The 144,179-nt window shown below is 38.1% G+C and overlaps 2 protein-coding genes across 3 annotated transcripts in view; one reads left to right on the forward strand and one right to left on the reverse strand.

Moving 5' to 3' along the window:
* Col5a2 (collagen type V alpha 2 chain) overlaps positions 1–1,957 on the forward strand; it is a 130,264-nt gene extending 128,307 nt beyond the window's left edge. For both annotated transcript variants that reach the window (XM_076550448.1, XM_076550449.1), the window contains exon 53: positions 117–1,957. In XM_076550448.1, coding sequence (XP_076406563.1) covers positions 117–263 — 147 coding nt within the window. In that variant the 3' untranslated portion in view covers positions 264–1,957. The remainder of the gene's footprint in view (positions 1–116) is intronic.
* Positions 1,958–27,700: 25,743 nt separating this feature from the next.
* On the reverse strand, positions 27,701–121,132 carry Col3a1 (collagen type III alpha 1 chain). The gene is made up of 56 exons (XM_006974839.3): positions 121,072–121,132; positions 79,459–79,608; positions 78,942–79,093; positions 77,565–77,668; positions 70,021–70,111; positions 63,754–65,564; positions 54,699–54,898; positions 54,391–54,441; positions 53,851–53,964; positions 52,549–52,629; positions 50,655–50,708; positions 50,076–50,129; positions 49,359–49,412; positions 48,187–48,240; positions 47,974–48,027; positions 47,530–47,583; positions 47,105–47,149; positions 46,921–46,974; positions 46,468–46,512; positions 45,785–45,838; positions 45,242–45,340; positions 44,706–44,750; positions 44,499–44,597; positions 44,258–44,311; positions 44,041–44,148; positions 43,345–43,398; positions 42,690–42,788; positions 42,312–42,365; positions 42,062–42,160; positions 41,707–41,760; positions 41,543–41,596; positions 41,173–41,226; positions 40,634–40,687; positions 40,113–40,157; positions 39,478–39,576; positions 39,284–39,391; positions 38,941–38,994; positions 38,294–38,347; positions 38,158–38,211; positions 37,449–37,502; positions 36,819–36,926; positions 36,494–36,547; positions 36,165–36,218; positions 35,810–35,971; positions 35,592–35,699; positions 34,596–34,703; positions 33,565–33,618; positions 33,373–33,480; positions 32,799–32,852; positions 32,222–32,329; positions 31,894–31,947; positions 31,689–31,796; positions 30,582–30,873; positions 29,439–29,626; positions 28,866–29,108; positions 27,701–28,131 (listed from the first exon to the last, which is right to left on the reverse strand). The coding sequence occupies exons 6-56, from the start codon at positions 63,836–63,838 to the stop codon at positions 27,985–27,987; spliced, it is 4,398 nt and encodes a 1,465-aa protein (XP_006974901.1). The 5' UTR covers positions 63,839–65,564; positions 70,021–70,111; positions 77,565–77,668; positions 78,942–79,093; positions 79,459–79,608; positions 121,072–121,132; the 3' UTR covers positions 27,701–27,984.
* Between the last annotated feature and the right edge of the window lie 23,047 nt (positions 121,133–144,179).

The following is a 144,179-nucleotide window of genomic DNA, read 5'->3' on the forward strand; positions in this document are numbered from 1 at the left end:
AGCTGTATAGACCACTGCTTTTATAATACAAAAAAGCTGCTTTGGGAGGGTGCTGCTGTGCGGAATTCTTAGAAAAAGTGTGTATACCATTCACCCATTTCCCTATTGAATTCCAGAAGCGAAATGGAAATGTAGGCAAGACTATCTTTGAATACAGAACACAGAATGTGGCCCGCTTGCCCATCATAGATCTTGCTCCTGTGGATATTGGCAGCACAGACCAGGAATTTGGCATTGAAATTGGGCCAGTTTGTTTCATGTAACAGAAGCCCAGAAGCATCGACAATGAGCACTGCCATCGATGACCACCACAGCGGCAATGCGCACTGCTACCAATGACCACCACCGTTCACAAGAACTTTGCCTGTTTGAGGTTGATCCTGAGACTCTTGAAGCAATGGCTGGTCCTGTATCAGCTTTTGTACATACAGTCTGAAGTGCCTGGCCTCCTGATCCTTCAGAATATTTATTTTACTTACAATCCTCAAGTTTAATTGACTTAAAATATTTTTCAATACGGCAGTTTAGATTTCAGATGACCAATGACAATGACCACCTTTACCAAATAGTAAACTGATTAAAAAAATAAATACGTTTTCATCAATCCATTTCACTGTAATGAGTAAATAAGTTGCTTAGTATTTATGAGGAAACTCTTCTTCCTAGCAGGTAGCTTACAGAGCGGGGTGAGTCAAACCTCAGCACATGTTGATTTTGCTTGGCTGCAGTCTGGAAAGTAGAGAGCAGTGCCCTTCTGTGTCCTCTTAGTCCCAGATCATCCATGAAAAATGAATGCAAAATATTTTACTTTGTGGCTGAACCTCTCATGCATGTCTTGATATTGTACTACAATTACAGAAATTCTTTAATGAGACTATATCATCTTTCCATGTTCTTCAATGAAATCTTTAACCAACACATAGAACTGCATAGAATTCATTGAATTTCAGGAGGAAAAAAAACCATAAAATTGCTTCAACTTTCCAATTTATTTTGTAAAGTCTGATTCATTTAGATTTTTTTTCTCATTCAGTTTTTTTCATTTTTCTTTATTAAGAAATTTTCTACTCATTCCACATACCATCCACAGATCCCCCCTCCTTTCTCCTCCCACCCTCAGCCTTCTTTCCCAAGCCACCCCACATCCCCACTTCCCCCAAATTGAGGTCTCCCATGTTGTAATCTTTCAATAAGATAGAAGTTATATTTGTGTTTTTTTATGTAAGAAGATATTGAATGCAGCAACAATAACAAAAAACTCAAATACCCACATAACTTTCTAAACACACTCAGTAACCAAAGTTGAGATTCCCTACAGGTACAATCTCATTTTTCTGAAGCCTGTCATAAAGGAAAGATCTAGAAACCCAGAGTTGTGATGATCACTCAAATCAAATGTGAGGATTAGAATTAGAACATTCGTAATAAAATATGACCCAACATTTCTTAGCATGAGCTACCTCATCTCTAGAAGCTGGGATAGACTTCCTGTTCTTGTTTATACTTTAGATATTGAAAGGTGCTGCGCTTCTGTTGTTAATCCGAGACTGGAGATAGGCAGGGCTGAAATAGTATTATTTTTTCTTTTAATGATGGTGCTAAAATTATTTCTATAAAATCCTTTAAAAATAAAGATTATTTCATCAATGCCATTTGTGAACACAGAACTGTTAAACATCCCATTTCTGAGAGACAGAACATCATTCCAGGGCCTGTGAACTGTTCTTCTCATCCTGTATTTGGAATACTTTGTATTGCTTGCATATGTCTTAGTCCAGGACACACAGGTCCCTTTGTGCCTCAAGATTATTTTTTTCTTAATTGTGATTTTTTTCTCCATTGTTATTTCTTACTTAAAAATAAATAGTTCGGGCCTTCCCAAAGGACAAGCCACGCACACAACTTTTGTCATGTATCTCTGCAAAGCAAGGAATTAAATGCACGCTTCTGTCAGTCATTCTGTTTGTTGAATTCCTTTGAACATATTAGATCCTTCTGGTTTCCAATAGTGAAAACTAAGGTCTTTTGGTAGTTGTTGTTTATCATTTAATAGAAGATGCAATGAGCACCTTCCATTATGTCTGCACTGGCTTACAAATAAAAATCTATCTGTGAACTGCCCTCAAAGGCATGAAGACATCAATGAAGACAGTCTATGCCTTAGAAAACTCCAGTTAGTGATTGACAAAGAGTAAAGGAAATGAAAATTCCATGGTTGAATAAACTGATAATAAAACTGCCTCAATGTGTATCAAGTATGAATTTAGCCTGAGCATTATCAGTGTTTTATTTCCAGTGTCTGTTTCACAACTTCATTTTTCTAATTTGATTATTATCTGAGCTCTGTATCTTTAATTTGGCTATATAACTAAGGATACGAGTAAGTTTTCTGGGGTTTTTATTCCAACCTGTATAAGTTGTACAGGTTCATATAAGTAATCCAGAAACTCATGCTGATTTCCATTAAATAGAAATACTTGCCGGGCGGTGGTGGCGCACGCCTTTAATCCCAGCACTCGGGAGGCAGAGCCAGGTGGATCTCTGTGAGTTCGAGGCCAGCCTGGACTACCAAGTGAGTCCCAGGAAAGGCGCAAAGCTACACAGAGAAACCCTGTCTCGAAAAACCAAAAAAAGAAAAAAGAAAGAAATACTAATAGTTTCCACCCACAGAAATACCAGTTCTTACCTGAATGTCAGGGATGCTACAAGGGCAGTTCATCCACACTACAACAAAGCTTCAAATCTCACTCTGTGTTCTAGGTACACAGGTCTCTTCAGAGCAAGTAGATTTCTTTACCTTTATGACCTAGAGGTGTCTCAGATGATAGATGACCAAAAGCAAAATAATCTACATTGTGTGTGTGGGGGGGGGATAGTGGCATTTCTTTATTGATAATTTATTAAAAATACAATTAAAAAGTTAATCAAATTAACTTAAATGAAGAAAATGAAGCAAAGATAGCAAATGAGTGATGTGAGAAAAAAAATCCTAAACTCACCACACAATTTGATAAATCCCAGCTACGTTTACCATAATTTGTTCCCAATTTAAAAAAGATTCAATTTTATAAATTATAAACATCATACTTTCCCAAAAATGGTATTATGGATTTAGGGTCTGTTTCAGTTAGGGTTTTTATTACTGTAATATAATACCATGACCAAAAGCAACTTGGGGAGGAAGGGATTTATCTCACTTACACTTGCTCATTATAGTTCATCTTTAAAGGAAGTCAGAGCAAGAACTCAAGCTGGGCAGGAACCTGGAGGCTGGAGCTGATGCAGAGGTCATGGAGGAGGGCTTCTTATTGCCTTGCCCCTCATGGCTTGCTCAGCCTGCTTTCATATACTAGCTAGGATATTTTCACCCCCCCCCCCAGAGGTAGTACCACTCACCAAAGGCGGAGCCCTCCCACATCAATCATTAATAAGAAAGTGTCCTATGGACTTGTGTACAGTCCTATCCCATGGGCACTGTCTCAATTGAGATTCTTTCTTCCCAAGTGATTCTAGCTTATGTCAAGTTGAGAAAACACTACCTAGCCCAGGTTCAGTAAGAAAATACAAAAGAAAAAAAATCCGGACAAAGCAATGATTGAAACTATCACACTTATGAAATGCTATCCTACCAAGGGAACCCATTTTACTTTGAAATTATAAAGATTTCAGAAGATATTGTGAAAAACCATTAAAAGATGATTTTGGAGAGAAAAAAAAAAAAAAAAAAAAACTAACAGTGGCAATGCATGCCCTGAGCCACAGACAATCTGTAGAACATGGAGCATGGCAGTCAGCTGACTTTCTTTTTAAAATCAAAACAACTACTCCATTCCAAAGGAACTTTTCCTCTGTGTAGCATGAATTGTTAGAAGGTCTTATTTGTAAAAACAAACCTGGAGCCAGGTATTGGGATGAACGCCAAAAGATCAGAGAAATAGAACACAAGCCACAGCTAACCTCACCTCGCCAATTCCTCAGCTGATCCTGTTTCTTCAAACTGGAAGCCTCTGAGTTTCATCCAAATGAATCTCAGCTGAACTGCTGCTAAAAGCCTAAAAGCTTAACCAGCTCTAGTTCCTGGTCCTCACGCCTTATATACCTTTCTGCTTTCTGCCATCACTTCCTGGGATTAAAGGCATGTGTCACCATGCCTAGCTGTTTCCAGTGTGGCTTTAAATTCACAGAGATCCAGACGGATCTCTGCCTCTGGAATGCTAGGATTAAAGGCGTGTGTGCTACCATTTTCTGGCCTCTATATCTAGTGGCTGTTCTCTTCTCTGACCCCAGATAAGTTTATTAGGGTGTACAATATATTGAAGAACACAATATCACCACACCTCCGTCTTTGCCAGTGAGTTATTTTCCCAGCTGCTTCAGTGTATCTGTTCCCTAGGGGACAATATTATCTTAATGTTCATACTCAATATCCTCATCTGATTTTATCCATACCTATGCATTTATTTATCATCTGAGTGTCAACAGCTTAAAATGTAGTCCCAACCATTCTCTTTGGAGCTTGAGACATTGCCAGTTGACATCCCTCATGTTTCAGAGGCCTGTCCATTATCTTTTCCTAGCAAACTTCCCCTCCCCCTTACCACATCCAGGTTAAATGTTTGCATCTTATAAATTTTAACATTCTACTTTTCATTTATGAAAAACTATGATGTTTTATTTCATTTTTATGAGTATAGTTATTGGTACTATTTTCTACAGATTTGTTACAAAGGCAAGGAAACATATTTACAGAGAAACATAAATTTTCTTAGCATTTTTCCAGATTACTGCGTATTTGTTGAATGAATGATAAAAATGTAATACTATATAATTGCAAAGTGCACTCAGGGTATGTTCATACTTGATTCATGTACTATTTTATGCATATATCATCATTACTGTTTATATTAGTCCTAGCATACAGAATGCACAATGGAAGAAATTAATTTTGTTCATGGCAATAGTGTCATACAATTAACTTTTAGAAATTAATGGAGCAAAACAGGAAGATTAGAGTGAGCTACATGAAATAAAACTAATAAAAGTAACAACTTATTCTCCCATTGGGAAATTAATACTTGAAAAATGTAATTTTTTTAAGTTAATAGCTAAATTCAGTCATCATGGACTTTTTCAAATATGAAATATGACAAAGTCAGGCTCAAGCTCTTTGTGTGAAAAATATGAAAGAAAATAATGAATTAAGGCGAGAAACTGTCTCTACAATTTTTTTGAACATTCTATTGTTTGTGGATTTCACATCCTGCATCCTGATCCCCCTCATCTCCTGTCCCCTCACCTCTGCCCTCTGCCCTTGCGACCTACCCCTCAAACAAAACAAAATTTAAAAGTATAGCCACAAAAACAAACAAGAAGAAGAAAAAATCTCTCTGTAGAGGCTGTGGCATGATATAGTGAGTCACACAGTATACATCTTAGTCCATACATCTTGACTGTCAAGTGTTCATCACACTGGATCATTGAATTGTATGGATACGGTAGCAGAAGCCAGAGGCTTAATGGGCCATAATGGGCCTCACTGGGACTATTCTTGGATATCCTGTTGTTGGAGGATGTGTGGAGACCCTGGAGCTTTGGACCTGCAGATCTGGCTCCTTCACATACATCAGCAGTTCATAGATGAGATGAATGTTGGTGTGGGCTAACCCACTGCCCTGGTTCTGGGCTTGGGTGGTAGCTGGGCTAGTCAGCCCGCCAGCTTTCCCTTATCATCACCACCAGGGCGAGGTCTCCAGCACTGCCTCTGCTAGCTCACCCAATGCAGCAGGCAGCAAGGAGCAGCCGAGCCCATTCTCCTGCCCTCGGGTCAGCTTGCCCACACTCGCACTGCCAGGACCAGCGCTACTGTTTTGCCCAGCAAGGTACGGAACCCGCTCTCCCTATTTCTACAGTTGGTGAGGGATAGGGCCAGCTCTTCCATTCTCATGTCCCTGAGGCCGGCTCTCCCACCTGCCTCAGCTGGCAAGGGGTGGAGGGAGGGCATAGTTCCCTCACCCATGACACCACATGGCAAACGAGGGAGGGGGCCGGTGCCACTCTCCTCTTCTCACATTCACAGGACTTGCTCACCTGTGACCCTACCAACAGTGGCAGCTTTTGTGTGCGCCCCTCGTGAGGTGTGCAGTGACCACTCTCTGCTCTGCTGCAGCTGGTGTGGGGCAGGGCCAACTTCCCCGCCTGCCACGGGTGGCAGGGGGTGGCAAGGGACAAAAGGGGGCGGTCAGCAGTGCCCAGATGATCGACACAGTTTCCCCAAGGCCCCCTGGCCTTGCAGGAGCAGATTTAACCATGAGCCTGTCTGGCACCAGAGGTGCCAGGCAGTCAACCACCGTTATGATGAGTGAGTACAGGGTAGAGAAACGGGAGGGGGGGGGCAGAATGATTCATGTGCTGGGGAGAGAGGCAGATCTGAATTCGTGAGGGTGGTAAGGAACATGCTTGAAGTAGATGGCTTGCTTGCCACCTAGGGTCATGATGATGCCTGGACCTGGGCTGTTGCCAAGGGCCAAGTCTTTATCTGTGGTCCTGATGCAGCTGTGGCTGTTGATGTTTGTGGCTCCTGTTAGCACTGACGGCCCAGAGTCTGAGCCACCATCTGTGAGCAAGTCAGTGTCTGAGGGATGTGCCGCCACAGGATCCATGCCAACCTAAGAGGTCTGCATTGCCACCTGGCACCGTGGGGCCATGCTGATTCAGGGGGCCTGTGCTGCCACCCAGGACCATGGTGTCGTCCAGGTCCACGTCTGGGGGAACATGTCTGGTTCCACGGCCCTGATGTGGCCAGGCTCTGAAATGACATCTGTGGCTCCTGTTACCACTGAGGGCTCTGCAAAGGCCACAGTCTAGGCTGACACATGAGGCTATATTGGTCTTTGAGTGTTGAGACCACACGGACCTGAGCTGCCACCTGGGGCCATGGTGTCTTCCAGACCCAAACTGTGTCTGAAGGCCGTGTTTGGGTCCGTGGCACTGCCATAACCAGGGTCTTAGTTGTCCGAGGTCCCTGTTGCCATTAAAGGCCATGTGGATGACTCACGTCTAGGCCATCACCTTGGGCCAGGTGAGTGAGTGTTCGAGGGCTCTGCTGCCACTGCTGGGTCCATGCCTGCATGAGTGACCTGTGCTGCCAGCAGAGGCCAAGGTGACATCCAGCCCGGGCTGCTGCCAAGGACCATGTCTGGGTCCATAGTTCAACCACAGCTGGGATCTGTGTGGATTTCCGTAGTCTGTGTTGTCACCAAGGGCCATCCGGATATCAGAGGTCTGGGCTGCCACCTACGGCCATCTTAGTGCCCAAGGGCTGAGCCTCTGCTGGGCCATACAGATCTAGGTGGTCTGTGCTGCCATCTGGGGCCTTGATGTTGCCACCTGGGGCTGGGGCTGGGTCCTCAGCCCTGCTGCAGCCTGTCTGTGGTGAGGTCTGTGGCTCCTGCTGCCATCAAAAGCAGGGGATAGGGCTCCACAGAGTCGGTCCTGCCTCTCACCAACTGTGGCACTTGGGAAAGCAGGCCCAGATGACGCGGTAATGAAAAGTTACTTGTCATGGGAAAAAGGAGAGTGGGAATTAATCTATGTAGCTGGCTAGACTTTAACATATTATCAAAACTAGCTTGAGTTTATCATTTGTCATTCATCATTTGATAGCACATTTCTTTTTTAAATATTGTAATAAAACAGTTTCAAAATGGACAGAATATTACAATTTTTAAAATCTCTAAGTTTATTGACATAAGAATTATTGAGTAGTTTAATACTTTTGACATGGGAATGAAAAGAAATCTACACCAAGTAAAGACTGAGGGAATACATTCCATAAGACATCTTTATGTGCATCATGAGACACTTAGTACATATCCTTAAAGTACGTTCAAACTGGAAAAAAACTGCAATAAATATGACACAAAAGACTGAATAAAGTTTATTTGAAAAGACAAAGTAGATATTTAAGATGCGTGAAGTACTTTGTAGGTGATTTACTGAGCTGCTGAACCTGTGGGAGACAGATGACCTCATAGGAAATAAAAACAATGGAAATAACACTAAATTCTATCAGTTTTCACAATTTGTGTCTCACAGTGTCAATGTACTTGATACCAGATGAAGTAAAATTCTCATAAATACTTTATCTCTTTGGTTCATTAGATTGCATGCGGTATAAAATTATCTTTTTGCCGGGTGGTGGTGGCGCACGCCTTTAATCCCAGCACTCGGGAGGCAGAGCCAGGCAGATTTCTGTGAGTTCGAGGCCAGCCTGGGCTACCAAGTGAGTCCCAGGAAAGGCACAAAGCTACACAGAGAAACCCTGTCTCGAAAAACCAAAAAAAAAAAAAATTATCTTATCAAGTGATTTTATTTAGAGTTCACATAAGTATGAGAAGATTCATGATCAAAGTCAAGGAATGAAATAAATTGGGGTGACCTCTGAGAATATTCATTTTATTTGATTTCAAGTAATTTGATTCATGATTTGAAAGATAGCATATAAATACATACATAAAATACAGTGTAACTTAAAAGTCACATGGCAAAAACAGGAGCCACGATGACAGACTGATATACACATTGTAGTCCAAGAAACAGTTGGAACCACGTGTTTTCCTCTGAATTTTCTGCCACATATTGGTACTTTTGCTTTGGAGTATAAAATAGGCTGCCATCTGATGCTACAGAAAGTGACTCTAAGCTTTCTATACCATTTCTATCATTTACTCAACAAAACTATAAAACCTATCACTATATTGAATAAACATGTGGCACAGGTTACGTGCAGGGGAATTATGGCCAACAGATTGGGGTTTGAAGAGGAGCTCAGGCAAGAACAACTCGGAAGCTGCTTTTTCTTAGCGAAAAACTACTCACAAAGACAGTGGTGAGTAATGAAGAGAGTAGGCCAGCACAGCAGCAACACGGACAGACGCAAAGTTCTTCCAAGTCTGCTTTGTTTGGGGGACCCCTACTAGGTTGGTGTTCAGTAGATGGAATGCAAAGGGTTGATGGGAAAGACAGAGAAGTGGAAAATGTGGCATAAATGGATGTGTATGTAAAGCTGAAGACATTGAAAATTATTCTGAAAGTGTTTTAGGGAACTGGTTCTGAGTTGAGAGAGCAACCACACCCTCTAGAGGCCTTCCAGCATGAGTGAGAAGGATGCCTGTGGTTGGCCTTTGTGAATCTGCCAAGCACGATGAAAATTTTACATGCACAGCAATCTCCACCGACCCAAGTTGAACAACCAAAACATATCAATGGAACTTTCACTGCAGAAGACACTGACTGTCTTAGGAAAGTAAAATGTATGCAGAGATTTACATGGGAGAGAAGTCACTTTGGTAAAAATTCTTGGGAAGAACTTTTAATGAGACTAAAGCAGGAAATGAAAAGTCAATACCATTTTAGCTGGCAAAAGAGCAGCATCTGGGAGATGTTTAAGAAACAGAATCAAAGAATCTACTGAAAGTGAGGCGGTGAGGAAGCAGGTTATTTATGATTATTCTTTAGTTTCTCATTTAGGTAGCTGGTGGAATTGTGACAGCTTTGATTGAGAAAGACAATGGGAGAGAGAGCTGATGAGGCTGTGGGGTGCTGTCCTCAGGCCAGCTGGAGCTGTATCAGGACTGTTTAGAGAGTCACAGCCAGACACTATGCAGAGAGTGAGAGACCTCAGAACACTTAGCCCCAAATGGGATGGCTCCATCAAATTCCTCCCTTCAGGGCTCAGGGAACTCTGAGGAAGAAGAAGCCAAAATAGTGGAAGAGCCAGAGAAGATGGAGAACACCAAGAAAACAAGATCCTCTAAATCAACATGTGTAGATGAATGGTCTTGTTAAATAAGGAACACAGAGCCAATGCAGAGATGAAAGCCCAAGAGGTCAGAGCTAAAAACCTTACCCTTCACTGCTGCTGTTGTCCTCTTCAGCTAGAGAGCTACATCCTGTGTGTTTGTCCTTTTTATTGCCTTTCTATTCTGCCTTCTCATTGGTTGTAAACCCAACCACATGACCTCCTCATCACTGCCCATCTATACAGACCTCCAGGTCTTCTATGGTTGGTATTGAGATTAAAGGCGTGTGTCTCCATGCTGGCTGTATCCTTGAACACACAGAGATCTGCCTAGCTCTGCCTCCCAAGTGCTGGGACTAAAGGCGTGCACCACCACTGCCCAGCTTCTACTATGGCTTGCTATTAGACCTGACCCCCAGGCAACTTTATTTATAAACATACAAATAAAATCACATTTCAGTACAAATAAAATACCACCACAAACATGAGCAAAGCTCATGTGAACTCACAGAGTCTGCAGCAGCATGCACAGGGCCTGCACCAGTCTGCACCAGGTCCTCTGCTTGTGTGTTAGGTCTGCCAGTTTAGTGGGGGTTTTTTGTTTGTTTGTTTTTTTTTTTAGATTCCTGATTCTTGTGCACTCTCTTGGCCTCTTTTCCTTTGGTTGGTTTTGTCCAGTTCTGAAGTGTTAGTTTTTGTTTTCTTTGAAGTCTGTCTGTTTAATGAGAGATAGGAAGGGAGTAGATCCAGATGGGAGTGGGGGTGGGTGGGTAGAAGGAGTGGGGGGAGAGGAAATTGTAATCAGGGTATATTTTGTGAAAAAATAATCTTTTTGTTTTGTTTAAGCTTTTTCTTTCTTCCTTTTTTCCATCCCAACTTCAGTTTCCCCTCCCTCCTCTCCTCTCTGACCCTCTCTTCTACCTCCCCTCTGCCTCCCCATCCACTTCTCCATTTTTATTTTTTTAAAAAAGGTGGGCTTCCCATGAATATCAACAAAATATACCATATCAAGTTGCAGTAATATTAAGCACCTCCCCTCATATTAAGGCTGAACAGACAACTCAGTATGAAGAGCAGGGTTCCAAAAACCAGGAAAAGAGTCAGAGGCAGCCCCTGCTCCCACTCTTAGGAATCCAACAAGAAGACCAAGCTACATAAGTGTAACATATATGCAGAGGGCCTGGGTCAGTCCCACACAGGCTCCCTGGTTGTTGGTTCAGTCTCTATGGGCCCCTGTGAGCCCAGGTTAGTTGATTCTGTGTTTCGTTTCTTTTCTCTTCTTTTCTCTTCTTTTCTTTTCTTTTCTTTTCTTTTCTTTTCTTTTCTTTTCTTTTCTTTTCTTTTCTTTTCTTTTCTTTTCTTTTCTTTTCTCTTTTCTTTCTTTCTTTCTTTCTTTCTTTCTTTCTTTCTTTCTTTCTTTCTTTCTTTTTTTTTGTGTGTGTGTATGTAGTGTCCTTGACAACTCTGACTCCTACAATCCTTCTTCCTCCTCTCTCACAAGATCCCCAGAGCTCTGCTTAATGTTTGGCTGTGGATCTCTCTGTCTGATTCCATCAGTTGATGGATGAAGCCTCTCTGATGTCATTTGGGCTAGGCACCAATCCTGGCACATCCCATAGGCAGGATAGGCCAAAGGTTATGTGGCTAGGTTGGTGTCCCAATTCCCTGCACTTGAAGTCTTGCCTGGTCACAGGAGAAGGCCAGTTCAGGCTATGTATCCACTATTGTTAGGAGTCTTAGCTGGGGTCATCCTTATAGATTCCTGAGAGTTTCCCTTGGACTAGGTGGATATTAGCTATAAAGTAAAGGGTAACCATGCTATAATTCACAGAGCCAGAGAGGCTAGGTAACAAGGAGGGCTCAAAGGGGGACCCTTGGGGAAATATAATAAATTTCGTAGGCAAACTGGTGGCAGGTAAGGAAGGAAGGTACTGAGAGAGATGACTAGAAACACAGAGCATTCATTTCCTGGTGAGGTAAAAAGAATATTTTGTTTTGTTTTGTTGTTTTGTTTTTGAGACAGGGTTTTCTCTGTATAGCCCTGGCTGTTCTGGATCTCATTCTGTAGACCAGTCTGGCCTCGAACTGAAAAGATCCACCTACCTCTGCCTCCCAAGTACTAGGATTAAAGACATGCACCACAACTTCCTGGTGAAAGAATCTATCTTTAATAAAATATGTTTTAAAAATCTATTTTAAGAAAAATAGGTTTAAAAAAAAGAAGATAGACAAGACTCATCAAGTAACTGTTGGTGCACTGAATCACACACAAAGGCTTTAAGAGTTGAACAGTTGGCCAAGAACAGGTCTCTGGGAAAGATGCTCTTAGGGGATTTGGAGTAGAGGGAAAAAATGAGAAGGAAAAGGGAGGGACAGGGAGGAAGAAAGTTTTTTAAAGGAAAGAGAAACTTTAAAGGAAGAAAATTTTCCTCTACCTCTGACTCTGTGATGACACATTATTTTTTTTTCCTCTCATTTCCAAAATTTCTTGATTTAATTCATGAAAATCAGTGTAAGGGAATATGGTGGAAGTTGAAAATTCTGGTTGAAAATTATGAGGTAGAAACATTGTGAGACTCTCAATGAGCCACAGAGATAAAATTGTGCTTATTTTGCAAAATTCTATATGATTTTTATTTATAATTTTCTGCCATAATAAAAAACCTTAGGTAATCTAATTTACAATTTTTAAAAAGTGAAAAATGTACCTAATTTTTATCAGTGAATGTGATTTGTCATAAGCTAAGGGATAACATATTGGAACTACATACATAGAAACATGTTGGGTTAAATACCATCTATATTTGTAAGTAATTGGACAGCAGATGTGTGAAATACAAAATGGAGACTGAAATGGAGGAAGTGGAGGGAGGCAGGACTGTGGTGGTAATGTGAATAGTTTTCCCAGCAGCCAAGGCTATTATGAGGTACATCTCAAAATAAAAGGCAGCTGGAGACACAGAATGACTACAACTGTTCGTTTAATGAGAAAAATGAAACATGAATTGAAAACATCTTTATTTAGAATTGGAGCTGTAAGGCTCACGAGCATACTGAGATTCAAAGCATTGTGAGTCCTCATACAGGTTTCCTTGTGTGATGCTGAGCGCTGCAGGCTCTGATGGACAGCAGTGGCCTTCCTGCCCTCGGAGTGTGCTTCTGCGGGCTCCAGTGAGGGAAAATTCAAGGGGAGTTTTGAAAACCAGATTTGTTCTTTTTTTAAAAAAAATCATTACAGCAGTGGTTTCTGCCTTCTGTTTAATTTCCTATTGTATCCTATATATTTGTATCCCTATAGCCCTTGTCATCTCTCAAAAGCAAATCTTCTTGTTCTCAAACTCTGGAACCCAAGCTTGAATGGCCCTTTGTCCACACCCTCCTTCCAGTAAGTACCTTTGCCCATCGTGGGATGTTCTGTTCTCTGAGGTCATTGTTTGGGAGTCAGATGACTTCATCGGCCATCTGTTCAAGGAGAGTTTCCACATCTATTCAGCCACCCCTGACCTAGAATTCTCCAACCAGTCACACATTTTGTCATGCTCAGCCACCCTTCCAAACGAGTCCCTTTGGTGTGAGCTTCCACGTAGGAGGCTGTGAGCAAGGCTGGAGTTGAACGACTTTGTACTTAGTGTTTTCTGAAAGGAGATCTCTCTCACAGGACTCTTGAAGGCTTCCTTCCGCTGCCCCATTCCCCCCTTTGCCTTATTTTACAGCACATTTCTCTACACTCTGTAACTCTTCTCTGAAGAGGTGCTGTACCCATTGCTATGTTTGTCTCATCTTTTTCTATAAATTGTAGAGCCGTGTTTCTTTTTTCACCATAAGTATTGCTGTTTTTGATGTGATTTGTTACCTTTGAAACAAATTTTGAATCTTCATTATGAGATATTAAGCAACGAGGCCAGGTCACATGACCTTCTAGAGCAGTGGTTCTCAACCTTCCCAATGTTTCGAGCCCTTTATGCAGTTCCTCATGTTATGGTGACCCCTGACAATAAAATTATTCTATTGCTACTTCATAACTCTGATTGTGTTACTGTTGCAAATTGTAATGTAAATATCTGACGTGCAGGATATCTGATGTGCTGCAAGGCTGTGAGGGTCATGATCCATAGGTTGAGAATCACTATAAATGATTATGTTTATACCCACAGATTATTGCTGATGTCAATTTTTGTCTGTTTGCAGTGGGAAGAAGTAACTTAAAAGACTTAGAACTATTTAAGTAGTTAACAATAAGTAATTGCTGAAAATCATCCATAAAGAGGACATCTCTATCAGGCCTTACTCTGCCTGAAAATATCACAGAAAAGGAGAATGTGAAAGCCAGAGAATGGGGAGGGATGCTGTAAAACACTGTTTTCTCTACATGACTGGTTGCTTCAACAGAAATGTGTGTGTGTGTGTGTGTGTGTGTGTGTGTGTGTGTGTGTGTGTGTGTGTGTTTTAATTATTCATTAAGACATACTGTTTATAAAGTCTGGAACTCATTGCTTAATGTAAACTCAATACCATTTTACTAGTTTTATCATGTGGACATGTAAAAATAAATTGAAATAGAAAATTTGTTCTTTACTCTTTACATTTTTTCATAAGAATAAGAAATCGTTCTATAAAAATATTTTTAAAATTTGTGTTTAAATTGATTGCTATGAATAAAATCTCAAAAACTTAGTTTTTTGTAAAGCTTTTTAGCTTTTTTTTTTCTTTGCAAGGGACCAGGGTCCAGATGGTACCATTAATAAAGTACCAGGCTTCTGTCCTCATGAATAGTTTAATCCATTATAAGATTAATGCATTACTGTGTTAGTGATTATGTTGAAAGTGTACTTGTTCAACGATACTTACGTTGTAAACTTCCAACTCATGATGCTGCTAGCCAGGAGGTAGTCACCAGCTATGTACCTTCTTCCTAGAGTGAAGACCATTAGCCAAAACAAACCTGCTGTCTCTATGACCTAGCCACTTCGTTATGAACGACAGGATAGCGACGAGGACCATCTTTCATGGCCCGTAAGGGGATAATGGCTCCTCTAGTGTCCTTTCGTTTGTACTTTTTTCTGGCAACATTTCTCCACAGGTAAAAAACGCTTACCCTGAGCCTGTAGAAGTAGCTCAGTGGCAGAGCAGCTGCTTTCATCTGTGGACCAGGCTCTGGGTTCCAGCTTCAGCAACATAAAACAAAACAAAATGAAATAAACTTCATGTGGCCCTATGTTGTAGAATAGGTAAGAAAATGCCTCATTTTGTTATTCTAAGCTCTCTGCTCTATACAACAGTTCTAGCTTTATCTCTTACTGTTCTTGTAAAAACTATATCCATCTTGAAATGAGAATGTTTAAATTGCCAATGACGCCTAACAGCACTGGACCTGGTTCTTTAGTTCTTTATCTAATTGAAAATACAGTATTATATAAAATTGTCCTTATTTACTACTCACTGTATGAATGTTGAAAGTAAACACGATTGTCTCTTCCTTGCTCCTTTCTAGTACTCCAGGTTTCTCTAATACAACTTATGCTGAGTCTTCTGGCATGAATATTTATGTCACCACGCTTTTGCCAAATGCTATGGTCTCACATTCTCACTGGGTCTTGCTCAGTGCTTTGCTCTGACCCCTATGTTTATTAATGACTCAGGGGTGAGTCTGGAGTTTTCAGTGTCTTATGAACATAGGCTGAAAGTCCTGGTTCTATTTCTACTTTTGTTCTCTTTCTCAGTCAGCAATGGCTTTTATCTGGCACTTACAGTCTCGATTTACATACAAGTTTTTATCTTTTTAAAGAACATCCTGACACTACAACCACACAGGCCAATTCTTTTTCTAATTGACTCTTGATATCCCTTATGTGTAGCAAAGCTAAATTTATATCTAATTGTTTTGTTAATTAGATTATTTACATTTTGGGCCCATTTTTGTCTATCTGTCCTAGATAATACATTTCTACATAGAAACAGTTGTATGCGATTTTCTTCTATAATGATCCGTGTAGCATAGGATTGAATATGCTGGAGGACTTTATAGTAGACAACTTGGTATTTCACTTACGTCCCCCCTCCTCTGTTTTCAGAGAGCTACAGAGAGTTCACAGATGTGCCATTACTGATGAGTCTCCTCAGTTGCTAAGGCTGTCTTGTTGAAGATCCCCAAGATCTTCTTGGTTCTGGTCCACAGAATAGTGATTTAATTCAGGGATAAAATAATCTGTCTTCTAAATTGGAGACCTTGTAAGATTTCTGAAGCCAGTGTTTACTGCATGAGGGTCAACCTCTCTCTGCCCATCTTGCCTTTTACATATTCTTGCAAACACATCTTGAAATGACTCCTCAACAAATGCCAAGTAAATAATTTGTGACCTTAGAGCCAGTTTACAAAGAACTCATCCTAAAACAGAGTTTGAATATTATTTTATCACACTTATTAAATGATAGAATTTCTCACTTCTAAGAGTTTAGCAAGTATAGCACTCATTTCACATAATCACTAAGCTGATATTATACAACACGATAATTACTACTTCTAAATTTTATAGATCACAAAATACAGCCTGACTCTTGCTACTTACTGAGCACCATGTCAAATATAGACCTGCAACAAAGTAATTCAGTGCACCTCAGTGAAAGCATTCAGGAGTTTTAAAGAGAAACGTTTTTGGAGAAGGGTTATGGAGACGAGAAGTGAAAAGACATCATCAGAGAAGAATTTGTTTTAACAATGCTGACCATGGATGACAGCATATGATAATGGCCATGATTAATGGCCATGGATGACAAGCCTTTTTGTTTTATGGCATTGGCTCAACAAATTATTCACAATATTTCTGTAAACATTTGGTATGGCAGAACATGTAGATGGCAGAGAACTTTTGTGTGTGGATGTTCATATAGAATGCTCTAATATTTTACTAGGATTTCCTAGTGAGTTTTACCTCGCTAGAGAATAATATTTGTATGGAAAATATTTTTCAAAGTTTCTGACTCACTTATAAAAATAGGAACATTCCTCTAAGATAGAACCCAGACAAATATAATTTTAGTATAAACCAGACAAAATTAATGCCCCTTGACATGGTTTTTAGTTTCAGAATATTACTTCAAATGGCTTTGTATTTTCTCAATTATTATTAAATCTAGAATAATACTTCCTTCATGGATAAAAATTGTTTCATGCTTAACTAAATCGGCAGCATACAGAATTGCATACCAAGTATTGTCACAATCACCTTAAAATATACCTGTAATATGTGAGGGTAATGTTCACCAATATTGTCTTGGATAATACCTTTTCTATAAATAGTTTACTAATGTACTTTAATGATTATTGTTGTATGGCTTTTCCTGTTTATCATGGAATTCTCTCTTCTAGTCATGACATGGCTGCTGAATTCTGGAATACTCAGCAACTATAATCATCTGAAGGAGAACTACTTTAGAACTGGTCCATTAACTCTCAATGATAGGTGAAGAGTCTCACAAGGCCACTCATGATTTATAAAATGTCTAGTTCATGATTACAAGGAGAGAAGGCTCATGAGTCCAAAGTCATCCTCAAGGATATATAGATAATTAATGGCCACTGCAGGGAGATTTTCTTTTCTTCTGTGGCACAGCCACCCAGAAGTCCATTTTGGACCTGGAAGTAACTCTTCATTCACACTCCTGTAAGCAGCCCTAATTAAACTCATTACTTCACCAAGCTAGACTTAGGGGATTTCTTTGGTGTATTGCTACTCATCCCATCTGGAATGAATAAACATTTCTTTATCTCTCCAGGAAAAGTTCATACAACATCAAAATGTTATAAGCAAATGTCTATTTATCCCAGATAAGGCACAGTGATAAAGACATTATTCTGGCCAAGTATAGCTTGGTGAATGTTTTAGTTGTTTTTCTTATTTTTTTTCACTGTGCCATAGTGTGGTAGTTTGAATGGGTGTGACCCCCCCCATAGGCTTATATTTAAATATTTAGTCACTAGTTAGTGAAATAGTTTGGGAAGGATTAAGAGACGTGGCCTTGTTGGAGGAGGTATATCACTGGGATTTCTAAAGCCCATACTAGACCAAGTCTCTCTGTTTGCCTGATGCCGGCAGATCAGGATATAAAGCTCTCAGCTACTGCTCCAATGCCAGACCTGTCTGCTTATTACCATAGTGATCATGGACTAACCCTCTAAAAGTGTAAGCAAGCCCATAGCATAATAGTCAGCTTGGTCATGATGTCTCTTCACTGTAACAGACCTATAACTAAGACACTTGTAAGAGTTATTTAATTTCAGTAGCTTGACCAGTTATGAAGCACCACATTAACTGCCATAAAGAAGTTTCCCTTCACAACAAAGCCTGCCAAGACTAGTAATCTATCAGTGTAATCATAAATATTCATAAAGCAATTTAATAAGCAAGACACATTATATTCATTTAAGAAAACAATAGCAATTGCTTGCATTTTGGGGCCTATCACCTTCCTAGCCACAGGCTTTTGTCCTAACTTATCATATCAAATATAGTTTCATTCTTGTAGAGCAATCTTTAAATCCAATTGAAAAACATTTGGTTATGTTCATAATAGTCATGCCACTCTTGCATCATCCTGACATCTTGGTTATTTTGATAGTTTTGATGGTTAAACTTGATTTTCAGCTTGGTAGGTGCTGTGGATATTGTTTTGTATAAATAAAACACTGATTGGCCAGTGGCCAGGCAGGAAGTACAGGCGGGACAAGCAGAGAAGAGAATTCTGGGAAGCAGAAGGCTGAGGAAGGGAGTCACTGCCAGCTGCCTCCATGACAAGCAGCAAGTGAAGATGCCGGTAAGCCACGAGCCATGTGGCAAGGTATAGATTTATGGAAAGGAATTAATTTATTATAAGAACAGTTAGCAAGAAGCCTGCCACAGCCATACAGTTTGTAAGCAATATAAGTCTCTGTGTTTACTTGGTTGGGTCTGAGTGGCTGTGGGACTGGCGGGTGAGAGATTTGTCCTGACTGTGGGCAAGGCAGGAAAACTCTAGTTACAGGTAGGACTTAGAATCACCAAGAAAATAAGCCTGTAACACCAATTGCTAAACAATGTTATTTAACAACAACAACAATCCAGAGCCAGATATTGGGGTGAAAGCTGAAAGATCAGAGAAGCAGAGCAAGCCACAGCCAACCTCACTTCACCAACTCCTCAGCTGATCCTATTTCCACAAATCTTCAGACTGAAAGCCCCTGAGTCCTCACCCCTGAGGGCCTCAGCTGAACTGCTTTGGCCACTAGCTTACCTCTACAAAATCCTGTCTAAAGAAAGCAAGTTCCTGTTTGCTCATGCCTTATATACCTTTCTGTGTCCTGTCATATTACTTCCTGGGATTAAAGGCGTGTGTGCTTCCCAAGCAAAAGCATGAGATCTCAAGTGCTGGGATTAAAGGCATGTGCTACCATGCCTGACACTGGTGGCCTTGAACTCACAGAGATCCAGATGGGTCTCTGCCTCCTGAGTGATAGAATTAAAGGCATTTGCCACCACTGCCTGACCCCTATGTCTAATTTAGTGGCTGGCTCTGTCCTCTGATCCCCAGATAAGTTTTCTCAGGGTACACAATATATCACCACACAAAACCCTGGTTAGGTCTGTTAGGGACTCATTGATTGTGTTAATTGAGTGGGAAAACACACCTTACATCTGGGTATTACCATTCTAAAGGTACAGGGACAAGAAGTTGATAGACTGAATAATGGAGAAAAAGGTAGCTAAGCATGAGCACTCAATTCACAGCTTCTTGACAACAGAAAGCATATTACCATCAGCCCCATTCCTGATGTCACCTCTTCCCTGCCGTGATAAAACCCAACTTCAAATTCTGAGCGAAAATAAACATTTTTTCCTTAAGCTGCTTTCATCAGAATACTTTGTCACAGAAATAAAACAAGTAACTCACACAACAGTGTAGTGTGCACTGTCAATTTTCCATTAGCAGCGGGTACCATGCCTTCTAGAACTACAAAAACCAACCAAGAAGGAAGGAGCTTCCAACCTAGTCTTAGCTCAATTTCTCCATGCCCTGGAACCATGTGTGTGGTATCTCTGCCAACAAGGACTTAGAATCTATTATCAGTATGAACCTAACACAGGTGACATGAGGTTTCAGGTAAGCGGACATGTCCTTGAAGTATGGGGCTTCAAATAATAATCTGTAACTGCATGGCTTTCATGCATTTCTTTTTGCATCCACGTGGTAAGACAGTGTTAAAATTATTTAGTTGATGATTTTTATTGTCCTTCCAGATGCCTTTCCAAATCTGTCATGTGGTGGTATTGTGTTCCCCAAAATATTGTGTACCTTAATAAACTTATCTGGGGTCAGAGAACAGAAAAGCCACTAGTTAGGCAGTGATAGCACACACCTTTAATCCTAGCATTCCAGAGGCAGAAATCCATCTGGGATCTCTGAGAGTTCAAGGCCACATTGGAAACAGCCAGGCATGATGACTCACGCCTTTAATCCCAGGAAGCAAGCCTTTAATCCTAGGGAGTGATGGTAGAAAGCAGAAAGGTATATAAGGCTTGAGGACCAGAAACTAGAGGCATTTGGCTGGTTAAGCATTTGGCTGGTTAAGCATGTGGCTGATTAAGCATTCAGGCTTTTGAGCAGTAGTTCAGCTGAGATCCATTCTGGGTGAGGACACAGAAGCTTCCAGTCTGAGGAAACAGGACCAGCTGAGGAATTGGCCAGGTGAGATAGCTGTGGCTTGTTCTGTCTCTCTGATCTACCAGCATTGACCCCAATAACTGGCCTGGGGTTTGATTTTATTAATAAGTACTTTTAAGATTCCTGCTACTCTGTCAGATAGCCAATATTAGCTGTATGTGAGTAAACCTGTTTGTAGGGGGTGAACATGATTCCTGAAGTCCCTCCCACTAGTGTATATCCCAAGTATGTCCCAAATGGCCTTGTGATTAAATAGCTAGGAAGACACTTAAAAAGTAAGCAAGGGCCAAAAGAGCAAGAATGATCTCATTAGTTGTGTCATTTCTTTCCTCAAACAAACCATGATGGAAGTAAGATGGATGTGAGGACACTATTCCATCTGTCTTTTCAAAATACATGATCATTCCCCGTAAGCCATTGTGTCTCCTTATTCAAGAGCACTGCTTTTGGGCTGCCATCATTGGTTTTTTTTGAAGTCTTATGTGGCTTGGCCTGGCTTGGACTATATATACTCTTGCCTGCCATGGCTGCTACTAGAGCTAACTTCCTGCCCCATGCCCCTCCATTGGCCATACTTGGCTGTTGGAAAGGTGCTGGGGTGTCCTTTTCTTTATCTCTAACCTGAGCATCGTTCCTTGCGAACGAGAAATGGACAGCACATCCTCTGTGAAGATAAGTGCCCATGCCAAGATCAAGCTGAAATTTTGTACTTGTCCTGCTCTGTCTTTGACATCCTTCTCCACTGCTAAAAAGCAATTGCTGTAGCTTTAAATCTTTCCAGAAGCGTGGTGACACAGAACTTAACTTTCTGTCAGTTTTTCTACTAGGAACTCCGGCCTACACAAATCTTGAAGAGTTTGCTTCTTGGTAACATGGGCAGCCTGCATTGCACAGTTTTCCTCTTTTCATGTTCTTCTGCATGTTTTATTATTTTAACCCAATTTACATGATGGGCTAAATCATTTAAAGCACAGAGCATCTTCTACCTCATAAAGATCACGTCTTATTATGGAGCCCAACAAAGACTTTAAAGACACATACCAGCCCAGAGGTCCTTGCTGAATCAACCTTTTGTAGTTCTCTAATGGACAGTATTATTTGGCTCACTGGGCTGTAAAAAGCATGGCATCCTGCATGCCCTGTTCCCTCAGTAATGTTTGCCTTCCTCTATTGTTGTCCAGTTCCTCATATTCACGAGATCTCAAATGACAAAAATGAGTTTCTCTGTTGACTTATACGAGTCAGTCCATCAGAGACTAATTTCCCTAATGTCTTGGGTTATGCAGCCCTTATTTCAAGTAAGAATGAATAAGTATATCACTCAGTTTCTCCACTTCTAAAGAGTGGGCAGACCAATCCCATCCCCCTCCATGACCCACAGCCCCAGGACTTCTATTATTCCCTGTTTAAAAGTCTTTCAATTCGAGCACTTTGAAGGCTAACTCTCGTGTGGTTATCAGTTTCCTTTTCTGGGGCACAATTTAGGACTCTATCTGCATGTTCAACTCTGATTTCCACTTCCTCTGTATTGAAGTTCTGACCTTAGTAGAAGCTTATAGAGTGTCTACTTTCTTTCCTCCCACCATCTGATTATTGCCCTGGGTTTCAAGCTTTTGGATCTGAGGAAGCACATATCTCATGGGTATTCTCTTTCCTACCAGCTGTGAGGAACAACAAGCCAACCTTTCCATTGCATTTTCCTTTCCTTTTATTTTTTTTTCTGCCACATCAGATGTGAGAACAGAGGAGAGCACCCACAGGTATTTTTCCCATTGCAATTTCTCCCTCACTTGGCAAGTTCTTTCTGGACAGACTGCAGAGCCCCAGTTTTCTGTTTTATTATCCACAGCAAAGGCCATTCAGCAGCCTTCACAGTTTGCTAACAGTCATATTCATATGTGTTTTTCAGGGAGTCCACTCACTAGTCCATCAGTCATTTTGGGTGTATTCCTGTATTTGTGTGGCAGATTTCATCCACACATGCCACCCCATACCACATAGAGGAAAGCAGCTGCCCTTAGAGTTCCCCTAAAGACACTACTTCCAGAAGGCTCATCCTTGGTTCCAAGTGTTGTCACCTATCATATGGAGCACACAACTGCCACTACATCAACAAAGCACTCAATCTCACACCCCACATTTAAAGATAGCTGTATTGTCATTGTCTCCATGAACGTTTTACCCTCAGGTAGATCAACCTTAGTTGCACACCGTATCATCCATGTAACTGCTCTTCCCCAACATGTCTTTGGGTATGTTGGTACCAGGTTGGACACTAATCACAATAGAACAAATGTCTATTCATCTCAGATGGGGTATTTACAATAGACCAAAGAAAGAATGCATCCAAGTCTAGCTTGGCGAACCAATGGGTGTGTTAGAATTACAGTGACATGGCTGAGGGTTACTTACAGGTGCATGTGTGGCTCAAAGGCAACTGCACCACCACAGGGCTCACCACAGCAGGTACAAAAACTCACAGAAGCTACGTGGCTAGAGCCCCGTGCCCAGCTTGCTGGTTGCTCCACTGAAGTCAATTGTTTGCTTGTTGTTGTTTGGCTTTTGGGAGGGGGCCTATAAGTTTTACAACTTTTGATATGCCATAGCTCCAAAATGTGATCAGCAAACTTTGTCATCTATGTTACTACACTTTCCCACATTACTTCCATTCCTTTGCTCTTTCCTTGACTGCTTTCTGTTCATTTTGGTAGTTTGTAAACATTGAAATGCAGATAGGTCTTGGCTTCTGTATTTTCTCTCTTTTTTTTCTATACTCAATAGATTTATAATCTCAATTACTTCCTTGGATCAATGAAGTATCTAAAACATAATATATCCTGTTAGGAATGTTGAACCCCTTGGTATTTTGTACTTTGACAATTTCTGGCAACTCTTATTTTAATTAATTTGTTGTATTTTTGAGACTGGGTATGACTATGTAACACATGTGTCTCCAGCTCCACAGCATCTTCCTGCCTGAGCCTGCTGAGCACTGGGATGAATGATGTGTGCCATCATGCAACTCTTTAGTTAATCATGTCATATGCCTTGGTTTGTGCTTTACTTTCCTCTTTGTCTTAGACCACATACAAATTTGTTAGAAATTCCTGTTGGCCATGTACCCAAAATGCATTCAAAATGCAATTACTTACATCCCATCTACCATGACCACATTGGTAGAGGCTACCATCATCCATGGCTAAGATTATTGTAACAGACTACTAAATCTTGAACTCTTTTCCTCATGCAATATTATCTCACAAAATCAGCCTCAGCAGAGTACTCTGTGCTAACTATATCATAACATCTGTTAATATGGTGTTCCTCATCTCCCATTGCTCCCTGAGAGCAATGGCCAAAACCTTCACATGGCTCAATAAAAATAGATATTCTATAATACCATCAAAGCATGAATATTGGTTGCCAAATTGAGAGAATCTATAATAGCCTAGGAGATAAGCCACTTGGTATGCCTCAAGGGATTATCTAGATTATGATGCCCTATGAGAACACCTGTGAACTATTATCTAGATAATATAAATTGAGAAGAGAAAACCCATCCTGAAATGAGCAGCACTATTTCATGGGCTGGGTTTCTGGAACTGAATAAAAAGTGAAAAGCTAGCTGAGCCCAAGTATTCAAAATTCTCTGCTTCTTGACATGGACACATATGACTAGATGCCTCTTGGGCCTGCCTTCATAACATCTTTACCCTGATGGGAGGATCCCCAAAAACTTTGACCTCCAAACCTTTCCTTAAGATGCCTTTGTATGGTACTTTGTTGCAGAAAAAAGACAGATATCTTATACAGAAAGTGACACCCATTAGAAGAGGAATGGTCCATCAGGAGCTGTAAATTTATGCCAGCATTTCTGTCTTCTAATATTTTGGAATGACATTTTTTGCCTGCGAGGAAGTTTCTGAAGTCTCAAATTTGTTCAGTTTCAGCATATCTGAGATCTAAGTGTACTTAAATAGCCATGTTAATAAATATTCCTACAACTTCCTACTATGTTCATGTATTGATCATTTTTTTTCCTAAAATGTACTATCCATTGTCATGTTTCTCAGAACTGACACACGTATTTTCCAAATTTTAGGCCGTATAAATTAATGAAGTCTGCTCATTATTTTTGTTTGTCAGCCTCCTCCTGAGACTGACATTTTAATTTTTACTCCATGAAACATTCTGAGATCTGATTCTAGTTATAAGTCTAGATAAACCACGCTGTAGTGGGAATAGGATATGAGGAGAACTGACCTTGTAGTTATTTAGTCTTTTAAGAACATCAGAAATATTACCATGTTTTGAAAATAGATTGTCCCAGATCTTCCAGTTGGGCCTACATTGTCAGAAAGGTGCTTTTATGTGAAAGAATAAAAGAGGCAACATCAGAGTCTGGCGATGTGAGAAATACTCAAGCAAGCACTGTGGCTTTAAAAATGAAAGTAGCACATGGACAAAGGAAACTCAGTGATCTCCAGAAGCCTGGAAAAGGACAATAATACTTTGCCCCAGAGTCTCTCAGGAGGAACATAGACTTGGTTGACACCTCATGTTAGCTCAGTCAATCCAGTTTACTATTTGATCTCCAGACATGTAAAAGCCCAAATGTTGTATATGTGCTTCAGCAGTAATTTGGAACTAACACAGGTATTTTAGACAGACAATTGCAGGCATGTGCTCTGATTGATCAAATTCAGATCACCCTACTCAGTGAGATGGGTCTCTGGAAAGGTGGGTCTCTGGGAAAGAAAATGTCTTTGGGTTTTCCAAGATAAAATAAGTTACATCCAATTGTAAGTTCCTTGCAGGATGCTTAGATGTTTAGATGCTTAGTTTAGATTTAGATGCTTAAAAACTGTTATTCTATGCATTAAACTGAATATTAAATATTAGTAGCACACAATGCATTAAAGCTCCATGATATATTGAGCTATAGATGCAGGAGGTAGAATGTTATACTTTATGTTTTTCTCTTGACTAAAAATAAAATTCTAATAAATCTTAATTAATATTCTTAGTTTGCACTCATTTTTTCCTTATGTCTAAAATTATTATGCATATATAATTTATATGTAAATCATATGTACAGAATGCATTATAACATCATACATGTACAAACTAAACATATCCTAATGACAAAACAAGAGGCAGTTAACACAGATTGTTTCTAGGTTAATATTTGATTGGAAAGATTTTATTAGACATTTCTTATAAGGGTATATTGACTGTCTAAAATAATGGATTTTCTTATTATTCATCTGCTAGGCAAATACTACACTGGATTGTACTCCTAGCTCTACACATCGCCTTGCTGATGGCTCAGTTGGTCCCTCTGTGTGTTGTTCTTACTGTTTTAGTTACCACAATTAACAACAGAATCAATCAGGACATTTGGCTTTATAATTGAATGTTTTACCACTCTATATATTACTAAGGAAAACATTTCAAATTGAAAATGGAAACGAACAAAATATATTAAATGCATGTGTGGAAGTCTCATGAAGAAATCTATTATTACTTGAACATGATAGCCATGCTTAAAATTCTAGCCTCCCAGGAGTCTAGGACAGAAGCATCACATTTCAGAATTCTTTTTTTTCCCTTTTATTTTATTTTATTTTATTTTACAATACCATTCAGTTCTACATATCAGCCACGGATTCCCTTGTTCTCCCCCCTCCTGCCCCCCTCCCCTTCCCCCCACCCCACCCCCCATTCCTACCTCCTCCAGGGCAAAGCCTCCCCCGAGGACTGAGATCAACCTGGTAGACTCAGTCCAGGCAGGTCCAGTACCCTCCTCCCAGACTGAGCCAAGCGTCCCTGCATAAGCCCCAGGTTTCAGACAGCCAGCTCATGCATTGAGCACAGGACCTGGTCCCACTGCCTGGATCAGAATTCTTAACCTACACACTGACATTAAGAGACTTAGCAAGGAAGGCAACTTAGCAAGACCTGTCTCAAAAAAAAAAATAGTGGTTTATTTGAGGACTTGGACAACAAAAAGTTAAGTTACTCCAAGTATTGCAGTTGCCAGGAGATACTTTGAACTTACTCCTGCTATCTATTATTTTATATCTATTGATAAAATGCCCCAATATTACCCTACTCACAGCCCCTGGTAATCAATTTTCTATTTCTCTTCAACATCTTCACATTCACATGCAGGTGAAGGGACCTAGTGTTGGCATTGGGCTAGAGCTGATCACTTCCTGTTAACTTGCTAGCATCCTTTTTTTGTAATTCCCACATGGAGGAAATCCCAGTGTTCTCTGGAACTCTTTCTGGGGATTGGTCCCTTCAAATCTAGTGTTCTCAGTTTTAAATAACATTAAAGTTTCTAATAAATATGATCTAAACTGTACAGAATTCACTAGGACACTTATCTTTATTCTGCACATATATGTCATATTTTAAAATCATTGTATTACTGAAATACAGTTAGAAATTTTCTAGAAAATTACTGAAGTTCTTGCATGTAAACATGCCATTGTGAAATCTGTGAGAAGTGACAAAAACAGGAATGTCTCATTATGATATTTTATTATGAGTGACTGTAAGAGAGAAAAAAATCAACAACCACATACAAGCTTACAAAAGAAAATGTTTAAAATATTCTCTGTATTATTGTGACAAAAACAACCCCAAACTTGTTTTTTGTTGTTGATTTTTACAGGATAAAGGGAGAAAGGCTCCTTAAGTATGCCAATTAATCTTCCTAGTAGATGACAGGGACAGATATTATGCATTTATGGCTTGAATGATGTTCACTAATTTTGATCTAGAGTTCTGAAAGTGAAAATACATTAGCACCATAACATGCATCTTTAAAGCCCTCCCAAATATTTGAAAGTTCACCAGCAATAACAGAAGAAAAGCACCTTTAAAAGCATTGGTATCTATGATGAAGACACTTGTGAACTGAAAGCACTCCTTCAAACTCCTACACTGCAGTCTACTTTTCTATTTTACCAACATTCTACACGTAACCGATAAAATTCATAAGTTTTGTCAAGTTATACATAATGGTGTAGTCTTCTAGAACTCAGAATTTATCTGTCTGACCACTTGAGGTAGTTAGAATAGGGAGGTCATTTCTAATTTCACCTTTGCCTGTTTAGAAAAGAAAGATATTCTTTTGCTGGTGAGTGTGACCGTTGTTCTGCAGGTGGGCTAGAGTCCAAAGAATGTAACACAGTGTTATCATAAAAGTGTTGACATTTATTTATTATAGCACCATTGAGACATTTTGAAGTTGGAATTGGTAGAAAAAAATAAAACAAAAGCATTTGAACTGTACTGGGTGGATGGAAGGGCAAAAAAGATTGTATTCTTTTTTTGTCAAATTATACTTTTTTTCCAAAAATTTGGAAATAAATAACTGGAATTTAGTAGGTCACTTGCACTGATTGACAAGATTATAACAAAAAAAAAAACACATGGATGCGGATTTTGTTTTGCTGGGGTTTCAGATAGAGTTTGGCTTATAAAAAGCAAACAGGGCCAATGTCCACACCAAATTCTTGATCGGGACCACCGATGTCATAGGGTGCGATATCTATGATGGGTAGTCTCAGGGCCTTGCGTGTTCGATATTCAAAGACTGTTTTGCTCCATTCCCCGGTGTGTTTCTATTCAAGAGAGAAAAATTTTGTAAGAAAAGAGCCATGACATTATATTTACATAGCTAGTCTACTTAACTGATCATGTTGGAAAACTGTCTTCTGCTCTGAGGTGCACATGGAACCTTCTAGACATATGGGAACTTCTGTATTTGAAGCTTTAAATCTCTTGGTTGATAAATAAAAGTATTAGTCAAAGCCTGGTAAGACTCAATAGTTAAGCCAGAAGGGGGATTACCATAGCCTAACCCATTCTCAAGCCTGGTTCTGATTGTTGCTTCCATATTATAGTTGCTTTAGTAAGAAGTGGGTGAGTCACTCACAATGGGAGTGGCTAGTGTTAGAAGTGAGTTCTCCTTTTAATAAATTATGAGAAAAAAAGAATAGATTTTAAGACAGACTTTACAACTTTATATTTTTAAAAGCATAGTAATGTCTGATAGACCTTATATAAAAAATATTATGTATAATATACAGTAAATATCCCAGTTATTAGAGTTTTATGAGTTTAAATTTCAATCATTTTCATTTCAACTTTTTCCATCTAGAAGTTAGGGTATATTCAATTTTTGCAATGTCTAACATTTTCTAGAACAAATAGGCAGATGTTAAGTAATTCATGCCACTAGACAGCTTCTGTCTCCCTTATTGTTTCTGTTTCCTCTTGACAGAATAGTTTGGATGATTAAGCAACAAATTCTGACAATATTTGCCATCCTGCTTTCAAAGACATTGTTACTTACAGCACAGCCATCCTCCAGAACTGTGTAAGTGAATTTGCTGTTTCCTTCAGCCTTGAATTCCCCTTCGTTGGAGCCCATCAGCTTTAGAGACTTCTTGACATTGCCACTGGCCTGATCCATGTAGGCAATACTGTTCTTGCAGTGGTATGTAATGTTCTGGGAGGCCCTGCTGGAGAGGAGCCTGAGGTATGCCAGCTGTACATCAAGAACATCTTCAGGAAGATCAGGATTGCCATAGCTGAACTGTAACAAGACAAAAGAATATATCAAAGGTCATGACTGCAGCCCCAAGGCAAAGAATTCATGCAATATTAGCACATATATTGCACTGTAAGTTCTTCATATATGTTATATAATTATATTTTAGTGTATGTAGAAGTAAATGCCTTAGCAAATAAAGAAAGGGTTTATACTCAACTGATCTGGTACAATTTAGTCTTTTATAGGAGTAATAGTTTTCTAAACAAACAAGTGTTTGTGGTGTTCTACTTAGTAACCATAAAGAAGTAAAAGGAAAAATAAAATGTCAGGTACTTAGACATACCCTGATTTAAAAGGTATATCTTTTCTTACCTGAAATCCACCATTCATAGATTCTCCAAACCAAACATGTTTCTTTTCAGCAGCAGAGTCTGTCCACCAGTTCTTCCGTGGAACAGTCATAGGGCTGGCATTTATACATGTTTCCCCAGTTTCCATGTTACAGAACACTTTGATAGCATCCATCTTGCAACCTTGGTTAGGATCAACCCAATATTCTCCTGAAAAGTCACCAAAACAGATAATGGGAATTGGTTATAAAATTCAGAAGTGGAGCCTAGGCCAGAAGATTTGCTTGTTTATTTGGTTGAGAGTATTGAGTGCTAATGCATTTGTAATTTATATATATATATATATATATATATATATATATATATATATCACAACTGGTTGATATTTCTGAAGTGATAAGATAGTAAGAACTATGTAAGCACTAAAATTAAAAATAGTATTGTCATTGACTGATATATAGATTGGTGTGTTGTACTTGTCTAAATCTCACTTTTGTTTTAAAGATACCATTCTAGTCCAGATTTACAGCACCATAGTTTAACTTAACTGATACTTACTTCCTATGTTAAGTAATGCCCAAAGGTTACTCTGAGCAAAAGCAGTGATCTATGTCAAGATATTTAAAAGATACTTCAAAAATTGAAAATAATAGACCAATTTTATATTGATTATAATAAATATATTTAGTAATAAAAATAAAATTAGACATCCAATAGTAGATAGAAGACAGAAATAGTTTAAGGAAAAAAATTGAAATTTAATCATTATTTCATTAAAATGAATTATAATAAATATATAATAACACAATCAAAATAATAAAATTATGCATATCTAACTATGGGAAGATAATGATACATGTCATTTGATCATTTAAATAATTTTTGTTTTGATATTTAGAAATATTTGTACTAAATTTTTTGTGAAACTGTCCTTAAAATTTCTTATATTTGAAATATTTTTCAGTTATTTATGTTATACTTCAAATAGACCTTCAAATGTTGTTTTTCCCCTTTACTATCAAGTGTTTTAAACTTAATTAACAATGTTTAAATAGTATAATGGCTTTAAAATATTTTCTATCAGAAAAATTTTCTTGGCCAAATTCTAATAGAGGCAGATTTCTCTGTAAGCCTACAGCCACAAGTGATAAAGACTCAAACATACCACTCTTGAGTTCTGGGTGGCAGAATTTCAGGTCTCTGCAATTCCGAGCAGGGTTTTTACGAGAACCATCAGGACTAATGAGACTCTCTATTTGTCCATTTACAGATTTGAGTGAAGACATAATCTCCTCGGTGTTGATCTTGAAATCCATTGGTTCATCACCATAATATGGTGAAAATCCACCAGACTTTTCACCTCCACCTCCAAGGGCAGCAGCGCCTCCACCACAGCAAGGACCAGGTGCACCAGGAGGTCCAGGGGGGCCTGGCTGCCCAGGGTGGCCTGGCGAGCCCTAGGTGAGTAAAAATACGCACATTGAAGTGTTTTTCTTGGATCTCCATTGAAGGACTATGCCATTTGTCTAGGAAAATGGATTGTAAGCAATCCACATATGTTCCCATAATTACTTTAATTTAAAAAACTGTAGATGATTTTGTAGTCTCTTATAGCAAATGTAATTCATTACCAACAAATACATTATTTTATTATGTAAGAATAAACAGGATTGAGCACAAACTTCATCATTTCTCCTATATGAAGATGTAAGCAAACAGCCCAGAAGGCACAATTCAAATACTGCCATGAGAAAGAATAAAACAGGGACTTTATCTTCTGGATCAAATTCCCCATTACCATTGTATCTTTGTGCATTCAACTTAATTGGTTTTTCATTTGTCACATGTATATTTGTCAAAACAATGATTTGTTACTACATTTGCCCCAAAGCTGTGGAGTATGAAGGCACTAGCCGTGACTTTATCAGTAGCAAGACAGGAATTGTAAAAGTTGTTTAATAGTAAAATGTCTACAAAAATAAAATTATTTCTGTGAGTTCTTTGGTGTGAGATCATCATGGCATAGTTTATTTGGTTAGTTGAATAGATGTCATTATATCAACATATCACTCATCCAACTATAATTTTTTTCTCTAAGTTGCTGTGGCATAAAAAGTCTTAATGTAATCAAGACTGTGTTGAATTAACCCTCGTTTTTTACAGTGAGTGATTACACTGTACTCAACTGACTACCTAAGTTTAAAAGCAAGGTTGTGTTTGAGAAACAATGGACTACAACAAGTTAAATCATGTGTATGTGAGCAGCGTTTACCTCAGATCCTCTTTCACCTCTGTTGCCTCGAGGTCCTGGCGGTCCAATGGGACCAGGATGCCCACTCGTCCCATCTTTTCCAGGAGGCCCATGTGGTCCAACTGGTCCCTTAAGAAATGAACACGGTGTTATGATGCTAGAATATATTCCTGCAGTGTAAGCATTGCGAAATGTGCACCTTCTGATATACTTCTATGACACTTACTCTGGGACCTGCAGGTCCAGGACTACCAACTGCACCCTGGTGACCGGCAGCACCCTGGAAAGCAAGGAAAGATAAAATCCAGTGAAGATCTCCCACGGCTTAGGGAAGGGACTGTTAAAGATCAGTCTAGAATGCAATGGTCATGATGAACTAAACTTCTCCCTTTCACTTCATTTTTTTTCCATGCCAAACCATTATTTTCAATAAGCTCTTGAGTTTGCATCTCATCTCTTGTAGTTTATAAGTTCAGAGGTGGTAAGTGTTCTCGTCTGAGTGTCTCTCACCAATCATGCAGTGAAGGAGTGCTTGTGAAAGCGGATGCACTTACAGGAGAACCTGGGGGACCTGGATTGCCGGGGAATCCTCGGTGTCCTTTGATGCCATTGGAACCACGCTCACCGGTTTCACCCTTGTCACCTCGTGGACCTTGGGGACCCTATAGAAATATATTTCAAATTAGGGTCATTAGTACACAGACATATTGAGAATAAAATTGAATTCATAATAAGCCTATTATAATTTACAGAATTCTATTAGCTTTATAATAATAAATCTGTTATATTATATAGCATCCTGCTAGATTGTTGTAATAAATGTATCATATTCTATAGAATCCCATTAGCGAGAAATCCCCACCCAGAGATACTTCACAAATAACAAAGGTTATTTCAGTTTCAAGTTTGGATTGGTAATTGCAGTCCTCATCACTGATGTCTGTATGATTAGCTGCATGGAACTTGGAGTTTAGAAGCTGAACTGCTTTCTGTATCATCAAATTTAAGTTTGTATTTTCTCCACAGTTGTGTGTCTGTCATCCTAACCATTTTCTAGACACTTCAAAAAGCATCAGCATGTTTCTTACACTCTAACATGAGTTTAAGAACACAACAGCACTCAATACTTACAGGAGCACCCCGAGCTCCAGCAGGTCCTGGAGCACCAGAAGGACCAGCAGGCCCCTAGGAGGCAAACACACAGGTGAGCGCCTGCATGGGGACTGAGCACAGTCACTCACTCAACTCCATCTAAAAAGTTGAGTGTAGGAAGGACAGGATGATCTGAGAGGACTAAGTGAGGGGAAACATGATTAAGATATATTGTATAAAAAGTTAACTAAAAAATGTAATTTAATTAAAAAATTAAATACAATGAACAGTTCTGAAATTTCACAAAAAAGAAAATAGTTCTCCTGGCTTCATTGTGGTTTGGTAATAGTACACATACTACTATTGGAAGCTAAGATTGCTCTGTCCTTCAAAATCTGTCCCTTCCTCCATCTTTACAAAGGAGTCTAAACAAAAGAAGCAGGAAAAGAGTTCTGTTAATTCTGACTGCATTCCTGCAGCAAAGAGACAGACACCCCGATTCATACTGACAGAAATCCACACAGACAGATCAGGATGTGCACGGTGACATCCTATCAGACCCCATTCTCCTTCTGAGGGCACAGATGTAGAGAAAGAGTGCGTCAGAACTCACAGTTTCGCCTCTGTCTCCGCTTTTCCCAGATGGACCCACGGGACCAGGTGGGCCTGGATGACCAGGAGCGCCCGGGGCACCAGGAGAACCGTTTTCACCCCGATCACCCTGGAACACATTCACAGATCTCACGTAACTATGACGGCCATCGGATTTAATTATGTTTGTCTGCCATACATGGGCTTGTTATACCTTGCCACCGGGAGATCCATCTCTTCCTGGCTGACCGTCTGATCCAGGGTTTCCCTGGTTAAAGGGGGAAGAGGAGACAGACGACTTGAAATTATCCAAATACTATGCAAGCCTTTTATTCTTTTTAAAGATGATGTCTAATTAGTATCCACAGTATTAGATACCACTATGACATTTTTGAACAAAGAATATTTTAGTAAATTTTCCTTCCTTCCCTCTTATGTCCTATCCTCTTGCTGCCCCTGTCTCCCAGTGGGAGCAAAAGGTTGTTTTTTCGTGACAAGAAATTCCATATATTACAACGTGGTTTAGCTCTTTGAAGAATTATAATTCTTTGGCAGACATGTAGGATGTCTATTTTCTTAAAATTTCACAAAATAATGTGAGGAGAATAATAATGGAAAAAACAACCTTAAAATGGTATTTATGGTACAGCTAACAAATAAGTTTGAGAAATGCAGATCTATAATTATGATGGAAATCTAAAGCTAAAATTTACTTAACATTCCCACATTAAATACAGCTCTCAAAAATCACATAGCACCCTGTTAAAATGTATTTTGTTAATGTAAATATTAACTGAAAAATTAAGTGTAATTATCAATGAATAAAGAACATTTTATACAAAATTATATGTTGTAATTTTCTTTATTAACCCATTTCCTAAATCAGTTAAGCAGCTGCATTTTCCTCATTAATAAATTTTTGGGGAAATATTGGTCATAGGCTTTTATGCTATCCTAACTTACAACAGGATGATTATCAGAGAGGCTACATGGACCCACATCTATATTTTCACAGACATTAGGGGTTCTTTAACTAATACTTGAATTTCAGACTGCAGAGATGGTTCAGTGGCTAGAGGGACTTGCGACTAAATCTGATGACTGGAGTTCAGTCCAGGGGAGCTACATGTGCACACACACACACACACAAACACAACCAAGTAAATATAATTGAAAAAGGAAGTAGATCAAACAATTTTGAATTTTAGCTAACTGGTTGAACACATTCTCTGAATTGCTACTTACATCCCTCCCAGGTTCACCAGCTGTACCAGGTTGACCAGGAAGACCTTGGGGTCCAGGAGGACCTCGTTCCCCATTATGGCCACTGGTTCCCGGTTTTCCACTTTCACCCTGTGTAAAAATAAATAAGACATTTCACTTTAAGACACCAACTAGTAGGGTGTTACAAGATTTATTTATTTTGGAGGGGGGAAATGTGTTTTATTCAATTTCTATTGATGTTCAGCTTTCTTGAAACCATGTCCTTCATAGGGGAAAAATTGGGAGAGCAAGCTTTTTGGGTTTTTCTAACTGCACAGTGATTTAGAATGGCAAAAAGCTCTTTTAAAAAATTTGATTGTGAGGAACAAAAACTTATGAGTAGAGCAATAGAAATAATAATGACACCATCATCTTGGTGACCATGGAAATCAGGATTTATTAGAATCTTGCTAGATATGCTAATTCCTATCAAATTTCCTGCTATTATTTTTCTGACATATTTTGAAAATTATGCATGAAGTGTCACATTATGAAATCTGATACAAATGGAACTGTGTTAGCTTATTTGCTGAATGCACATTTCAGATACCAAGCACTGTAATGTTATGGTAATGTCAATGAAAGAAAACCAAGAGTGCAAAATGACTTGAAGGGATGAGTAATTGACATCAATTAAAGCCTCATGTATTTATGAGCTGAAACAGTTTCTCCCTTCATAGTTATAGTGAATAAATTAAAGAATGCTCACAAGTTTCCTAACAGTGGTGTTTGAAAATGCAAGATTGTTTTTCTGTGATCTTGGCTTGTCTGTGTGTATATATTCAAGGCTTGTTTATGACTTGCTTTGCCTATATATTTCAGAATGATTTAATAAAAGTTTTCTTTTTGCAAGTCTAGAAGTGTCAAGAAGGTCTGCTCTTTCATATTCACCAGAAACCATCTTATATCTGATACAATGAGCAAATCTCTGCCTCCAGGAAGGGAAACAAGAATCCGGTGCAGGGTCACTACACTTACCTTGATACCTTGAGGCCCAGGGCTGCCCCTGGGACCTGGCATGCCTGGTGGTCCAGCAAGACCTCGAGCTCCAGTAAGTCCTGCAATTCCAAGTGGGCCTGGGGATCCCTGTTGCAATAAATAAGGAAGACTAAGCTCAGTTCTACACAGTTATATTTCCCTTATCAAATCTGTTATCAAAATATATGGTCAATCAACAGAACAACAGAGACACTCACAGGAGGTCCCTGAGCACCAGGTGGTCCCTTCTCTCCAGGTTGGCCAGCATCACCTTTTGGTCCAGCTACTCCAGGGTTGCCAGGAGCACCACTGTTACCAGCAGGACCTGGAGGACCGTCCTTGCCAGGAGCACCGCTAGGCCCTGGAGGGCCCGGGTTACCCTGCGAATAATTGAAATTTAAATATGCACATTAATAGTTTTTGCTTTGTTTTATTTTTGTCCTTGCCTTTTACTTATTTTCAATTTCATGTGGGATTTGGCAGATGCATATCAAAATACCACTTCCTCATTCTAGATATACGAAGTCTTTCTCCAAGATATATTGAAAAAAGGCTGGAAAGTACTTTACTCACATTGTTACCAGGAGGACCAGGAAGACCACGCCCACCAGGAAAGCCAGCAGCACCCTGTGAAATGGAAACACTTTCATTAGTGCAACACTGAAACATGAATCTGTGCACACACAAATGTGAAGATAAGGAATGGGCCAGGACCTGAATTCCATCTTAAGGTTATTTATGGTTTGCCCCCTCTGCTTCAAATTCACACACTGCTGTCATTGACTGACTTTCACTTTCTCTCCGAGGCTCTAGTGTCATTAGGTGGTCTTTAAGTAGATTGGACTCAATAAATCTTTTCAGTAATGATTCATAGAGTGATAGTTAAGAGGATCAGTACTCACAGGACCACCAGGACTGCCACGTTCACCCTTGACACCCTGAGGACCAGGAGGACCCTAAACACAAAAGGGAAGAAGGGCATATTAAGCAGAGCCCTGAAATAAAAATATGACAAAAGCATTAAGCATTAGGTGACTAGCAATGTTCCCCTGAAGAGATTAAAATAGCTCACATCTGATCATAGCTAGACTACTGAATCCAAAATCCAAATTAAGGACTATATTCCTATAGAGATTATATTCTCCCATAACACAAAAATCTTACATGGAATGTTAAATTATTAATAAACCAAAATGTTTTATGGGATTGTTTATCAATAAGACTTACAGCGGGTCCAGAACCTCCAGCGGGCCCTGCAGGTCCAGGAGCGCCTCCTTCACCCTTCTCTCCAGGGGCACCTCTTTCTCCTTTAGCACCCGGTTCGCCATTCTGTCCCTGCACAGAGCAACAGCCACAGCCTGTGAGCCGACTTCCTTCACAATGCACTTCTTTAGAACATGGAAACATGTTTAAAACTGGGAAGATGTTGCCATCAAATAGGAATAGGAGGCTCTCTGAAGACATGCCAAAGCAAAATCAGTCAAAATATTGTGAGAGAAAAAGAGGAAGAGGAGGAGGAAACAAGAATAAGAAGAAGGAAGAGGTAGAGGAAGAAGAGGAAGAAGAAGACATGATTTGCCATTAGGGAGAAAGTTTTTCCAAGGGCTGTAAATTTGAAAGTGAGCATCATGATGCTGCATTGCCTCCTTGTCAAAGCATTAAGGAGGATTGGTGTTTAATCTGCCTAAAACTTAAACATTGAAAATTAATTAAACATCAACTTAAAAACTGGTAAAGTAACTTCAAAGGGTAAAGAGGCTGAAGAAAGACCAGAACCAGAGTAACTTGTATATGCTAGTGTTCAGCACAATGGTAAAATGGGTATTGTGACATTCATGCTTAGACATCCATACTTACAGGAGCACCAGGGAAGCCCGCAGGTCCTGGAGGCCCATGTTCACCTCTCTCACCCTGAAGGGAAAGATAGTGTTAGTTCACAGTGAAGATCTTCCCCACACAGATCATGCAGTGTCTTCTGTATCATCTCGTCTTCCTTTCATGGGAAATGTGCTAATGCAGCAAACACAGTTTAACCTAAAAGCCTTTTTTACTTCTCATCAAAATTAGAAAGGAACACCGGAACTCTTGATTTCTTCTGTCTCCGGACTGTGGTGCAACTTGAAAGGAATATGTCTTCAAAGTGTTCAAATATGAATACATTTAATTATATAACTTCTAAATATAAAGTATTTAAAATATGGCAAAAGGTTAAGACATCAATTAATATATTGATTAAACAAAAGCATGGGCTGTAGCTTTGAGTTTCAACCCTTTTTAAAGGCAAAGGATCTTTTTATTTGGAAGACGCTTCTTCAAAGTTTAAGAAATGATCATTTAGAAATATATAGTATTTTTCAATTTATGTACTTTCCCCAGAGTTATTCAGGAAATTAAGTATCTTAAAATATCCTCATGCGGATTTTAAAATTTTTAAATATTTTCTTGCATCGCCTGTATTTTAAAGATAGAGCCAAGCATGAGGTAGAGTACCAGGGGCAAAGCTACTAAAACAAGACAATGACCTGTGTGGGGTTAAGAGTATGTTGAAAATGCCTTTAACACTTACCGGGCCACCTCGAGGTCCAGCTATACCCGGAAGTCCAGGGGCACCACCTTCACCCTGAGAAAAGGTCAAATGATGCTGTCATTGTTCTGTATCTACTAAAGCAAAGGTTGACTTTTGTTTCCGAAAGTGTCATTACCTTATCTCCAGGCTGACCAGCTGGGCCAGGGGGGCCAATAGGACCAGTAGGACCCTGCAGAAAGATAGGTTTTAGCTTGAGAGAAATGAACATCATTTCTTGTATTAATCAGAGTATAGAGACACTCATCTACTAAAGTGGAAAGGTTTTTGTTCTCTCCTAGCTCAAATGATACCTTCATTGCTATGTGTGAATATGAGAGAGCCTAGTAAATTCAATATTCTGTGAGTATGATCATAGAAGGTAATTTAATTCAGTGAGTTCACTGATTCATTCTTTTTTTAACCTTTATTAGAGAAGATAAATAAAAAGTGATGTAAGATTGTATAATATCTTTTAAAAACTATTTCTTAACAATATTAATTGCTTTGGATTTTGTTGACTCATTATGATAGTCATTCCTGGCTTTTGATTTTTATATTATTAAGGATTCTCTTCATCCTTATGGCACTGTAGAACTATCAGGGAGTGATAGATACAAACTAAGAATTTAAAAAGTCAAGTGATTAGTGTCTTTTTAATGTCCAGAATGTGGTAACATGGTTTCATTTAATGAGAGTAGTTTTTTGAAACAGTGGAAGCTGAAGTAGGGTATACCACACATTGCATATTATCAAGACTCATTTCTCAGAAATATGAATACTCACCCTTGGCCCATCCTTTCCTGGAGCTCCATCAGCTCCTGCACCCCCTGGTTCACCCTGCCAAACAAAAGCCAGTGTCATCCACCCAGTGAAAGTCGAACAAGAAGGGAAGCCCTCAGGATTTGCTGGCATTAAAGTTGGTAGTTGGATTAATAATTGCTGTAGGACTCTATGTCAAATTTCACTTAAAATAAAATAGCAATAATTTTGAAATTAGTTTCTAGCAATGTAGCTTTCCTTTAATCTACAAAGTCTGGTTTTTGTTTTTTTGTTTTTTGGGGGATTTTTTGGTGTTTTTTTTTTTTTTTTTTTTTTTTTTTTAGAATCAAGATAAAACAATCAGTACCTTTTCACCCTTTGGACCAGGACTCCCAGGACCTCCTCTCTCTCCAGGCATCCCTTGTAGACCAGGAGAACCAGAAGTACCAGGGGGACCAGGGGGACCAGCAGGGCCCTGCAATGAAAAGATCAATGGCAGATGACAAGAAAGCAACAGAAGTTTATCTTCTAAAGTCCAGGGCAATCAGAAACTACATTTACCTTTCCTCCCTCGGGGCCAGGGGGTCCAGCTCCTCCTCTAAGACCAGGGGCCCCTGCATTTCCAGGGGGTCCACGTTCTCCAGGGGCACCGGAGTCACCCTATCAATGAAAATGTAACATCCACATCAGAAACACATTATTAGAAAAGAAAACCACTGTAAATTATGTAATTTTGATTGTCTACTAAGTTTTTTAACTTATACTTATTAATAGTTTTGAAATTCTTATGAGTATAAAACCTTGATTAGTTGTCTGAGAACAGGGATCTTTAGCAAGTGTAAAACAATGAAATGTGTATGTGTTCTGGTTAAGTTAAAAGTGTCTTTGAAATAATTACTGTTATTATTCATAGAGGTAAAGTTTACATTTCTTCCAGCAGGACAATCTCTGTAGGAAACCCACATATTAGCAGCATTTCTTCTTGAGTGGCTGAGGCTGTGGTGCTTACTAATGTTAGAGAAACAGAGTGTGCCAATGGAGGAAGAAGTGCAACGCATTGGAAATGCATGCAGTGCGCTTTCGTGGATTTACCTTCAAAGCAAAGAACCTTTTGGTTCAATGTACTAAAAGAAAACAAAAGTGTTCCCCTAATCAGTTGCTCCATAACATAGTTAAAAAGTTAACATAGAAATTACCTTGCCACCAGGAGCTCCAGGTGCACCAGCTTCACCCTTTGGACCCTAGAAGATCAGCATTATGTATGGTAAGCATTTGCCAGTATCCTTTGCACAAGTAATAAGCAACATCGATATCTGCTGTGTCTGTATGTTGTACAGTTGTTTAAATTTCAAAGCTATGCACTTTAATTAGCTCTGTTGTTTTATAGAAAAGTTTAAACTGTATGAATGACATTATAAGTAACTAATCTTTGTTTTGTTGTTGCTTCTGAGACAGGGTCTCATGTAACTCAAACTCACTGTGTAGCCAAGGACAACCTTGAACTTCTGATAATCCTATATACCTCACCAAAGGAAATGGACAGACAGGTAGGTGTATACTCTGCTAGCGATCTAACGGAGGGTTTCACACATGCAAGCAAGCCATTCTTTCAATTGATCTACACCATTAAAACTCAGGGTATACGAAGTTAATAATAGATCAATGCTTTTGATTTTTTATGTAGTTGCTAACTTTTAAAAAATAAAGTGCAACTTACTGGTTCACCTGGCTTTCCATTTTCTCCTGGAGGACCACTGGTACCAGGTATTCCCTGCAAATGAACAGTAACATCGTGTGATCACTTCAAACATGGCTTTGTGAAAGCTTCTCACAAGTAATCATATTTTTGAAGGTAGTACATGACACGATTTTCATATTTTTAAGGTATAGAATGTTTGCCCTATTTAAACTAATGGCAGATAGAGCATGATTGTGCCTTACAAACCTGTGCTCATACCTGTATTTTTGTTTCTGTATATACAGATGGATTGATGAATAAGGGAAGATGAATTTAGCTACATTGACTTTTTATTGTGATAGAAAGCATATAGAATTGTAGAAGCTCAGTTCATGTTTAATAGCTTTACATGTACATTCTAGAATAGTCAAAGAAGAAACTACTATTAACATTTTGTTTCCGGTGAACATGTAGCATGGTAACAAAAATTTTGAAGTATGTGGCACAAAAATAGGTACGAAATGAAATTGTGGAATTGTCTGTGAAAAGCCAATAACATTCAAAGAATAAGCTCTTACTTGTAATCCTTGTGGACCAGGGGGTCCGGACTCTCCCTTGTCACCAGATGGTCCCTATATTGAGAAACACAATGATATACTCCATTGTAAAACCGTCCTTTCCTGGTTAGTATACAGTTCACATCTCCACAGGTGCTTACTTTAAGGGTTAAGAATATGAAGATTAGAGAAAACTTGGGCTATAGAAGATACTCAAGCCAAGGTAGTACAACAGACAGTTAATGTCAGCATTTAACTCAAAAACAAAATAAGGAAGCATAGTTACTGTTTGGTGAAATATTATAAAACAGTGCAGTGATAGCATAATTTCTGAAGGCTTGCCCTGCTCTATTTCCACTCTACCTCTATCCTCAGTTATATAAGTACTTACAGTAGGGCCTGGGGGACCCTGAGGTCCAGTTTCACCATTCTTTCCAGCAGGACCCTACAACAATGACAGTTAGGGAAGCAGAATTAATACATGAAGCCAGTTCTGAGACTGGAGATGACTAAATTGCTTAGCTAACCAGAAAAAGACAAAAGAAAGCCACATACTGGAAGGCCGGGTCCTCCAGGGCCACCCCGTTCTCCATTCTTGCCAGGAGCACCCTAAAGAAAAGGGCAAGTGTTTACATAAAAAAACCTAATCAAAGTCTAAACCCCATTTTTTGATCCTCCTACACATGCAAAGTTACATACACACACACACACACACACACACACACACACACACACACACACACACACACACAGGGTAAATTATACGTTTGTCTCTGACATGCTACTACTCAACGTCACATATTCTTCCAAGTTTGAGGAAGACACTAAGTCTTGGGCATCTTTGCATTTTCATATAGAATGAAAGGCCATCTGTCAAGTATTTATTGGAGAAAGTAATGGTAGCACTTACATCATTTCCTTTAGGACCAGGGAAACCCATAACACCAGGCTGACCCCGGGGGCCAGATGGGCCAGGCGGACCAGAGCGGCCAACTTCTCCTTGACTTCCCTAGTAAGAAAAACAATTGCCTTAGTCAGAGTTTGATGAACACATAATCTAAGTATAAATACACATACACATATTCAAATCTAGCCAAAGGATGCATTCCCCCTTTTTTTTTTACTGGGCTAATTAAAAGGCACATCATAATTGTACATACGGGAGGTCCTGGTTTCCCATCATTGCCTGGTCCTCCTGGGCTGCCGGGCACACCCTAAATGAAAAATATAAAAGTCAGGTGACTTAAAATTAAAAAATACAACATATTCAACTTGAACAATTTTGAGATTTTCATGCTTAGATGTAGCCTTGTAAATGTACTCCCTATTTTCTGTTAAAAAAATTCATCTTAGTCAAATATTGAATTTTCCTTTTTTTCTTCATCTGTCTTAACCCATGTTTTCTTAAAGGAATTTGGTTTGTTTAGTTTGAGCCTTCTGAAAGGTATTGTCTGGTTGGAGTTGGTTTTGATCTGTCATCATTTGCTTTGTCTCTCTTCTTACCACATTACGTCATTCAAACAATTATGTCTCCTTACCCTCAGTCCTGGGCCTCCTGGGGCTCCATCTCGTCCAGGCTCTCCAGGCGTTCCTCGGGGCCCTGCAGGACCTGGGCCACCACGCTCCCCAGCAGGACCCTAAGTTGTAAGATAACAAATCTTAGATATTTTTTATTGATTTAGACGATGACACACTTAATCAGTGACTAGTGGAGTTATTTGACTTCTCAAGGAGAGTTGTTCCTATTGCTGAGTTCTGCTCTTTAAGATCATGTGGTTTATCCTGGAATGTCATGTTGGGGAAAAAAACGTTGAGGGAGCTGTGAGGAATATCCCATGATTGTAACAAACATTATTAATTGGACTTAGATATATGTGTATGGTGTATGTATGTTTAAAGTTAAGCATCATTAATGGTTAGAAGTTACTTTAGAGATTTCACTGCACTTCCACGGGCTTTCTCTGGTTCTTACGGTGACATTGGAATTAGTGATTCTCACTCAGGACAGTTGAAGTAACTTCACTCATCACAAAGCCCAGCAAGTAATGAGACAGGGACTAGAGTCACGAGGAGATGATTTGTGCTTTGTTATTCTGATACATCCTCTCCTGGTATTTATCTTTCCATTAATGGGATAATGTGTAGAAGAAATAGCTATTTATACTAATGGCATTTAAGAACTGAAGTGTTTACCTTTTCTCCTGGGATGCCATTTGGCCCTGCAGGTCCTCGGAAGCCAGGAGCACCCTGGAAACAATGACAGTTAAATATTTCAGTCTAAAAGATTAGAACTTGTTCAAAATTCATGGGTAGCAAAACAGATTTTCTTATGTTACAAAGTTCTTTAAGCAGGAGCTAGGTATTGATTTAGTGGTAGAGCATTGCCCACCAAGTACAGGTCATGGGGTCACTTCCCAGAACTGAAAAAATAAAACTAAAGAAGACAAAACCAAAACTCTGAGACCATGAAAAAGACCAACATACAGAACAACTAATCAACCAAATGCACAGACGAAACAGAAATAAGCAAACTGAAACTCTCCAGGGCTTTAAGTTTAAATTGAGTACTCAAAGAAAAACAATTTACAGAAGGGTGTGTGTGTACACCTTTAATCCCCACACTTGTGATGCAGAGTTGGGAGAAATTCTAAATTTGAGGTCAGTCTGTAGCGAAACACTGTGTAAAAGCAATTCACTATTACAGGATTTGTTATCTTTTAAACCGTTGTGATGGTTTGTACCTCTAATCCAAGTACTAGGGGAAGTTGAAGCAGGAGGATTGCCATGAGTTTGAGACTAGCTTGGGCTACAGAGTAAGGTCCAAGCTAACCTAATCTATAAATAAGAGCCTGTCTCAACAAGGTGGAGCAGGTAATTATGGAAGCCTACCCTTTCTCCAGCAGCTCCTGGAAGTCCATTTGCACCAGGTTCCCCAGGGGATCCATCTTTGCCGTCTTCACCCTTAGGTCCTGGGATTCCTGGGGAACCAGCTTCTCCCTAAAAACGTAAAGAATTGCGGTGAAATTTAGTAGAGAAACCTTCACCTATTATTTTCTCATTGCACAGTAGTTTTCTAAGTAGCCCAGGATGTTGATGCAGTACTGACCCGTTCACCACGGGCTCCCGGCTCTCCCTTGGCACCGTTCTTGCCGGGTTCACCCTAAAATGGAAGAAAATCTCGATGTAAAAACAAAGAGGTTTTGACTAACAAAATCATAACCAGCCAGATGTTACACAGCTAGAGGCAGAGCCATATAAACTCAGCTGAGACGGAGCAAAAGGACTATCAATATTTTGTTGTGAGAGCTAAGTATGAACTTCAGGCATTGAAGGAGAGGCGAACTTACTGAAGGACCTCGCTGGCCGGGTATACCATTAGTCCCAGCTGGTCCAGGGGGACCCCTAGCTCCCATTAGTCCAGGAGCTCCAGGAATGCCAGCAGGACCCTAAGAACAACACAAACACCAACATTAGCCACGAACGGACCTTCTTTTCTACCTTCAGACTTAAAGACATAAATCTGTGTGGGATGAGTGGAGGGTGGCGCAGCTTACCATTTCACCTTTGCCGCCAGGACTGCCATTGTTTCCAGGAGGGCCCTAGTCACACAAGGGAACAGAGCAGATTAGCAGGAATGCCAATAGCTTGCATGTATTTGGAGCTCTTTGTTTAGGGAATTTATTTATGTACTGTCGAGAATCTGTCATTTCTCTAACAGTAGCACAACATATGAAAGTAGGAAAACTAATTATGAATTGTCAGAGATAATGTGTACTTGGTTTAAATTATTAAATAATACACGAATAAGAGAAGTTTTCTGCTTTGTTTATTTTCTGGTTGGTGGTTAGTGCAGGCAACTTGCCTAGCATCGGATAATTAACCTATCCATTCTCTACTTTGTACTATGTTAATGTAAAATTCATGAATTCCAGAATGCGCAAACTCCCATTTCCAATACTGATTGAATTATGATAGAGCAAGAAACTACACTTTTTCAAGGAATCTATTTTGATTGCTAGCAATGTTGAAGCATGCTTCGAAGAAGTAAGCCTAGCAGCTTGGCTCCTCTCAGGCCTTATCTGCTACTTACAGGAGGGCCTTGAGCACCAGCATGTCCTTGTGGTCCAGGTTCCCCTCTTTGTCCTGGAGATCCATTTGAGCCAGGGGACCCTGCGGGTCCAACTTCACCCTAAAGAGTCAAATCCCAACATGTCAGTTTTCCTTTCCACGTCTAATAACTTAGTTTACCCTTCAGTTCTGCATTTCCCTAAAGCTATAGTACTGTGGTTAAATATAATAAAATAAAGGATCATCAATCATAAAGACAAGACAAATGTAGCTTTGGGCTTGCCCATGATCTAGTTGTTTCCCAGAAAGGACCTGGGAAAAGGCAGAAGTCATCAGAATAAATATCAGAATGGTAGAATATTAATGATTATATTTGTGTATATGTATGTATATACATATGAATCAAGATTATATATACATATATTAGAATTAAGAATAGGGCATTAAAGTTCTCTATAGATGAAAATATAGATTTGATTATCTTACAAGTCAACTTTGAGAAGTAATCCAAAGCATTTTTGTCTATAAGATATTTATACATTCTTCTAAAGAACTACATGCTTACCTTAGCACCAGGGGATCCAGGGAATCCTGCAGTTCCGGGAGGACCAGGGGGACCCTATAAACAATGTACAATCTGCATGTAATAAAATTGGCTAGACTGAACACCTAGAATAACAATCAAATGAAGCCTCCTAGGAAATGATACGTGAATAATCTAAAATACAAAAGACACCATATGAATGAAAGAGCGTTTGCCATCCACATGAGTATTCTATAGAGGAACATTGTGTAAGATAAGAAGAGGGTTAAATCTGAGGTGAGAACATCTGTATTCCTTTCCACTTTTCCATATATCCTGTGACTGTGCAGGATACTTACTCCTGAGCTTTTATATCTTATTTACCACATAGAGGTAGTATCACCATCTATTTTGCATGTCTCTTCATTGGTATATCCAATATTGGATATTAAACACAAGTGCATGTTAAATACATGTCAGCAAGTGACTGGGAATAATGGTCATGGCTAGAATGGAGGCATAGTTTATTGGATCAGTATCAATTTGAATGATATCTTGATGGATACTATGGAGTACTAGATCTACAAATTGTTTCCATTTTTAAGGTTTAAAACAGTCATCAAGAGGCAATATGGGTTTGTTATGTAATAATATGATAATGAATATATAATCCATAAGCTCTAAGTACTTTGGAACAATGCAGGTTTAGATGCAAAGTTACTCACTGGCTGGCCATCACTGCCCCGAGCACCATCATTGCCTCGAGCACCCTAAAAAGAGAAGTTTGTCTCAATTACTTTCTTATTCATGAAAGGTTAATAACCAGTAATGCCTGACTACAATTCAAGATCAGATGAACTAACTGAATTGTCCTCAAATATTTTTAAATCCACTTACTCTCACCTATTTTTAGAGTCAGTGTCAGGCTGTTGAGACACCACACTGGTGGCATCGAGCAGGCCTGAAGTCTGGGTTTTCAGAACTGAGTCCAGACACGTGGCTTTAGTGAATGTATGAAACTGACATCCCATGTCAGCTGACATAACCAGTAGAGAGATCGAATGCAAGACATTCCTTTAAATTTCATTGCATCCAAATCTTGAGTGAGCTGATCTTAAAGACAGTTTTACACAACGACAGCCCCCACTTTCATCTGGGTACACTGTGGCAATACTCACTGCAGCTCCAGGAAGGCCTGGCCGTCCTCGCTCACCAGGAGCACCTCTGGGACCCTGCAGGCAAAATGGAGAGTATGATCTTACTGTGGACCTGACGTGTGTGAGAACAGATGGAAAAGAGAAAGGCAATGGAGCCGGATGGCTAAACTAATACTGAAAATCATGTGAAAGGAAACATAGTTACCATGGGGCCAGGAGCTCCGTTGTCTCCAGGAAGACCATTTTCACCCTAGAAGGTAAGACAAAATGTTACTATTTTGTATAACAAACACTTTGATAATACAAATACTGTATCATAGGAAATACTAAGGAAAATATATTCTTAGTAATATTAAATTGCTGTAAGCATTTAATTTTAATTACCAGAAATTTAAATTTCTGAACTTTAAGTATACAACAACTATACAGATTCATTAGTCGCACTGGGATGCACAAACATTTCTATGCAGATTCTTTGTTATTGGCTGTCATTGGAGCTTTAAGGGGTACCCTAAACAATCAATAATATGAAAAGAGCAGTTGATGAACAAAGCTAGGTCCCATAAATTGAATCTAACATAGCTTGAGACTAAATGAGTTTACCCACGAACACAGTGTGCTGCAACTCACCTTCAATCCAGGGGCACCCGTTTCACCCTTTTCTCCGTTCCGTCCATCAAAGCCCTAGAAATGTTTAAAAACAGAAAAATTATTAAAATTTGCTCACAATTCAGAATGAAAGTTTTACACTGAATTTTCATTACTGGCTTTTATTAAATATGACTATCTGCAATGATAATTTAAATAATATAAAGTATTTTATGCATTAAATATTGGCATAGTTTTTATAGAAGAAAAAAATTTCAATTTAGTTTGATTAGAAAGTTGCCTTCAGTGTAGAAGAGTAAAACTTAGTTTGATGGATCTTGTTCTTATTAGATTAATACATTTTTGACTTGGTTGATTTTATCTAACGTTTAGTTAAAAATAAAGATACTTTGTCCTTTTATAAATTATATCTACTAAGCCCATGAATATAATGTTAGGGTTAGGATTATGCTTAGGGTCACTTACTCTGTGTCCTTTCATACCAGGGAATCCAGGCATGCCACTTGGGCCTTTGATACCCTAAAAGTAACGAATGGGGAAAATGCTAATTAACATTCAAATAGAATCAAAATCCAGTGGTAAAATACATTTTACTTCAACATTTATTTCAATTTGATTATGCATTTTTGAACTGAAAATACTTATGACTAAAGAGTTGATCAAATGGAGAAGACTTACTGGAGGTCCAGGCAGTCCACGTTCTCCAGGTCGTCCAGGTCTGCCTGACTCTCCCTAGGCAGAGAAATAAAAAATGCATAAAGGCTTACGTGGGAGCAAATGTGGTGCAACTCAGGAGCAATCTGGTTGGGCTAAACATATAGCTGCGAGCTCAGACTGCTCCTGCTTATGTATTCATTTGAGACACAATCTCCATAGGCAGCCCTGGCTGATGCTGTGCTCCTGATCCTCCTGAGCCCACCTCTAGAGTGCTGGAATTACAGGTGAGAGCCAACTGCTCTGAGTGACATTGGTTTTCTCAACAGAAGGACTGTGGGAGGCTCTTCCTACCTTGACATAAACCTATGAAGTACTAGTACAGATGTCTCTCATCCTTGAAATATTAAAATTTTTCCCAAGTCAATGAAAAGAATTTACCATTGGAAATTAATTGAGGAAAAGGGAGAATATTTAATATTTATAGATTTATGTTCATAAAGTGATGATATTAATATAGTGATTATATGTTACAGAATGTAAGGGGGAAATCTTGTTACTTCTGGAATGAAAATGAAGCATATCTGAGAGTTCTATCACCTTAGAATTTATAATGTCTAACTTTGCAAATACAGCACAGAGATTAGTGTGTGGATACAATGCTAACACCCTGAAAAGTGAAAACAACTATCTTGTCTCACGGTGATTGAGAGACATGAGCGTTACAAGATTTCTAATGGAGATCTCAGCAAGAGAACATGACTCTCCATGAAATGACCCTGGAAGCAATAAGAAGTCCTGATCAGTGCTAGCCATCACCCTTAAGAAGGGGAATTTAGAAGGTAGGAAATTCAGTATAAAATGCTATGAGAATCCTAACAACCACCAATATAACAGAAGATGTTTGTTAGGGTACAATTTATGTATTTCAAGACATAGTTTCTCTGTGTAACAGCCCTGGCTGTTCTGAAACCCATTATAGACCTGGCTGGCCTGGAACTCACAGAGATCCGCCTGCCTCTGCCTCCTGAGTTCTGGGATTAAAGGTGTGCTACTACCACCCAGTTTCAAAATTCTTTTGAATAAAGGTTTTTAAGGTTTACTAAGATTTTTCTATAGTGGCATGAGGTACAGATGGATTATCTATCATTCAAGTTGAGTTTTGCTGTATTCCTATCCAACCTATGAACACTTACATCCTTTCCAGCAGGACCAGAAGGACCAATAGCACCAGGAGGTCCTGGAGGGCCCTGAAATGAGAAAATTGAAACAGATAAGTTCAGAATTTTCTGTTACATTTTGTCTTTGTATGTTAAGTGCCTTCTGGAAGGAAATCTATCTCTGAGACATCCTTCTGTCCTTCTCACCATGAAAATTACACCAAATTAATAATATACCTTCATTATATTTTATTTTTACTGTTGATTAAAATTTAGTGAAATTTTTAAATATCATATATCTATATCATATTAAAATGTCTATGACAATTTTACGTTTTAAAACACTGACAATACAAAAATATAATACGTTCTCAATATTTTGAAATATTGTATTAAGATAACATTCATTTTAATTTCTGCATATTTGTATGCTATATGATTCTGGAGGACTCTAATCTTTATCTCCACTATATGTAGATGCATATAAACCTATAAGCACAGTGATAGAATAGACACATGCAGATGATTTTTGTTAACTCTGGGAAGTGGACGATTTTGATGGCTAACCAGTTAGGAAACTCTAAAATCTTTGGATTTACCTCAAACACCACAAAAATGCTAAGTTATTATGTATAAGTTCAAGCATATATGCAATCTACACTTTAGATGAAGCCATGAATGACTTAGGGATTGATAGATTTCATGTGGGAAGTGAATTGTCAATGTGTTCAGTAATCCTTAAGGGTTACTTACAGCAGGACCAGCTTGACCAGGTTCACCGGGGGGACCTTGGTATCCTGGAGAACCCTAAAGTAGAATAATATTGTAAATATATTTTGTACCTTATATAATATTTCCATTATTACATAATAATTACATTATTATATTATGTAATATGTTTATGTAAATACAGTAACAACAGCTTCATATGAGTAATTTATATCTTGAGGATAGTGAGAAGTCATGATTAGTGAATGTAGTCAGGAATCTCATTACAGTTTATAAAGATTTAAAGCATCTTTTCCGGATCAGATAAAGTTAACATATTCCATTGGATTTGTTTCATTGAAGTTGGCACTGAATGATTCTTAACTCAAAGGAATATTGTGTACAAAAGAAACGTATTTTAACTTTATCAAGGTTTTAATTGATAATAGTTGTTAGGAAGTAAAGTAAATATAAAGTTGTAACATTTAAAAATAATGCTTATTGTTGTAACTGCTTTATTTAGCTGGAATTGTGCATGCTAAAATGGATGAATTATATCCATATCTATATTAACTTGATTCATATATTCATGAAGATGGAAACACCATTAGAAATTATACTTACAGGGGAGCCAGGATGTCCAGAAGAACCAGGGGGACCTGGAGGGCCTGGGGGACCCTAGAATGTAAATTTGAATAATAAGCACAAAGTACATAAACATGAAGTGCATTACACAGAGTGACATCTTTTCAGACATGATGCCAACATGTTTTAAAACATATACAACTAAATCCTGTTATCTGGTAACAAGTCTGGGCATGCTTATTTCTATGAAATTTCCAATAAAGATTTTTGCATGAAAACCTTACTCCAGATGAAATTAGATAGTCAAGCTAGATTATTAATCAGTATTAAAAATATTATCCTCGGGGCTGGAGAGATGGCTCAGTGGTTAAGAGCATTGGCTGCTCTTCCAGAGGACCTGAGTTCAATTCCTAGCACCCACATGGTGGCTCACAACCATCTGTAATAGGATCTGATGCCCTCTTCTGGCCTCAGGCATATATGCAGAGCACTCATAAATAAATTATAAATAAGTAAAATTTTAAAAAAATATTAACCTCAACCCTTAAGAAAGTGAATTCAGAGGGAAGAAAGTCAGTAGAAAATGTCCTGATAAGCTTTATAATGTTTCATGGATACCACTCTGGATTGTAAACAATTTCTTGTTTTTTGTTCTAAGCATTGTGTGGAAAATATCTTGACACTATAGATCTTGTGATGCAATTTTCTTAAGTAAACATGTCAGTCAGCTCCAAACCTCATGACTGTATTGATATGTCACAGTCATTTTGATGTGAAGACTTAAGTGTAAACATTATGTATGGGCCATTCACAGCTTAAAGCAAATTGATATAATCATTCAGAAATGCAGACTAAACTAGAAAACCAGTAGTATAGTATTTCTAAATTCTGACAACAGATTTTTAAGTTAATTTTAGATTATCTCTCTGGAATGTCAATAAATGGTAGTTTTATTCAGTTTTGTGTATCTTATTAAAGAAGGATTTATAACATGAGTGTAGTAACAACCAATGTTTACAAAAATTATTGATTTTCCATGTGACTTTCAAAGATTAAAAAATATCAAAAACTTAGAAAATTATAAACATCTATTTTTCCAATTTCATCTACACCACTTACAATACTCTTTAGCAGATCTTTTGGATGTACTGATAAAACTTTTTAAACTTTAGAAGCCACAAATGTATTGGCATATTGTATTTATTTACACTGATACTTCTGTTACTTGCAGTAAATTATGAACTTCAATATTATTCCTCTTCCTGAGAGGTATTCCAAAGCAAGAGTCATCAACATTTATCATATTATTATACATCCAAGTCCAGCTTTGAATGATTTTTGCTGTTTTCTGTTATTAAAACTCCAGGCCATTTACATTCGGAAAGTTCTTCACAGTCAAGGTGAATAGGCATTGTTTAAGATAGATGAACATAAAAGATCAATGATTTCTAAAAATGTTCATGCTTGATTTAAAACTTGAAGAAAATATGGAATGTGATATTGAACACTCATGACTTAAACTCTCATTTAGAATGAAAAATTTAACTGAAAAATTCAGTGAACTAAAACATGAAAAGAAGATACTGAGCAACTTGAATGGGAAAGTGAAAAGTAGAAACAAGCCTTAGCAAAAGTACATTCAATTAGACAGTCTATGAGGAGAGTATGTACCAAAGTATGATGGTGGGAGAGCCCCTATGCAGGCTGGCATCAGGAAGTAACAATATTGGTATGGCATAAAATGCCACAAGAAGGAAACAAGCTAATATAGAAAGTCATGACAAGATTGCTGTTTTCTTTTCCAGCTTTGGTAGTCAATGAGCCCTTTTGTACAATTCCATTAAAATGTTGTATTTCTAGAAGAATATCACTCAAGAGTTAAGAAACAAAGATTGGGTGATACTTAAAAATGCTCGGAAACATTTGTACGTACAGCTGGCCCAGGATAGCCACCAATTCCTCCTCCTCCTACTCCAGACTTGACATCATATGAGTCATACTGGGGAGAATAATTCTGTAGCAAAACAGACCAAATACACAGATCAGATCATATTCATACAAAGGTCACAGTTCTTTTCCAAAGCACTTAGAATGAGTGCAACATGTACTGTTCCCTGGTAGATTTCTGATTACCAGATGTGTTTATCCTGCTTATTGTCTTTTTATGACTTGCAATATTCTCCTCACTATAGAAATATTTGCTTGTGTAATGTATAAAGATTGAACTCACTGTATTTAATGAAAACTTCCCCCTTCAATTTGACCTCCAATGCTACACAATAGTTGTAGCATTACACACAGAGTAATTGAACATTTGAGGACAAAGGAACGTTGAAATTTTATATTCCAAGTCTCTAATCTCCAACTAAACATGGGATAGTAAAATTAATTTTCCAAGAGGCCAGTAAAATTTAATTTTATAGATATAATCAACTAAATATCTATACATATACATGGTTTCTGATTTCATATAATAAAAGCTGAACCCCTCCCAAATAAGCATTGAGCCATTGTAAACAAGGAAAAGTATCAGAAAGTCTCAGAGCTTGTTTTGAGTTCTAGGTCTAGATAGGTTCTCTTTGATTTCCAGGATGCTCATTGCTGATGAATTGTTTTAGAAAAACACTTTCATAAATCACAAGTGTTTGTCTGGGTAGTTTTCTAAGCTTGCTTAAATCCATACAAATGAACTTTGTAGTGTTTATATTTTTGATTATTTGTTTTATGTGTAGACTGATTGGTAGCCCTGACTTAGAAGGAGAAAAGTGTGCGTTGAAAGCTGAATTCTGTTCAGCAGCCATGGAAGCACAGGCAACTCTATTTATCTGAAGTTGAGAAGCCATTTTTGGAGCTATTAACTGCCTAGTGCCCAGGCCTCCAAGGGCATTGTCATTGGTATTAGGAGAGGAATTAGGGAATGATCTGTAATTACAGCACTTTCCAAATTTTGTATGTTAACTATTTTAGGAGCTGATAGTTAATTTATCAAACACAGTGAGCATATCATATACTTGCTAAGAAGTTGGGACATTTTAGAAAGATATAGCAGCAATCATATTAGCATGGTGACAGTGGGATACTTTTAAAGCTCTTAGCATATAAAAGCACTAAACAAGGGTCTGTTAGATATATAAAACCAGAGGACAAAAGTTGCTGTTGTGAGATGTAATGCAGACCAAATAAAGACAAATTAAGCCCCTTATGTCCAGGAGGTTTTAATTCTTTAACTTCTTACCTGACCACCAGTTGGACATGATTCACAGATTCCAGGAGAGCCAGGAGGTCCAGGGAGACCTGGTTGTCCTGGAAGGCCAGGGTCACCATTTCTCCCAGGAATGCCAGGAGGACCCTAAACAAAATAAGGCAAAAATAAATAAAAATAGTAAAATATGGGTGATTTATAATCATTATTAGGAATTTACATCCATGTTATATGAATTAATTATCAATACAATGATGTTTGTCCTTGGGGATAAGTGTATTTCAAACTAAGTCTTACAAAAAATTGAAGTTTAATATTTTCCTTTGTATCTTGACCTACATTTTGTGTTTCAAATTGACAAAGGGATGAAGACTTGCAAAGTTTGGGAAAACTAAATCTTTACACGCACAGCTATAGATTTTAAATTTCACTTTGGCATAGCTTTCAACTATGTAGGACATAAGAAAATTCAGAATGATGTAAGTTTAGTGAATATGAAAATAATATGACAAGGAAAACCAGCCTTTCCTAGAAATGTCATTAGCATTAACTCCGTGGCAAGATGTTACTCACCGGATCTCCCTTGGGGCCTTGAGGTCCATGACCATCAGGAAGGGAAGGAGCCTATGGAAGTATAAACAATATGGAGATTAGTATATGTAAACTATGGCACTATTCTTAACTATTTCTTAATTCTGATCACACCCAATCCCCTGCTTTTGATTAGAAGTGACATCATTCACTTGTAAAGGTGGCATGCCTGCTTAGCAGACATGGCTTGCAATTCCTCCCAGGCCTCTTAGTTGTAGATGCTATCCATGTGTTTAAATATAAATCTTTAGGATGTAGTCTTTGAGAGCGTATATATCCCATAGACTCACGGATGTGGAAGGCTGTGGGCATATTGCACAACATTCTCCAAATGGAATCTCTGGGTTGGGGCAGTCAGGTGGATCATCGTCACATATTATGTCATCGCAGAGGACAGATCCGGAATCACAGACACATATTTGGCATGGTTCTGGCTTCCAAACATCCCTAGACTCATAGGACTGACCAAGGTGGTTGCATCCCAATTCATCTGCAGGAAGATAAATGAGAATATATAGCATTTTCTTGTTTTGACAAAATGTAGTTGAGGAGGGGTCAGGTTATGTAGTCATGACTATTTATAGAGTAGAGTCAAAATGAAGAAAGTTTGAAACAAATAATTTCTTCCTTTCATTAAAAACAATATTTGCCCTATATAATTTCTATGTACCAAGGTACTACTTACTAAAATAAAATCTCACACCACAATTTTCCATAAAATCAATTGTTTTAACTTCATTTGTATTAAAAACTCAGCATCAGTAGATATAACACAAACATTCAAACACTTGTGTATTAATCATGCAACTGAAAATAAGCATTTTTACCCAATTGCTAGCCTTTGCTTTAATGGCAGATGGGGGCATGCAACTAAAAGGATGATTTTTGTTACTAACTCTGGAACCTTCTGGATTCTATTAACCTAGCTGAGAAATTTAGGGGAAAACTGAGCTAATCTTGGCAGCATAAAACCTTCCAGATTGTCCCGAGAAAACTAAAGAAGCTGATTGTGTGTTGAATGTCACTGCTAGCTCTGTTGAGCATTAGTGGGTCAACATTATATGACATAATGTAATATATATCATACCTGGTCACAAAGAGTTTTCCAGATGTCTAAAATAAAGTGAAACATTAAAGAAAATATTGGGAATGGATAAGTAGAAATAATAGGGAAAATATGAATCATGGCCATGTGTATTTGTGGCTTACTATGGCAAAAAAAAATAGCTTCAACCAAAATTTTAGAGTTGGCTCTTAATTATATGTAAGAAATTGAAATTTCAGCAGCCATTCACAGTGAATCAACTTTGAACATGCCAAATCAAACCTGGTCTCAATTCTTGAAGTGTTAACTATGTAGTATGGTCAAATCCAGTTTGAAAATTACTATGATAGTTTGCCAATAATGAATGAATAAATAAAAGTTTTTAAACATCTGCAATTTTAAATATAAACAATGTCTTGTTGAGTTCCTTCATATTTTTCAGACAGTGAAACTTTTATCTTCTTATATCCCTGACTATAAATTTCTGTTTCCCTATCTTCACATTTAGATACATTGAATCATCTCAAACTTTACCATTAAGAGAAATTTCAGAATATCCAGTCCCTACAGACTACAGAGCTCCTTCCACTTCTCATCTACATATGTGTGCCAACACAACTTTAATCATCTTATGAAATAGCTTGAGCTTCTTGTATGAGTCAAGTTAAGACCCATTCTTGTCTTAATAATTTACCAATGTAACAGCTAATAAAAGACAAAATGACAGTTCCACTGAAATTTTCAATAGAGAACAAAGGTTATATGGTCAAAAAAATCTGTTTTACTTAGCAAAATGGTCTCAGATCCTCCTGTGTCTACAGCAGATGTGTAAGGACAGGAGAGATGCTGAAATTTGGTATTCAGAAAAAGCTGAATACCAAACTGCTCACCCTAGTGTAAATGATTCAGGGTTGTGAGGATGGTGCTGTTTTCTTAATATGAATCATTTTACAACTTCTCTCAATTAGACTGACAAGAAATTCTTATTTGGTTAGCTCCAACTTAGGATAGTCTCACTGAACATGTGGATGTCAAACTTCCTGACCTCGACCCTTTGAAAACACTGGTAGATTGTGCTAATTATCAGCAACTTACCTTGAATCAGAAATAGCTTTCCACATTTAATACAGCATTCAGGTTATTAAAAGGAGCTATTTGGATACCCAGTTAAACATAAATTAATATAGCAGTTAAAGCTATATTTAAGAACCTCATATTTTAAAAGACTTCACATGTTCTTAAATGCCTTGGAGCTAACATAAAGCTTTTCTTCCCTTCATGCATTCTCCCATGTGTATACCCCATTGAGGGTATTCTCACATCAGAAGAAATATAATGTTTATTATTTGTTCTGAACACTGCCAAGTAGACAAGCATGACTTGACTCATTAAAATTGTAAATTAGCATGTTAAAACTAGGGTTACATAACAGAAAACTTATTTGACTTCTTATTTCCAAATTTGATTACAAATATTAGTTTTTTAAGTACAGAGACTTCAATATAATGGTCAATGTTTTAGTACATATTTTTTAATATTTTCCTTTATTTTAATTAATATATAAAGTAATAAAATTCTACACTTTATGGGGTTCCATGTAACAGATTGACACATCTATACATATAGTATCTTTAATCCAGATTAAACATATTTATTTCTTCAAAACTTTGTAATTTATGGTAAAAGCTTTCAAAATACTTATACCTAACTTTAAAAATGTATCATTACATTTTTATTGCTAATAGTTGCCCTACTGTGCAATAACATAACAGAACTTCTTGGTGTTAGTTCCCATTGGCACCCCTTCTGCACAGCCTGTGGTTCTCCTCCTGGTCCCCACCTCTAGAAACCACCACTTTGTTCTTAATGTGATACCAACTTTTGGGATGATGTCTTTCTTTTAATCTTATCATAACGTTTAAAGTGATATAGCACATGTTCTTTTGCTTTAGAAAGTTATGTTGTTCTGCATAAAAGAAGAAATTTGGAATGCCTGAAAAATAAGAAATAATGGATCTAATTTGTTGCCATAATTTATTTTACATCCATTTGAAACAAAGTTGAATTTCTTGAAAAATCAGACCCTGAAAAGTTATAAGTAGATCTTGTAGCAGAAAACAGTACTTTCCACTCTATTTCTCTTAGTCATCTTTGCTCTAAAAAGGAGCATTGCACAGTTTCTTCTGACTTCTTATTTCATGCATTATCACCTACTGTTAGCAATATAATCTAAGAAAGCAGAACACCTTCAATACGCATCTCATGACCCTGACTTTAGTATCAAACCTCGGAAGTCATTGTAAAGCAGAGGGCATTTCCTAGAATGCTTTAGCCTTTGCAGCATTTAAATTTATTTATTTAATATTTATATATTATTTATATTTATAATATAATCTGCCAAATCATGAAAATATTTAAAATATTTAACTTATTCTATAGCAACATTAGTTTTATACTTTGAGAATGTAGATTTTCATGTAGTCTTCCATTTCACTACATGGATAAGTAGTTTCTTCCAAAGTGTAATGGTAGTTGACGGTGTTTGGCACAACTGTTGCGAGACCAAACCTGTGCTCTTGACACTGTTCTTGAGCAGTTGACATCTTTTCGCTTTCTTTTGAATCATGGTCTCCATCTGAAACCCAGGCCAGTCTTGAAATCACAGTCCTTGGTCTGCATTTCCAGACTGCTGGGAGTGCAGGTACAAGTGTGTGTCACTGCAGTTGACTTCTGGGAATGCAGGTTAAGGTATGCGTCACTGTAGCCAACTGCTGGGTATGCAGGTGCAGGTGTACATCACTGCAGCTGACTACTGGGAATACAGGTGAAGGTATACGTCACTGCAGCCAACTGCTTGGAATGCATGTGCAGGTATGCATCACCGCACCTGACTGCTGGGAATGCAGGTGCAGGTGTGCATCATTGTATCTGACTGCTGGAAATTCAAGTGTATATCACTATATTGATTTTATGGCTTCCTTCCTGCTTGTGAAGGACCTATCAGCTGAATCAACCTTCATTGCAAGTGAAGAACCTGAGACAAACTAAGTTATCCCCCAGATTAAGTAGTTTAAGAAAAGCAGATTTGAATCTAGGATGCTTTTCTGAAGGCTGATACTCTTAACTGCTTCATTACATTTCCTTTCAGCCTTCAAGGATAGGATGAGATAAAGGCGACCAATTCCTGTCCCATAAGGTTTGCAAATTCTGTGCCCTCAGGAGTATGAAGGCAGACTTTTTAAGGAATAACGGTGGTCTGCAAAATGTCTTTTCTCTCTAATCTTAAAATGGAAAGATACATCTGGAGTTGAGTCCTAATGTTTATTTCTCTTGACCTTATGAAAAAGGTTTGTATTTCCAGGGCCACCCTGATGGCATCCAGACCACCAGCAAGATGAACGGGTGATTCGAAAGCCAGGCATGAAGACAGGCACACATAAGGTTCTGCTTCAGGTGCATAGGTGTGTTTATGGTGACTAACGCACTAATATTCAGAAAATATAGTTACTACATGAATCGAATTCATTAACTTCTAACTTGATCACAAGTCTCCTTTGAGTGATACTAGGAATTTATAAGTTCTATGCACCACCATAGAATGTTTCTGTGAGAAATGTAGTCTGTCTGCCTCTACAATAACAAACAGATGAAAAATGTCTGACAAATGTGTTACTGGAAAAGTCATCTCTCAATGCTAAGTTTCAAAGCTAATTTAACTGTTAATAGTTTTTGGATTAGTTGTGTTCTAACCTCACTTCTTTGGGATGGTTTTAGTATTCCTCCCATTTGAACTTTCCCTTTTGTTCATTGAGATTACATTTTAAATGGCAGTGCTTGACTTCAACCATGGAAAAAGCAAGGCTTTGATTAGATAATCTGAAAGGAATCCACTAGGGCTGTGTTTTTGTTAGGCACAGACAGAACTGCTCGTGGTTAATGTAACTCTCAAAACTGCAGCTAACAAATGAGGGCTGTACAGAGAGCTAACTCAGAGTTTCCACTGCCTTCCTGACAGGCAAAGTTTCCTCTTTAAAAAATACTGGGTTAAAAAAAATACAATGTGACTTCTTTTCTAAGCTGTAAAATAATAACACCAAGCTTTCCCCCTAAGAAACAGAATGAAACATTTTATAAGAATCAATTCACCCACATTCCCAGAAAGTTACAGTGGACCTTACAAGTGTCCCCCAGGTCCAGCAAAGGCAAGCTTATCTTTCATCTTCCCGGCTCTCACTCTCAAGCAGTCCATTTTAATGGCTTCAAGGTGGAGTTATCACTTATGTCACAAAGTAAAAGAACTGCATAGGCACCCTGCACCACAGAGTACCATCCTCCGTGGACACTACAGAGCTTCGGTAGGTGGCAGTCTTTTCTGAGTTACCACCCCAGGCCTGGCCTGGGCCTCTAGCTGTGAAACAGGCCTTTCCGAAGAGCTGGCTTTCTTTTAATATCTATTACAGTGCTGGATAAATCCTTTTAAAATGAAACCTATGGGCAAGACACCAACACAAGAGTCTGCATTCATTATTGGACCTTTGCTCTCCTTTCTCCCAGCGTGGTTTCAGAAAATTGGCTGGATTCTGCAATGCTCAGGCAGTCCATGCTAGATCTAACAGGGATATGGGTCGGGTCACTTACAGGCCTTTCACTCCTCAGGCTGAGCACTGTGGAGGTACCAAGGAAATGCAAGGGGTCACAAATAGAAACAACAAAAGTGTGTATCAATAGTACTTTATTTACTGGCAATATACATTTTCACAGAAGGGATGATAATTTCTAGTTAAGTCATTAGCTTCTGAGCCTTTTGCTTAATAAACCAGATTAATCTGTTAAAAGCTGAGTACTAAATAGAAAAAAAAGGACTACCTTTAAAAAAAACTTTTATAAATATATTTTCTAGAACAGTATAGAATTTGGAATCTCTCTTTTATTGACAAATATTTACAAAAATAAGAAAATACAGATACTCAAGTTTATGGTTTTTGTTTTCAAATCACATAACATTTCTTCAAATTTCTGTTCTAGTATTAACCCTGTCCTTTCCTGTTTCTAACCTATACTAACACACTGTCAGTTACATGATGGACATTGAGATATGTACATAATTTACAATGTTCTAACAATGTATTTTCACTTGTTAAAACTATGGTTATTTCTAATGATTTTATGAAACATTTTATTCCATTGGTTCAGTATGTTTAATAATTGGGACAACAAAAACCAGAGAAAATTTAAATGCTAATATTAGTTATAACTTGCCTTTTAAATATAAAGGGAAACATACTTCATTCTCCAAGTCCATTTATAGTTTTGAAATCCCAAATCAGTTAATGGCTCCCAGTTAATTTTTGTGAAATTATCAGCATAGCAAAATGTTGAAGGTTAAACATTAGATGACATTTAATTACAATAGTTTATGTCCCTGCTCTAACAAAGCAATATTATTAACATCTATCTATGGACTTATAGTCAACAAAATGCTAGTGTTCATCTAGGATGATATCAGTCCATGAGTATGAAAAATATATTTAAAAAGTCATACTATGAATTTGGATACACCTATACTTTTTCTCTGGCCATACTGGAGATTGAAACTAGGACCACATACGTGCTGGATGAGCTCTCAATCCCTGACCTGCCCTCCCAGCCTTCTTTAAATTTGTTATTTGGAGACACTTTCACTGTGGTTCCCAGGCTGACCTTGAACTCAGTCTGTAGCCTAGGCAGACTTTGGGTCTGTATTCCCTCTACCCTAAACCTCCCAAGTGGCTGGGATTACAGGTCTGTGCCACCATACCTAGCAGGAAAATGTCTATAACTTCAACACTAATTTTTAAAATGTCTTACAATATCATTACCAGTTTGTTTGTGAGTATGTCTGGCAACATTTCATCATCAACATTTCTTAAACTTATGAAAGCAGTCTTTAATTTTTAGAATTCATACACACATATATGCACATATATATGTATATAGAGAGAATGAAATTTACACACTTGTACACACACACACACACACACACACACACACACACACACACACACACACACACCTAACTCTAAAATGCCAATCCTGTGGTGCAGCAGTCATGTTGGCACTGGTTATGTAAATGGTGTTCCTGTCTGTCAGCCACTAGGTGGCATGTTTTAGCACTTAAAAATCTGGCATACTTAGAAACCACAGGAAATATAAAACAGACCACACTTTTCCATAGCTGGAATAAAATGCATGAATAAAGTAAGACTTGCACAGATTTGTAAAGAGACCAAAACTCCTTTTGGAGACATGTGTTATACTCCTGAAAACTCCCATGAGTGGATTACAAGTTAGTGTCCTGCAGCTCTGTACTACTTCTGGGGTTTCTAGAGAACATAGGAGATACCCCATTAGGGTTCTGTGAATGTTCCTAGTGTGCTGAATAGCCCTCATCTACTGTAACCTCCCCAAAGTTAACCATCCAGCAGGATTTCCACTAAAAACCTGTAAGGAATGTGTAATACATGCTCTTAAATCCCTTTCATTGTTCTTTGAGTTTTAATGATCACAGCATAAGGGTAGAAGCGAGTGAGCTTACTAAGATGTTAAGATGGTGATGTTGGATTGGGAAGAAACATACCCATTGTGCCTGTACTATTTCTCATGTTCTTATAACTGCTAGGCAACTACAAATACTGTGTCGATATTTTGAATTTAAGTCCCAGAGGTGCATAGTCTTTTTAAAAAAATAGAATTCTGCAGTTCATCTCCCAGAAATCCAAAGATCTTTTTTGGGATGCTGGGAAGTTAACGTTCCTTTGAACTCTGTCTTTTGGTTTTCTAGGGAAGGCATGGGGATTGTTGCATCTTCCAGGAGAGCAGGATGGGGAGACAAAGCGAAGACCGAAAGGTAAAGGAGAATTGAGCATCCAAAGGGAAGAAAACAAGAGGTGGGAAGGGGAGAGAGTGAAAACAGATGGAGGCAGAAGGGGGCGCCCTAGGCGCAGGAGGGTGTGGTAGGAGAGGAGAAGGATCAGGAAGTTGGGAGGGGAGCTGGACAAGCCTAGGGTGGGGGTGGGGTGATGAGTGAAGAAGGAATACTGGGAGGGGAGTTCCTTAGGAGCCAAAAGGGGTGGGGAGATAAGGAAGGAGAAGGCAGGGGCTGAGGAGCGGGTTAAGGAAGGAGAAAACTAAGGAACAAGAAATCTGGGTGTTCCTCTTCTGCTGTAGCCATGGACTGAATACACATAAATGTCACTGGGTACCCCCTGCCCTGTGCACCTACTCTTGAATATGTAATGTGTGAAGATAGCAAACATATTGATATTTCAAACAGTGGAAAAGCTAATACTCAGGAAATATTTGCCGAAACTAAAGGTTTAAATACAAACACATTTGATAATGTGTGGAAAAAAAAAAAAAACTAACATAGTTAAGATTCACATCACTTTGAGGAAAGTGTGCACTCCAACTTTTTATGATGCTGAGGAACACATGCATTTGTAAACATATTTAAGTAAATAATGAGGCAATTAGTTTTAATGTGTGGCACAAGAGAGTAAAGATCATTATATTTGCTTACCTTAATATATTAAGTAAGTTTTTTTGAACAAAGCTAGTATCTTTATCTTTTTTTAGAAAAGCGAAAATACTCCTTTTAAAACACTTTCTCTCCAGTAGTGGAAATTCAGCTAAGCAGAACATGTAGAACATAAAACAACCTTGGGCAAAACTCTGAGGAAGTATGGATTAATCGACTACGCACGTTCTTAGAATGCAATAAAAACAGAAACAATGACATGTTTTCAGCGGGCTGGGCTCCTTTCAGGAATGTCCATAGATAGTCCAGTGTTACCATTTACAGAAATATATAAAGGGATTCTGTTGATCTTCTAGTATCTTCTTCTGCATTATTTTATTGGGAAAACAAGGCTAACTATCCCATCCTTACAAAGAGAACAGCGTACAAAGGAGAACATGAAATTATTACAGGAGACCAATAAATTCCAGATGGCTTGGGAGCATTCCAAGATGTTCACAATACAGGAGGGGATGTTTTAAAGCCATTTTATAAAAAAGTGAACATGAAAACCGATTAATTTAAGAACATTTTTTATCTTAAACAACTAGAGAATTTTCAAATACACACATGCACCATCCTTTTATAAACAGATATAGAAAGCAAAATTACGGTTAAAGAAGCACTCCACAGTCTAGGCCAGGCAGGAAATTCTTAGGAGGCTAATTTTTCCTCTATGTGACTCTTTGTAAGAAGTTAAGATAAAATTAACCCAGAAAGCCTGTTGAAATCTGTACCTACTTACCTACATTGGTCTGCTGTGCCCAAATAAAAGTGGGATGAAACAGAGCGAGAAGAAGCCAGGTCCCACTTTGCACAAAGCTCATCATGTCTAAATATCAGACATGAGACTCTTTGTGCAAGAGGAAGAAAGAAAAAGCAGCTCAAAGTAGCACCATCAGTTGCTCCCTGCCCTTCAGCACCGGGCCCGTCATAAAACTCAGCCGCTGAGATTCCTCTGCTTTGGCCTTAAATAGGAAAAAGGTTGGCTTCCCTCACTTTCCAGCCCCTTTCTGAAATATGAGAGCAGCTCCCATCCCCTCCGCAGTAAAAGCAATGATTAATATTTCTTTTTCCCTTATAGAGGACACAACCCACGGAGTTAGAAAACAGCACATCTGGAGTTTGTGTACATCAGCCTATGTATATGTTTATAACATGTATTAGTCTTAAATACATATTTGCTTGACAGGAACACACAGGAATGTGCTTTTCGATCATCTATAACAATTGTTTGTGCATTTTTTTTTTTTTTTGAATCTCCCTCTGAAACAGTAAAAACGGCTTGAATTTGAAAAAGTGTTTGATTCCCATTGTTGGGCATGGTGATTTTGTGAACTTTATCTTCCTAGAAGACTTTGACGTTGGGGTTTTGCCAGAATCCACCCTAACTCAATCTAAACAGGGAACTGTAAGAGACTTACTGAAGAAAACCTCTGTCTGCTCTTACGCTCACTCACCCACTCTGTACTCTGGATGTTAGACTTCACGCAATTGCCACAAAACTGTTTTTGAGCCATGTTTGAGCAGATCTTAGGAGATTCTTATCTGTGACTGTTTCCCTTTCTCACAAATTCCTTTAGCAAACTTGTTTCCCTGTAAGATTTCCAGTTTACATGTCCTGTTGGGAAGCCAGAACAGACTTTACTAAAGAAGAATTGAAACTTTTTCTGTCTTGTCTTTGTAAGAAACCACAAGAGAAAAAGTTCAGTGCATGGGATAGAAGAAATTTCAATTTCATCCCACTAATATAAAGATTACTATGAATCCATCTAGATTCAGTCTTTCTGTGTTTCTGTTCCAAGTCCTCAGCAGCAGGGCTTTTCTATGTCTACCTGAGGATTAAACACCACTATACCTCTGCAGGAAAAATGTATTTGTTAACCTTGTTATGATGTGGTTAATGACCAATTAATATCTTGATACCTAACCTTCAGTCAGTTATTCCTTCATTTATCTTTAAAATCTATAGTGGTCATTTCAAGGTCAGCCTCCAAATCCAAGTCACATCCGTTTATTTCTTTAGTCTTAACTTCACGGAAGTGAGCCCTTTCTGTGCATGCACCCTTGAAATTCTTCTCCTCTTACACCATTTCATAAAAGTCATTTTTGTTCAAGACGTTTTCCTCCTTAGGGAAACCGTCTCACTTAACACTCTATCATTTTATTTTTCCTAATATATCATACTAATTTTTAGATTGTGTTTTATACTCATCCATGTTATAAGCATGGACAATGCTATGCCTGCTTTTTTATATCCCTGCTCAGAGGGAGGCCAGACTAAGATGTCCAAGGGGAAAAGTGATGTCATTTGGTGACAGGAAACTAGAAATAGGACAAGACTCGCCTCTGGTGCATCTTCTGGTTTCATATTGGAGAATGGCTGCTGGAAGAGTCAGAGAAAGTAACTGTTGAGAACCGCTGTGCTGCTGGGTGATCGGGAAGAACTGGGGGAAAACAGTCACGTGGGTCTTTCTGTCATTCAGTCTCCATCCTTTTCTTAAGTGTATTCTTCTGTTCAAACCAACTCAGAAACACGAGTTTTTCTCATGGAATCTTCGGCATGTCAATAAAACAGCAGTACAAACACACACAAGAACATTTCTCATTATTTAAAATGGTGACTAAACATTGAGATGTATTGAAATATTTCAGCAGAATTATTTTTCTGTGTGAAAAATTAGTAATGGTACTTTTAAAATCTTGTATGCCCCATTTTCATGCATGTTATGCATAATGTCTATAACATTTGTTTGTCTTAAAATTTCTAAAGTGGCCTTATATGCATAAGAAAGTTCCTGATCGGCACACTCACTACAGAGATATGGCTGGTATTTTGCTGATGGAGGGACTGTTCTATTTTAAGTTCTTAGGAGAGACCTGGAGAATGCCTCCTGGTTGTCTGGTTTATCATTCTTTTTTACTTTTAGTGTGTGTAGAAGTCCTGTAGGACGAGTCTTTGTTCTTCGTCCTAGATCTTCTGTCTCCTCAGTTCGAGGAGGAGACAGTATTTCTTGGTGGAGTGTCCAGATGGGTGTGGGTGTGAACTGTTGTTACAGTGGGTGAAACGCATGCCCTGGGAAACTGTATCATGCAAGCCCAGCACTGTGGTCACCTATACAAATTTTTTTCTATACCTTTGTAATTTAACTGATATTAACAGGACACATTAAAAAGGCCAGTTTGCTCTCCTCACTGCCTCTGGAAACGTGACAACAACACAAATTCCTGTACTAGCTAGAGCAGTGCTTAACCGGCTCTGGACAAGAATGGCTGGAAAGATGAGGCAGAGCAAGGGTGTGGCTGATTATCTACCAAGAATTCAGATCTTCCAAAGTCAGTGGAAAGCTGAGCTGGGGGAGATGCACAGACCCAGCTGTGATGAGCTCTGCAAGCCAGAGAACATTAGCAGTGCTCTCCACAAGGGACTGAAACAAGGAAATCGATTGTCTCTTCCTCAAACACCAAGTCTCCTCTCCCTTCTGCCCTGCCTCTCTTCCTCCACCCCATTTTTTCTCTTTCCCTCTGCCCATCACTCTGTTTTCTCCTTCCTTCCCCCTACTTTGTCTAAAGTTTTATTTGTGACATTTTTAAAGGAGGAAAATACTTTACTCAGACATTTGTTTTTGTAAGGCAAACTGCCATACGATATTTGCATCGTATACATACTATATTTACATAACTTCTATCCAGCATTCTCTCCTCAAATGCCTCCTGTGTCCCACCATTTCCTTTCAACTTCATGGCCCTGTCTCCTTTAATTATTTATTTTTATAGTCAGTATATTTTGAATCACTGTAAGGTTCTTGAAAATGTATCTGTGATGTTCTTCACAAAATATACTGACTCTTCAGCAGAATGGCAGGAATGAAAGGGTAATTTTCGACACAGCTGTGAAGTTTATTGTAAGCCTTTGTTATTCCTAAGGAGATGGACCTGTCTACTCAGTGTTCATGGGTGGTACTATCTTTGGAGAATTTAAAAAGAATTTGAATAATAATACATGCATACTAAGTCTAGACTTATTCTTTAAAAAGGCCATATTATAACTGGAAGACTTGCATATACCTCATCATAAAATTTCTAAGATTAAACAATGGTTTGAGGAGATGTCGAATCATTAATTGTGGACATGACCATCAAAAGTTTGGTGGCTATGATCTACCCTGGGGTACAGTGTATTGTCCTTCTGTTTTGTATCTTTACAACTATATTAGTAGTCACTTCTTCATGACTTCCACTTTTGCACAAGCCTTGTATTTTCTTGACTTTTGTCCAAATACCTTGGAAATACTAAGTAACTCCAGGGTGATCTATTGTTTAAATACTTACTATGATACCTGAGGTTCTGAATATCTTGCTTTGTGTTTTATGATGAAATTTATCCCATGTTTGAAAAGAAAGTTCAAATTGGTTGTGTGACTCAAGTTACTCCCTGGAATTGGAATTAACTACCACACTTTCCAGTTTTCACAATGTTTTCCACTTGAATTAGTCACTGATTGTGGCAACTATATTTTTATGCAATGTAGGAGTTGTGTGAATACATATTTGGCACATAATTTTGTGTTTTCTCTTTCAGGACATTAAAACAGATGGAGAGAAAGGAATAAAGTCAGAGTTGGTGGCCAGATTTGTTTAAGAGATCACTACTTGGATTTCTAATTTTATCTTATCACTAATGTTTGAGTAAATGTTAGAAATGTATTTAAGTAAATTTCATTTTAGTTTTATTTCTGTGAGTGTGTGAAAGTATGCGTGTGTGTGTGTGTGTGTATGTATGTGTGAGAGTGTGTGTGTGTGTGTGTGTGTGTGTGTGTGTGTGTGTGTGTGTGTATGTTGCAGTTTACATACACAGGTAAAAGGAGAACTTGTAGGACTAGTTTCTCTCCTAAATCTCATATGTGTTCTAGGGCTAGAACTCAGGTCATCAGGCTTGGCAGAAAGTACCTTTATTCACCAAGCCAACTCACCAACTCTTAAGTAAATTTTAAGTGAATTGAACACATAATAATTTACACTTAACTTTAGAAAACAGTCTTGGGAGATGTGAAAGAATGTATGTATCTTTATATGTGTGTAGGTTTTGTTGTTCTGATTTGTTTTTAATTTTGAACACATGGTTATTGTGTTTTGAATAAAGACATCACTCACTGGCCATCATAGTTACTCATAGGCAAGTAAAAACAGCACCCATAAGGTTAATGTTGTATACTACACTGGCATTTAGATTTCCAATAAATCAATTTTATATGACTCCTAAGAGAAATTTTCCCACCATGGGTATATTTTTGAAGAAGACTGAAGAATGGGTAAGGTTCTGATGTAAATTCTTACTTTTCTATGATTTTGAGAGCTTTGTGCATGAATACTGTATCTACTTTCACCTCCCCCGGCTCCTTTGTCTGTTGTAAGACTGACAAAGGCTGAGAAACAACATTGTGTAAGATTTCAGGGGCTCCCTGCTCGGGTTTCGGTAACTCAGTCATTCTAAGGAGGGAAGCTCCGCTCTGAAAATCCCACTAGACTCTCTATCAAATGCAATTTGTCATCTGAGTCATACTTAGGAATTTTCAACAGTATCCAACACATCTGCAATAGTTCTTCAAATGCAGCCAATTATGTCTGGAGATAAACAGAAAGCCAAATCACCATCTTCTGAAAGAAGTGTGAGGCAGGCCACAAACTAACTGAATTTCAGTATTTGAAATGGGAAATGGGTTTAGTAATGTATCAATTACATATGTGTGTAGTTGTGCAAATGTGCACTATCTACAGAGTACTGTGTATGTGTACACACCTACACACATATGCGAGTGGTTGTTAAATTAAGCTTAAAGAGTGTACATTTAGATATTCTATTCATATATGAATTGATGTCAACATTAGATTCTTGGGGATAGAGACAGATCAAGTTGGAAATTTTGTTCTCGGGATCCCAGTGTGACCACCTAGAGTCTCATTTTCATGTGGCAACACCCATCCTGGTAGTTTTGCTTCAAATTTATACTTGTATTTTTTAATGTATATATTTATTCTGTATATATATTTGAGATTTTATGTTCCATTCCCCTTGAAAAGTCATGATCGTGAGAAGGTAGAGTCTAGTATATATATAGATCATGATAAATGTAGGAAATGAATTGAGGTAGTAGGGTGTTAAATACAAGTGTTGGTACATAAGTATTTCTTAAACATTTATAAGATCAAGATAATGAACAGTCTCTACCATCACCTCTCCTTTTTGAAAGATATTGTATATATTTCTTGAAGTGACTGAGTCAAATATTCAGTGGAAAAAAAAAAACTCATGTGAAAGTCCCAAATAAAATGTGTGCCATTTTGTATTTTACTTTTGAGATAATACATTTTCATCATTTCTCCTTCCCTTTCCTCCTTCTAAAACCTCCCATATCATATCATATACCACCTCATTCAAATTCATGGTTTCTTTTTTAATTAATTTTTGCTACATTCCCCCTTATCTGTCTCTCTGTCTCTCCTCTGTCTCTGTCTCTCTGTCTCTCTGTCTCTCTCTCTCTGTGTATGTGTGTGTGTGTGAGTGTGTGTGTGTGTGTGTGTGTGTGTGTGTGTGTGTGTGTGTGTGTGTATTCCTGATATAATCTGCTCAGTCTGCATGCTACTTTAACGTCTTTTTTTCGGGATGACCATCTGGTGTTGGATAACCAATCGGTGGCTCTTCCCTGGAAAAGACCGTTTCTCCCACTCTCAGCAGTCCTTAATTGTCTGTAGCTCTTTGTGTGGGTTGTGGCCTCGTGATCTTTCCCCCAACCACTTTGGCATGTCTGTTGGTATCATTCTTGTTCAGTTTAGGTAGTCATATTAGTGAGACTTCATGGGTGTAGCCTCTGACATTCTTAGGAGACACAATTTCACAGGAAACTCCCTGTTCCTCTGGCTCTTACAGAATCTCCAGCCTTTCTGCAATGTTTTCTGAGGCATACGTAGGGCTGTGTTTTATATCTGTATCCAATGGGTTGAGGCTCCACACCTGTGCATTTTGATTGGTTGTGATTTTCTGTCGTGTTCTCCTTCTACTGCAGAAAGAAGTATCCTTGGTGAAGGGTGAGAAGTACACTTATCTGTGGGTATAAGGACAAACGTGTAGAGTGCAGTTAGTGACTATTATTAGTTAAAATAGCATTTGTAGATTCTCCTCCAAGATGCATGACTTCACTAATCCTGGGTAGCTGGTTATGTTTCCAGTACCTGGAATGATTTTCCTCTTGCTGATGGGTCTTAAGTCCAATTAGAGAGCTGTTGATTACTACCAAAATATGCCTGCCACCCCTTTAGTACACTTAGGGTCATCATGCCACACTGGTCTTTGTTATGGTTAATCAACATGATAGCTGGGTAGGACTGTGGATAGTTTCCCTCCTTTGGAAGTTTACATGGCATCTTCTGGAATTGAGCAAACTCAGGCACTCATGTCAGCTCTAGCTCAGGGGCCTTCAGGCCATTTGTCGGAAATTCATAGTATCTTCATTGAAGGGGATTTACCTTCCACATCCTGAGGGAAAACCACCAGGCAATAGAAATAGCCAGTGTGTTTTGGGATCCTATTGAACAACGCTGACCAATAACTCAGAAGAGGGCTTCTCATATCTGGTGTTGGGGTTTTGTAGTGGTAGAAATGGTTACTGGAGGTAATCCGTGGCTCCTGGAGGGAGCATAGTCAGCACAGAGGAGAAATTCATTTAAACTGTGTACACATATTTTTATACAGACTTACCTGTACTGTAGTTTATTTTAAGCACATAGTTAATAATGTGGTTGCTCGTGACTTTTTCTTACGTCCATACTATTGTTTTACCATCATCCTTTTTTATTTGCCTCCCTCCCTTTCTTTAATTAGTAGTGTGCCATTTCCCCCAAATCAGAAAAGAGAGTGACATGTTCTCTCTCACATGAGACTCCTAGATCCCAATCTTCACATGTGATTATATAATTTGGAATACCTGCAGAACACAGGGGCCACTCACTGGAGTGGATGGTGAGGAACAATAGCGAGCAGAATAGCAGTGTGCACATGATCTGATCACGGAAATGGGAGTCTTAATAGTTCAATGTGATAATCTTGGAAGATTATACTGAATAGCTGGATATTATTTTATTCTCTCATCTCCAGCTAGCCTCTCCATTTCTTACTACATCCACAATAAGATGTTAAATGCTCTTACACACCGCCTAGTATACCATCTTTATGGATTCAGCACTGTCTTCAATAAGTCTAATGGCCACCTTTCAACCATACCTCATCCACCCCGAGTGGTTCCTGTGCCTTTGCTATTGCCACTCTGTCAACTCATCTTCAAAACCTGATTTTCCTGGTTGAAATCATTCTCCTCCTTTTTAGTCACCTTTACCATAGCTCCTACTTGTTCTTAATTTACAGATTTTCTTTTTTAAAAAATCTCCTTTCTAAGGCCTAAAGCTACTGTAGTTCAAGGTTAGCCCTTAACAACCTTTGCTATATGTTCTATGGCCTTTTACATAGATGATAAACACATACTAACTGGTGGGCCAAAGACTGCAGTCATTAATCCAGAACAATTTTGCAATTAATGCATTGTTTTTGTGCTCTTTCTTTAGAGTTCTTAAATTTTTTCAGTAAGTTAATTATTTTCAGAACTCTGAAAAAGTGTGCTCACTCTTTCCAGCATAGGAGGTCTTTGGATTTATAATGGATTTTTAAAAAAACTTCCAGATGTTATCAATTTATTTCCAAAACAGAAAAAAATATATAAGGCTTGTTCTCAAACAAATTGAAAGCTGTCAAACTTGTGTTCACAAATATCACAAATAAAGGACCACTTAAAAGACATGGTTTAAAAAATGAAAATAACACAGGTAATTTACCCACATATCACAAAGTTATGTTAACTTCAAAGTTAATTACATATTAAACACAAAATGTGTCTATTTTAAAATCTATTTTGAGAGAACAGTTAAATGAGGGATACAAAAGAATACTGTGAGAATACAGTGATCCAATGATAAGTTTTACATCTTTTGTTCAAATTATTTTCATTTTACTTGACCAAATTTCCTTGAGATTGAACATTTTAAAAAGGGAAAACAAAATGAAACAAAAAAAAGAACCCTCAAACTATCAAATCACAGTACTGAAATACCTTATCATCACACAAATGTGGACACCTTACATATAATGTATTGCAAATGTTTAAAGCTTTCTTTTGTGAATTGATTTCTTGGTTTAAAACCATAGAGAACTGTGGAAATGTCAGTCTGTTTAGCTGAGTATGCCAAGGATATAAGCAAGGCAGGTCATAGTGTTCTAGTGAGGGCCCCAGTGTGTAGATGTTCCAGGCTGTATTTTTGGTTGTTAGGGGGATGGTTAGCATCTAAGGGACTTGCATGTTGACCTACATTCAGCATCAGGGTTGTGTCACCCTGTTGACTGCCAAGAGTCCAGTTGATACAATACCAATCAAAATGCTAATTTGAGTGTGGTTGTTAAAGGTAGGTCAACAATAAAAAGTTAGCAGTTTGATTAAATATGTGCTCAAGTTGAGATGGATGGAGTTTGATTCCCCTAATGGGTCCTGTTTCTCAGCCTAAAGTGATGATGCACAATATCCTCTTAGGTGAAATGTGGAAGGAGAAACAAAAGATTGCTTGTTAGTTATTTATTATGATGAATAACTAGGAAGAAATTCATAACTGACATAAGATTATTTTAGAACATCAACTGGGCTATTATAATTCCCCTCAAAATAAGATAAAACCCCGATGGATTCTTCAACGAACCATTTAGATTTAGAGGGAGAAATAAGAGAGGATACATCTGGAGAGATTTCACTGAAATTAACACTAAGTCAAAGAAGGTAATTTTATATCTTCACTTTTTCTGCTATAGCAAACACCAGAGCAAAGAACAGCCAGACGGTCAATTGGGACAGTATGACACACCACTGGAAAAAATGACGAGCTAGTACACAATTACAAGAAAAGTAGATCATTGTTGAGGCCACGTTAGCATACTCTGCCCAAATTATATCTGATTCTCTAGACACTTATTTTGGAAGATTCCCCAAAACAAAAGCAGGGAAATCGCATAAATGGTTTTCCAGGCCAACCTTGCTGATTTAGTGTGCTGTAAGTCCCTCGCAGTGTTTCTCCAAGGAGAGGATCCAGGAAAATTCCTAGGGGTTGTGGATTTTGGATTCTCACCAAATCATCAATGGCTGCAGTCACCCCAGCTTAACAACATTCTTCCTAGCTGTTGTTAAGAAAATAGGGTGGCATGCTTGTGAAACAGAGGAACAGCGGCAATAATGAGGGCTCTTCAACCCCCAGGTGCCAGGCACACCCCCCACTGCGCTGGGTTCTTTTGTTATTGTCCCCAGCAGAACACTGGTGTGGTTAACTTTTCTTCTCTTTGGCTAAAAAGAATAGCGATAGCAGTTCTTCTCCCCCACCCCACCCCCCTTTTTTAACCAACAACTTAGGCCTTAGGAGGAAGAGTTTGAGGCAAAGGAATCTTAATATTTTAAACACAGACCACTGCCAAGATATGGGCCAAACACAGACCACTGCCAAGATACGGGCCACCCACATTCCGACGTCTCCTTCTTTGCTTACTTGTGTTCATTTAGTATGACCTTTGACTTGATTTCTCACAGTCATCGCGCTGTGTTGTTTGCAAGGGTGAAAGCAGCATGGGAAGAGGGTTTGTGGCAACTGTGTTCTCTGTTGTCAAATATAGCTGAAGGGGAAAAGAGGGTGGGGCTAAGGGCTGGTGAGATGTTCAGATCCTAGATAATATTCATTCATGCCTTTTATTTAATTCACAGGTTTCCGGGTTAATTTATACAACACATTTCAATTAGAGGTCTCCCAACCCTCAATATTATATAGAAGTCATAAGAAAATTGTGGCTATAATAATAGCATCCGCTTGTAAAGTCTTACACCATTTTTCTTCATTATTTAAACACAAAATAAATCACTGCCAAGTGAAGGAAATACAAGGAAACCCAAAACATTTGCCAGAGGCAAGTTTATTAACATTTTCCCAAAGCCTATCTTATTTGAACTGCTTATTTTGGAACACTATTCAAGAGAAATTGTTTTCTCAAAAACTTATAAGAAAACACTTGGCTTGTAAATGTTAATTTGAATAGATAAAAGCAAAGAGATTAAGTGAGGAAGAGAGTCTTCCACAGTTAAAATAGTCTCAGAAATTGTTTTACACTTTGACGTTCCAGTAGTTACCTGTCACATGGTTTTAGCCACCTCCTGATGCAGTTACTGGCATACAGGGCGCTCGGGGTAGGTCTATTTGTTTGTTTTTGTGTGTGAGTGTGTATGCATGTGATACCTGTATATGACTGTCAGCATACCCATGCCACAGCATACACGCAGAGGTTAGAGGACAACCCTTAGGGGTCAGTTTTCTCATTCCACCATTGGATCTAGGAATCAAATCCAGGTACCTGATTTGTTCAGCAAGCACCTTTTCCACTGAACCATCTTGGCGGTCTAAGAATTCTTGTTCAATAAAGTACAAAATAGTTTACACGTTTTGACTTTATTATTATGAAGCAAGTGTTTGCCATAGAAAATTAGGTAAAACCAGGAATTGTAGAGCACATGCCCTGTCTCAAAGAACAAAAACAAAACAATAACAACAAGATAAGATTGAAGATTATTTCTATAATTTAATATTAATTTTGATATTTTAATTACATGTAAGTGTGTATGTGTGCGCATGGTTATGTATATATAAGTATAAGCGGCCTCTGAAATCTGCTTCCAGAATGCATGCTTTCAATTCACATATATTATTTTGAATGTAGCCACCATAAATATTTTTCAACATGGCAGTAGCTCTCTCTTTAAATGACCTCTCAGTGAAATAATTTTGAACATGTTTACAATTATTTTTAGCTCAGTTTTATTCTCTGGTATGTATTTATTTGTGACATTATTCTGTGTTTTTCTTGTAGGCTTAATTTTTTTAATACAAAAACTTTTTTTTTTGCTATTTCCAGTGAATAAATGGGATAAACAAGTTGTGAAACTGCTAGAGAAAAGTGTGTACAGTGACTCCAGACTCCCTTCATGTCTTAAATGATTTAAAGAGAAATCCCGTAGGATAGGTCCAAGGGTGTCCTCATATGGCTATTCTACCAAGGATGCATTGTTTCTGGTGCAACTGTGAAAATAAAAGTAAGTAACAAAAAACAAAATGCAACAGTCCACAGGACTCAAAACCTTTTGTGGGACAAGATGTGCATGAATACACATTAGACAACAAGTATCGGCGACCTGAATAGAATCTCATTCTCTCAATTCACGTTTCTCAATCCCCCTTAATTGTCTCAGAATCTGCTAGTACAATTCAAGTTTTATTACACTGAGTGTTCAGCTTATGCTAGCCAAGTAAAATCAGAAAGTGAAAAATTAGGCCTTCCCTGCCCTGAGGGTTTGTCCATGCTGTAAACTGTACAAAACAATCCCATCCTGACAGTGCAGAAATGAGCATATTTTCCAGAAAACATACATATGTGGCAGGGAGCTGCCCTAAAATGACGTACTTGTGCAAGGATTTCCAAAAGGACCATGGGGCTTTTCTTTTTATCACGATTTCCTAAACTTTTCAGCATTTCTCAGTGTGGCCATCTTTCTTATCACTTTCTATCTTTTCAAATCTTTCCAAGTAAGCTTAGTCAATATTCAGCTCCTTTAGAAAAAAAAATGTAACTGTTTTATTTGCATGCAAACATTTACTCAGTGTCCCAAAGCAATTGCAACACTTGAAAGAAGTGAAATTGGAGTTTTTGACAGTTAAATAAATCAAGGCGGCTTATCAAATTCCTAATTTCCTTTTTAATTTATTTTTTTACATTACATAATTTAAATATATACCATATGCTCTGACTCCATAAATCTGGGATTTCAAGGACATTTTCACTCTCTTATATTGTCTCCAAATTAATTTCCAATGCTTTATGTAAGTGCCTCTTAGGTAAATATTGGTATCTAACTTATAGTTCAAACAGTTTTTAATCAGTTATTTAATTATGCTATTCAATATGTACTATGTGCTAAAAGTTAGTAATGCTATGTTGTACATGTGTAAAGCTTAAGAGAGTAAATCTACTGTTATATGTATGTTTTTAACCACAAAAAATAGGTTGTATATATCCAGACCATATTCTTTACTGTTACTCCTTTTACTCTGCTGAGATCATTTTATTTCCTATTAGATAAATTTGATTATTTGATAGGTTTAATTTTAAATAGGATATTTCAGAATGAAGCAATAAACATACCAATTCTCATGGTAAGTTACACCTCCCTCCTTTTGAATGGTTCAGTAGAATAAGCTTAGAGAGAAGCACAACTCTTTTCTTTTTACTCTACTTTAATCTTTCTGTGCTAATAAATTTTTATCAAGAGATGGATGTTATCAAAGCAGCATTGGACCCCACTGTCTCCCTCATCAGACACAGCAGCTCAGTCTCATGCTATCCAACAAGAGCCTGTCTTTAGGGTTTTGTTTTTGCTTTAGCAGAATACTTGGGAACAAGAAATTTGTAAAGGAAATGAGGTTTATTTTTTCCTCACTCTTTGGAAGCTCTTTGTCTCTATTCAGCTCCTGGTGGAGGCCAGGTGTTGTTCAACACATAGCCAGAAAGCAGATGAGTAAGTGGACACCTGCGGAATGGAGGAACAGGCTATACAGCAATCACTAACCCAATCCTGAACTCATTTGTGTAGGTGGGTCCCTCATAGTACATGATGAATCTTAATATCCCCTGAATATCTCAAAATCCCAGTGTTGAAACTTAAGCTCCAATATAATTTTTAGTCAGGATAAAGACCTAAACTGTTCCAAGGAACCCAAATGTTACCTGCATATTACTTTTTACTTAAGTAATTTGGAAAAGTTTTAAAAATAATGTAGCTCTCATTTGTGTAGAGGAGAGTAAATGAATAAAATTACAGAGCATAAATAATAATTACCCCCATGTAGTTAGGTAATTTCACATTTGGGGGAATAAATAGAGCCTCTTAGCTCAGCTCCTGAAAGTTCAGAGTTCTAGATGACAAATTCTGGCAGCCTCTGTACTATCCTTTTAAGGTGAAAGAAGACTTTCTATTGAGATATTATGATATAGAAGGAAGTTTATTAATATTCCTGTAGAACACTGAATAAGAAACGTCACTGGGTGGTGGTAGCCCACGCCTTTAATTCCAGTACTCATGAGGCAGAGGCAGGCAGATCTCTGTGAGTTAAAGGCCAGCCTGTTCTACACAGCAAGTACCAGGACAGGCTCCAAAGCTACATAGAGAAACCCTGTCTCAAAACACCAAATCCAAAAAAAGAAGGAAAGAAAGAAAAGAAGCAACACAGAGATCTGTATCAGAATTACCAATAAACCAATAACATAGTAAAGTTGTGTATACAATGAAGTATTTGCAAGAAAAATTGATTACACAAGGAGAACTATGGCGACACATTAGTTGATGTGTAAAGAAAACTGAGTAGCGTTTAGCTTACCTAACAGGGACCTGCAGGCACTGACTGACTTCTGCCTTTGTTCATATCTTCAACATGATTGCTCAGAGCTTCTTGCATGTTATGCATCATTCCAGGAACAGGTGCTAGTAATTAAACAGACATGCACCCCATAACAAATCCACAGAATGATTCGGAGGGCTAGCAAATAGTTTCAAATGAGAGCAATAAACACTATGGTTTAAAGGAGGTATGGACACATGTAAAGGGACAGTTCCGTCTATAAGGGTCAAAATGAGTCTTCCAGGGGAAGTGTCTCAGATGATGTTTTTTCTCTATATTCTATCAGAGTCACACAAAGTGATTCATGTGGTTATAAATACAACACTACCCTTGTCACCCCTTTAACAATCTTGTTAACTTCTCTTGTCCTCTATGCTTATTTGAAACATTCGAACGTAGTATCATTTGTAAGTTCTTCAACCACTCATAGCCACCTATGGATATGCAGTTGTCCAACAATAGATTCTGAGAATTAGAGATTGCGTGATGCATCTCCCCATTCTTTTTCGGATTAAAACAAAACAAAACAACAACAACAACAAAAAACAGCATTGCATTCAGGTTAGGCATCCTGCAGCCTTCCATGGGACAAGGTAGAAAAGCTGAGAAATAGAAGCACAGGGAAAGGTACTGTATTTTACCTTCAATTCATAATCTAACACCTTATATATTTTCTGAATTGGACCAAAGTTACAAAATCCCTTGTGTCTTAACAGGCTTCATGCTAAGGTTCCATTAATAATATTTAAGTAAAGATAAAATACCAAAGAGGAAAGCAATTTTTCAATGCGTTTGAAAAAGAGTTCCCTCTAAATATTCTGTGGTAGTGATTTATGGCAGATACAATCAAGGCCCTTACGGGATGGGTGAAATCTTGAATAGTATGGAACCTAGAATGTTAGTATTTTTTCTATATGTATATGTCTGTATTTAGCTTGTGTGATTAACGACCACTACAAATAAATTAGGAAATTTTTAAAAAATGGAATAAAAACTGTGAATGTGGTCTCAGAATATAGCTTCTGTGTTTGCCTTTGAAAATGTTGTCTTTGTCCTTTGCATCATGCCTAACTTTATCACAAGCATTGTGAGGTTGTCATTTGGTAACAGCACTCACTGTTGCTCCATGTCTTAAACTTTAATGTTTCCTTTTGACTTTTGTGAAGTTAGGTGCTACCAGGCATCTTCTTCAAGAGACTGGTTTCTAAGTAACCTAAGATTTGGTCCTTTGGAAGGATTCTTTATCACCAGTTTCTTCACATCTTCAATGGGAGATGAAGTTTCCCAGTAATTTTTGCATCCTTTAGTCCAAACCCATTATTCCATTTGTTAAAATCAACTCTTTTTTTGATGTACCTGGCTCAGTGTCATTTATTTTAGAAAATCTCTTGTTGAAGTTTTCTGGCTGGCGCAAGGCTTTCTTCCATATCATTGATATCAACTTAAACATATTTCCTACTCACTTCTTCTGACCACATAATTAAATATTATGAGAAATCCACATGACTCTGTTTAAGAGGGTAACAAAGATTTATTAAAGTAATAAAGGGGGAAGATACACTCAAGAATACAGAAAGAAGCAAGTACACAGCCACCATCCATTTTCCCTGGGAGCAAATGGATCCAGCCGTCTGAATCCACCCCAAGAAGTCGTGTGGTCCCCCCTCTCTCTCTCCTTTTAAACAATCACATACACCCTCAGAGGCCACGCCCTGAGGCTTAAACCTCAAAGCTAATTGGTGAACTGAATTCCTGATGCATTTAATGCCTTTTCCGTTTGAACTAAGCATTAATCAGTCAGGAACTACGGCTGTAATGTTTGCAGTTAGAGATGTAGCTACAAAAGTAGGGTGAATTTGGTTTTCCTTCTTACCTTCATGAGTAGAAGATTCCTTCTTAGTATAGGTTTTATCAAACTCAAATAGTTTTCTCTCTTCATTAGAATTACCGTAGAGGGAGCGTTTTCAGCTTCTCTTTGTTGTATTCATATTGACAGCATCAATATTCTTGGGCTGTGGTGACACTGGCAAATAAAGGAAACGTCACTGTTGAGCACATGCATGGAGATTTGACAACAGAAGAGGACTGCTAAGTGACTGCACCGGAGAATATCAGCTACCGCTTGAAAATGATAGATGAAGGGAAGGCTCACCATCCTGCTAGGACAGCAGAATGGGGTGCTGTTTCACCACGCTTTCTGGAGTAAAGCCCAATTTGAAACTTGCATTGTCTTTGTTTTGAATTTCCCATTTTGTAATTTTAAATGTTAAACAAGAGTCATTAAGATAATAGAAAACACAACTGCAGATGAAAGGGATAATACTGAATGAGAGTCATTTATATAAAACAAAGAAGATATTTACTTCCCATTTTTCTCCTCCCTCCCTTCCTCTATTTCTTACTCATTCTCCCCTTTTACATAATCTCTGATATTTTAATTTCCAAGCCACACTGGTCTCAGCATGCAGTTTACTAACCCTGGCTTTGCATTTCCTCTTGGAGGACTCACAAGCAGCTACACTTGCACAGGACCACTTGTCATTCCAAGTCTGCCCGCTCCACCCCTGAGACTGTCACTGCACCCCAGCTTTTGCCTTTGAGTTCCCAGCCTTGGCTCTAATATTTCATTTTACATTTATTCTTTGTACCATATCTTTAGAAACCATTCTGAAATTCAAATTTGATCCTTTCACGCCAACCTGTAAGCTTCTATGGCATTTGACCATTCTAAGGATAAAAACCTTCCTGACATGAAAGATTAACTCATTCTTTTTCAATTCAGTTTCCCATCTTACCTTCCATCATTCCTCTCTTTACTCTTACCATCCTGAAGAAACTATAATTCTCCAACTCACCAACTTCTTTCTAATCTCAGAATTCTTGCTAGACACATTCTTTTCCCAAAGCACTTTCTTTTTAAATTTGAAGATAAATTATTTTCTCATACAATATATCCTGATTATAGTTTCTTCTCCCTCTACTACTCCCAGTTTCTCCCCACCTCCCCTCCCCTCCGGATCCACTCCCTTTCTGTCTCATATTAGAAAAGAACATACTTCTAAGAGATAACAACCAAATGTGACAAAATAAAATACAGTAAGATGAAGCAAAAGCTTTCATATCAAAGTTGGACACAGCAACCCAACAGAAGAAAAAGAGTCCCAAGAGCAGGCAAGAGTCATAGCACACTTTTTAAGGCCAACTATTACTCATCCTTTATCAGCAGATGCTTTTGCACATTCAGCTAAAATGCAAAGAAAATAGAGTTAGACAAAGAAAGAAGCCATTTTTATTTAAGAATTATCTTTTCACTGTTTTTTCACATAGTACAAAGTTACCATTTGTATTCATGTTTGTATGTGGTGTGTGAGTGTGTCTATGTGTGTGTGTGTATGTGTGTGTGGGTATGTGTGTGTGTGTGTGTGTGTGTGTGTGTGTGTGTGTATGCCCCCCACACACATGTGCTTACTCATGTGGCTAGGCCATAGGTTGAGGCCAGGATACCTTCCTCAGTGGCTTCTCCACCTTAGTTTGACACAGGGTCTCTCACTACTTGGAGCCTGTCATTCCAGCTAATTAATGAGCTTCTGGTATCTATTCATCTACATCTCCCTACCCCAGAGCTGGGGTGAGAGGCACATGCTGCTGTGCTTGGCATTTGTGTAGGTGCTGGGGATGAATCCATATCCTCATGTTTGTGCAGCAAGCACTTTATCCCTGAAATATCCCCCAACCCCATTCATAGCCAATTTTCCAACAATGCATCAGAACCTCAATATGATCAACCACTTCCCATTTTGAATATTTTGCATAATTTTGAATTTCCAAAGTACATAATAAATGACAAAAGCTACATCACAAATAGTTGCTGTTTTGTATTGTTCAGAAGTTAAAAGACCAAAATTCGTGCATGACTAGTATGGATGGAATCTTTTTATAAAATATTTTGATACATAAATTGATTTGCAGGTACAGAAGCCATTGATAAAGAGGGGCAGCCCTACAAAGAGTTCATCAAATGTAAATGGGATGGTAAGATTGAATAATTGTGAGGATTACGGGTTTAGGTTTTGTTCTTTTTGTAAGAGGAGACAAGCCTAGATTGCCCTTGGTTCCTACATTATATTATCTTTGCATTGGTGGTTGCAAATAAGAAGATATCTAAAACACAGCTGAAAACATTTGAATAGTTATGCTTACGTTACTCTCTCATAGTAAAACAAATACTCTCTAGTTCACAGCAGATACCACCAAAATATCTGTCAAGTAACAGATGTCTCTGTTCCTTCTACAGTCAGATAAGACAGCCCTTGTGAAAACATGCAGATTATTGGTTCAGTGAACTTAGCATCTTTGCAGGCGAGGGGGGCACTCGCTGTGTGTGCAAGCCATTCTAGCTCAGACAATCCATCCCACTAGCCACTTGCTCTATCTTAACTGAATATTCTAAAGTTTTGTAAACTACTCAAAACTTTGAGAGCATTGATACTCGAAATCTTCCAGGGTTTCCAAACAACTCCAGAACTAATTCTTCTTAGCTTCCCTCTTATTTCCTGTAACTTTAAACTATTTCTTATCTACTGTTAGCATTCAAGGATTGTGGACTGGACATAGACCAGGAACAGGGCAGTGTCAAGCAGTTACAGTCTGATAGGTTTTTGTGTTTATAGCCGCGTAGGTCTTTCTTTGTCCATCCTTTTCAAAATTGCAACCATCTTTGTGAAATGATGTTGGAATTAAGTTGAAGGGAAGGGTGGAACTTGTTTGAGCTTGAGAAGCTGCTGCCAAGACCATGTGCATCATTTTTCTTTGTCAAATTATTATTGCCATCTCTCAGAACTCTGCAGAGGATTTGGAAATCATCTCTTTTCCGAGCCTGCCACGTGTTACAATCCTCCCCAGACCATGAGCTAATGCACCAGGATACTAGACCATCTGGTATCATTAGAAAACTGACTTGATCTTCGTGCTTAAGATAAATGTGCTGATGTGGAGCTTCCATATATTACTAAATACTAGAAGTGTCTTTCTCATGCCACGTTGCCAAAATTAAAGAGATACCTCAAAAACAAAGCAAGCCAGCCACAGCTACAACCAAAACAGACTCTAAAATGAAGAAAAAAGAGTTTATTTAGGAGCATACTATTCTTTACTTTTTTTTTTGACTTTCAATTTTTTTACTTGTCTGAATAAGAGTATCTCCAGTCACATTAGTGTATTGCCTCCCATTGCTCTGCTTATGTAAGAAGTCTCTGACTGTGACAACTTTTTCCCAATGGAACACAGGAATAAATGTGAGAGGAAAGATTACAACATGAACACTAACCCAAGAAAATGAGGGTCAGACTTTATCGCTACTATTATTACTAATATTTAGTGAACTTCTAATGTCTGATATGGGTTGCTTATCACTTTGCTATTGTATCTGCATTTACTACAGTAATTCAATAGTTTTCTGACTGTTTGCAAAAAGTTTCTAGAAGTTTGAAGTAAACAGTTTCTAAAAGTATGAAATAATTAAGATATGTTACATATAAGTATGAGATGAAAATACAGAAAATGTAAAGTTAACATATGATGTAACTTGGAAGAGAAATTGAGATTCGGAGATGGAGAAAGTTTGAGCACGTTTGTGGAGTAGGGGCTGCGGGTTTGGCAGTGCAGAGGCAGGACAAGGAAAAGGGGGAGAGATGTCAAAATGGGAAGTTTGGTAGTTACTGCTTATTTTATATCCATCATTCATTATAAACAAATGTTTACTCATTCTTTGGTAATAAATAATCTTGTGTCATGAATATACTTTCCATAAAAGTTCCTAAGAAGGATTATAAAGTAATTGTCAGTTAAATTTGCTTTTTTTTTTCTTCTTATAGTTAGTCACACTCTAACTAGGAAGAACATGTGCACATTTTGCTTTCTTAATTTTCTCTGCAGCAGGAAAGCTGTCCCCACCATGGGAGATCTGGCTCCCTCACTCAGGAGAGATGGCCCCACTCCTCACCGTGGGCATGGGTGAGCTGACCGCAGTGCCATGGGCCTAGGAGAGCTGGCTCTGCCCCTGCCCGAGAGGAATGGTCCCAGAGGCCCAGACAAACCAGCTCGGCTACCACCCAGATCCACATTCGGGGCCTTGGATTGACCCACCCTAAGATCCACCTCATCTATGACTTGCTGGAGTGCATGAAGGGATTGGTCCTGCAGAATGATAATCACAGGATTCCCCATGACTTGGGGAAACAGCAGGGTATCCTAGAGGAATTTTGGTGGGGCTCCAGTGATGATGGTGTGCCAGAGACCTTGAACCAGACTAGTGAGACTCTGACTTGTTGTAATGCACATTTTGTGGGTGGGACTGACTGGACAAAAAGGTAAACTGTGTGACACCCAGTGCTGCTAGGAGGAATGAGGAGTGTGGAGGGCCCAAAACAGCCTGACCACACAGCTGCCACAACAGGCTTACTGGCAGATACCACCTGGTCCCCAGAAAAAGCCATAAGCTGACCCCACCCAGGGAGGGCCAGCATTTAAGGGAAAATACCTGATATTCTAAACATTTCCAGCACACATCTCTACTCCTAGACAAACGTCAGCTAATTGGGGTCCTGAACCCTGGAAATCCCCTCACCTCAACCTCTGCTGTGATAAAAACCTCACCTTGCCCAGGCTCGGGGCTCTCTGCTCTCACTGCTGCATCGGACAGACAGAGACCAAGCTCTGAGCTTAAAATAAAGGCTCTTTGCTTTTACCTATGGGATTGGGTCTCTGTAGTGGTCTTTTGGGGGTCCCTGTGATCTGAGCATAACAAGGAGGGGCTGGAGAGACAGAGAAGTGAGGTGGTTATCTGTTTGTTTTGTTTTGTTTTTAATTGATTTCAGGGGGATGCTGCAGGGGTGAGGGGAGGACATGGAGAGACTGGGACGTGAGCAGATTGGGGTGTATGGTGTGAAATTTCCAAAAAATTAATGAGGAATTATGTTATAAAAAAGATCACAAGGCCCCTCCATCCTCAAGATTATATGGGTGAAGACTGTCTACAGAACTGCTTGCATGTCTTGCAGAGAACTACAAACTCGTGTGCTGTGGTGGTATTGTGTTCCCCAAAATATTGTGTACCTTAATAAACTTATCTGGGGTCAAAGAACAGAACAGCCACTAGATACAGGGGCTAGAAAATGGTGGCACACATGCCTTTAATCCTAGCATTCCAGAGGTAGAGATCCCTCTGGATCTCTGTGAGTTCAAGGCCACATTGGAAACAGCTAGGTATGGTGACACATGCCTTTAATCTCAGGGAGTGATGGCAGAAAGCAGAAAGGTATATAAGGCGTGAAGACCAGGAACTAGAACCATTTTGGCTGGTTAAGCTTTTAGGCTTTTGAGCAGCAGTTCAGCTGAGACCCATTCAGATGAGGACACAGAGGCTTCCAGTCTGAGGAAACAGGATCAGCTGAGGAACTGGCGAGGTGAGGAAGCTGTGGCTTATTCTGCTTCTCTGATCTTCTGGCATTCACCCCAACACCTGGCTCCAGGTTTGAATTTATTAGTAAGACCATTTAAGATTCCTGCTTTTATTAAATTATTATTTAGGTGACTTCCCCTTAAGCAGCTGCTGTCTTAATCAGCAACTGCAGCTCCACAGTCACCAGCTGCGGTTCAGTCACAAAGGTCGACACCTGAGGGAATTCTTTCAAAGCTATTAAGGAAATTTTATCTAGATCTCTATCCCTCTAAAAAACTCGGAATTCAAAGGTTGAAGTTGAATTCTGCTCTCACTCAGAGATGCTGAATAGCAAATAGCTAACTTTTTCCCTTTGTTTGTATCATCCAAAAAACTCAGGTGTCCTTCTGCTCAGCCCCCACTTAGGAACCCCAGCTACACCTGGTTTCTCCCCACCATTTCCTGTCAGCTACTTGGTGACTCAGCTTCCTGCTTGCAGGTTAATTTTATTGAATCAAATGACTGCAACTCATCTTTGCATTGTTAACAAAGGCAGTGGGAAAAAATGCAAAACATTGCACCTTTAACAAATGTTCAGCCATGCTAGAATGGGCTGTTTGGTGACGTTGGTGATGTAGCTACCTTTGAGTCTTCCCTGTTCCTGTAAGTAACCAACCCCTCACCTATACTCCTGCAAGTTAAACCCAAGAACACAGTGGTTATCCAAGTTGAACACTGGCAGAATAATTTCTTTTATCTGTCTTTGGTGTCCTATCTATAAAGATCTCACAATACAGCTGAGTACTTGCTATAAAATTTAAATGTTTTGTGATGTTCTTGATTATAAATAGCCATTCTTACAATATGAGTGAAACTTCTTTTTTTAAAAAAATTAATTTCCTTAAGAAGTTAAATATACAATACTATTCATTATGTCTATACCTAGTGATTTAATTCAATTATAATGAAGGTATGCATCGTATTTATTCATTACAACCATAATAGTTTTTATAAAAAAAAAAAAAAAGCAAAACAAAAACTCCAGAATGCCAAGACAGTGGCTAACAGACAAATTTGGGAATTTGGTATGTATAGAATACTGCTCTAATAAAAGCAAGGAGCTATGGAATCACTATACAATTGAGGCATACCAGTATGATTATGTTGGGAGAAAGAAACTAGACTTCTTATTTAGTATATATAAGCTTCAGTAGTCTGCTACCTCATCTGTAAGGTTACAAAGCAAATAATTGGTTTTCTGAGCTAAGTGGGTAAAGAGAAAAACGGAGAATTGTGAAAGTGCCCAAAGACTGCACAGTTTGAGACAGTATATTGCTGTACAGATCAGACTGTCCTCAGACTTGAAATTCTCTTGCTTCAGCTTTTAAAGCACTCTAATAACACTACACTTCCCAGAGAAGTGCAGCCCTCACCCCTCATTTAAGAAACTTCTTTCTACAGAGATAGAGATGGTTACAGAGACACTGTAAAATGTAGAGAATAAGTTGAATGTTGAAGCCCAACTGATATATCTGCAACAGAACCTCACACTTAAGGCACAGAGAAAACCATGGAACAGAGGGAAAAATTTGTAAGATTATAAGAGGCAGGGGTTGAGGATGCCTGTTGATAGACATGACATACCACTAAACTCTTGACAATGTGGTTGCCTGAGCAAGAACAGCAAAATGATAACACCATTTGGCATCCCAATGAAGACAGGAGAAATCCCACAAGGCCCTACCTCTGGAGTGCTGCTGAGAGGGAGAATCAGTCTCCTCTGTGGACAAATTCACACATGAAATATTAAATCACAAACGGCCTGTCCTAGATGCAAGCACACATCCAAGCTCAATGAATGCAGTGAGTTGTGTGTGTGTGTGTGGTGTGTGGTGTGTAAAAGGAAAAGATAATAAAGACATTCTTATCTAAGGATTCAGAGATTAACTCAACCTGGACACATCTTTGGTTACATTTAGTTCTTCACTGTGCATCAAGGAATACCTGAGTTTCCTGGATTTAGCACTTATCACCACAAAGTGATGCAGTCAGTTTGCTAGGGATGCATAATCACAGCAACCTTGTTCAGGCTACAGTGAATCATGATTTCTGCAGCCCCGAGTTTGGGAAAGAAAAGCCAATTTGTCTTCAATGTTTCACACTTTGGTTTGTGTGTTGCCATAGCTGAACCTTGTAATGCTTTGGGATACTAAAAAAAAAAATTGAATAGCAGAATACGCACATAAAATAAATCGGTTTTCTTGTTATTTCTTCTATGAAAATAATATAATTGCTATGAATCCTAGCCTAACATAGTGGTCTCGCTAAGTATTGCTGAGCTTCTTTTAATATTGCTTCTTTTTGTGCTCCAGAGTGTCACTTTGCAGCCACCCTCTAACTGTTAATTTTTACAACTATTGTTCATGTCAGTGGGGAGATATCCTAGGATTTTAAACTAGTCATATCACATTTACTCACTCATTGTAGAACTAAATGTAAATGTGTTATTATTCCTTAAATAAGCAATTATATACACATTATGTGAAAGCATTTAATTTTTATTTATTTTATTTTAATTTGTTTTTGTTTTTCTTATTTTTCTTGATATACCCCTAGTGACACTTCATTGGAGAAAACTGTTTTTCCCTTTGGTATCAATTATAAATAACTTCTTGGTTAGTGGTGGGACCCTGTGTTTAATTTTCCTCTCTCAATGCTGGTAGCTTGTCTGGCTCAAACCTGTGACGGTCTGTGTGTGTTGGCACAGTTTCTAAATAATATAATTGCAATCTGCCTCTAAAGTCTAATCGTCTTGGTAACTTAGAAAAGGGATTTTTTTAGGAAAAAATGAATATAATTTAATTGTTTAGATTCTAAAAATTCTATTTCATACGCTAGACCAATGGCGACACAAAGCTTATGGGAGTAATCAAACTATGTCTGATTTGACTTAAGGCCTACTCCATGACATAGAACTCATACTCAACACTACTTAGGTGACCAAGAACCAAAGATTAGATAGTATTTGGAGCACAGCAAAAAGATCCTTGTACCCACAGATATGCAGGAAACCTGGAATGCTAAGCACACAGGATTGTCCTCTTAACAGAATGGACATAAAACTTGTTCTTTCATCAGGAAAGAACCAGCCTCATTATCTGCATTATCTGTTGGGCCAGGTCATATCAAGTGTCTACAGCCAGGATTGGAGATACCTAAGAGTCTAAATGACCCTTACATTATCTGTATAGCCAGAAGCTCACCTGAACTCCCACAGCCAAGACCGGAAATGGCTAATAGCCTAAATGACTTCTACACTATCTCTATGATACTTTCTTAGGCCCTTAAGCTAATACAGGTAGCATATGTCTAGAATCCATCTTTTTGACATGTACCTTGAGTTGAGTTTTGATGTCATTATGCCTCCATGTGTTCTGTGGATTGTATTATACTGGGGAACTTTTTTTCCAAATTATACTGGGTTTTGTTATGCTGACAATAAACTGCCTGGAATCAGACTCTCTAGAAGTTTTGAGCCAGGTTGACAAAGTCAATCTAAATGGAGTTTTCATTCTCACCTCTTCACAAGCCATTCCCTGGTCTGACACCTGTGGAGAACTCCCTTAAAATAGTCCAGAGATCTAGGGTAAAACCAAATACTGCTCATTAAAAAAAATTTTTAAATTTTAAAAGGCAGTGATAAAATAAAGTTCTAATGATATTCTGCTGTACTTATAGATCAGTGCCTTATTCAGCCATCATAAAAGTAGCTTCCTCTAGCAGCAGATGGGAACAAATATAGAGACCCACAGCCAAACATTACACAAAGAGAGAGAGACCTTGGCATACACAGCTCTAAACGGAATGTCTCCATCAAATCCCTCCCCTTAGAGCTCAGGGAAACTGTGGAAAAGGAGGCAAAAAGAGTGTAAGAGCCAGAGGGGATGGAGGACACCATGAAAACAAGGCCTTTTAAATCAACTGAGCAAATGTCTTATGAACTCACAGAGACTGGAGCAGCAAGCTCGGGGCCTGAACACAAGCCTGTACCAGGTTCTCTGCGTATATGTTACAGCTTTCAGTTTAGTGTTTTTATGGGAGTTCTTATTCTGGAGTGTGTGAATGAGAGTCTCTGGTTCTTGTCCCTTCGCTTGGGCTCTTTTCCTTCTGTTGGTTTGCCTTGTCCAACTTTGATGTGATGGTTTTTGTTTGATCTTATTTTATTTTGTTATGTTTTGTTGTTATCTCTTAGAAGCCTGTTCCTTTTTAATAAGAGACAAAAAAGGAATGGATGCTGATGAGATGGGAAGTGGGGAGGAATTTGGACGAGCAGAGGGCAGGTAAACTGTAATCAGGATATATTATACAAGCAAAGAGTCTATTTTCAATAAAAGAGGAAAATTATATTTTAATGTAAATAATATTTTTGTTCTACAATTAGATTTTATTTTTCATTTTGTATTGTGCTGGTTTATAAATAAGTAAGAGCAAATTTCATGGACCACATATACGATAATCAATTAATTATATCTGGACTTTGTTTCTGACTAAAATATCAGATCACTGACAGATTTCTAAATGCAATATAATGATCAAACTTTGTCACCTTTGTTATTATTTAACTTGCAGTAATAGATAATGATAGCATTACATGTTTTAATTATTTTCAGTAGTGATGTGAATTTATCAAAAATGACTTTGTTGACTAATAAATTTGTAAATGAGCCAGGATCGAGCATAATTTATCAATAGTTTGTGAGCTTGATTGGCAATATTTACATGCCTATCTCTATGTTATACTGGCCTCTGTTCAATTTCTGGGCCAGACCCCACAAATGTTACAGATTTGAGTGTGTTGGTATGGATAAGAGCCTCGCCCTCCAGGGGATGTCCAAGAGGGATTGCAGACCAACAAGAAGTGATAAATTACCCTGGAAATAACGAGGGGTGAGGGGGAGACTGATCTGTAAGCTGGAGGTAGATCCTTGAGTTTGAAAAAAAGCAATTTTGTTAAAAAACAACACCAACAAACTTAAAACTTTTTAAGAACATGTTATTTTTGTTAACAACAACAAAAATACAAAGGAAATTTAGAATCTCAAAAAAATTGTTCCAGCTCTATTGGAACATAATGCATCAAATTAAAGCACAATGTTATTCAGAGCAGCTAATGGAGTAAGAAGACAGAACTACTTTTGAGATTTAAATGTAGAAAAAAAAAACACACACAAGCACATTCCTCTCCCACTCTGGGCTCCTTAAGAATAATGAAGACAAAATATCACATACGTGTATCTGAGAATTTTCCTTACCACTCAACTACTGATGGACACAAATTGTGTACTTAGCTTAGTTTATGTGAATTGTACTGCAAACAAACAAACAAAGGAATGCTGGCATCTTTTCAGTATATTTAACAAACTGATTATATTTTTTGAATATATAGCCAAAAGTAAAATTAATAGATTATGTGGTGGTTCTATTTTTAATAACAACTAACCATAAGGACTACATGAATTTATGTTCTCATCAATATTATATCAGTGTCCCCTGACTCCATATTTCTAATAATACTTATTATCTTTTTATTTGCAAAATCCATTCAACATATTATAACTAATTGTGACTTTGCTTTGTATTTTACTAATGATGTTGATCCATGTGCTGTCTCCAATTTATGGACACTATCCAACTGTTTCCTTAAAGTGATAATATGGCCTCAGAAAAAGGAGTAAGAGTTTTTAGTTGTTAAAATATTCCAAGGAACTATATATTTAAAATCTTCCTTCAAGGATGCTCAGTTCCATGAGGGTATAAAAATCTCTGTAGTGAAATGACAGATGACAGATAAGTAAACTCCAATTCCTGGAACTTATGAATGTGTTGGTTTCATAGTAAAGAGAATTAATGAGGCAGATATAATCAGGGTTACTAATCAGCTGACTTCAAAATCAGATTTTCCTTATTGTATGATTGGTAATAAAATAACTGCAAGGGTCCATAAATGCAGGGGAATTGATATTTGAGTGGCATGATGTAAGAAAGGCTCAACCTGACTTTGCTAACTTATAGACAAATGGAGGTATCAGCCAAGATATCTGGACAGGATCTAAAAGCTGGATACAACCAAGTCACAGCTTATTCTAGAGGGTCCTGAATAGTCACAGTCTGCTGACATCCATAGTTGACCCATTGGGGACTTTTGATCTTCAGAATCATAAAATAATAAATGTATTTGTTAGAGGAATGATTGAAATGGATACACTCTCTATTGCAATCAATACAAGCATTGTCTCTGTTTGCTGGAAGCTTACAAATCAATGCAAATACCTCTTTGGACTTGAATAGATCATGAATGAATATGTGGAGATGCAGTTTTACTCAACTCTCATGAGACTCTTCATACAATATTTGACCAGATTAAGCTGCTTACCTCAAGTTGAAGTTCATGAGTTAAGTAAAAAAGTAAGCAAAATGACAAATATTTGACATTATTTAAAATCTTTTAATTACCTAAGGAGTAAGGAGATTTATAACTATTGTCATTGCTTCATAATTTTGATAGAAAGAAGTGTTGTGTTTTTATAAAAATAAAATGTCCTGCTACCCTCCAGCCAGAAGGATTTCCTTCCCAAGAAACTGCAGTTGCTAAGAACCTTTTCAGATAACTTGACAAACATAACATTGTCATCACTAATTTAATACCATCCTTGTCTATTGAAAATCATAGTAATTTCTCTTAGATTTTTTAATCCAAGTAAATATGCTAATATTTATATCTAAATATTGTTAGTAAATATCTAATGCTGCAAAAATGAGTGATTTATTTTGAAGAGTGGATATATTCTTGAAACACGGAAGAGTACCAACCAAAAGAAAACCACACAAGGTCCTCCCCACCCAGTTGCCGTTATCACCAAAGATTGGGCTTTAAAGTGGCATTCTAGATGGAAATAAATTAGCTTCTCTTTTTCTTTCATTCAGACATCATACCTACTGTCGCCAGCATGCACTACTAGCTGGTTCTCATTCTACTTGTGATCTCCTATGCCATCTGTCATGTTACATGGGAATGGAATTTAGTGTGTGTCATAAGGACAGGATACACGAAGTGTTTGTAAGGGTGTTGCTTGTCTTAAAAAAACTGACTATTGGTTGTTTCAAAATTTATTTCTTATGGAGCAAAATAAATTTATATTCCTCTCTCTATTAGGTGGGTATTTTCATATCCGTGGATCAATATGCACGTAGACTTGTAAGGAAATGAACAATTTACCAGCTTGCTGTGAGATTTAGAGCGAACAATTACTTTCCTAATGAAATATAGTTTAAAAGTTTGAAATTCACCATGTAATAAACTTCAAGTGGCCCAGGTAAAGAAAACCTTAATTGTATTTTTACAATTTTTCACAGAGGTTGGGAATTCAAGAGCATTAGTGTGCTGTCACCTGACTTGATAATTACATTGAGTGTTTGAACCACTTGCCACCCTGTTATGTTCTTACCATGTTTTTAATAACAATAAGACTTACAAAAATGACTCATGTTTCCATTCCACTTTGTCTAGTCAGAGCCATATTGAATTGAATTATAGACAGTCACATGGGGTCACGATAGATGAGCTATCATGACCAATGCTAAGAAAACCTACTAGAAAGGAAAGGCAAGCTCTAGATAGCCATTGTAATAAACATTATAAGATACTAAATGTGAATTTCTAAAAAGATATTTAAAGTCTCAGAGCTTGAGGTTTAAAAAACACACAGAGCACAGATGGGTCATGTCCCTTTCAGCAGCAATTCCTTTCCTGTGCCAAGAGCATGTGTGGCTTGATTTCATCTTTTAACGTTACCTTAGTGTTAAACTGGCTTTTATCATTAACTTTTATATAAGAAACAAAAGATGAAAATATAAGAGCTAAATTTCATTTGGAGATATTTCTGAAAGGTTTTCAACCAGCAAAAGATAATTCAAGTTCAAAGTCAGAAAGAAAAATATAATAATCAAGTGACTGGCAATTATCCACAGGAAAAGATTATTCATGAGCCAACAGGACTGGAACACTGAGAGGAGATGGAAGCCGTGGGTGGAAACTCACTGTCTACATTAAATAAAGTGGGTTTTGGCAGGGTTTTAGACTTGATGTTGAACTTTCTGTCTGCTCACTTTTGTCTTTCCAGACAGCCAGTTTCACTGAGAGCAATGACATGAGGGTGGGATGGGGAATTCAGTTACAGCAATCCCCTTTTTGCTTGCCAGCTCCCAGAGGAGGTCCTCAGTGGCACAGCTGACTTTCATCACAGCCACGAAAAAAAAAAAAAGACTCAGAAAGTGGTCTGACCCTGGGGACATATTCCCCAGGGAATCAAAATGCATCTCCGCGGACAGTGCTACTTGCCCTGAACATTTTGAGTTGATGCCTTTAAGCTTTGTACTTTTAAATTCATACTTCAAAAATTATATTTATCAAAATTGATGTGTAGTCACTTTAACACCAAGATGATGCTGGACACATTGCTATTCATACACGGGTATTTGTTAATTTGTTATTGGTTTGTATTTAATTTATTATAGTTGAAAATGCTAGGAAATATACTAGGAAATAGTTGATTGGAAAACATAGTCTTGAGGACTGGAAAACAAGGAGGTGGTCCATAGGACAGCTGCTGTCATTTGTACTGAGGTAGTGATGTCTCCTTTAACATTTAGTGAAAATTCTCAGCATGAAAATTAGCATAGCCAATGCTTATGTGATCTGAGATCCTACATTATCATTTAGTCAGCTAGAAACATAGCACATGTCAATTTCCAACTTCTGAAAGGGAATTTATTCTGACACTTGTGTAATATATATATTTGACATCTTAAAATATGGCTTTCTGAAGTAAAATACACTAAAAGAACACACCATGAAGTATTTTTTGCCTGATGTCATGTCATGTTGCCACATTTCACTTGAAAACTACCATCTCAAAGGAATTCATAGCAAGAGGATATAAGTAAAGAGACAAACAACACAGGCTTTAAGAGAAAGACTAATGCAGAAATTATGATGGAATTCTGAGCCTAGGAATATAAAAGTCATCATAATTTTTCATATCCTACATGATTTCCCCCAATATTCCCAAACCAAATGATACACATGATTTCTACCAACTCCAAAAGGTACCATCACATTTATCTATGCCTCTCTCAAGCTATTGTGTTCCATGTTAAATAAACAATGTGCTTAGTGACGGGCTGATGAAGAGTGATCAGGACTGTCTCAAGCCACTCACATAAAATGGGAGGATTCAGAAACCAAATATTGCTGGGTTTCCTAGCTCCTCTCCTAGGAATGGACATGGAAGCTAAGCTGTTTTCCCTCTGAAGCTTCTACACACCATCTGGACCATTTTATTTATTTATCAAGCCATTGGATTTAAATATGACAAAGTGTCAAATGTTATTTGTCTGGCACAATGATTATGACAAATTGTAATGTAAAACCAAACTTCCTATAGCTACATGTGTGTGTATATATATATATATATATATATATATATATATATATATATATATATATATATATATTACATGCACACACATATGCTTGAGACTGGTCACTAGAGTGGCCCTGGATACCACCTGGACAGGAGAGTTCAGATTCAACAGTAATAAGGTAATAATAGATACAGAATAGCTTCCATGTTCAGGTGACATGTAATTTCTGCTCACATTTTATTTACCAAAGAAAGTTCTGTGACTAGGCTTAATCATAAACAGGACATCCCAAAGGAGAAAGCTGAGCACCGACTGAAAATATTACTTGTGTCTACCAGAGTTTGTCTTTTGGATTACCAGTTATTCTGATATCTCTTTCCCATAGAAGAACATTCTCAGCACCACTTCAAAGTGACAGAAGGATAGGACTTAAAAGTCAGGACCTCTGATGCTCGCCGTATCTTCAAGTCTGAGTCTTATAAGCTTAGCCTTATCTGGCAAACAGGGCTTGGGAATGAGCTGAAATGTACCACCTATCTAACCAGCTGCACATACACAGATGATGTGCAATGGTGAGAAAGGATAGCAGTGGACACTCTCATCCCAAAAGGGAAAAAAAGGGGGTTGCCTGCTGACTATGAGTCACAGCCTTCTAAAGCCCCGCTGGGAAGAAATTATGAGGTTTTCTACCCCACAGCCATGGAATGCTCCTTAGTTATACCCTAACTCTCTGCCTTGGAAAGAACTCATTTGTTGTTCTAACCTCTGGAAAAAACACTTCTTTTCAATATACTTTTTTGCCACATCTTAAGTGGGTAGAGAGAAATATTCAGTGTTGTTCTCTTAACCCATTTCCTGCTGACAAATGGTTGAATATGGAAAGATCACTTAATGTCTAAATGAACAGGCTGCTGACTCTTTGGGAAGTACTCTTTTCTCAATTTTTTTTCTGTAAAATCATTATCTGATTATAGTTGGAGCCTTAGGCTAATAAATAAATTGGGAATATTTTTAAGACAGTTCTCTAAACTACTAATTTCTTTGATCTAGCAGCATTCATATTCTTCTGTGATTCTACTCTCTCTTCATGACTTTAGGTTGTTTGAGACACTGCATGTAATGAGTCATTTGTTTAAACTAGTCTGAGCAGAGTTACTGATTTTATACCTCTAATTTGCTCCATTGCTCAGAGGCAATTTAAAGGTTTTAGCTGATTTTTGTCTCACAAAGTGTTGCTTAATCTTACTTTTTGTTGTTTGGATTGAAAATGTAATTCTTGGGCCCATTCTGTTTCTTTTGTGTTTTGTTTTGAAAACCCTCTAATTCTTCCCTGGGTTCATATGTTTCATTGAATTTATTGCAAAACTATCTAGTGGTAACTAATACACATAACCAATACTTGGCTTGCCCACATGTTCGCCTGCAGCTGAAAGCTCATGGGAACATACACTATGTGTAATTGGTTTTTAGTAAATGTCTCATGTTTTAAAGCACAGTTTTCATCTTTTCCATCTTTAGTATTAGTTTTCTCATGAATCACCAGCTATCAGAGCCCCAACACAGCATATTTTAATTAATAATGGAAACAACAAACTTTAGCTTACTGTTTGTACTGATCAGGATAGTCAATGTTTAAAGCCACAGAGGGCAAGTAACTTACACCTCTCTACACTAACAGTGTACAATAATAACTTGACATTTACAAAAAGCATTCATTATATCATTGAAAAGGAAATGAAACAGTTCATTGGATGGACTTAGAATGTAGAATAGTTGAAGATTCACAAAGAGAGAAGCATACTGTGTTTGTCTTTCTGGGTCCTGGTTATCTCACTCTAGATGGCTGTCTCCAGATCCATCCATTTATTTAAGAATTTCACAATGTAATTTTATTAATAGACAAATAATTTTCTATTGTGTAAATATACTATATTTACTTATCCATTCATTAGTTGATGAAAATCTAGGCTGTATATGTTCATTGTCTATTGTGAACACAGCAGCAGGGAATGTGGATGAGCAGGTGTCTTTATCATGGGATATGGAGTCCTTTGAGTATATACCCAAGAGTGATAAAGTTGAATGATGTGATAGATCTAGGCCTAGCTTTTTGTGGACCTTTCATATTGATTTCCATAGTAGCTATACCAGATTCTACTTCCAATAGCACTGAATTGAATGAGTGTTCCCCTTTCCCCACATTCATGCCAGCATTTGTGTTTTTTATAATTCACTCAAGAAAGATGAAATCTCAAAGTAGTTTTAATTTGGATTTGTCTGATGGTTAAAGATATTGAATACTTAAGAAAAATTTTAACTATCTATATTTCATCTTTTAAGAGCTCTCTATTTAGTTTCATGCCCCATTTTAATTGGGTTATTTGTTTTCTTGATGTTTAGATTTTTGAGTTCCTTATATGTCCTAGATAATAACCCCTGTCATAACTGTAGCTAGTAAAGATTTCCCCATTCTGTAGTCTACCTCTTCACTTGAGTGGTAGTGTTCTTTGCTGTAAAGAAACCTTTTTTAAAATGAGATCCCATTGATGAATATTTTGGTCTTAATATCTGCATTAATGGGGTCTTGGTCAGAAAGTTTCACCCCTACTAGTTTGCTTTCATACTAGAAGGTACTATGCATGCCACCATAAAAGAAATGTAATCATCAGTCTTATCCACATTCAAACCTCACAAACTACAATAATGGCTGTCTTGACAAGATATGTCCACTGGTACAATAGTGACGTAGATATCCCACAATACTTCTAATATCAAATGTCACAGAATGAACATTGTTATTCCAAAAGAGGGAAAGAGAGCATAGTAAGCTAATACTGGACCAAAGCAAGACTAAAAATCAACGTGGCAAACTCCAAGCTCTGCATCTCCAGGTCTGACATCAAAACTCTCTCCCAATATCCAACTCTTTTCAGCTTTGTTGACGGCAATGCACATTTCCTCTCTTGGGCTGTGTCTTCATTAGGATTTTTATTGCTGTGAAGAGACGCCATGACAAAGGCAACGTTTAAAAAGAAAACATTTAATGGGGGGTGGCTCACTTACAGTTTCAGAGGTTTAGTTCATTATCATCATGATGGGGAGCACGGCCGTGTTCAGGCAGACATGGTGCTGCCTGAGAGTCCTACATCATGCAAGCAACAGAAAGTCACCTGACACACCTGGCAGTATCCTGAGCACAGAAAGCCTTAAAGCCCTCCTCCACACTTCCTCTAACAAGGCCACACCTCCTAAGAGTGTAATTCCCTATGAGATTATGGGGGCCAATTACATTCAAACTTCCACAGACTAGTTCCACACCAGTCTGCAATTTTCCTAGGCAGGTATCCCACACCTCTGGCATCTCTAACATCTTGGGCTCTCCAACACATTCCAGACTTCACCTTTATACTTTCATACTATGGTCTCTCTAGGCCTCCATACAGGGATGTCCTTGACATATTCTTGGCCTCAGCAGCTTTTCTTGGCCAAGGAACAAGATTCCACAACACCTTTTCTATAGCCTTGACTCTACAGCCAAAATCACATGGCTGAAGCTGCCAAGTTCTGCTGCTTGATGGGGCTGGAACTTAACCCTCTTATTCAATTACATTTCATTAGCTCTCTGTTGTTGACAGTTTTTTTTTCACTACTTAAGCTTTTTTATTTTAATTCCTTTTCAGAAGTTGGAAGCTTAGTTGTGAGTTTTGCTCTGAAGTCATCACTCCCTTTATTCCATTTAGCATCAAGCTTTTCTTTAAACTTTTTATCTTCTTGAGCACTGGACTTACCTCCATTACAATTTCTGGTACTCCTTTTCTCCTCACATTCTACATTTTGCATTTTTCTTTGTCTAGCTTTCTCCTTTCCACTATACTTCTGTATAAGAGAGATTACTAATAACCATATAGCACGGTCAATACTAGGCTGTCTTGAAATCCCGTCTTCCAAGACTTTTAATCTAAAACTTTTAAACTTAGCCACAGGTGGATTTTTTTTACAGACAAGTACAGAAAGCAGCCACATTCTTTGCCAAAGTATCACAAGAATGGTCTCTAGGCCACTTACTAATATTCTTCTTCTCTGAAACCTCTTGAGCCATGACATCATAATCTATATTGCTGTGAGTACCAACTGTCCTCCATGACCCTATTAGTATGACCCATTAAGCTCCACTTAAAACCTTCAATTGTTTTCCTAATCCAAAGTCCACATTCTACTAACAAGCAACATGGTCAGACCTGTCACAGCAGTACCCCACTCCTGGAACCAACTTCTGTCTTATTCACTGTTCTGTTTGTGTGAAGAGACACCACCAACCAAAGCAATTCTTATTTTCTTTTTAGAAATTTTTTTATTCATTTTACATACCAACCACAGATTCCCCCTCTTTTCCCTCCTCCCGCCCCCCAGCCATTCCCCAACCCACTCTCCATTCCCTTCTCTGACAAGGTAAAGTCTCCCATGGGAATTCAGCAGAGTCTGGTACATTCAGTTGAGGGAGGTCCAAGGCCCTCCCCCTGCACTAAGGCTGTGCAATGTGTCTCACCAAAAAGCCAGCTCATACACCAGGGATGGATCCTGATCCTACTGCTAGGGGGCCCCTTAAGCAAATCAAGCTATGTAACCATCTTGATTATGCAGAGGGCATAGTTCAGTCCCATGGAGGACCCACAGCTATTGATCTAAAGTTCATATTAAAGAAAACATTTAATTGGGAATGTATTTACAATTTCAGAGGTTTATTCTATTATCATCATGCCAGGAAACATGGTGGCAGGTAGGCATGATGCTAGAGAAATAGTTGAGGGCTACATCCTGATTTGCAGGCAGAGGGAAAGAGAGAGAGAGAGAAAGGGGGGGGCTTGGCATGGGCTTTTGAAACCTCAAATTCCAACCCCATTGATACACTTCTTCTAACAAGATCACATGTACTAATCCCTTCAAATAGTTTCACTCCCTTACACATTCAAATATATGAGCCTATAGGGTCCACTCTTGTTCAAACCAAAACAGACTTGTATAATAAAAACTTTAAGACACTGAAGAAAATGTCAGAAGATGGAAAGATCTCTCATGCCTATGGATTGATAGAATTAATATAGTGAAAATGGCCATCCTACCAAAAGCATTCTACAGATTCAACATGATCTCCATAAAAATTCCAACACAATTCTTCATAGAAATTGATAGGAAAAATTTCAGCTTCATACAGAAAGACAAAAAAAATCAAAAACAGAATAGCTAACATCAATCCTGAATGATAAAAGAACTGCTGGAATATCATTATGCCTGATCCCAAATTTTACTACAGAGGTATAATGGTAAAAATAGCATCATATTGGCGTAAAAATATACAGGTTGATTAATACAATCAAATTAAAGACTCAGACATAAGCCCACATACCTATGAACACTTGATTTTTCATAAAGAAGCAAGAAATACGTATTGGAAAACAAACAGCATCTTCAACAAATGGTTCTGATGAAGCTGGATGGCTGCATCCAAATATATCCATACTTACCATCCTACACAAAACTGAAATCCAAATGTACCAAAGACCACAGTATACAACCAGATAACCTGAATCTGAAAGAAGAAAAAGTAGAGAATAGTTTTGAACTCATAATCACAAGAAAAGACTTTTGGAACCAAACACAATTAGCATAGGCATTAAGATCACCAATTACTAAATGGGACCTGATGAAACTGAAGAGCTTTTGCATGGTGAAAGACACCATAATTCAGACAAAGTGGCAGCTACAGAATGGGAAAATGCTGAAGGAAGGGCCAGCCCTCAGCAGCTCAGGAATAGAAGGGGAGGTGTGGAATCGCCAGACAAATCACTTAACTGACTTTTCTACTTGAGGGAGTAAAACTTAGTTCTCTGGGGCTGACAAGTGGGGCAAAAGTTAATTCTCTGGGGCCAGTGAAAAGGGACACACACACACACACACACACACACACACACACCTCCAACATGTCAGGATCTCACCTAGGGTGCTGATGAATGTCAAGCCTGCGTCAGGTCAGAGAAACTAAAGAGGAGATGAACTACTGGACAGACAAACAGACACATGAGGACTTTTCTGAGGGCCAAACTTAGTCCTTCATTTTATTATTCTTTCTGTTGCTCTACTCTACTCTTTGTGTTCTGTCCTTCTACTCTGATGGTTTTCTTCTTGTTGTCTCTATTTTTTCCCTTCCAGCTTGCATATCCCAGCAAAATCTTTCAAACAATATAAAAATTACAATATGGTTACATTCTATTTTTCAAGTGAATGATTACAATTAATACAAGTAAAAAAACAACAACATGTTTTGCATATCCCTTACGTGGTTAAACATTTTACATATTATAAATGAAAAACAAATTATCCACAAGAACTCATATACGTTCATGTGCAAGCAACTTGTTATAGATTAACAAAGTGTAAACAAGCAAGGTATTTTTCTCAGCCACTTCTTTTACTGGCAGGCTGCATTTTGCAGTTATGAAGAAAGGGCCAGTCATTTTATTATTTATCTCAAAATGTAATCTTATAAAAAAAATCTTAAAAGAATCACAAATCTAAACTTTTATATATAAAAAACAAGCAGTCATTTCTACTTTGAGTCCTTGGGGTGATACCCACTCATCAACAGTTTTTTTTTTTTTATTAAATCATATCAGGAAGCTGAGGCCAGAAATAGAACAAGGAATTAATCATAACCTTTGATCATCAACTTATCCTAGGAAGAGAGGTATTTCATCCAGCAATAGCCAGGCTGCCGATGTTTTTGTTCTCTGATCTCAATGAGTCCTTCCCTCAACTATTAAAAGTGTGCCTTTCTAAACTTTAAATTGTTCCCCAAGGTTTTCTATTCCCAAGTCATTAACAAAAACATCTTAACATAACTTTATTAACAATCTACATGTCTAGATTCTTTCTAAGGATGGTGGTTGAAGCATTAATCTGCTCAGTACTATTACACTAATGTTACACTATTAGTGTAACATTGCCCAGTGAGTTTTCTTCTCTTTCTTTCTTTTCCTTTTGGTTTTTCGAGACAAGGTTTCTCTGTGTAGCTTTGTACCTTTCCTCGAACTCGCTTTGTAGACCAGGCTAGCCTCGAACTCACAGAGATCCGCCTGCCTCTGCCTCCTGAGTGCTGGGATTAAAGGCATGCACCACTAACGCCCAGCTGGTTTTCATACAGCTCATAATTATGAGGGACAGGGTGACCATGAAGGCAGTAAGCAGAGCTGTGCTCAATAGCAGCATGAGGTCTCAGGACACATCGTCCTTGGGGCTCTGCCTCTCCAATGCTCACCGCGGCATGGCTTTGCTGACCACCCAGCCATGTTCTATGAGTTATAAAGCTGTTTGTTGATCCCCTTGCATGGCCCCCAACCATAAAAGGTTTTACCAGTTGGACTACCAATAGAAAACCAGTATCTAAAATATATAAAGAACTAAAAGTACTGAACATCAAGAAGACAAATAATATAATTTAAGGATGGGGTGCAGATATAAATGGAAAGTTCTCAAAAGATGAAACAAATGATTGACCCCAGTTACTGGGGTCAATGCTGGTAGATCAGAGAGACAGAACAAGCCACAGCTACCTCACCTCGCTGGATCCTCAGCTGGTCTTGTCTCCTCAGACTGGAGGTCTCTGAGTCCTCATCCAGAATGAATCTCAGCTGAATTGCTGCTCAAAAGCCTGAATGCTTAACCAGCCAAATGCTTAACCAGCCAAATGCTTCTAGTTTCTGTTCCTCATGCCTTATATACCTTTCTGCTTTCTACCACCACTCCCTGGGATTAAAGGCGTGATGAGTCACCATGCCTGTCTGTATCCTTGAACACATGGATTTCTGCCTCTGGAATGCTAGAATTAAAGCTGTGTGCTACCACTGCCTATCCTTTATGTTTAATATTGTGGCTGTTCTGTCTCTGACCCCCGACAAGTTTATTAGCATGCACAATAGTTGGGGGAATACAATACCACATCCCTACTAAATAGTGTTCATGGTACTGGAAGGTACTCTAAAAACACCAAAGGAGAAAGGTAAACTCCAACCCACCTACAAAATCTTTTATCTTTGATGGTGACCTGCCTGCATGATACACTGGTACAATAATGACACAAAGATGTGAGAATAATCAAGCACTCTATGATAATATTTATAGCACGCTCCAGGCCACCATGCTCTGGCAGCCAAGAACCTGAGACCAGATAGCTAAGGACCCAGGGGAAAAACAAATACTACCATTCTGCTAAAGGAATAAAAAAAATTACTCCTAATGATGTTCTGTTATATCCATAGATCAGTGTCTCGTGAGGACAACTGCCATCAACGGATATGCTTCTTCCTGCATTAGATGGGAGCAACCACAAATAGACAATGTGCACACAGTGAGATACTTGAAATACTCAGTCTTAAATGCAATGTCTTCATGAAAGCCCTCGCCTTAAGGAGATATGTGGAAGAGGAGGCAGAAAGACTGTTAGAGCCAGTGGGGATGGGAGACACCAAGGAAAAAGTACCTTCTAGACAAAACAGGACTGTGGCAGCATGCACAGGGCATGCATAGGTACTAGCCAGAACCACTGAATGGTTAAGCAGACACAATCCCTAAACCATAACTCAGAATATACCCAGTGGAATCCCACTGAATATACAAAGCACAATTAAGTGCAGGTCCCATGTCCAGCAGTAGATACTCAACACAAAATGACCTCAATGCTGTTTTTGGAGATCTTTTGTCTCACATTGTTTTGTTTTGACTTTTTTTTTTTTAACCCTATAGGTCTTTTGCTAATATATTATGGTTTCCAGTCTTGTGGCTTTATAAGGTTTTGTGTATGTCTTTGTATGTGTACATGTTACTCTTGCTTTTTCTTTTATGTTTTTCCTATTTTTTTGTTTTATTTTACTCCAGTTTGTTTATTTCTTTGTTGTTAGTTTTTGTCTGTTTTTTTTTTTTTCCTAGAAAGAGAGAAAAAAGTCAGAGAGATGTATGGGTGGGAAAATTGGGAGGATCTGGAAAGAGATGAGGGATCTGAAGCTATGATCAATATATATTGTCTGAAAAAATAACTTTTAATAAAAATTGGAAGCTTCATATATTTTATATAATAAAGTAAACATTTGAAGTGCATAAAATTTATTTTTGTGAAGTTGGAAACAAAAGATATTCTCAAAACAATCAAGATAACAGAAACACTGGTTAATGGAGCAGAACAGAGATGCTTAAACTTAGCTTAGACAAACCCAGATAACTAATTTTGAGAGAGAAACTATATAAACCGATGATATGACTAATTCATGGTATGGTTAAAGAGAAGGTTTTTTTTTTTTTTTTTTTTTTTTTTTTTGGTTTTTCGAGACAGGGTTTCTCTGTGTAGCTTTGCGCCTTTCCTGGAACTCACTTGGTAGCCCAGGCTGGCCTCGAACTCACAGAGATCCGCCTGGCTCTGCCTCCCGAGTGCTGGGATTAAAGGCGTGCGCCACCAACGCCTGGCTAAAGAGAAGGTTTTGATGGTAGATACAAGAGAGAGAACAGCCAAGGGCATCTGGAGAAGCACAGAGCAGAGAGATAAAGGATACTGAACATGTCCAGCTGACTGGTCATAGCCAGGGCTATCTGTGATAGAGGGGAGGATAGCAGGGGATAAAGAATAGAGAAAACAGCGAGAAATGCAGCAGCAATACAGAGGAGAGAGAGAGAGAACAGTGGGATTATTAGCTGAATGAGTCGATGAGTAGCTGGGGGCAAGGAGGCCAGTGAGATGGAAGGAGTTTAGGGTTTGTGAGAAGGGTTAGAATGCTAACAAGGACTTTGAAATGTGTTAACAGGTACTTGTGATACTGAGGGAGCCTGGAGGCCAGCATGAGCTTTGATGTACTAAATGGGTACCATAGGTAGCCATATGTCCCTGCTGCCAGAGATAAGGGAAATGACTCCTTTGGGTAGATGGGAACCAGGTTCACAACTTCCTGAGGAATGCTTGCTTTTATCTAAATACCAGAAATCCTCCTATCATCCAGGTTGAGCTCATTGCTGGATATTTGAGCTGCCTTTGGGGGTTTAGAGAATTGGAGTTTCCTTTGGACCTGACATTCCAACCTTTTGTTGATGATAAGAGGCAATGTAATCTCTTCTATAACTGTTTCTCAGATGAAATTAGGAAGTTGCTATTAGGGTCCAGGAAAGCTGGGGTGCTGGTCAAAGGCCAAGAAGGTGAGAGAATTCAGGCAATGGTAGGAGGCATTTGTAAGAAGCATATGGTTTGCTGATCTAGCCTAAAGAGACTAGCCTGAAGAGAGCAATAACATTGGTTGGACTGGTTTACACTGGCTTTTCTTAAGTCCAGGGACCACCAGTTCTGCAGGACTACTTGGGGCTGATATGGTATAGGTTGCTTTGGAACAGTTTTCAGGCTGTAGTTGATTCACAGATGGTGTCTGTTGGCTGTCTGCTGGGACAGATATAGACTAGGGACAGAAGTCGAAGTTAAGTAGCTTGAGGCAAAATCTTTATCTTGAGTATATACTTGAAGTTTCCAGGCCTGAGGTCCTGGTGAGGCAGGGGATGTTACGAGGACTAGGGAAGAAGGAGCCCACCCTCAGAGATAGGCAGTAAACGGGAAAGCTTAAGCTATTTACTGACAGAACTTCCCAGGAGTCCATTTGACCTGTGAGAGCTGGATTCATGTGCAGACTCCAGGAAGCTTACCTGAATTTGTTAAAGTTTACAAAAAGAGATAAAAGTTTGAGATGTATTAGCATGACCACTGTCTGTAATCTGCACTGAAATCCTCAGTTAGAAAAAGCAGTTGGTTGTCTGTAAACATTTTGAGTATACTCATACCTATGAGCCTTAGCAAAAGCTTGAGGAGCCAAAAGGATGGTTCTAGGTTAAAAGCATGAACACTCTTTCCTCTGTCTATACACACACACACACACACACACACACACACACACACACACACACACACACACACATATATGACAGTATGTATATGGCAGAGATGATTGCATCACAAGAAGCACTTTTAAGTCTATATTTAGAAAAACACAAACAAGGGGGATTTAAAAGTTTGGGACTGAGACGATGATATCAGTAGCCAGTGCTTTACCAAACTAGATTAATAGCTTATCAGAACTCCATTGGATAATACTAACTTTGAACTTTTGAATTCTTAACATCATGCATCATGTTCAAGTCTCATTTTTCACATTCCTTAAGTCACTTCCTCGGAGCTTTACAACTTTCATTTACACACTGGTCACTTTCTAATACTCTTACAGCTTATGTAAACTTTCCCCATCCAATCATTTACCATGAAGCAGATTGCTGAAAGCAGTCATTGAAGACAAGTTCTTTTAAGTAAAGTGATAGTAAGAAGTAAATTTTTAGTTAGTAATAGGAACATCATAAGTTCAGTTTGTTTTTACATTGAAACCTCTTTTGAGATTTTTCTTTTCCTTTTTAATGTGAAGCCTGTCACTAAGGTAAACCTGTATGTGAGTATGGTGGTATTCTATTTATACTGAAATGTGATTTTAATTGTATGTTAATAAATAAAGTTGCCCGAGGGTCAGAGCTATTAGAGCCATAGCTGCAGCAGGCAGGTAAGGCTCTTAGCTCTGATCTCTTGGCTTTCTTCTTTGAAAAAAAAAAAAAAGAAAGAAAGAAAGAAAGAAAGAAAGAAAGAAAGAAAGAAAGAAAGAAAGAAAGAAAGAAAGAAAGAAAGAAAAGAAAAGAAGAGAAAAGAAAATGCTTCTTGTCTCCAGATCTCTGTGTGTTCAAGGATACAGCCAGCATTGGAGACATACACCTTTAATCTCAATACCATAGATGACCTGGAGGGATGTACAACAGACAGTGACAAGGCAGTCATGTGGTTGGTTTTACAATGAGAAGGCAGAACAGAAAGTCTATATAAAGACAAACGGATAGGAAGTAGTTCTCTTTCGGAGAGGTCTCTTGGCTTAAGAGGCTAGCCCAGCTCTGCTATGGCTTGCTATTAGCTCTGACCCCCAGGCAACTTTATTTATTAACATACAAATAAAATCACATTTCAGTACAAATAAAATACCACCACATGTGAGTCTGCCTTTAACAACAGGAGACTGAGTAGCTCTAGAAAAAGCAATGCCTGGTTTTACATATGAAACGGACTGACCAAGCAGCTGTAGCCTTTAGGAGAGAAGCTTGGCTAAGGTTTGCTTACTATGCTAAAGTGACAACACTATAGCTCACCATCAACACCATCAGAGCCCTGAGAAGGATATATTTGAACTGGAACTGTAAATCAAATGGCCTCTGTATTAATTAAAATGACAGAGACTTACCTACTATTTGAATGGCCAGCCTCGGCTCTCCATGGTGATCTCAATGGCTTGTTTGGGGCAGAGATTAGATGTCATACAGGACAGCATTAAGTCTTCAATGGCCACATAGGGCAGCACCAGCCTTTGTCCAGACCATTAAGATCTGTGAGATTTTTCTGTGGAGGAAGAGCTTGGGAAAACTGACCTAGTTTGAGGATGCAGAATAAGGCAGTCAACCCAACAGTGTCCACAATTTTGGCAAGGCCTTGGCAGCAGGCAAGACATAGGGCAGTTCTTTGCCCAGTGGTCAGAATTACCACCCTGGAAGTAAGCTCCATGTGGAATCTGTTGTTGCCCATCTTCTTTGGAGATAGCCTCAGCTGCTGCTACCAGAAGTTGGTATTCTGTCTATTAGGGAAAGCCTTTTTTATTAAACACTTTAAATGCCATAGTCAGCAGATCTGTCTGAGGTGTTTGAGGTATACTTGTGATGGACATTCTTGGTTGCCAACTTGACAATATCTGGAATGAGCTACATCCTGGAAATGGAGGACAGATCTGTGAAAGTTTTTTCTTGCTTGGTTTGAAGTGGGTGAACCCATTTCTAGTCCAGACATAAGAGTTAGGAAGACACATCCCTTTAACCCAGATTTTGAGGTAAAAAGACACACCTTTAATCTGGGCCATACCTTCTGCTGAAGTCTATATAAGAATATAAAAGAAGGAAGCTTTTGCTCTCTGCCTGCTTGCTCTCATGTTGCTAGCACATCCATTCCTTCACTGGCATTATCTGGGATTCCAACATATACTGAAGACCAGCTGAGATATCCAGCCTTGTGGATTGAGCAACTACTGGATTACTGGATTTTTTGTTCACAACCAGTCATTGTTGGATTAGCTGGACTGTAGCCTATAAGTAATTCCAACAAAAGAGAGAAAGAGAGAGATTCATTCTATAGGTTGTGTTACTCTAGGGAACCCTGATTAATACACTACTCCATTAAGTATAACTGATTTTAAACCAACTTTAATTACATTTGTATTTAATATGACTATAAGCATAGTTCTAAGCACCTTAAAGAACTTGATCATTTATAAGGTGATTTGCACATCTATCTATCTATCTATCTATCTATCTATCTATCTATCTATCTATCTATCTATCTATCTATATCTTTGACGTTTTATGAATTAGTAGCTTTTTATAAGATTAGGATTTTATAGTTTTATAATACTTAAGTATAAATTTGATTTGAAAATTTAGTTAAAGATTCTTTAGCATCAAATTAAAACTTCCAACCATACATACAGTCCACAGAGAGACCAGAGACTTGACTTTCCTGACTCTTTCATAGTGTGCTTTTAAAAAATATCACAGTTCTTGTAGGATTCAGTTTACCCACATAGCTAAAGCTTAAAAAAGTTAGCAAAGACAAAGAAGCTAGACATATGTTTTCAAGACAGTTTCTGCTAGTCTGAAAAGACTTTATGAATTTATAAACTTATCTATCAAACATATATTGTTCCTTATCAAACATTTTCTAGAAAACTGGTGTTGAATATAGTCAGCAAAGACATAATGGTTAGACATACATTTCTAAGTCAATTTTTGTTAACCTGAATAGACCTTCACAGCCCTGAGGAATTTACACACCTTAATTAAACATTTGTTGTTAATAAGTTATATTTTCCATAAACAAAAAGTGAATCTAAGTTACATACAAACATGCTTTATAGCAAATTACGATTGCATATGTTTAGATTTTTTTTAACGATTTATTTATTTCCATGTGCTTTGGTGTTTTACCTGCATGTATGTCTGTGTGAGGGTGTCAGATTCCCTGGAATTGTAGTTACAGGCAGTTGTGAGCTGCCATGTGGGTGCCAGGAATTGAATCCAGGTCCTCTAGAAGATCAGCTAGTTCTCTTAACCGCTGAGCCATTTCTCTGGCCCACATTTACCTTTTTTAACTATCAAACCTTTTCATTACAAATTTTAAGCTAACTTTGTTATAGATTTTTGCAGATTTTTTAACCATGTCCAATAAGCTTACAAATCCTGAGACTTTATTATTTGTAAAGATTTCAAATAATAGTCTTACAAATCTTAAGATAGAGTTTATATTTTAGTAAAAGACTTAGACATATAAGAGAGGGGAGGATTTAGTGTTAAATAAATAAACCATGAAAAGGAGCATGAGATAAGCGATCCCTATTTGGAAGTTTTTAGATGTTTTAAAGGACATAGTGTCTTTTTCTGTGCTATGCTTTTTATTCTCCTTCTCTCTGTCACAGAATCAGGTGGCCTGCTTGACCAAGGACACAGATTTTGGAGGACATGTTTGAATGTTTAAATGAACATGCTTGGGTCTGGAGAGCAAAGACCATAACCCAACTCCAAAGCCAGCTTTTTAAATCAAGAATAACAGCATGTGACAATCTTAAAATATTATTCATACTCAAAAGACATCTAAATCTCCATAAAACTGAATGTACTGATCCTAGGAAGAAACTAGAGCAAGCAGAACAGAGAAGACTTAGAGGTAGGCTTTTAAGAGTAGAGAGCAGGGAAACTTTAAGATAAGCAATTTGGTGATCATTTGTCTGTGCAGTGGCAGAAGTCGTTCCTATCTGTGAGAATTTGGAAATCTAGTGTTTGGCCATTGAGCTATCCTCAGATCAAGCCTTTTAGAGTAGGACAGCAAAGAAGTGGAATCTTTGAGTCCACAGAAGAAAAGAAATTAGAGAAGATAGGTGAGGAGTATTCTGAAGGGAAGAGTCCATGGTTTGAGACAGGAGCCAGCTCAAAGGTAGGGCAAGCAGGAAAGAGACATCCTTTGAAAGATCTGGGGAAAGGGGTCAGAAATCGGAACTCTGCTAGAGGAGCATTCCAACGCATTAGAGGTTATAGAGAAGCTGCCTGGTGTACCTGCAGGACTTGAACAGCAGGCCCCAGAGTACCAATGAGAGGGACGGAGGCAAGGTAGGCAGCTCCTGGGGGAAATGAGGTGAGACAAGTGGTTGGCCATGGTTAGAGACAGAATAAGCTTCTGGATGGAGCTGAGAGGAATAGCCAGTGAGGAGACATCCAAGAGCAGAGTAAGGTGACGGGCAAGAGAGACAATGAAAGCTTTACGAGCAAGCTGAAAGCATGTGGAAAATAAGGAAAAGGATGGAAAAGAGAAAGACAAAAGACTTGGTGAGAAGAATTTCAAACCAGGGCATTTCAAAGTGGACCGAGAGGCTTGTAAATAAGAGAAAAGTGTCCCAAATTACAAACCAGAGGCATCCCTCTCCATGTGATAGGTGCCCAGTAGTACAATGCACTTCAAAACAGCATCCAGAGACCCCTAATCTGGAACTGACCTATTCTTCCCCTCCCCAAGAACTAATTTTTATAGTAATAGAGGACCACGTGGGATTTTAAGGGAAGGAAGAAACCATCTGTCCTACCCAGGCATATAATACCTATGAACCATATCAGTGACCAGCATGACATGATGACTTTAAGGGTGTAGTAGTAGCTTGCATACCTTGTCGGTAAACAACAGCTTTCTAACTGGACTAAACACCTGCTCAACAAGAAGGAAACCACGCCTGGTATGAGAAACCTAGCCAACCACTTGGTGCTAGTGAAGTCATGGTTATTGGTGAAGTGTCTACAACCACTAATTCAACATAGTCCCTAATAACAATATATAAACACTTGTTCTTAAATCCATATGTAAGTGTAGTCTTCCACTACCCATCAAGGACACTTCTCCTTCCAACAGACAGATACTACAGAAGACACAACCAATCAAAATGCAGAGTTGTGGACCCCAGTTCCAATGGATACATCTGCAAAACACTCCTGCACCTAAGGTTCAGGGAACAATGTGGAAGAGGGGGATGAAGGATGGTAAGAGCCACAGGATCAGGGAGTTTGCAGTAGACTGGGTCTCCTAGTAACATCAGAAGCTGCACACATAAAGTCTCACCAACATGACTGCCCAAACATGAACTGAACAAGAACAACACCAACAATGGACATGCCGACAGGGACAGGTAAAGGCCCACAAGACCTCAATACCACACACAGAACTGTAAGCAACTGAGGAAAGCTGGGGTCAGGAGAAGTGGTCCTCCCCAGGGAAGCACACATCAATTGGCTGTCCAGAGCCGCGTGGTTAGCCCTGAAATCATATATACATACAAGTAACATTATATGATCAAGGGGGTTATGTTTAGGGCTATATATGTATATACATACATGCATTCAATAACATTAATTTAAAAAGAACCATGAGGAAGACTTGGGAAGGGTGTATGGGGGAATTGGAGGGAAGAAAGGGAAGGGAAAATGTTATAATTATATTATAATCTCATAAATTAAATTTAAAAAGAACAGTAAGATATTCTCATGCTAAAATATAAACCTCAAACATCATACCTTACACATTGTCAACTTAAAATAGACCAAAGATATACAGGTAAAACACTGATCTTTAAAACTTCTGGAAGAAAATTTTCAAAGTAAAACTAAAGTTTGACTTCATGTTAGTAGTTATTTCTCTCCAGATTATTCATACATATTCAAATAGCTGAGGTATTGTTTAGATGATCCTTTTGAAATATTGATATATAAAATTAAATATTTATAGTAAATAACATAGGCATTTGGATTCATTTTTTTCTTTTCTTTTTTTGGTTTTTCTAGACAGGGTTTCTCTGGTAGCTTTGCACCTTTCCTGGATCTTGCTCTGTAGATCAGGTTAGCCTCGAACTCACAAAGATCCACCTGCCTCTCCCTCCCAAGTGCTGAGATTAAAGGCATGTGCCACCATTGCCCAGCTCATTTTTTTCTTTACAGGAACTGAAAATAAAAAGAATTATAGTCTTCAGCTTTCATTGTAAATGTTGGATTACATTTCAGTTTATCAGATAATCCCTCTTAGAAAGACATTGAGACCTTTAACAGGAGAGCCAAAGGAAACATGCTCTTTGAGAGTGACCGAATGCAACTAATTTTGAAACAAAAATATTCTGGAGGAATGTTTAATAAAATTAAGAAACCTATGTGGTTTCTTCTAAAGTTTCTAAGTTCTTTGGCTCATTTACACCTCTAAAGTGAACTTGGAGACAGTGAAAACAGAAGACCACATCAGGAGTTTGAGTCAAAGAAAACCATTGCATTTGCCTAAGTTCTAGACATTTTCATGTTCAAAGAATACTCATTTGGAAAACACACACCAATTCCACTTATTCCCATAGATTTTTGTAGCAGGAATCTTAAAAAGTTCTTATTAATAAAATCAAACCCGAAACAGGTATTGGGGTGAACACAGGAAGATCAAAGAGACAGAACAAGCCACAGTTAACCTCACCTGGCCAACTTTTCAGCTGATCTTGTTTCCTCAGACTGGAAGCCTCTGTGTCCTCATATTCGAATGGCTCTCAGCTGAACTGCTGCTCAAAAGCCTGAATGCTTAACCAGCCAAAAGGTTAACCAGCCAAATGCTTAACCAGCCGAATGCTTAACCAGCCAAATGCTTCTAGTTTCTGGTCCTCACGCCTTATATACCTTTCTGCTTTCTACTACCACTCCCTGGGATTAAAGGCGTGTGTCACTATGCCTAGCTGTTTCCAATGTGGCCTTGAACTCACAGAGATCTAGAGGGATTTCTACCTCTGGAGTGCTAGGATTAAAGGTGTGAGTACCACCATTTTCTAGCCTTTGTATCTAGTGGCTGTTCTGTCTCTGACCCCAGATAAGTTTATTAGGGTGCACAATATTTTGGGGAACACAATACCACCACAGATTTTCTTCCAAACAAAAATAAATTTTTTTTTGATTTTATAAACCACTCTCGTTTATACAGCAGCACCTCTGTATTTGCCGATAATGAATCTATATTTCTTGATTTTTTTTTTCCAAGCACCCAGTAAAACCCAGAAATCATTGACACCGGAATAATTTCAATAAAAAGTATGACTCTATAATTGGAATATAATTAACTACTGATACATAAAAGTCTAATGTCTACTTAAACCCAATGAAGTTCTCAGGAAACAGGCTGCTCTAGCTCTTGTGTCAAGTTAGTTAGAAACATAAAGGTAAGTTAATGAGCATTGCCCAAGTGCAAATGTAGAGGAAGAAAACATGATTGCTAGTCAATGTGATGATTCATTTTCTATGTCACTTCATTTAAGATTTACCAGCAATTATCACATGAAATGCTACATTTTCCCTACACTGATCATTTATTTAATTTTGTTGTTACCATTAGTTAGTAAATTCACAAATTATGGACTTAAAAAGAACACAGTGACATGAATCTTGGAAAGATTTCAATTTTAAAATATAAAGAACGGATATACAGATAAATTTTGTTCTAAAATTTGCATCTGTAGTACAATAACATGGATGCAAATTTGAGTAGCTAGGAATAAAGGTTAGTTCAGAGTTTTAAATTATATGCTATTTGGAACAAGTAGAAATAATTAGTATATTGATTGTGGTATTGGTGATACAATACAATACATAGTTTAAAATGTCTCTAAGCACATTTCCCTATAAGGCAAGTCACATTAATATTCCAGATAATATTTTGAACAAATATTCTTTTGAGTTCAAGAAGACTGTACCTAATGCCATCTAAGCCAAATTTGTGTGGCTTGTTACCATTTCACTGAAGCAGTGACATGAAAGCCATAGGCATCTCTTCACAGCCATGTGATCAGTTTCTTTACATACTGTGTGCAGTTCTCTCAGAACCCACACAAAGAAAAGGTGAATCTGGGAAAATAGAGTGAGTGCTGAAAAGGTATAGTCAGGTGTCAGCAAAGAAGAGATTTAATGGACTTTAAATGTGCTGTTTTTATATTTGATGGGTATTTTAATTCCTTGTCAATATTACAATTATTAAAACATTATTTTGATGCCATGACTTATAAAAAGCCAAAATCATTATCTAAAACTATTAAATTACTTTTTAAACATTTATTTATATACATCTGCTCCCTCCTCTCCTCCCATTCCCTCCTCACCACCTCTCCTCTGCCATCCCCATCCACTTTTCCTCCATTTCTGTTCAGAAAATAGGAGGCCTCCCATGGATAAAAACAATACAAGGCATACCAAGTTACAGTAAGACTAAGTACATCCCCTTGAAGTAAGGCTGAGCACAGCCACCCAGTATGAGGAATAGGGTCCAAAAAAGCCAGCAAAAGAGTCAGAGGCAGCCCCTGCTCCCACTGTTAGGAGTGCCACAAGAACACCAAGTTACACAAGTGTAACATATATGCAGAGGGACTAGGTCAGTCCCATGCAGGCTCCCTGGTTAGCGATTCAGTCTCTGAGCTCCTATGAGCCCAGGTTAGTTGATTCTCTGGGTTCTCTTATGAGGTTCTTGTCTCCCCTGGTTCCAACAATCCTTCCTCCCTTTCTTCAGCAAGATTCCCAGAGCTCAGTCTAATGTTTGGCTGGGGGTCTCTGCATCTCCCCCTTTCTTTGAACTTTTTACAAAATGGAAAAATATTACTTGTATTAAAGGACAACTGTGAGAACTATGTGAGTTCATATACCAAATAACAGGCTGTAGTATAAAAGTAACAAAGCATGGGCAAGAGCCAGCTATCAATGTAAATATATTACATACATTAGATTATTTTCCAGTTTGTTTTATATCCTTGTATCCAGTCTTCCTGGATTTTGAGGGGTCAATTTACAGAGAATTGATTTCTAAAACATCTTACTGGGGCTAGAAAGATGACTCAGAAGTTAAGTGCACTAGATCCTCTTCTAGAAGAGGTGGACTCCATTCCCAGTACCCACATGGTAGCTCAGACCATCTGTAACTCCAGTTCTGGGTGATCTGGCATGCTCTTCTGGCTTCCTCAGGCACTGCACATATATGGTATGCATTCACACATGCAGGCAAGCACTCATGTACATACATTAAAAAACAAAAAGAATAAACATTTCTCTCTCTTTTGCTGCATATTTTCATCTCATCTAAACTGGGGTTCATTCTCATAATACTTTATTTTTATTGCTACTTATTTACAATAAGGAGAGATAAATAAATGTTATTCACCCCTGATAGGGTACCAACAAAGAATAGAAATTATTCTAGGTTGGTGAACATATGAGTCTATCGGAGTAACATGGGTGACTCAAAAGCAGTTTTTATCACTGAAAAATCCAACTGAAACATGGATAATGACACATAAAAGCTGTACAGCTGAAGTCCTGCCCTCAGCTGACTTTCTGACTCCTATATGTTGCAGCATTCCATGAGATTTGTGGAGCCGGCATTGGCAGGAGTGAGCAGATGGAATCATGTGTGAACACCCAGGACTTTCCCTTCTTCTGAAAAAACATAAAAGTTTTGTTACTGTCTTAGTTAGGGCTTCTGTTTCTGTGATGAAGCACCATGACCAAAGAGCAAGTTGGAGAAGAAAGTGTTTATTGAGCTTACAATTCCATACTGATGTTTATTACCAAAGGAAGTCATGACAGAAACTCAAGCAGGGCAGGAACCTGGAGGCAGGAGCTGATACAGAGTCCATGGAGGGGTACTGCTTACCAGCTTGCTTCACATGACTTGCTCAGCCTTCTTTCTTATCACCAGCCCAGGGATGACACTACCTGTAATGATCCAGGCCCTCCCCCACCAATTACTAATTAAGAAAATGCCTTACAGCCAGATCTTTTAGAGGCATTTCTCAACAGAGGGTCCTTCCTTTCTGATGACTTTGGCTTGTGTCATGTTGACACACAAAACCAGCCAGTACAGTTACCAAGATGAATCCATAGTGTTTTCTCTTATTCCATTACTAAGCCTGTAGGGAGAAGAATCAAAGACACTGTAGGTCACCAGAGCAACCTCTCCTTCTTGACAGTGATAGCCATGTCAGAACTACAAGAAACAGCTACACTGCAGCATTCTGCCATCCCCTTCAGCTGTATATTTCTCACATGTGTCATACCTAAAATCTATGCATTTAAAAGTCAGCCTACAATCAAAGATAAAATTACATTCATAGATTGTTCAAATAAAATGTATAATACTTTTGTAACATGTATGATATTTTCAAAATATAATACTGCATTGTTGTCTTGTTTTTCTTTTATTATTATCCATATTAAATTAAACAGTGTTGTATTTGTTCATTTTGTTATTATAAAAATACCCAATAAAGAAAGATAGGAGCAATAGATATATGCATTAATTATGATAATTATCATTTTATGGAAATGAGGATGAAAGAAATTTACTAATGAGAATTATTTAGTACAACACTGCATAAGAAAAAGAGTTTCTGGCATGGCTTTGAAGGAGAATAGCTTATCCTTTTAGGGAATAAGTTAGAAAATGTTTGCCTGAAGAAAGTTTGAATGAATGCCATACTAGACTCTCCCATGGAAAATACATTTTATTCATTTTTAATAGCAATTTTCTGTGTAGTATTCATCACTACTGACTTTACATAAAGGAAATTGGGGTCAATGTAGTTTCTATTAGTTTTCAAATTCTGTATAAGAAATTGAAACAAACTTAATGTCTTAAAACAATAATTAAAACAGAAAAAAGTAATGTTGGTCAAAAATCTTGTAAGGTTTTATCCTAGGTTTCTATCTGAGTGCCACAAAGCTGAGGTTCAGTTTTCTTCCAGGGTGTTGGTGGAACTCATTCTTGTTTTCCAGCACTGTAGACCTTCATTTTCCACTGTCAAGTTCAGGTCCTACAGGTCATAATAACTCTTGGTTGTGTGATCTTTGGTAATTTCAAACCAACAATGGCATTGTAAAGATTTCTCTGTGATTTGAGTTTTTAACTTTTTCTTTTGTAAAACCTCACAAGGAAATTTTGTCTTTTGATCATATTTTATGAGTAGTTTAGATTTCCTTGTGGGACAATTGGAATGATTTATCTTTCTTAGAGTCAACTGTGCCATATAACATACTTAAATCATAGTAATAATGTCTGTTCACTATAAGAAACAGTATTTACCTGATGTCTGTATATTTGGAAGGAAAATTTAAAATAACATGATCATATTTAATAGCATTTTTTATGTTTTTAAGAGAATAGCAGTCATATAATTAATATTACTATATTGAAAATAAGGTAAACTTTAACATCATTCATTATCTCGTGCCTTTATATACAGCAGTCCCAAATTATTATTGTGTTTCTTCTATCATAAAAGAACCTCAGTAAGTGATTATGGCAAATAAAATTGAAAACTAACATGCCAATAAACAAACAAAACAACATGATCAATAAGTCTCTGGTCATGACATAGAGGCATAGTAAAACACTCCTTGAAATAAAGAAATATAGGACATAGCCCTCACTCTGCAATGGGTTGACTTTGGACATGTTGTTGTATGTCCTCTAACTGTTAACCTTAGTTTTCTTATTTTAATAAATTAGGAAAATATTCTCAGCCCTATGGATTTTACTTTTATTATGATTGAGATACATATGAAGTAAATGAGAAACCAAGAAGCATATTGGTTTGGTATGAGATAATTATCTTCCTTAACTGTGGTGACATATTGTGTACCCTAGTCAACTTGCATTAGGATCAGAGAAGTAGAACAACCAGCCACTAGTTCTTACCTGTATGAAATCATTAGCCTAAAGAGAGTGAGTTCCTGTTTCTTCGCAACTTATATACCTTTCTCTGCCCACACATCACTTCCTGGGATTAAAGATGTGTGTGCTTCCCAGTACTGGGATTAAAAGTGTGTGCCACCACTGCCTGGCTCTGTTTCTAGTGTGGCCTTGAACTCACAGAGATCCAGATGGATCTCTGCCTCTGCAGTGATAGGCTTAAGGGTGTGTGCCACCATTGCCTGACCTCTATGTCTAATCTAGTGGCTGGCTCTGTCCTCTGATCCTCAGAGGACATAATATATCACCACAATTAACTGTTATAGAGTCATGATAATAAATAGAAGATTAAAGACAATGGTCAGAGGGAGAATTTCAACAACCAATTTAATTTCTGGGTTTTTTTTTTATTAATTCCGAACCATAAATTTTCCATATCATTTCTTCATAGATCTGGGACAGCTAGAATTAATTATTATAGTTCCCTTTAGTTTTCAAAGATTTCTCAGAATCAACATTATTCCATTAAATATGATTCACAGAGCCTAGCAGCCAACATAGTTGGAATTATTCCTGTGGACCATGGGCAATAATCTTGGACTCAACTTCAAAGAACTTGAGCCAAGGAAAACTTTTCATCAAAACTAAGAAGGCCAGATTTATTTTTCTAACTTAGTAGAGTTCTTAAGTACAAAACAAAGGATTTTTATCTCTACCAAGTGTCTGTTTAAACATAATTGTAAAGTATACTTTCTCAAATGAAAAGTTGTATATTTTAGAAAACATTTAAAGTAACAATGCAATGCACTTATTCAATTGATTACTAGATAGTATTGTGGGGTGAACAGAGAGTGCAGAGCTGGTCTAACCTGGCATTCTAATAGATAAGGAACTGATGTGCTCAGTTCATTTGTGGGTGGAGACCTCTAAATCCCAGGAACTCCTTTCATGTTTAATATTCATTTTTTTCCTATCATAGAACTGTGAAAAACATTTTGTGGTGGTCTGAACAAGAATTGTCCCCATAGGCTCAGAGATTTGAATGTTTGGTTATTAGGTAGTGGTAGTTTTTGGAAGGATTAGGAAGTGTAGCATTGTTGGAGAAAGTATGTCACTGGAGGTGGGCTTTGAAGTTTCAAAAGCCCATGTCAAGACCAGAGTTTCTCTCTGCCTATGGGTCAGATGCAGCTCTCAGCTACTTTTTCAGCACCATCCCTGCCTGCATGCCGCCATGCTCTTGCCATGATGATAATGGACTAAACCTCTGAAACTGTGATCAAGCCCCAATTAAATGATTTCTTTTATAATGGTTGCCATGATCATAGTGTTACTTCACAGTGATAGAACACTGACTAAGACAGAATTAAATTTCCCTTTTAGTTTGAAAATATTCTCCAATTTGTTGGGATTAAGGAACCCAAATATCAATCACTATTCACTTAGAAATTCTAAAATTGATCAATTAAACCAATTATCTTCATTGTCACCTACTCTTTGCGTTTAGCTATGACTTTTGGGAACGTCAGTAAGGTCCTATGAGATGGCGCAGCAGGTAAAGTTTGAGTTGCTCAAACTTGGCAACTGAGCTTCCTAACTGGACCCACGTAAGAAAACAGAAAGAAAATGGACTCTACAAAGCTTTCTTCTGACCTCTATGTGTGGTCTACATTACATATGTGACCCCCAACATATATGCACACAGTAACAGTTAACAAATAAAAATTTTACAAATATATCGATTAAATAAGCTCACCCTATACCCCCTGCAAAAGCATTTTTCAAATGTAGTTGCACACTGGAAACAAATAGACACTCGCATCTCACTTACAGAGAATTCTGTTTATCTCATTAAAATATGATCTACATTATAGACAAGGAATGATGGGCAACTAGGAATCTGAGAGTGGCAGGAACAGTCTCCCTGGGGAAGAAACTTCATCCCCTGCAATCACGTGGTCAGTCCTGGAATCTTACACACACAAGTAACAAGCTGAGTAGGTTGCATTGATGTATTTGGGTTATGAGTATACGCATGTGTACACACACACACACACACACACACACACACACACACACACCATCAACTAAAGAAAAGAAGGCCATGAATTTGAGGAAGCAAGGGAATAGGGAGTACACAGGAGGACTGTGGGGGGATAAAAGAGGAGGAGTAAAGTATGTAATTATATTAAAAATATAAAAATATGATCTAGATGATATTTCTAAGTAAAGTAAAGCAGAACACCACCCTGGTATTTCCTTTGCACAGTACTGTCATCTGCTGCGAAGTCTACACTGTAAGTAAAACTGATCAATTGGAATCCTGTTTTCAGAGATAAAATTCTATAATTTTATAATCTGCTGTATATTAAAATCCTTTTGCTAATACATCAGACCATTAAATGAAGAAGTATCATACTTTTATTCTTACTCAGAAATGTTTTATAAAGCATCCACTAAATGTCCAAACATTTGCTCAACACTGGTAATACACCTCTAAGAAACTCACATTATGTATCCTTAAGGAGCTCCCTGTCACACAGTAAGTATGCGGCACTGTCTATTGCTGTGACAAAATATCTCAAGTAAACAATGAGAAAGGAAAATGTATTGTTTGGGCTGAAGGTTTTAGGGTTTTCGTTGCTAGTTCCCTTGCTCTGGGGCCTATGATAAAGCATGACATGGTGGAAAAGTGGAAACGTGTTCATCTTCTGGTGTTTGTGTAGAAAGAACGTGAGGAATAGACCAGAAATAAGGTATATGTTTCAATAGCATAGAGTGTCATGGTTTATATATTCAATGCTAATTTGACAGGATCTGGAGTCACCTTGAGTTTAAATATTTGAGCATGTTTATGGGTTATCCTCTAGATTAAGTTCACTGAGGCAGGAAGGTTGTCTTACTTACCTTTCCATCACCCTGACAAAATACCATGGCCAAGGCAACTTATAAAGGAAAACATTTAATTGGGAATCATGATTCTAGAGGTTTACAGTCTTATGGTAGGAAACATGGCTGAAAGCAGGAAAGCATGGTGCTGTTGACAGGGCAGTAGCTGAGAGTTTACATCTGATCTACAAGCACAGACAGAAGAGAGAGAGAGAGAGAGAGAGAGAGAGAGAGAGAGAGAGAGAGAGAGAGAGAGAGAGAGAGAGAGGAGAACTAGTTGGGAATAAACAGTGCTGCAAGCTGCAAAAATATACAAAGTAGGATTTCAACTGATTATGACAAAGCTAATACCTGGAAGTAGCCAAGGGCCTTCCAGAGGTCAGGCTAAGGTTCAAGGAGGCTTGGTAATATTTGGCTTTTGATTATCAGCTGTTTCCTGCTATGAGTTTCTTGTGTGCTATTGTAGCTTTTCCATCATTTATTGGGCACCATTTCCCCTCTACTAAAGGAATATTTACATAACCTTGTGTGCTGACAGCTATGCACAGCCAGAACTTCAGTTCAAGCCTCCCTGTAGTTATCATCATTGGTAGCATCTGGCCAGGTCCATCCCCAGATGAAGGAAAGTACCTTATCAGAGATACTTCTGTACTCTTTAAGAACAGACTTAAGTGTCCAGACTAGCTGTTTGAGAAAGCCTGGTGGATGTGCCAATTAAGCTTAACTTCCTCCTTTCCCAATCTTACCTCTAGTTCCAGATCTCCCTTTAACTATCACCAGAGGCATCTACCTGTACACAGGTTGCCTAGCAACCGAGCACATTTTCCCCCACCCTGCAGAAAAAAAACGGCAGATAGCTTGGACAGATAGGAGCCACAGGAAAAAAGTTTTATTTTCACCCATTGACCTAGCAACTTACAGATTCTTAACATTTTCTACCAATCATGTTTAAGACTATAGTTGAGCACATAAGCTCCCTCTTCTTAGATATTAACCGAATTTAGCCTTTAGTTAATTCATTTCCCCATTAGTCACTTCCCTTTGGGGTTGCAAATGATAATTAACGGTTATTGTCCCCCTATGTGATTCTTATCACCCCTCTGTTTGACCCTAGAAGCCTGGCTTTGCAATGCCAAGGGATTACTCCTTATAAGTGTATATATACCAGGACTTTCAGGGCACGAGGGGATGGAGAAGAGAAAAGAGAATGGAAGAACTAGATGGGTAAGAACTTGAGAGGAACAAACTGAGATGGGGAAGAACTAAATTGAAGGGCTAAAAGAGAGTACTAGAGAAACGAGATGGAAGATGAGGAAGAGCCAGATGGGGAAGAACAAGATGAGGAAAAAGAAGATGAGAGAGAAGGAGATGGGAGAGGAGCTGATTTGGGAAAGAACTAGATGGATGAGAACCTAGAAGGAACTATATATGAGAGCAGAATGTAAGCTTGTAACTGGCACAGAATAATAAAGTATATGGACTAAGGAGTTTCGTGTACATACATTCATTTCTTTTCATCAAAGATTATCAGCTGGTTGTAGATTCTTCCTGGACCCTGGGAGGGGACTATTGAGGGACTGGACCCCCATAGTCCTCGATAGAATAGAATGGGCTTTTGAAACCTCAAAGCCTACCCCCAGTGTCATACCTCCTCTAACCAGGGCGTAACTGCTAATCCTTCCCAAACAGTTCTTTTAACTGGAGAACAGGCATCAAACATATGAGCCTATGGGGACCATTCACATTCAAACCACCATTCCACTTCCTGGTTTCCATAGGCTTGTGACTGTATCACAACAGAAAATGCATTAGTCCAACTTCAAAAGTCTCAATGTTCTTTCACTCTCAGTGCTACTTATAAGTCCAAAGTTACTTCTGAAACTTGAGACAATCCCTTAGTTGTAACCTCCTGCAAAATCAAAAAAAAAAAAATAGCATGCTTCCAATATACAAAGGCACAAAGTATACATTAGAATTCCAAAAGGGTGGAAAGAAGGCATAGTGAGGAAATACTGGATCAAAGAAAGACCAAAACCTAACAGAGAAAACTCCAAATCCTATAGTTTTGTATCTGATGTCAGAGCTTAGATGGATGCACTCTTCTTGCTGTATTGACTGCAATATATGTCTCTCTCTTGGGCTGGTTCCATTCCCTGTCTGTAACTCTCATTCTCATTAGCAGACATACCATGGTTCTGGTATCTCCAACATCTTGGGGTCTGCAATGAATTCCAGGCTTCACTTCTACAGCTTCATACATTGGCCTCTCTAGGCCTCCATGTAATGACATCCCTAACATATGTCTGGTGTAAGTGGCATTCCTTAACCACAAAGTAAAATTCAATAATCTGTTTATTCCTGTATCCTTCTTGTTTCTAAAGCCAGAACCACATGGCCTATACTGACAAGTTCTGCTGTCTACTTGAGATGGAACCTGGACCCTCCAAAAATTACATTTGTATAAGCTTTTATTTGTTCCTTAGGTTTTTTTTTTTTTCTTTTGACAAGTGGCAGAATTATCTGGGTAAGGTTTTGCCCTGAGGACACCACTCCATTTATTCCCCTTTATGTGGGACAACTCCTTAATTTTTTCTTCACAAACCAAGGTTTCAACATTTAAGTTTCATGTTGGAATATGATAAAAAAAATGATGCATGGTGAACAATGCCTTGAGTAACTGTGAGAAAGACTCTAGAAAAATAGGCAGAGGTCCTTTTACCTCAGGTGCATATTGCTCCCTGTATTGTTCTTGGACATGATTTCATGCCTCCTGTATAATGCTTACATAAATTGTTCAAGTATAATAAAACTCAGAAATCATAAATTGGGATTTAAAAAAAAACATGGCAAATCCATGGAGAAGTAGAGAGTCAATTGGCTGACCCTCTCTCCATGTTTTCCCAATCCACCAGCCTCAGAAATCCTCCAGAAATTTCCTCCTCTCTCTTCCTGTCCCTCTCTATTAGACCTCCTCAGTCTTCAAACAACTCTTTGGCTAATCCTGGTCATCCAATCATTGACTCTATCCTTTGATTCAAGGTGGCTTTATTAGCACAGTAGAGAGGCAGTATGAACAATTCTCCTACATTTCCCCTTTTTGTCTATGACTCCAGTGATTAATTAACCCATCTATCCATTCTCTTTTCAACTTTAATTGGTCAAACCTTCAACACTTACATTTAAAGGAAGGATTGTTTTAAACTTATGTCATAATAGTAAATGGTATTAGAAAGCAATTCATGTCATTGACAATTATAAGACAAAGATGTTTTTACCTGATGCATACATTGCTGGTTTTTGCCCACTGATATTGTTAATTAATTGTGACAGCTGTAGAAAAAGTATTTCAAAATACATTCAGGAATATAGGTAATCTAAATGCAATATACTATTGTGTGAGGAAAAGGTAAAGCAAAATGGCTAAGAGAAAACAAGCTGGTTTTCCAAATTCAGTCAAATAACATGGATGGAGAACAGAATTCCCTTCATTGTGCTGGAAACATGTACTCTTTCTTGAGTTAATTGGCATTAAATAACTTTTAGCTCAGTTCAAGAAAAATACTCTACAAATCCCTGAATACATCCCTTCCACTCATGTACTTCCTTCCAACAAAACAGTCATGCAAATCCCTGCCAACTTATGAGGTGGGATCTAGATGGGGTATAAATAGTGATGAGGAATACATGAATGCATGTTTTCATAAGTGACCTAAAATAATTTAAAATGTAAAGTCTTTGGTAATGGAAGGAACTGGAAAATGTGCCTCTTCCTCAAGGACAGCATTTATTTGCTTTTCCATTTGATTTGCATACATGGAAAATTGTTAAAAAAAAAAAATAGAAAGAATGACAAAGCCAACTGATAAGGACTCAAAACATCTAATTTGTCTTTTTTGGTAAAATATCAACAAGACATTACATAACAACCTTCAATACTATTTGAAAATAATGATAATGTAAATTTAATGGTTGAAGGTAAAAAATACACATGTGATAGAATCCACCAAAATTTACATGATTCTCAGAGAAGGAACTAGATAAATCTCTGTGAGGAGAGAGCATAACACCACAATTTCTGGTGTGTTCTCACCTAGAGTCTTCAATGTGTATTTTTCATTTTTTTCATTAAAAATTGCATTACTAAACATCTATTCTTAGCATTTAACTGTGTAATACTTTTTATAGTTTTTTTTAAAGGAAATTAGAGAGTGTCTTAAAGAAACTTCTACTTGATAACATTGGAGTTAAAGTGGAACCTTGTAATTTATTTTAGCATATTTCAGATTGTAATTTTATGACTAAAAGATATTGAATGGTACTGTCAATAAACACCTAATAAATATTTTTAAGTAATGAAAAATATATTTGATATCTATGGCATATTAAAAATTTATGTAATATTTTAGTAGATTTGAATTTACACTCAATTTATACATTAATTCCCAAAGAATTATTTGTGGCAAAAATTAATGATATAATCTTTGACAATATATATTTTTGTTCAGTGATTGTCAATATTTTTCAGAGATATAAATGACTCAAGTTTGACAGTAATTACTAAAAATGATGCCTCATCCTTTTTGTCCTTTTTAACATATTTTTTACTATTGAAATTAAAATCAGATGTAAAATCAAATCTATACAGTGTATGCCAAGGCATTGCCTAAACAATCCCATCATCAATTCTACATTTACTTCTGTGAAGAAAATGTAAAGTATATATCTTCCTAATTTAAAATAAAAACTCCAAATTTCAATATTGATCTGATTCAATTTAAATATTTTATCACAATATGTTGTAATATATTGTCTTTGTCTTGACTAACATAGCTCAAGATAGAGAACACTTACATCATGAAAAAAGAGAAATAAGTGTAAGTTTCTCATTATCCTTTCTTGCTCTGCTGCCTACTAATTATTCAAAACATCTTTACTTCATGCACATTTTTAAAGTCGTTTGGTTTATTACAAAATCTGCATGTGAATCAAAGACATGAAATTACCAAGAAGGGCATCTGCTTAATTGTGTCAAATTAATTTCCACATCTATAGAGTAAGTTCACTTTTTTCATAATATAAAAAAATGTATTAAGCGTCATTATATGGCACACCCTGTGCTAAACAAAATTCCATGTCTGTAGTTCTAACATAGTATTTAAGGTGTCTGCTATGATGGACAGGTCTTAGGAGAGACATTGCCAGATTGTTATTTGATACTTAACAATATTAATTAAGTGCTATAAAGAGAACTCATACGTTGTGAAATCAGAGTGTGAAATGTAACCATAAGTTTCTCTGGTCCCACCAGGCCCCATGGTCCTGCAGCCGCTTTTAAAATAATCACTCAGAGGCTTAATATTAATTGCAAATTATATGGCCTACTGGCTCAGGCTTCTCAATAGCTAGCTCTTAAAACTTAACTCAGCCTATTGCTATTAATCTATGCGTGTCCACGTGACTTGGTGGCTTATGGTACTTTCACATCTTGCTTCTCCTGGCAGCAGATCACAGTGTCTCCCCGTCTCCTTTCTTCTCTCTCTCCAGTTGGAATGTACCGCCCAACCTTATTCTACCTCACCATTGGCCAAACAGCTTTATTTATCAACCAATCAGAGCAACGCATATTCACAGCATACAGAAAGACACCCCACAGCTGTGAAACACAGATGTTTAAATTCTTTATTATTTTAAAATTTTTATTTATTTGTTTGTTTGTTTGTTTGGTTATTTTCTTGTTTGTTTGGGGGAAAAGGTTTGCCACAGTGTGTGTTTTTGTGGAGGTCAGAAAACAAATTTCAGACGTCAGTTCTTCCCTCTACCATGGAGATCCTGAATACTGAACTCTTGTTCATCAGTTTTGGTGGCAAGTGCCTGAAACCACTGAGCCATCTCATTGGTTCAAAACACAGGTTCTTGACCTGGCCGGTGGTGGTTAATAAATCGTTTCATAGGGAATTAAAGATAACTTGGAAGAACTTTTTTCAAAGTTGGGAAACTGAAATGGAAATAGTAGAGGGAACAGTTTTCACAAGCGTCTGCGGTAAAAGAGAACATAATCCATTTTGAGAGACTGAGACGACAGTAGGGAAGCCAGACCAGGGGGAGGGTGTATGTAAATAAAATGGAGATAGATGTATGAAGGGGCAAAACCACGTAAGAATATTCTTTATGGAGCATGAAATCGCTGTGCTATGGTGAAAAGCCACAGAAGAAGTCGGTGGAAGGAAGCACCATTCTGTGAGCTAGGAGCCTGGACTGCAACAAAAGGGGAAGGTTGAGCGCGAATCTGCACCAAACTTCCTCGCTACAGAAGTGAGGTGTGATCAGGCTGCCATGGTTTCCCTGCCGGTGTGGACTGTGCTCTCAAACTGTGAGTCTAAGTGAACTCTTTCTCCTTGAACTTGGTTTTGGCAGGAATTTTGTCACCCCAATGAGAAATGTAAATAATATATTTCAAATTGCAGTCTTACAGCAGTAAGATCCACTGACATTTCTAAGGAGAGAGTTGAGCCTCAGCAATGTATTACCTCTCAAGAAGGTTGGCCCTGCCTGCCCAACTCTTTTTCCCAAAGCCTGATCACTGTAACTGAACAGTTCTACAGAAAAGAAAAACAATGGGAGGGTTCCATCTAACACATTAGTGTTGGGAAAGGATGAGAAGGGCCCATGAGACCGATGTATGTTACTTTCAGAACTCATGAGTAGTAGTGGTTTATTATGCTGCATTATTAACCGAAAGGAAAGAAGTGTTTAGCTCCCCAAATAGAGGAGCTAACTCTAAACATCTGCTTCTCATTGTTTTATAATAATATTATAAGCTATATAGTTTGTAGTTGATGCACATATAAGCCTAATTAGCATCTTAATAAGCCTAATTCATATACTGAATCAGAAGTTTCACTGCCAGATATTTAGAACCTAATCATGATATACTCAGTTGTTACTCACAAATATTTATAATGTAAATTTAGATTAAGGAGGGGATCAATGTAATAATCATATAAATTTATAGAAAAAAATCACAAGACCTCTCTATCTCTTTTGCATTGTGTACATTGAAATTAGACTTCTCTATCTATTTCAATAATTTTGGAATAATGTATATGTTCAAATATTCATATCCTCAACAGACTAGGATGTGGGCTGTGTTATCACACTGAACATGATATTTAGTGACTTACATAGTGGCTAGAAAACAGTAAATCAATAGTCATTGAATTAAGGAGTAGCTGGATGGGATGGACAGTTATATTTTCAATAGAAATAATTTTCTTCACTTTCTAAGGTACTTGAAACTAAGTACAAATGACTCATTTATTTCACATATACTGCCCTCCAACACGCACTCTTTTCCACAAATCAAACTCTTTTGTTTAGGAGTGGGGTTTGTGCTTGCTTCTCCCAGCTGAGATTTCATATACTTTGAACTTCTGCAGGTCTTGAGAACACTGCCCAACCCCCTAACCAAGAAGGTGTTTCCAATTGACAGCTGCTAGGAGACTAAGACACACGCAGGGCAGGCCACACATGCAAGAATAGTCAGTTGGCCAACAGAAAAGGAACTCTGTTGTTGTTGCTGTTGTTATTGTATGTGTGTTTATGAGTTGTTTTATTTATTTATTTTTTGATAAACATGATCTGAGGTGGGGTGGGATTAGGGAATCTGGAGTTTGGTGAGGAGAAAGAATATGATATTAAAGAATATACTGCATAATTAAGCAAGTTGTTTGCTTTTTTTCTTCAAATTATACCTCTCCAAATATTAATAGATGCATTTCTCAATGGACTTCTTATCCTTTCATTTTTTAAAAGCTTGGTCTGTATCAGGCATAGTGCTGGCAGCTGCTTCCACAGTTTCCAAGGTGGGATGTATGAAGATCAGATGTGGAAACCCACTGTCTTGACTGCCAGGGGAGATTTCTAGACACAGAGGATGTTTGGCAGTGAAAATGGCTTTCTGCCTTTTTTGTGTCCTAGAAAGAAATTCAGAGAAGGAGGTGGCAATAAGTATTCCACTGAAATATGTTTTAAAGATTATGTGCAAGAAAAACTGCTAACCTAGCCATGGTGTAGTTATAAATAAGGAGTCCTGGATAACTCTTACCAAGAACACATGTTTGGATCAATGTCTTGTTACATAAAACATAAATTGCTGGAAAGGTATCCTAGCCAGAAGATTCACTAACTGGCAGCTACTATTATAAAAACAGCAATAGTTTAAAATGTTTCATTTGGTACAGTATTTGTGTTACTCTTGCTGTTTATGGATACAGAGTTGGTCATTTCCATGAGACAGAAGACAGACCTCTCTCATCTATTTGAAAGGTCAGCTGTGTGCCATCTTGGTATCCTTATCAGCCCACACAATAGGTAAGTAAATTCACATTGTGAGAGCCTTTCCTAGGTTCCATATGTCATCACATTGTATCCTTATGAAATGTAATGAGTTCTACTTAAAGATATTTAGAGTTAAACTCAGAGATTCTAACTTGCCAATGTCGTACAGTTACTAAATCATAGGGTTAGAATTTTCTCCCAAATCCAATGGGAATTAAAATTTCATGATTAACAACCTTTCTTTCACTTGTAGAATCCAATTCTGAAAGTGACATGAGAACAGAATGTGGACAATTTGGAAAACAGAAGAAAATCAACAAAAGGAAAGAGGAAGATAAGAAAAAACTAGATAATAAATATGATCAAATAGGTCAAAACAAACAAACATAACAGAAGAAAAAAGAGCCAAAGAAAAAGGTCAAGAAACACATTTATACCAAAGATACACATATTCACACACACAGAAATCCCAAAAAACACAAACTCAGAATCCATTATGTATCTACAACCTATAAGGTTGGAGGGAAAAAAAGCCCCCAAAGAACCTCTAAAAATGCTATTGAATTTGTTATGTGTTGGCCATCTACTTCTGAGCATGGAGTCTTGCCTTAAGAGTATATATTGACTCAATATATCGTGAATCTCCTTCGAAGTAAACAAACTTTGAGTTTGCAAGCAGTTATCAATTGAAGATAAGTTCTAGGTTAGGGGTGGGGGCTTGTGTCTACCTTCTCTCTCAGTGGTGGGACCCTATCTGGCCCAGACCTGTGCAAGCCCTGTGCATGCTTCTACAGTCTCTGTGAGTTAATAAGTTTATTGGTCCTGTTGTATTTAGAAGGCTTTTTTCCTTGGTTTCCCCAATCCCCTCTGGCTCTTACAATCTTTCTGACTTACCTTCCAAAGTATTTCCTGAGCCCTGAGTGGGGAAGTGATGGAGACATCCCATTCAGAACTGAGAATTCCCAGGTCTCTCATTCTCTGCACATTGTCCAGCTGTGGGTCTCTCTGTATTTGTTCCCATCTACTGCAGGAGGAAGCTTCTCTCATGAAGGCTGAGTAAGATATTGATCTATGACTATAGCAGAATGTCATTAGGAGTCATTTACGTGCTGAGTTATATTAACAAAACAGTAGTATTTGTCTTTCTACTAGATTGCAGTTTTTTGGCTGTCCAAGCAGTGTGGGGGATGGGTTCCATCTCATGGAGTGGGCCTGATCAGATATTAGTTGATTAGTCCCAGAAACTTTGGCCACAATTGCACTAGCACGTTTTACAGGAAGGTTACCATTATAGACCACAGGGCTTGTAGCTGCGTTAGTGTTTACCTTTTTCCTTTAGTAGCATGCAGAGTACCTTCCAGTACCATAAACACTAATCAGCAGTGGTGAAGGCTCTAGGTAGGCACCAACTCAACTTCTCCATGTTCAATGAGTTATGAAGATATTGCCTTCAGCAATAGGGCCTTGCCATCAGTTTTTGGGGAACAACCAATAGCATTGCCAACAGTGTGTGTTGCTTGGGGGTTCCCATAGGGCTCCCTTTGCTAACAACTTGATTCAATGGAACCCATCCCCTGAACTGTGTTTTCATTTGGTGATGAGCGATGACCAGTTGTGGCTCCATCTTCCCTGTTATTTAGTGATTCTATTTAGATCACTTTAATATATTTATGTATTTTAGGAAGCTTCTTCTGTAGTAGGTTTTCTTATGGTCCCTCAAACGACCCCTAGTTTTGTCTGTCCTTCCCCATATTCTGTCCCTCCTGCCCTTCTTCCCTCCCCCTGCTCATTTCATCATCCTGTCCAGTCTTTTCCCCTGCTTCACATTCATCCATAATCGTCTATTCTATTTCCCTTTCCTAAGAAGATCTTTCCCTTCCACCTAGTCCCTTACTCTATACATAACCTCTGTGGTTTTTTACTCCAGTACTGTGCTGATTTTATTGCTATAGCTCTGTAGTACAATTTGAAATTATGGATGGTGATACTTCTAGCAGTTCTTTGACTAACCAGAATTGCTTCAGCTATCCTGGGTTTATTCTGATTCTTTAAGGAAATGAGAATTGTCTTTTCAAGTTCTGTGAAGAATTGTGTTGGAATTTTCATGGGGATTGTTGTATCTTATTGCTCTAGCTAAGACTTCAAGTAGTATAGTGAATAGGTATGGAGAGAGTGGGTAACTTTGTCTTGTTCCTGATTTTAGTGAAAATGCTCTGAGTCACTCTCTGTTTAGGTTGATGCTGACTATGGGCTTCCTGTAAATTGTCTTTATTATGTTGAAGGAATGAGGACATGTTAGAAGGGTTTTGTTGTGGAGTGGTGGCTGATAGGGTCCATAGGAGGGAGGAAAGCTGAGTCTGTTGTGAAGATTTAAAAGGTACACAGGGAATGAAGGTAGAGAGGGAAGACATGCCCCTGCAGGTTACAGGGCTGGAGATGAGACTAGGGAGTTGGAATAAGAGGGTGGGATTGAGAGTGGACTCACCTCCCTGATTCCCTGGCTGCAGAGTTGGTGGGGTTCTGAAAGAGTGCTGTAGGTGCTGGCACCAAGACGAAGGCCTGTGGTGAGGAAGGCAGGCTGTAAGAGATGCTCCCAGCTCCTGGGAATGGGAGCAGAGAGGAAAGGGAGGCTACAGCAAATGGTCTGCTATAAAGCTGGAGTGACGATTGTGGAATTGGGTAATAAAATACTTTTATGAAAGAATAATCAAATTAAACATATAAACAAAACTGAATAACTAGAAATAAATCGATGATGGTCTCTTCATGCTAAGTTAGCTAATAGAAACAGAGGCATAGTTGCCCTGTCCTTAAAAGTGACCCAGGCTTATAATGAAGAGAATGATTCGGTGTATATTACTCAAAGTCCACACAAATTTGTGTGAAGAACGAACTGTTAATTTGGTATTAGGAAATTCACCATAATAATTTATTTAATTAGCAAATTAAGGGGGAAATTTTATTAATTGTCTGATGACATTAGTACCTTTAAAAAAGCTGACAAAGATCAGCACATCTATTATTTTTTGTTTTTTTATTTATTTAAATTGTTTTTTTTCATTTTACAAACCAACCATAGTTTTTACCTATTCTTAATGAAAACACACAACAGAACGGATTTCATAATTAATGACAAATTAAAAATAACTAAACATAATTAAAAATTAGTGACAGTTGTCTAGATATATTTAAGTTATTGTATTCAAGTTAGTTTAGGAAGATTTTGGGTAATTTTTATTGTGGATATTATTAAAATAATGCTGTGATTTTTACCTTTGTAATATACGAATGACAGTCACCCTGAATACCACAAAGAAAGCATAATATAAATTATCTGGTGGAAATTCAACTAAAAATCCATGTACTTTAATAGGATGAATACCATGAAGTGACTATACATGTATAACGACTATACAGAACAGTAATTTTCTTCTATACTTAATGAATCTAGCACCAAAATTAAAATTTTCACTGAAGAGCAAGTAAATAATATCAATATATAAAATGAGAAAACTTCTTGTGAACTGATATTTCTTGTAGTAATCAGTAACAAAATCCAAAGGTTGATTACAGGGAGCTGCTGAGATGATGTAGTGGGTTAAAAGTTTGCTGTGAAGACTGGTCACCTCAGTTTGACAGCTGAGACTCCCATAAATGTGGAATGAGAGCTTTATCTATAAAGTGGTTCTCTTACTCCACCTGCACACCTACACACACATCCTGCAGACAAAAGTAATATCATTTTAAAAAGAAATTTCAGAAACTGTGTCACTGTGGGAGCTAGGAATCCAAACTCAGGCCCTTAGGCATGCACGGCAGTGCTTTACTGACTGAATGAGCCATTGCTCCTGATTCAACACTCCATTCTATCATGTGTGGATCTATGCAGGTGGGTGTATGTGTTTTTGTAAATCTGGACAAGGCTAAAAATGTGAAAAACTTAATATACATCCAGATAGTGATCAATATTTGTAATATTCATGTTTCTATAAATTTTTTTCCTTAAAGAAGTTTTCCAAATAAAGAACTTGTACAAAGCAAATTCCAAACTGTAACTAAAAAATAGTTAAAATAATAAAGCGTTTCTTTTCAGCCTTATGTAAGTTTTTTTTCCACCTGTGGTTTTAAGGTACAGTCTTGGAGGATACATTTACCTTCACTGCTTTAAAATAATTTTTAAAGAAAACTAAAAATTAGGACCATTTTTATTGTTAAAAGTTTCCAGTTGGCACATATCATAAATGTCAGAATTGGATCACTGCCTTCAATCATTCATAAAAATACCATGTCTCACTGTGTAGTGCTCCCATCTCAATCAATAAACAGAAAATTGAGTCCTAGAATGGAAGGTTTTACCTCTTTTATTGAGGCTAGGAAACTAACAGAAAACAAAACAAAAAATTTAAAAAACCTATGCAAGACTCTGTAAGAGACATGGAGAAAGGGAGGGAGTAAAATCTGCAGCAACCAGAAAATCCTGTGCTGAGTGAGTGTATAGACAGAGGATCTGAACGATTCTGTCAGCTCTATATGGAATCAGCCTCTCCATCTCCTTTGCTGACCCTGGGGAAATTTTCCTTATGTCGTTACTTTTTAGCAGGGAACTTCTTCAGAAGCATTAAGTTCTTTCCTTTCCATTGAATTTGTACTTTGTAAATAATTTTTGCAATTATAATATGATTACATCATTTTGCCCTTTCTTTTCGTCCCTCCAAAACCTCCAATATACCATGTTGTAGATTTCTGAACACTGTAAATACACAGAAGTCTGATTTCAACAGACTCAACTGTTTATTTCAAACAGCAAAGAACACACAGGAAAAGAGGTACCTGTGTGAGGAAAGAGCTGGCTATGACATTTTAATAAGGGTGGAGTGAGGGGTTATTGTTTGAACCATAGGTGGTTAAGTCACTTCCAAAGTCTCCTTTCTTCCAATTGTCTGATTCAAGGAAGGCAGGTTACTTTGTGAGATATGGTATCTTTGCAAACATTCCTTTCTGGGTTGTGGAACAAGGTCATTTGTAGGAATCCTGTCCTATTACAGAAATACTCTATCACCATTCTCCTTGCTCTCTTTCAAATTCTTCCCCTCTTCTTTAATTGTTGCTGTTTTCAAAGGGGCAGAGTTCTTTGTGACCACCAAGACCAGCAGATTAACATCCTCAGGAGCCAAGAAGGTGTTTCCGTTCAACAGAACTCAGTAGTTAGCGTTAGTTCAAATGTTGATAATCTGACCTCAAGTGTGTATTTTAGGCATATGGAAGCCTGGTACAATTTGGAAAAAAAACTCCTGGTGATAATTAACTCAATCCTATGTGCATGACAAAATTTAAGATGTGACTACAGGGAAAGTTTTTGTAAAATACAAGTGACATCTTCCAAAAAGATACATTCTATAAGCTAAAAGAATGAACTCAAGATAAACATGCGTAAGAAGGGTCTGAGTGAGGATAGTGCTATTGGAGGATAGATTGACTTGAGACGAGCAAGCTCAAGACAAGGGTCTAGGAGATACTGTGTAACCTGGCCACACAGATAGAACAAAAGTCAGCAGGCTATCAATGACATCTGTTCCCAGCCTTCTGGGTAGAAAAAAAAAAATTATACATCTCTTCCTTTGAAGAGACAACCCTGCGTGATTAACATCCTTGCATTTCCCTAGTGCTTATCTGTGAGCACAAGAACTTACATGGCTCCTATAGTTGTTCTTGATAATAATGGTGTGGTTGTGGTTGTGGTGTGTTGTGTGTGCCATTTGGATGGTGTCTCTATGAGTGGGATCTTGCCTTCCAGACACTTTTCTGGTCTCCTAGTAATTATGTTTCTCTTTTATGACACTCACAACTTTGCCAATTATATCTGCATCTTCCTTAACTGAAACTTTAAGCTTGTTAACACCCCATTTCTTGACAAACTTCCCATTTTATACCCTTTTGCTCAGCTTCTCTCTCTCTCTCTCTCTCTCTCTCTCTCTCTCTCTCTCTCTCTCTCTCTCTCTCTCTCTCTCTCTCGACCTAGAGGAGCAACACACACAGTAAATATGACCTAGCTTTAATATGATCTTACCTTGAGATATCTTCCACCAAACAAGTTAATGTATTGTTCTTATTCAAGTTCTCAGATCAGCAAATGCAGCCAGGTTCTTTGCCAGAGTTAACACAATAATTCAAATCTTTTTATCTCCCTCACTTTGTAAGACTTTTGTGTAAATGTTTTAATCCCCTTCACTCAGTAAAACCTTTGTTTATAGTAAAGCTCCTGCTGATTTTGGAAATTTGGTAGCCTGGAGCAGTGACCTTTTTTCCCCTTTACCTTTTCCCCTTTGAATAGTGACTCCATTCCCCTTCTTCCTTCATTTCTTGTGCATCAGTTATATTAAGATTAACTAATCAAATGAAAGTGTGAGATTGGGCCCCTTCCCTTCTTCAAATAGAATAGAGCCTTTTGCTGAAGAGTGAAGCTCTTACCCTGTTCAGTTTGATGGTGCAGCAATCTCTTTCTTTGAGACCCCAAATTTATTTCTAACAAATGAACATTAGGACAAGTCTGAAGTCTCCTCTGAAAAGCACATTTTTTTTGTACTTTGGTTTTTACTTGTTTCTTTTCAACAACATATCTTACTTAGGGCCTTCCTTTTCAAGTTAATCACCATCATCTGCCCCAAATTCAACCTTTCTCATTTTCTTTACAAATCACTTGCTTTTGTCTTGGATCATATCGTTCTATCTCCTTTTCATTCTTCAAATCACTATGGTTCTTGCCAAATATATCTTGTACTGGTGTTCATAATAGGTAACATACCAAGTCAACAGTTAATTAAGAGATAAAAGGACTTATTGACCTCACATTAAGCCAAATGTGAAGAATTTTTCAAAATTACTTGACTTAAACAATTATTAATATAATAACAATATTTTATTTTATTTTTATCTCTCTCTAATTCTATTTCTTCTTTCAGATATACTTCACTGTTTCTCATAGTAGGAAGATTTTACCCCTAAGTGAATATTTGACAAGGTCTGGGACATACTTGGCTATCACAACTAGAAGAATGCTGCTGGTATCTGGTTTTTAGTAGCCATACCTACTATTAAATGTCCTATAATCTTCAGTAATAACAAATTATCTGGCTTAATACACCGTGGAATGATAATGAGTAGTTGTAGTAGCAATAAGGACTTTACATTTCTTTGTTAGTTGTTCATTGAGGATGGATGTAGCATGAATCTTAAAAGTTTTTATTAATAAAACAAATTTGGAGCCAAGTATTGGGGTGAATGCTGGAAGATCAGAGTAGCAGAACAAGCCACAGCCATCTTACCTTGCCAATACCTCAGCTGATCCTGTTTCCTCAGACTGGAAGCTTCTGTGTCCTCATCCCAGTGGCTCTCAGCTGAACTGCTGCTTGAAGTCTGAAAGCTTAACCAAACAAATGCTTCTAGTTCCTGGTCTTCATGCCTTATATACCTTTCTGCTATCTACCATCACTCCCTGGAATTAAAGGCTTGCTTTCTGGGATTAAAGGTGTGAGTCACCATGCCTGGCTGTTTGCAGTGTGGCCTTGAACTTACAGAGATCCAGAGGAATTTCTACCTCTGGAATGCTAGGATTAAAGGTGTGAGTGCCACCATTTTCTAGCCTTTGTATTTAGTGGCTGTTTTGTCTCTGACCCCAGATAAATTTATTAGGGTACACAATATTTTGGGGAACACAATACCACCACATTTCCTCTTTTTTTTTGTCAAAAATTTAAAAAGCTTATAACTAATACAAGAAAAATTATATCCAATAAGTATATTCAATATACACAGTCAAGATTTACATTAACAATGTCTAGTCCATTAGCATTTGACAGATTCAGACGAAAAACCCCATTATATATTAACAATGTCCAGTCCAGTAACATTTGATAAACTCAGACAAAAAGTTTCATTACTTATCCTATTTAAAACAAGTAGTTCCTTTTTAACAGTAGATTCAAAAATTGACCTTTTTATCTTATCATATTTATAGCTAAGGCTGACTTTTTTTGTGACTTGTCCAGGTGAGTAAGGAAACTTCACAGAGACTATTTCAATACTCTTGCTTCTGTCTCATCAGGACCATTCACTAAATGGCTGATTACTATCACTGGGAAAGTAAATGAAATTGTTATAAATATCTTTGATAAAGCAAGGCCCAATGGTTTTCCCAAGATTATACTGATGCTAATTGTTGCTTAGATAAAGTCACTGGTAGGGAGTCAATGATTATCATTAGTCTTTCACATTTTGAACTTATTGTGTTAGTTATTCTTCTATCTCTGTGGGAAAAAAAACACCCGACAAATGAAAGTTTATTTCTGCTCATTGTTTCTATTATGGTTTTAAGTACATGGTATAGCAAAACTATTCACCAAGAAGCTAAGAGAAAATATGACAGGGCTGGGGTTCTAGTATCTCCTCCAAGGTCATGCTCCTAGTGGCCTAACTTCTTTCCCCTAGGCCTCATCTCCTAACACTCCACCATCTCCCATTAGTGAGAAAGTATAAGTGAAGCTTTCAACCCAGGACATTTGGAGGATACTTCAGAAATAAGTCGTAGCACAATAAATTTAGTAACTTTATGGATGAATATAGCCTTAAGGAATTAACAGATGATTTATGTTGACATGATATACTAGATAGAGGTACACATTCAGTTCTAATTCATTTTAATTGGGAAAAAGATCAGAGAAATTGCCAGAATATGCTTCCCTCTAAAGACATAGTCATCACAAAATTATGTAGGTAGTTGAATCATTTTAGGTTGAAGAATGTTAAAATGACAAATAAAATACTTTAGGACAAGCTCCAGATGTTCACTGCGATCATTTTTCTTTTACATAGCAACTAGCCTACCAGTGGGACTGCAGAAAGCATTCAATTATCTATTACTTGGTAGCCAAAACACTAGTAATAGTACCAACTCATGATAAACATAAACAACCAGAGCACTATTCGTTCTCATTTAGAATACTGGGTGCCAGCTAACTTAGTTTTTGTACACAGTTATAAGCAGCATCCATTAATGTCACTGTGTCATAATTGTAAGCATGGATTGTTACAGTTTGGACTTTAAATTATCCCAAATGCCTATGTTACTACTGTAAATTGGTGGTACCTTTAATAGGTGGGGCTTAGTGAATGGAAGTTTGGTACTGACATGAGCCCTTGAAAGGCTTAATCTTGCTTTCCAGAAACTATGACATGAACACTCTCTTTGCCTCTGTCACACTACATTCACTTAGCAAGTGAGCAAGTGATCCAGTGGGCCATAAATGAAACCCTTTGAAATTATAACCCCAAATAAGCCTTTTCTCTTCATATGTTGTTTATCTCAGGTGTTTTGCTATACTAATGAAAAGCTGATGAAAAATGGGCAGCTGGAATTTATGTGTGTTTGTGTATGTATTTGTACCACTCAATTCAACCCCTAGCATCAAAAGACTTAAATTGTGTTGTTCTTTGAAAATTATTTTTGTAATATTTTTATGTACATAAAATCCATTTGGACCCAACCCACAATCTACCCCTTCTCTGCAGTTCCACACCTATTTTTCTCTATCGCTCTTTCCTCTGACTAGGTGGTCTCCCTTAAATTTAATATCCATTGAGTTGGTTTAGTGCTGCCTGTCTCTACATTCCTATAGAGACTTCTGCTTGAGCATGGTTAGTCTGTCAGGGCCCACATCCCCGAAGAAAAGTGATTATTCCTCCCCCATTGGTCATAAATTGACAGTAACTCCGTACATTGGGTTGATACTTAGTGGTGGTCTGAATAAGAATGGCCTGCATTGGCTCACATGGTTGATCCTTAGTCCCAAACAGTTGGTGGAACTGTTTAGGAAGCTTTAGTAAGTATGTTGGAGGAGGTATGTCACTAGAGGTAGGCTTGGTGTTTTCAAAAGCCCATGCTATTCCAGTTGGCTCTTTTTTCTCTCCCTCCTGCTTGTATATAGGGATGTGTGCTCTTGGTTACTGCTCCAGAACCAGAACCATGCTGAGCTGCCTGCTTCCATGCTCCTTGACATGATGATCAGGGACTCTGAACTTCTGAAACTGTAGGCCCTCAATAAACTCTTCTCTAAGTTGCCTTGGTCACAGCAGTGGAGAAGTAACTAAGACAGAATTCACGAGCTCCTCCAGTGGCTATATTGGCATTTTGACTAGCTTGGTCATGTGCAAACCTTATACATGCAGTCCTCTCTGCTGTGAATTCATGTGTCCAACTGGACTGTAATGTCCAACAAATATTGTTTTGCTCCACACATCTTCTTCCTCTGGCTTGTAGAATCCTTCAGCTCCTTCTTCCACAATGACCCCTAATACTTTGGGCACAGGTAATACTGATGTCCTATGGAGGTCTAGACACTTACAATCTTATTCTCAGCCCTACATGTTAACCAATAGCACTAATTAAGCCCTACTTACTGCAAAATGAATTTTCTCTGATTCAGGCTGAGAGATATAGTAATCCATGGTTATAAAGATAAAAATTTAAGAGGCACTTTATTGTTATTTCCATTTATCAGAACAATAGTACTTGCTCCTTCCCTAGGGCCTATGACCTAGTCATCACAGGTTTGGGGCACAATTTACGATATCAGGGATGAATTCCATCTTGTAGAATGGGCTTTGCATTCATTCAGAAAGTGGTTGACTGCCTATATTACATCTTGTCACTATTGCATGATGGGCCTATCTTGCTAAAATAGTCATTACTGTAACTTGAAGAATTCACAGGTGGGTGAGACTATTTTTTTTCTCCAGTAGTACTCATAGAAATTTACAGAATTATGAACTCTTGCTAGTAGAGATAATGTGCTCAGGTTGATACCATTTTGGTTTCTTATGTCTTATATCTCAAGTATGTGGTATTTTCAGTAATAAAATCTTACCATTGTGCTATGGAGAGTAGCCAAATCAATGCCAATAGCCTTTAATGTTTGAGGATGTTTATGGAACCACACTCAGCCACAGCTTGAGTATCCTATACCTGGCACTGGGCTTTGTATTTTAGTAGCCAATGTTGTCACGGAGAGCTGTTGTACCCCATTATAGGGTAACTCCATTTAAATTTCTTTTATATGTGCATATGTATATACTTTAGGAGTCTTCTTCAGTAGCAGAGTTTCACATGGTATTTTCAAAGATCTTTAGTGCTAGTTATCTCTCCATGTTCCCTCTTCTATCCAGCCTTCCCATTCCCATTTTCCCTTTCTATTCTTATTATCTCTCTTCCTCCCTTCTTACTACCTGCATTCTATTGCCCCTTTACTTGAAATTCTCCACACAATTCCTAACTAGTTTCTAAATTTCTATGTTCACTTTAGTTTAAACACACACACACACACACACACACACACACACACACACACACACACACACTAAAATAAAATAAAATAAAATAAATTCAAACTTAACATTCACCTATGAAAGAGAATATAAAGGCCTTGCTGGTCAGAGGTTACACCATGGCCTGGCAGCTCTCTCCAAGCTCAGCAACATGGAAGACTCCCTCCCTCTTGTGGAGGGCTTCCTGCTCTCTACCTGACCATATTGGGAGAATGGCTCTAGGCCCAGATGCCTGGCTTATGTCTAATATAACCCTTGACACAGTTCCTTGCAAATGCTCTTCTCATGCTGCCTATACTGTAATTAGGTGACTTGCTCTAGCTATTTTGATAGGGCCATGCTGCTACTAATCCAGCTACATGTTAGGAGCATGCCACTTAATGCAGATTAAGTGATTCCTCAGCTACTGTTCCCAGTTCTAAATATTGTCTATACTCTGAAATGGAGTTTAGCTGCCTCACTGAAGCTGTCTCTCAGTAGTAGGATGTTTCTATTATGTTCACAGGCCACACAGAGCTCTCTGTGGCCACTTCTGCCCGCTTTGTCCTCATGGACTAGTGGCCAACAGACTGCAAAGAAAAAGGGAACCTCAAATACTTCCATGAGGGTTTGTCTAGGTTAGGTCAACTGAGGTGGAGGGACCTACCCTGAATATGGGTCGAGTTATTCCAGGTTTTAATAGGAAGGCTGAAGTGAAGTAGGTACCTGAATTGCTGCACTCGGCTTCCTGCCTCTTGACACAGTTTTGAACAGCTGCTTCCTACTCCTTTTACCATGTCCTCTCTGTCATAATAAACTGTAATCTCAACATGTCAGCCAAAATAAACCTCTCCATCCTTAAATTGCCTTTGTCCTGTGTTTTATCATAGCAGTGAGAAAAGAGTCTAACACAGAATGTAAAAATTGAGGTCTTTAAAACAGAAAGGAATTTTCCAAAGAAAAACAACTTTTGAAACAGTGACTTACTCTCCATCAGAGCAGGAAGGGGAATATACAAACTAGGATTTAATAGAGCCCCCCTGCAGACTGAGTTGAAGAGAAATTAAGAATTAGTTCAACAGCTGGAAAAAGACCTGTGTAGTTGACTGTGTAAAGACAACAGTCATAAGACTGTTTGCGGTAAGATAAATGATGGTGAGGGATTTTTTTCTAATCTGTGCTCCTAAAGGAACCCCTAAGGCAAGGCAGCACCAGGAAGTGTTATGTTTGCCTTGGAGAACATTGTTTAGAAATGACTCATTTCACTCAGACCCAGACACGAGATCAGAGTTGGAAGTGACCTAAAATTTCTGTCTCCAGTATCATTCAAAACAGATGATGGTTTCTATGGTAATTATAAAGCATCCCAAGAGATACTTCCCACCATCTAACAAAGCTTCAGGCATCAGGAAATGACCATCATCAATATATATATACATGTTACAGCAGTTATGAGGGGACACTAAAAACAATGGCATTGAATAATTTAACCTTTCCAATAAAATAGGTGATTGTATTATATTCTGCTTTCTCTTGTCCTAACTTATTTGTCACTGGTTTACATTAACAATGATGTCTACTCCCTGGTTTTCAGTTTTCAAGGGATGTGAGTTTATGCTTTCTGCCCTTGCCCTTTGATATCTTGACTTAAGGTCTGCAAATTTCAGTTTTAGTCTTAGGCCCATCTGCCTTTCTCTAGTCTTGATAATTGTTAATGGATGGAAAACCATGATAAAGTTAAGGTGCTGTTTTCTCTATCATCTTGAATAATTTTCTTACAAGACTTTGTAGGAGTAATTGGGGCTAAAAAGAATAAAGAATTAATCAAAAGTCATAATCATGAAAATCAACAAAAATGATCAGAAAAATAATGTATGTTAAAGTTAAGGGGCATTTGGACCATGAAATTTTGAAGATTTTTTTTATAAAGTCAATGGCACGATCACATAACATGAAGCCTTGGCCATCCCTCTAGCTAGTGTTTTGTTTTTGTGGTTTTTTTTTTTTTGTGCCACTTTAGTTGTATAACTGAAAGCCTAGAGCCTAGAATTCTAGTCTGACCTCTATATTTGTCTTTTCTGATATTCCTGAAACTAGATTACACAATGAGATAGTGTACTACAGGGCTATTATGCTGCATTTCATGGTTTTCATCCATGTTGGATTCTCAAGGTATTAATAATTAAGAGGATTCAGACATAAGAATTCAATTACACTGTGAAACAGCTTTGACTAGGGTTTAAAAAAAAAAGAATAATTGGGAGAACCAGGGTGCTCTTTCTTAGGAAAATCCTGACTGTTGTTTCCCATCTTCTTTTAAGTTTACCTGCAAAGTTTCTTACCACTGAGCAAAAAAGTATGATTAAAATGTGTCAGTATCATACTTTTATGCTCACTATTAACCAAAAAAAAAAAGTGTCAGTATGAGTACTAGGCACAAAAGAAGATTCTTGTCAAAAGTGGAAGGAGTAATGTTGATCAATAAAAACAGGTGTTTGACGTAGAAGATTTGGAAGAGTGCTGGTGTGTGACACAGGAGGAAAACCCTCTTTCTCACTGATATTCTGAGAATATATCCATGGGACTGGCAGAAAACAAAAGATGAGGGATCTTTTGAGTCACAGAAAATTCCGAGTCTAAGATGACGCCCCACCATCCCATGCATGTTTCAGTGTCTTGGTTAAGAGCTGGAATTTAAGAGTACTCCTCTTCAGTCAGTGACTGATAGACTTGGGAAAGGTTTGAACACATGGGACAGTGGGGCGTCATCTGAGACTCAGCACTCTTTCCAATCGTGTGAAAGCCCCCAATTGTTCCCTTTTATGCTTTTCCTAAATTCCCTTCACACCCTTGACATAGCCTTATTCTAGACATAGAGGTCAGCATCTTTGCAGGCTGAACTAAATATCGAGCCGGACACATCCTGCTCTGCAGCACTGATGTCAGCTGGCAGCGACTTGAGGTTGCAAACTTAGAAAGTAGTAGACATGGGCACAATATTCTAAGGACAACAATATTCAAACCCAGATAAACCTTTCATATCTACAAGATAGATTTTTATTCAGTTCCCTTTTCTACAAGAAGGTCCTACGTCTCAATCTCACTGTAAAACACAAACCTTGATAAAGCATTCTTTTCTCATCTCATTATACCATACTTCTTCCACAAATATAAGGTCCTGTGTATGATAGAGATGGAGCTATCCATTGCACATTTTGCATTGTATTTTTTCCTCTTGGAGCATACCAGATCCTACCAGTGGCACTGTATGTGTATTCCTGAGGCTTTTCCCCCATTCTGCGGATGCATGCCTTATTCTCTTTTCCAGAACTCTGAGACATGGTTAACATTCCAAGTATTGCTTTCACATATGTACCTAACTATCACTGTTGAGTCCAAAATGTTCCCAGGATTGGGAGTTGTAGTTAGTAACTCCAGATAAGACATTAAAGAAGCATTAGTCCCCTGGTGAATCTTAGGGGAAAATATTTGAAAAGGAGCAGAATTTCCAGGGAAAAATTACAGCTGTTGCGTGTGTGACGGACAAAGTAAAACTAAAAGCCGCCAATATAATGAGAGAAAAAAAGAGCCCATAAGCTGCATGAATTTTGCAAGTTCCTTTACTGTCCTGTGGACTACTAGTCTTGCCAAGTGAGAGCCCATTTCCACAGGTGTCTTGCCTTGAGGAAACCTGTTGGACAGGTAGTCACATGCTGATCTGAGACTAGGCTGCACAGCTCCTGACACTGCTCTTGCTCTATAGCTATTGTTTGAGACGAAGTCTGTCACTGACTGAGAGTTCACCATTTCATTAGACTGGCTGGCATTTGGGAACCAGGGATCTGCCCATCCCCACCCCTCAGCATTGTGTTACAGACACTTGCTGCTATGCTTGGCATTGACTTCAGGTCCTCATGCACTTTATCCATGGAGCCATTTCTCCAGCTCCTGATGGGAGGTTTTGAGTAGGAAAAAAAAAAAAGACACAATTTGATGTAGTTTTGAAAGGGTTGGTGCCAATAGCTATTCTTGCCCAAACTATGTTTTAAATAGTTTTATTTTGTTAAGGAAAATTATGTGAGTTACAATCAGAGACTTTAAGTATTTGAGATTGCCTTCCTTTGTGTTTCTTGAGTGAATAAAATTATCTGAGCTCTAAATT

The sequence above is a fragment of the Peromyscus maniculatus genome, chromosome 13 (assembly GCF_049852395.1).
Source record: "Peromyscus maniculatus bairdii isolate BWxNUB_F1_BW_parent chromosome 13, HU_Pman_BW_mat_3.1, whole genome shotgun sequence".
NCBI classification, from domain to species: domain Eukaryota; kingdom Metazoa; phylum Chordata; class Mammalia; order Rodentia; family Cricetidae; genus Peromyscus; species Peromyscus maniculatus.

Coding starts and splice junctions, on each gene's coding strand:
- Col3a1 (XM_006974839.3), bottom strand. CDS start 63,838: ATGATGAGCTTTGTGCAAAGTGGGACCTGGCTTCTTCTCGCTCTGTTT. Junction 52,630..53,850: donor CATGTCCAACTGGTGGTCAG/GTAAGAAGTTAA, acceptor GTTTTGCTACAG/AATTATTCTCCCCAGTATGA. Junction 46,975..47,104: donor ACGGAGCTCCTGGCCCCATG/GTAACTATGTTT, acceptor TTTTGCCTGCAG/GGTCCCAGAGGTGCTCCTGG.